General features: G+C 45.8%; 5 protein-coding genes across 9 annotated transcripts; 2 read left to right on the top strand and 3 right to left on the bottom strand.

Moving 5' to 3' along the window:
* Positions 1-4,351: 4,351 nt before the first annotated feature.
* LOC115310635 (WW domain-binding protein 4) lies at positions 4,352-8,713 on the bottom strand. 2 transcript variants are annotated; one of them, XM_029969063.3, is made up of 8 exons: positions 8,591-8,713; positions 8,400-8,472; positions 8,242-8,304; positions 6,639-6,710; positions 5,915-6,122; positions 5,566-5,648; positions 5,365-5,450; positions 4,352-4,628 (listed from the first exon to the last, which is right to left on the bottom strand). In XM_029969063.3, coding segments are annotated over exons 1-8 (804 nt in total). In that variant the 5' UTR covers positions 8,593-8,713; the 3' UTR covers positions 4,352-4,411. The 2 variants fall into 2 exon arrangements, with proteins under 2 accessions (XP_029824923.2, XP_042145863.1); XM_042289929.1 differs by having other exon boundaries at positions 4,352-4,603; positions 8,591-8,707.
* A 1,874-nt stretch (positions 8,714-10,587) lies between these two features.
* LOC8053042 (GDP-Man:Man(3)GlcNAc(2)-PP-Dol alpha-1,2-mannosyltransferase) lies at positions 10,588-12,686 on the bottom strand. The gene is made up of 3 exons (XM_029969057.4): positions 12,247-12,686; positions 11,162-12,099; positions 10,588-11,063 (listed from the first exon to the last, which is right to left on the bottom strand). Exons 1-3 carry the CDS (start codon positions 12,447-12,449, stop codon positions 10,780-10,782), a joined length of 1,425 nt encoding a protein of 474 aa, XP_029824917.2. The 5' UTR covers positions 12,450-12,686; the 3' UTR covers positions 10,588-10,779.
* Positions 12,639-37,654, top strand: LOC8053041 (transmembrane protein 184C). The gene is made up of 9 exons (XM_029969058.4): positions 12,639-13,468; positions 13,968-14,004; positions 17,424-17,629; positions 19,422-19,496; positions 26,415-26,508; positions 26,810-26,922; positions 27,479-27,578; positions 33,778-33,952; positions 36,110-37,654. Exons 1-9 carry the CDS (start codon positions 13,215-13,217, stop codon positions 36,286-36,288), a joined length of 1,233 nt encoding a protein of 410 aa, XP_029824918.2. The 5' UTR covers positions 12,639-13,214; the 3' UTR covers positions 36,289-37,654.
* Positions 37,020-40,526, bottom strand: LOC8053053 (proteasome maturation protein). Of its 2 annotated transcripts, none has more exons than XM_029969060.4 (6): positions 40,445-40,526; positions 39,935-40,029; positions 39,744-39,804; positions 39,337-39,438; positions 38,393-38,486; positions 37,020-37,893 (listed from the first exon to the last, which is right to left on the bottom strand). In XM_029969060.4, the coding sequence occupies exons 2-6, from the start codon at positions 40,027-40,029 to the stop codon at positions 37,826-37,828; spliced, it is 420 nt and encodes a 139-aa protein (XP_029824920.2). In that variant the 5' UTR covers positions 40,445-40,526; the 3' UTR covers positions 37,020-37,825. The 2 variants fall into 2 exon arrangements, with proteins under 2 accessions (XP_029824920.2, XP_029824919.2); XM_029969059.4 differs by having other exon boundaries at positions 37,222-37,893; positions 40,416-40,508.
* A 183-nt stretch (positions 40,527-40,709) lies between these two features.
* LOC8053039 (vascular endothelial growth factor receptor 1) lies at positions 40,710-110,779 on the top strand. 3 transcript variants are annotated; one of them, XM_040503400.1, is made up of 23 exons: positions 40,710-41,027; positions 82,456-82,595; positions 84,241-84,424; positions 86,806-87,117; positions 87,811-87,956; positions 89,442-89,634; positions 90,601-90,912; positions 91,530-91,792; positions 92,365-92,452; positions 94,185-94,346; positions 95,118-95,279; positions 96,808-97,089; positions 97,935-98,038; positions 99,533-99,683; positions 100,479-100,583; positions 100,935-101,054; positions 101,941-102,142; positions 104,773-105,034; positions 106,144-106,266; positions 107,189-107,259; positions 107,381-107,521; positions 107,622-107,727; positions 108,294-110,779. In XM_040503400.1, exons 1-23 carry the CDS (start codon positions 40,949-40,951, stop codon positions 108,744-108,746), a joined length of 4,161 nt encoding a protein of 1,386 aa, XP_040359334.1. In that variant the 5' UTR covers positions 40,710-40,948; the 3' UTR covers positions 108,747-110,779. The 3 variants fall into 3 exon arrangements, with proteins under 3 accessions (XP_040359334.1, XP_040359336.1, XP_029824933.2); XM_040503402.1 differs by having other exon boundaries at positions 40,804-41,027; positions 104,809-105,034; XM_029969073.4 differs by lacking the exon at positions 40,710-41,027 and adding an exon at positions 60,693-61,102.
* Positions 110,780-111,980: the final 1,201 nt, after the last annotated feature.

The raw sequence follows: 111,980 nt of genomic DNA on the forward strand, positions 1-111,980 counted from the left end.
AAAACAGTAATTGCAAAAAGTAATATTTAGTCTATGGACGCACAAAACAAACAAACTTCCTGATCAACAACACTAATGTAAAGGCGCGAGCTTCATGTATGCATACTAATTGGTTGCTACAGCTTGTTGATTCGTACATAAGCAAGATCCCCGAGCTTCGCAGCGTCGACATTCCCAGCACTGGCTCGTCCACCATACCTCAAAACGCTAACAGAAAGGCTCAAGTACAAAAATACAACAAGTATGTGTTAAGACAAGCTATACGTCTCGGGCTTGTGCTAAAGCTTCGAGGTGTGGCCATTTAGGTTAGTTTAGAGACTACAAATGACGCTCTTGGGACCAGAAAACATGAGATAACGGCCGTTAAGGGGTATTCACACGAGGGAGAAATCCCGGGGATTTCTCCCCGGCACGCGCATCCCACGACGAAAACGTCAGGCTTTGCGATGTGTAAAAGCCTCGCGTTTTCATCTCGTGATGCGCGCGTGCCGGGGAGAAATCCCCGGGATTTCTCCCTCGTGTGAATACCCCTTTAATAGTCCACGCTCTGTGCGTAATTTCTTGTCGACGTGTCGATCGAAACCGAAACCATTCCACTGTCCTCCCTGGCCAACTAGTTCCCAGAATGCAACGCGCGCCATGTTGCATGCAGGGCTTTATGGAAGTAGTCTATTGGCACATTGTAAACGAATGTCTGCTGTAACCAGATCTGTAGCAACAAGGTTATACCATAAATCTTCGTACCTTCCGCAGATGCTCAAACTTTCCTGTAGTCGCAGCCAAGATGGGAACAGTTGTCCCGCCTCTCTGAGCCGAGGCACCAGGGTCTTGCTGGAAGCCAGACATGCGGAAAAGATGCCCCGCTGTTCTCATTCTATCGGTGACCTATGGTCTTTGCAGTGCTGCAGTAGACGAGCAACTGAGTAGGCTCTCCCTCCCCTTCTATGTGAACATTGGCGATACAAGTGTGAGCGAGCAAATATCTTTGGGGCCAGAGAGTCATTTTCAGAGACTGTTGGGGACCAGCGTTCTGGTTCCTTAAGCTGTGGAAGCTATGTAGCCCTTACTGTCGTGGACGATCGATTCTAGCCGCCGATTTGCCATACGCAAGGGTGGTTTCTTTATCAAGCTGCTGAGTTCTATGAATTCACCAAATTCGGCGGGCGTTGATACCATAAGGGCGCTACAGTATTTGGTGCCCAGTAGACTTTCGGTAGTGAATTTATTTGTTCTTCAGCAACACATAGTGGTCGGATAAGACTTTCCTTTGGAAAAGTACCTGCACAAATTGTAGAAAGTACAAACAACAAAAGGATGCAAGACTAATGAAAAACAAGAGTGCCAGAAGAGTACAGCGGTCCACCAATAGGGGGCGGTAGCAAGCTTTTTTACAAACAAATTGGCGAATAGGTGCAGTTCCACTGACCATATTTTGTTTGACTTGGCTTCCACTAAAACCAATATTGCTAATTGCAAGTGAAATTTTTTGTTAAATCTTTCCTTGCTATGGGATAGCTTCTACAATCTTGTTTGTACATTTGTTGGCAAGATGGTTTCAACTGCCGTCATATGGTGGGGGAATTTCTCCAATTCTTTTGTAAGTTGAGCCTTGCAGGCTCCATAATAGCGAGACTTTGGTTGCTGTACAAAGTGACTGTTGAAGTGATAGCATTATCACAAGAAAAAAAAACAATGAAACTACAGGACGTGCAGGTCCATCTGGGGGGGGGGGGGGTGCAATATAGAACAACATACTGTAAATGACTTAATTTTCGTGAGGACCTAATTATCGTGAGTCGCCTACAATTCACGAAAAATAGGTCCCACAAACGATTCCGGTAAAATGTACACACATTAGAATCTATATTGAGATCCCACCGCGTCGCGAAAATTAGAACTTGGAGAATTAGAACAAAACTTCAGCTTTTACCTAAGTCCCGACATATTGAGCCCACGAAGAATAAGTCGTTTACAGTATGGAACATTAGACAAAAATAAACAACAAAGGGGGAAAAAACATTCCTGGCCAAGCAGTGGCCACAAAAAAAAAAAAAAATCTTGGTTACCTATTCGTTATGGATGACACCGCATTTCTGAAAAGATCTGGGTCACTGATGTGATTTATGTAGTCCAGCAGGTTGTTCCATTCTACAGGGTCGTCAAGATAAATCCGGAAAATTCAGCATATTCAGGAGAATGCGCAGAGGCAAAGATAAAATAACGATCGACCGCTTTCTGTGCGTTGCTCGGTCTGCCGCAACATCTTTCTGGTCGACATGTTATCTGGACATCTTGACAATGCTGTAAACTTGTATGTTGTAGCCATACCACGCAACGATTTGCTTAGGCAACTTTCCGCCGCGAAGCGATTAAAGTATCGCTGCCCTTCGGTTGTATTTCCTGCTAATTTTTGAGCAAGTCTCGAATTGTTTATCATGCAATGGTCCGCTGTCGAATCGTGGCCACAGAAGCGCAATATGGCCGGTTGGCTTCACTCTAGTTGACGGACGAAATCTGAAGAGTCTGGATTCATCTCGACGACCCTGTATTATGGCAAGTGGAAGAAATGGGTTGTTACAAGTGATGGTGGAACTGGGAAGGATGCAACATACACCAAGAAAGTTAAAATGGTGTTGAGATGAACAATTGGGGTCTGGCAACAGATTGTCGGGGTTGAGGGTGGTAATAAAAAAAGTTTATTGGCGAGTCTGCAGCGAGTATTGTGTGGGGAAGACGAGAGAGGGGGTTTTCATTGCCGACACATTAAGATGAAACGAGCGGCTTGATTTTGAATGAATTCTTAAGTGTTACCAAATTTGATGGGGAGACCAGATGGCAGCTGCATACTCTATTTTCGGACCTACAAAGGTTTCGTAGGCCTGCTGCCACAGAACAGGGAGCAGAGTGCAAGCAACATTGGAAATAACCGAGGGTTTAGGAGCTTCGGCAGACATATTGTCTTTGTGGTTAGTCCAAGAAATATAGGAGAAAAAATATACACCGAGGTATTTATACGATTGAACACACTCGATGGTTTCTGTGCCTAGAGAATATTGAAAAAGGGAAGGGGAAGGTTTACGAGAAAAACAAACTTGCACTTTGAGTGATTTAGTGACATTAGTCACTGATCACACCATTCGGTCACACTTTAAAAATCGTCCTGGAAAATAAAATGATTGTTAGTGCCCTCGATTTGGTGATAGATTACACAATCATCGGTGAACAGACACCCAATAAGACGTTGGTGATGTTAGATTCTAATGTGTTTATGACTGTATATTAAACTTGATGGAAGGAAGCTGCCAATCAAACGTTAAGGAAATCATATTTGTTGGGACAGCTTAGAGACGGGAGGTGGAGGTGAGGAACACGGTCAAACGCTTTAGGAAAATGGCGTCCATTTTAAACTGTGAATCAAGGTTAGTGTGCAGGTCCTGCGAAAATTCAAATAGTTGAGTGCCGCAGGAATAACCCTGGCGAAAACCACACAGATTTTGGGAGAAAAAGTTGTTACAGGTTTTGTGATTCATGATGTTAGAAAAGACGATGTGCTCCAAAAGTTTAAAGGCTACGTATGTGAGCGCCATTGGACGATAATGACCAGAGTTAGATCGATCACCGCTTTTAAAGACGGGAACGACACGGCCTATCTTCCAGTCCATTGGAACTTGAAAGCCACTGCGTCCAGCGACGAAAGGGTTCAGGCAGGAGTGTCTCCGGGGCAGTCGAAGAGGGATGGACTTGACAGACTGGCGGGTGGGGTCATTGAAGGGAGCCAGGAGTACCTGAAGCAGATGAATGGTTCACATGACAGTTCCAGCGGTAATGTCGTGCTCCGACTGGAAGGCGGATCAAGCGGGCTTTTGCAGATGCTTGTAATGAAGGTCACATGATGTCTCTGATTGCTAGACACCGAGATGGTTGAATTCCAGGTTCAGCGGGGTGAAAGTCTGGCCGGCTTGTAGTAGCGGTTTGAAAGCCACTGCGTCCAGCGACGAAAGGGTCCAGGCAGGAGTGTCTACGGGGCAATCGAAGAGGGGCGAACTTGACAGACTGGCTGGTAGGGCCACCGGAAGGGTAGCTGCCAGAAGTACCTGTAGCAGATGCATGGTTCGCATGACAGTTCCAGCAGTAATGTCGTGCCTCATCCATGAAGCAAAATATTCCGATAAACTGGAAGTGGGCAAATGAACTGGAAGTGGGCCACCCGATAAAAAAGGCATAGCCAACACCATCCATCCATCCTTCCATTGCAGGAGTAACTGGAACAACAGTTGTATTAAGAGTCCAAGCAGCCCTCCAGACCTCCGGTATCCAGCAAACATGCAATGCCCTGAAACATAGGCACGAGCATTTGTAACAATAGTTTTATTTACAGTGGCTATGTACACTCGATTCACTCCACGAGCACTCAGTCTTCATCGGTCCGTTGTCTAACGTTTCTCGCCGATCTGCCACCAATCTTGCGCTTCTTGAAGACCGAGTCACCTTCCCCGCACGACTCAACGCTGCCCACGGTTTTCTCGAGGAACTTTACCTTAGTGGGAACGTCCTGACTGATGCTGATGACAACTTCCTCAACGTCCTGTGGCTTCTCTGGAAGCTGCAAATCGATGTCCGGCATCACTCTGAAACGGTTGTACAAGCGAGGAGCCTTGCACTGTCAAAGCTGTTTGGGGCAATGGTACAAAAGGGCCTCTGGGCTGGTTCACGCACTTGCGACTGCTTACAACCGAGCGTCCTAAAACCACTTGCGATCTCTTACAACCAGAGAACAACACTGGCTCCTATTTACCGGTTAGCGCGCAACACTCACGATTTCCGTGTATTTACCATTTTCTTCGCACATCATTCTTCATCGGCTCAAAAAACGATGTGATAAACAACCATTTCTCTTTTTGATGGTATGTAGATTCAATCTTGAGAATACTGCAAAACTTTCCCTCTAGTGAGATGCAGTTCCAGGGCCACTATGTTCTCTCGTTGGCAAGAGATTGCAAGAACTTCGTCGTAAGTGCACGCAAGTGCACGAACAGGCCTTTGATCCAGGACTATCTTCTGCGAGAATTTTCAATGCACTTGCAAAAGTGCAAAGTGCTTGTCTTGATGAAAAACACCAGTGCATTCTCTCATCGTAGGCAGTTAGAAGCAGGCACAATCAAACGCAAACGAGTAAACCAGCCTTTCCGCTTTCCTTAATAGAAATGGAATGCTACTTGAGTACTAGTATACGAGCTGTGAACTAAATGCAGTGAACGCAGACGATGACATGATGGCAAAGAAAGTCATAGACCAGAAAGATATGGTGCTTGGTTATGGATGGAAGGACCTAAGGATGGTAAAGTAAACCTTCGGCAGACTCACTTGGGTTTCACTTCTTCCCAGTCTCCGTAAGGGTTACCCCGTGGTTTTGGGCCCGTTACACCTTCGTCCTCCTGTGTGGGAAACGTCTAAGGCAAAAAAAGGTGATTCGAGTTAGATCTTGTACAAACGGCTTTGGCGAGGCTCGTGGGTGCGTTCTAAGAGAAGGTAAAAGCTGCGCTGAATAAGACTAAGGGCACCAACCGTACGATCGTCCACATCGGAGACGACCGCCTGTTGTTCCGCGAGAGAAATGTATCCCGACGTTGGTTTCTCCCATATCGACTCTGCAAAGGCAAATTGCGAAAACAAATCGCTTTTGGTCCTTCTACACTCCATTTCACTGTATGAACTGCTGCAGACTCTACCAGCCGTTCCAGCCAATCCAGAGTTCCGAATCTGTAGCGCAACCGCGCGACCCACGCATCGCAGAGCCCCCCTTGAAGGTGTTGCGTCGCTCGCAGAATAACGGATTGGCTCCGATAGCTCGTGGCGTCCACTGCAATTCAGCTCGTGCTTAGCAGACGCCAAGTGGCTGGCATGGAATTTTCACCTCCTGATTCGCTGTTCCAGTAGTAGGTCTCGCCTTCTGGCGACGTGGCTTCGAACCATGTCTTGACTTGGCTCGAGGACGTGCTCTCTGCCTCCTCCTGTCTCTGCTCAGCTCGTTCTTTTAGCCTGGCCTGCTCGGCCACGTACTGTAGCTTGGCTGTCTTGGACCCGCCGGTTTCGACGTCCCGCTCGAACGCTTTTAGCGCCGCCTGCGCGACAAAAATGTTGCTACGGTTCCTTCTGCTTGTGGAAGGAAGAAATGCTAGATTGGTTGCAGCAAGCTTGAACAATGCAAAATTTGAGAGAGCAAGCATGAACAATGCTAAATTCGTCAGAGCAAGCTTGAGCAGTGAAAAACAAGTGGTCTTAATTGGGTCATAAAGAGGACCCTCCTGGCAAAGTCTCAAAACGTTAGCTGATATTAGCTGACACTTCACTAACAGAAAGAGAGAGAGAGAGTAAGGGAAATTAAGTGTTGCGAAAAGCTTGGCTAGATCTCCTAGCAAAAGACTGGCACATGAAGACTGCCTATATTTCAACTGCTAGTTGGGTGATGTCCACCCAGAGTTTTCAGATTTTTTACGAAAAGGTCAGTACTACCATCCTTCAAATGATGAACATGGTTGCATTGATTTTTTTTTTATTGTTAGTAATTGACCAATTGAACTTTGTAGTCATTGGTGATAGAAGGTTGTGTTGTTGCATCACTCGAACGTGGCACTCACCTGATTTATTTCATCCATCATGTTCTCATAGTTCTGCTGTGCCTTGTACATTTTCTTGCCCTTTTTCATAATCTGCAACAAGTTAAGAAAAGCAACAAGTTTCTGAAAAGTTGTGTTATAAAGCTGTACCAGACATGCTAAGGCAGATTCTTTATGGCATCATCAGCTGTAACCTCATCTAAACTAGATGTTCGTAAGTACCGAAAACATAGTTTCATTGCTTACAGTATCATGCAAATTGATTGTCACCAGCATGAAATAGTAAATTGAGGAGACCTTTGAGGTTTTACTTAAATGCACTTCCATGGGTCTCGATGACACATTGCAGCCAGACGGAAAATTCCTAAAAAAAGTTATAACAGTTCCATATTGTAAACCAAGACACGGCAATTGTATTGCTTTTTTTATTGATTAAACCGTCAGATACAAATTCCATTTTACTTAACTCTAAGCGTTCCAGGCACGAGCATAGCAACAGCCTTGCTTTGTACCGTTTCTTCTTTGTTTCCAGTTTTTTTCTTTAAAGCTTTCCCAACTGATGAAGTCTTTTTGAAGCAACTGAGTGTCCTCTCTCCTGCCTTTATTATTTTTTTTTAATTTCTTTTACGGTTGCATTTAGTGGCTGGCAGAGTTTGCGGCACGGGTGTTTGGCAGCTGGGCCAACTATCTTCGACTGTGGCTTTTCAAGGCGAAATCAGTTGAGTAAAGCTATACGCACTATGTCGTGCACCTCAGCCGAAAATGGCTATACGTACTACGCAGAGAGCTTATGCCATTTGGGTTACCCTTTTCCGACGGCGCATGTATCAATGGTGAGTGCGTTAACCCCCCCCTCACCCCACGGCTGCGTTCACGCCACTTCGTGGCAACAGTGTGCGGCTGGTAATTACAAAACTTGACCGATACACGCCGCTTCGCGGCGTCCAGCCGACAACCCAAGCCCCGCTGTCCTCGATTGCACCTAGAGAGTCCGATACCATTTAGTTATGCAAAGTTACATCGACAACATTCGTTTTTTTTTGTTTTTTTTTTTTTTTTTCAGTGTTAATTGTAAAAAAAAAAAAAACATGTCCTAAATATTGCCAGATGCTTAAAAAAAAAAGGTATTGAAAAAAAAAAAAAAAGTATGCCCACCCTGAGGATTGAACCGAGGTCAGCTGCATACGAAGCACACACCTTACCACTATGCTATGCCACCGCTTCAGAAAGTCATCGCAACCATTTGTTTTATAAGAGTTTTGCGTCATGCGTACAGCCATTTCCGGCCGAGGTGCACGACGCAGTGCGTATAGCTTTACTCAGAAGAGTTAGCTTCAGTAAGAATGCAATTCTGCCTTAGCAACAGGTATACCGACTACACACGTCATCTCGAACACGGGCTTGGTTTGAGACGGTACATCTGTATGTTCATTATTTTATTATTCACTCGCATCCGGTTAAAGTATGGAAGTCATTCAGTAGCTTGCCTGTGTTTTTCATTGTTTATTGTTACAAGTCTTTATTGAAAACAAAAAAATCCAGCCTTTCACACCTCCCTTTAATAACTTACGGCTATCTACTACTACCAAGATCTTAAAACGGTATGAATTGGAGTTGTTCTCACGTCTTTGATGCATTGCTGAACATTGGCTTGGTGGTTCTTGCCTTTCTCGTGGAAGTCGATGCTCTGTCATGTGTCAAAAGGAAAACAATAGGTTCAGGTGTGGCGTGGGGCGAGTGCCGTGCACGCTCGGGAAAGAGGGAGAAACGTGCGAAACTCACCGCCTTGTTGTCCGCAAACCAACATTTGCAGGCTTCGCAAAATTTCTTGGGCTGAGATTTCCAGTAGGTCGCCCTGCAAGACAGATACGCGAGCGCACAAGAAACGTACGTCGAGTTTCATGAATGCTCCGGTAAAATGAAACGTCTTCTAATAAGGATGTGTTGTAGGAGAGGTTCGGGCTTATACTTACATCTCTAAGCAGTATTTGAGGTGTACGGGGCTCTTTAAATATTAAAATTCAGGCACCTTGTCGCTCCCACACCCACGATACGCGCTTCCTCTGTGCGTTGGAACTGACTTGGCTTGGCCCACCTTGGCTTGAAAGTTGACTACTTTTTATAGATAATAATGGTTGTATTGTTCTTTGTAACGGGCGGCAACTTGTGCCATCCAGCGGTCCTGACAGAACACTTTTATTCCTACGTTTTTTCTGGTTTACTTGTCCCTCCAGAGGGCGCTCCATGCCTTCCACTGCCTATACAGTTACTCTATCCACTGCTTGCTCCGTGCCAGTGCTCCGTGCTTACCCGCGTGCGTGCGTGCGCTCGGTCCATAAGGTGTCCAAGTTGTCCAAGTCACCCAAGTGTTGTTGAAGGTAGGAAGCTAACGCTGGAGGCGGGGCAACCGAAGTCGTCTCAACCACTGATCTCAATGACAATTGCTGGATCGCGCTTCCCCGCTTGTTCGCTGCAGCGCAAGTGAAGCCACCGGGCTTCACTCGCTTGGGATACGATTTGCCGTTTTTGCTAGCCTTTGCTGCGGTTTTCCAGCGTGCTGACGACACGTTTTCTACTCGTTCGTCGTCATTCGCCGAAGAGGTTTTTTGAAGACTCTGTGTATTGTTGAGACTTTCCGTTGTGAACACGTGGAAAATTTTACGAAAGTGCAGTGTCGCAGGAAAAAGGCACAACGCGTCGAAAGGAAGGGCTGGCGGCGTGTTCAAAGCTTCCTTGGCACGCCGAAGTGCCGTGTCTCTGTGCCTTCGCACGCTTGGATACCGATCAAGAACCGACGCCGTGTGTATGTGTTCAGCGAGTGCAATGTGCGTGAAGCTGTTCGTGCCTCTGGATCAGTGTCTTTTCCTCTCGCGGTTTAGGAACGAGCTTAATCCAGCGTCCACTAGCGACGGAAGATGGGGAGAAGGTACGTCTTTTTTTCGTCCTTAGACGATTTACACAATACCGTGCACAACAGCTCCTCATCACTGATCAGTGCTGGCTTATTATCAACCTACTTAATTGCACTTGACGTTTGAGCGCGGCTCGCCTAATTGTAATTGGTCAACAGATTGCACACGACCATATCGGCCGCGCTTCAAAGATTTTCATTCTCGCCGTCTTGTACTTTTGCTTTCGAAAACCCCCCTGGCTCCACAACGTTGCCCTATTCGTGCTCCCACGGAATCTATTAGAGTAGATTTGGGACATAGACATGGTTAATATAGTACATAAGAACACGTACAGATCTCCCCCTCTTATTGATAGCAACTCACCGGAACAGCTGGACGATCCAGAACTCCGTGGCCGATATATATAAATGATCTAAAGGCATCTACGCGCGACACACGTTCAGAACTTTGGCGCGGCGTCAATTCTTGACCGGTATCCAAGCGTGCGAAGGCACAAAGATGCATCACTCGGCGTGCCAAGGAAGCTTTGATCACGCCGCGACACCGGCGACACGTTTTCGACGAGTTGTACCTTTTGATACGGCTTCACGCACATTGCACTCGCTAAACACATTCACACGGCGTCGGTTCTTGGTCGGTATCCAAGCGCGCGAAGGCACAGAGACACGGCACTTTGGCGTGCCAAGGATGCTTTGAACACGCCGCCAGCCCTTCCTTTCGACGCGTTGTGCCTTTTTCCTGCGACACTGCACTTTCGTAAACTTTTCCACGTGTTCACAACGGCAAGTCTCAACAATACACAGAGTCTTCAAAAAACTTCTTCGGCGAATGACGACGAACGAGTAGAAAACGTGTCGTCAGCACGCTGGAAAACCGCAGCGAAGGCTAGCAAAAACGGCAAATCGTATCCCAAGCGAGTGAGGCCCGGTGGCTTCACTTGCGGGAGCGGCAAGCGCGATCCAGCAATTGTCATAGAGATCAGTGGTCTCAACAAGGAAATCGCACGACCAGAGTACCCGAAACTGGGGTTACGGGCGCTTTCGATTATGCTTCCCACATTTTGATAATTATTAGAGAAGTCAACAACCTTTATTTCATCACGCATTTGTCTATTACCAAATCAAAGAGACGAGATTGGGGTTTCACTTTTAATAAAAAAACTTCTTTGGTAAAAAAAAAAAAAAAGAAAAACAAAAAAAAACATCAGATGCACATACACACATGCATAAAGATAAAAAAAAAAGTTTTCTTCAGAGTTTAGTGTTCTGTACCAATGGCCCCACCACATCCAGGAATAACTTGCTGAAAACTTCGTCCGAAAACCTTTCTGATGCAAGCCTTCCATTCACTTGAATGCAGTGTTTGTCAGCAGAAGGCATCTTCAGCAAGGTCTTGAACACATCAGTGTAGCTTCCAGCATCGTTTGCTAGAAATCCTGTTCGTCCGCCATTGTACTCTGTCACAATATCCAGTTTGGGTCCCCCAGAATCATGGGCAACCATGACAAGACCAGCAGCCATGCACTCAACCACACCTGCAAAAAAAAAAAGCATCTGTAAACAACACTATAGAAAACAAGGAAGGCAGAAGCACAGCAAATTGAGTGAAGAATAAAAAAACAGATACACTCGCCTATCCCAAAATGCTCATTCCACATGGTGTGAATAGCAGCCGACGCAATCTCCATCTCAGACTTGAGCTCTTCGAACGGAATGTTTAACTTGAACTCAACGTTTTCTTCGAGGTCCAGCTTGGCAGTTAGGTCCTTCAACGACTGAACTCGCTCTTCGTCTTCTCTGTTCCTGCAGCTACCCACAAGTACAAGCTTCAGCTTCCTGAACTCAGCTTCAGCAAGCTCACTCTTCAGTTGGTGGAAGACCAGCAACTGGAGCTGATGGTCTTTCTCCGGACGAAACTGGGCCAGCGACAACACCCTGAACTCCTTAGGCGTTGGATCATCGACCACCCTCTTAATCGTCTTGAACTCTTCAATGTTGCAGGGCGGGTAGACGAGGAATGTCCGCTGCGGAACTTTCCAAAGTTCCACAATGTGGCCCCGTGTCCAACTGGAGTTGACCATAATGACGTCAGCACGCCGTCCACAGAGCTTGTAGAGGCACGTGAATATGTTGTAGTAGACTAGTTTAGCCGAAGTTAGAAGCTGGCTACGAGAGATGGCGGAACTATTGTTGTGGGCAGTGGTTCTTTCTGCAACGCAAACGAGCATGTCGGTGCTGATTGTCGGGTAATGGACGTAGCAGGCCACTTGGCACCTCCCCAGAAGCTTAAAGATGGGCAAGGTGAAAGCATAGCCCATGGTGTCCACGTAAATCGTGGGAACAAACTTAAAAAGAGCTTCAAGTCCCAGGATCATTGACCCGATGCTTTGTCCCAGGATTGTTAGGAACGGGTAAGGCTTTGCTTCGACTAGGTTTCGGCACCGCAGGAAGACGAAATGCACTGTCGATTTGCTAAGCTTTATATTGAAGCGCTTGGCAGCGTTGTCAATAATGCTGTCGCCGGTGACGTCAGAATCTCCGGTGTACACAACACAGTGGTGGTCGGGATACCTGCAAAGAGAGCAGAACATCTAGACTTATATAATTTGAGCGACGTCTTTGATCGTCCTTGGGGTCAATGATCAATGTAAAAACATAAAAGATGAGACAAAAACACAAGCCGTTTTCGCTTGCAATAATTTAAGGAGCGATCATCACCTCTCTTGGACGGAGCGTACCGCGGCCCAAAGGACACGTTCACCGCCACCCCCGGCGTTGCAGTATGGGTGGAAAAAGCCCCAGATTGGTCGTCCGCCGGGGAACGCCCGATGACTTTCACTTTTAACCTTTCTCACCCACAAAACCAGCAGCAGTAGGGCGGCTGTGGGCACAGCCAAGAGAAAAGCGCAACACCACAACATGATCTCCACTGTGCTTCCAAACGGCGACTTCAGGAGGACATTTCTCAGTCTGGTGTCTGGCTAGAGCTCTGCCGAGCCGCTCATTATTTCTTTCACAGAACCGAAGTCACGGGGAATCTGCACGTCCGTACTGCGAACAAACCACACGCTGATCATTGACACCTAGCAACGCAAGCCGATTGATTACACGTGTGACTCTGAAACGGAAACAAGCACAATAAACACGAAATCGACTTCAGCGCCAAACAGGAAATTGTGGACGTCTTATGGTCACGTGATCCTTTGCTTTTGCGTTTTTCGGGTACCCTGCTTTGAACGCTAGTGTTAAACACGTGATAAATCCTTACCGCTTCAACTTTAAGCATCTGAACGTCACATACGCATTTTCGTCCCGTAAGTGTCATACTTTTAAGCCTAAAGTTTGAGGAAACGAATATTTTTGGTGCACTGTGGTAAAGCAAAGTGCCTGAGCGAGGGGCTCGAGAGCGGTTGCTGATTTGTGTCGGTCTGAGGCCGTTTGTGATTGATTTTCTGTCTGTGTTTCGCAGTATTATTGGTGCGCAAAAGCCTGTCAGTTTGATACAGGCGTCTAAAACGTTTGATTCGAATCGCGTTGCAAACCAGCGGACCCCGTATCGTCGGGCCAAAGTTCATTACGTAACTTTGCGCGGACTTCAGTCGGGGCGTGAGAGGGAAAATGGTACTGTCGCCTTGACTGATTCGCTACTCGTCAGCTGTTCGGAGCCGACGGAAGTAGGTGCTGAGATGGCTCTTTCGTGGTGCCTTTCGAGATGGAAACTGTGGATTCAGTTCGTCGTCGCCATCTCATACGGTCTGGTCATCTTGGTCGTGGTTCCACTGATCAGTGTCCAGCTGATGAAAAACGGAGCCAGCGCGGACGTTCAAGCGTGGTTCAGCAGCGGTGTTTTTGTGCTACTGACTCTCCCGATCACGTTCTGGGAGATCATTCAGCACATACTGAACTACACGAGACCTCATCTGCAGAAGCATATTATCAGGTGAGACGATGTCAACACCGACCGCACGGAGCATGTACGAGGATGACGTCATGTGGTCTGTTATTGTTGTGGTGAGGGAACCAGGCTCCACTAGATCTGCTACCAGTGATTTCCCTACACCCACCTACGGGGATGTACCCCCCCCCCCCCCCCCCCCCCCCTTAATTCCCCCTACAAATTTAGACACACCCCTAATTTCAATTCCTGGGGAAACCCCTGTCTGCTACTGTTCCTTATTCTTTATGTATGTATGTATGTGTGTGCGTGCGTGGGTGGGTGGTCTGTGCTATAAGGTCTTGTGAACCGAGTTATGCATAACCTTGACTGACATAGCAGTGTTGCTACTTTATTTTTGTAACACTGTATGACAGCTTTAACGTGGATAAAATGGAAAGGCGTTTTGTTGTCTTTGTCCTTTATGTTGCTTTCCTTTAATCCCTCTAACTTACCAACATGTTCCAATTCGTCGAGTCTTTAACATGGCTTTCTCCTTTTGCAGAATTCTGTGGATGGTGCCAATCTATTCATTGAACTGTGTAAGTTGGGACTTTGAGGCTTGTATCAAATACGATATAGCTTCGCCAATACTGGAAACTCCTCCGAAAACCTGTGGGAGCTGCGGCGAACGTGACAGTGGCGCCTCTAGCGGACTTGGAGTCTACTGAAGCGGACAACGCAATGGAAAAGTATAGGCTCCGCGACGTCCTTGAGCTTTGCGAGCCCCGTTTCTTCACCCCAAGAGCTGAAACAATTCATTACGGTCAACACGTTTGCAAAGCGGAATCCACTGATTGCAACTGCAACAACAAACAAATAACAATGCGCGCATGAACGAAGATAAAACAGTTTATTTAGAGGTCTCAAACGCCGCTCAGGGGATCACACGCGTTTAAAGCGCATCTGGGAAGCGGAAAAAAGCTGTTTAGCCAAACGTACTACGTCGTAAGAAGTTACTGTTTATCCGTTACAAACTGCGTTGTGACAATTTCTTACCTGAATAGGTGATTATTAAATTGTGCGCAAACAATATGTTAAAATTACCAGAGCAAGCGCACCAGTCTCTGCAGCATTACAAAAACAAAAAGTAACGAGAAAAATGACCATGCAAGCACTTTCCGAACTTTGCAGAAAAGATGTCCCCATCCCAGACGAAAATAAAAAGAAATGGAGAACAGTCGCGAATAACGGCCGGCGATTGCAACGCAGAAGTTAGGAGACGATACAAAAATACAAATCACCCAGCAAAGACCTTCCACGAGGACGATCGCACGGGGCGTCGGTTGAAAACTAGCAGGTGGTGCTCGCAAAGCAACAAGCAAAGCAGAAGATACACGACGAAACTATATAAAAAAAAAGAGCTTAACTTTTTTTTTTTCAGCTGCACGTTACACGTTTCTTTATTTGCTTTCGCGGCGTTGGTAGGAACTAAGAACAAAAGAGCTGCGATCTGCTACGTGCTAGCAGTGTGTGATCTTTTTTGCTTTCGCTTTTCTTTTCCCAGTGACTTTAGGAGGTTGTTTGTTTGCTCACTTGGCGCAGCAGTTCAAAAGTACAATCCAGCATACTTGTTGGCGTACATGTCCAGGCAATCCTTGAACACCGTGCCTTTGTTTCGAGTGTCGATCAGCGGCCTCAAGTGCGTTTTCAGCTGAACTTTTGTTTGGTGAAATATTTGGCTGTTGAGGCGTCAGTGGCGATTTTGAAGCCAAACTTGGATAGCTGTTCCAGTTTAATTTGAAGTAACTTAATTACTCACGTTTGTTCGGTCTTCGGGAAGCGGAAGAAGGATTTTCCACCACATCAGAAAAACTGGTTTTCGCAGTGGAGATGGCAGGCACATGGCACGACTGCCATCTCCAAGTATGCGCTAATGTATGCCCGAAGGCAACCGGTTGATCAACCAACGATGACTCAAAGCAGACGTGACCGCATACTCAAATAAAATCCAAATAGAAATGTATAACGAGCTTACATTCCTTAATATATTTATTAAGTATCAAAAAGTACATATAAAGATTTCGGATCAGAAACTCAATCGAAGGCGAACATAGGAGGTTATTATGGACGACAGTGGAAAAACAACAACAACAACAAAGTTGCAGACAGCCATCCAAATGTCCAGGCATAGCGTAGCAGACAAACCGGTGGTAGTGAGCGACGAAGCAAAGGAAAGAAAGTAAAAACTAAGCCAAACAAGGCAAAGTAAAATATGCGATGGTTCGATTGTCAAGTAAGCGCAAGAAAGAAAAATGCAAGCAAAAAACAAACGCAGGAGGAAGAACGACCGCGGCGGCGTAGCGTCGCCTCAAACATAAAAAGAAAGTAGACTTTGAAAAATGGAAGGAGGTGCACGACCGTCCATCGGCTGTTCTTTTTTGTAACTAGGCTTTTATTAGTTTCAGTAATAGCGTCAGATTTGCATGTGCACAGTCGTCTTTTTCCAGAGCATACTGACATCGCAGTAGGGTACGTCGTTTGAATTTGCCTTTTGCTTCTTTATCCGGAGACGATCGGGATATAGCCAGCTCGCTATTCGACGAAACGGTTTTAAGCAATACAATCATGAGAAATTGAAATTGCAACAACAAAAAGAACTGATTGATATGCACAATAAAGTTGAAACGTAGCAATGTTCTAAAACATTTTTTACATTACCATTTTCAAAGAAACAGGGCAAAGGTATACATTCGTGTCTTGCTTGGCAGACATAAGTTCTGAGTCTTCTGGCGGAATGTTTTCTTTGGGAGAGCCCGATAATTGCACCCTATAAGCTGTAACATCTTTCCCTCGCAAAGAAAATGTCCTTGACTCATGAGGTGGAACCTACTTTTTAACATTCAAAGCAGCGAATAACCGTAACAATTGTTTTTTATTGCTCACCTCGCACGGAGATAGGCAAAACCAACGCATTGTGGAGAATTCGTCTGCTAGCGGAGACTCCGAGCTCGCCAGGGGCACTGCGATCACTTTTCGCCCGTGATCCGCGGAAGTTGCCAGTATTGGCTTACATGGTATTTGCTTGTATCTTATCAGGGTCAGGCAAACGTCATGGTAAACTAACTTTGCCCATGAGGTTTGTGGTCAAGTCGAGTTTGTCCACGAGTTTGTTGTCCAGTGACTGCTTGGAGGTTCCAACCACACAGCATCTTTCACTCTGCATCTGTAGACATCATTGGTGGCATCATAACCCTGAAACACTGAGATATAAAATAACGGACAAAAAGACACAAATCCTCGTGCCTTCTTATTCATTATTTTACATCTTCATGTCTCGGGGTTTACATTGCAATGTTTCCTAACCAGCTCGATTGCACACTTCTGCTCCTGGCAATCATTGGTTCGGTTTTGTTTTGGTTGTATTATGGCATGTAGTGAATTTCCCGAGTTTTTTTTTTGGCTAGTTCAGAAAAAAAAAAAATGCTCCGTTGACAGCTGCTGATATGGGACTGTTTAAACGTACAACCGGGTAAAAATGTTAATGATCCCACTTTATCAGCATTCCTTCTGTGCTGTTATTGCACATGTTACTGTTGTGTTCAATTTTGTCAGGGAAAACTGTCACCAAGAGTGACCATAACAACATACTGTAAACTAGTTTATTTTCGTGAGCTCAATATTTTTGCAAATTGGTGAAGTGTGGGATTCGAAAATATTTGGTGGGCACCAACTTGCGCAATTTCAAGCGATATGCCATGTATTCATTACCACGGGCTGACATAGTCGTGCAATCAACTGTTTGTGACATTCTTAAGAGGCACAAATTCGGGAAACCTGGGTTCTTGCGAAATTAAGTGGTTTGCAGTAGCTGCCAAAGAGCTTCAGAAATGCCGTACCAGCACTAATGTTGTAATGATGCTGATAGCATAGATGCTTCTCTTCCCTCCTACCCTTAGAATGATTCTCGAGCTTAGGGGAGTCGGCAAGATCATGAGAAGCACTTCCACGGTCTTTCCAGTGGTTTGCCCTGACGTGGCCCAAGTCCGGCATCTACCTCGACACCATCCGAGAGTGTTACGAGGCGTACGTAATCTACAACTTCATGGTGTTCCTCCTGAACTTCCTCCACCGTGAGCTGGAAATGGAGATCACCCCGGACGAGCACAGACCCTCGGTCAAGCACATCTTCCCGCTCTGCTTTCTGACGCCCTGCCCGGGTGGATTGTGAGTCACGTTTGTTCGCGAATGCCGTCTTCGTTTCCTCAAAGGCAGCTTGTAGGCCGCCGGTATTTGAACGTTGGGGTGGTAGCGAGGGTCACATGGCTGCGGGACACGGGTCCTTAAACTGGGTTTTTACGGACCCAGGACTTCGCAAACCACCGATGTGACTTATCCAAGCTCCCAAATTTTCTTGACCTTCTCTGCCCCTGCGGAAAGTATATTTCCGTGTTAAGCACTGTTTTAGCTAGTGATGGGACGAATCTTTATCCGAATCGAGATTCGGAGATTCGGAACGATTCGGAAAAGTAGCCGAATCTCAAGCGATTCGGAAAAGTTTGGAAAGATTCGGAGCATTGCCATGGTTGCCAGATCACGTTGATGAGTCTTTAAACTTTTTGTGATATTAAATTCACTAAATTCTATGAAGTGCACAAAATAATATTGTAATATAATATCATAGTAATAAATAAAACGTTCCGCTTTGTTTATATTATCTTGGATGTTTGTCGAGAACCCAGCCAGACATCGTGGGAAAATTTAATTGGTTTCGGTTTCGGATTATGACCCATGCTTGGTGCACGTGGAAATACAAGTGCATGTTTTTATCGCCACAAGAGATGATGCCGTACATGCTCTTCGGTATTGACACATTTCATGTTTATAATTACCGTTATAGTGGCATACAACTGAGTATGTTCGATTCGATTATCTTCAACGTGTGTCCACTGAGGTATTATCGGAACAAGGGAAACAACCTGATTCCTGAAACTCCTTGCGCGGTACCCTGCGCTGCATTTCTACCCTTCTGGTTAATGATATCCGATTTAGTTAGTGTTTGTTTCGACCTTAGACACCCCTGTGTTGTTCCTTTTTCGTCAGATAAAGTTCACGTCCACAAAACTTGCTGCCAAGAACGGAGAAACGACAGTGCAAATTAGCTACATTTTTCTTCCCCACCGGTGCCGGTACGCGGTCGAAGTTGTTACGAACATTCATCTCGCTCTCGTGCCTTACAGGTACTGACATACGCAGCTCTAGAGATAGAAAAAAATTTCCTTGTCTGAATATATTTATTCTGCGTTGCGCCACATTATGTATACTATGCAGCATTTCGCCACATTTTACCGATCACCGCAAAACCGCACAGAAACCGAGACCGTGCATTGGTTAGGCCTACGTCAACCACACCCATCAGCTCAGCTGGATCTGGGCGTGTGCCAAGGTTTAGAATGACAATACAGTACATACCATACGACGTACGTTGAAATAAACAAGACGAAATCTGGTTATATGCAGTAACAGTACCTAAAAACAAACACAACTGACCGCGTTTGCGAGCTTTACGACAAGGATCACGCTGCCGTTGCTGCCGTCTTCAACCAGCGACGGATCGGACGAATCTCCGAATCTGCCGAATATTTGTCGCAGGAAGTTCGGAAATTTCCGAATCTGGGCGAATCCGAATCTCCGGTGATTCGTCCCATCACTAGTTTTAGCCGATCCGAGCCACCCGTCTGTGCACGTCTGTATGCCAGACACACTCTAGTATGTCCTGTGCTGTTTACAAGCTCTGTTGGCTCCTGCACTGCTTTATTGCATCAATGCACCTGTGCTGCTTTATTGCATCAATGCAGAGACTGGGGGAGGGGGGGGGGGGGGGGGGGGTTAATTTCTCAGTTAAGAAAGGTAAGGATTCCCTGAGCCAGAAAAGTTTGAGAGCCCCTGCTGTAGGGCGTCGATGCACGACTGTGTCGTCGAGGGTTGCTACTCCAGCGTCCGCCTTCATCTATTACAGTCGCTTCATCGCCTCCTGTCGCCACGGCATCCTGCAGTACACCGTCGTGAGGCCACTGACGACCGCCCTTGCCCTGTGAGTAGTCCAGGACGTCTCTTGGCTCGTGGTGCAAAACTAGGCCGTTGGCTGAATGGATTGTGAGGCTGTGCCTTCGGGTGTCCTGTTGCGCTTCCCCCCACCGAAACATGATAGGACAGTATTGGAAGGCATATCACTGTTCCCGGATTATGCTTTATTCTACGAATAAATCGCAGCAGTGATGTTTACCGTAACGCAGCCCTCGGCAAATGCTGCGAGTTGTCAGAGCACGATTGGAAAGCATGGTGTGCAAGAGTAAAAGGCTGTGTTGTGCGCTGCCCACCCCAGATTGGCGTTCCATAGTGCTGCCGTTTAGTTCTTATGGCAGCCAGAGGCTCTCACCGATAGTCTCAAAAAGGAGGGGGAATGTCTTTCGGAAGTTAATTATTGTCATCTGGCAAAAGTGCCACAATCAATTGGCTTCATACTGTAGCTTGTGTCATAAAATGTGTGTGTGGGCAGCAGAGACGAGGATGAAGGGAGGACAGGACACAAATAAGGCGCCTTGTGCCCTGTCCTCCCGTCGTCTTCATCTCAGGTTGTATGAAATGACCAACCAACTGGCTCAAATAGCCACTCTTCTTGTAGCTTGTGCTTTGTGTTTTTGTGGGCAGACTGTGATAAAAAAATATATTATGTGAAATCTTACGGCTGCTTTGGAGCAATTCAAGTGCTCCACATTCATGTTTGTAGTGCAGTCATGGTCGGTTCACGCATACATATTACCACGCGATACAAAGCTAAGCATGATTGCAAAGCGCTTTGAACACGGCAGTGGATTTCGCTGTGAGTGAGTAATATTAGCAGAGCGGTTGTTGAGGAAAGAACCCGAGCGCGTCCGTTTCGTTGGTGGCCGTTTTATTCTCTCGTGCCCTAATCCTGCCGTTCGTGGTCTCGTGTTTTCCTGTCGTCTCTTTCTTCTTCTGGTAGTTGAATTCCCGTAATCTACAACAACTTCCCGCGGCGGCCGAAGAAAAGAGAGACAAGACAATACACGAGGGGTCAGTGTCAGTAATGTGAAAACAAAATAAAAAAAAAAAAAAGGGGCGGGATCAAAAGAAGCCGTTAACACACAAGCAGAACGAAAAGAAACGTTATCGCAAGCCATTAAAATAGAGTTCCGTCTCGTTTGTTTTGGAACACAACTTGCTGTTATGTCGAATCAGCGGGCTTCGATCCTTCTCTTGGCGAGTTTGCTTCAAGGAGGTAAAGTCCTTGGATGGGACGGTGTATTTCTTGCCTGTTCGCAAGGCGCAGTCTGCATGCTCTTGGTATTCCATCTGTCCCCGAGACGGTGTCTGTTACACGCCCGAGTTTCCATGTAAGGGGCGACGAGTTGTCCTCTACGAGGACAACATCTCCTGGATTGACCCGTGGTAATAACCGTGGCTGACTCTTATGTGCGGAGTCCAGAAGCAGTAGGTACTCGTGTTTCCAGCGTTTCCAGAATTGCATTATTAATCGCTGGCGATACAGAGCACGACACCTTAGTTCAGCGGCAGTCGATGTTGGCGGTCCGATTTCTGCTCCATGCGATATACGTAGGAGTCGCTTGGCTACGAGAAAATGTGATGGTGTCAAGGGCTCTAGTTCTTCCGGATCATTACTGATGTGGGAAAGTGGACGGCAGTTTACGGTGGCTTCTACTTCATGAAGTACGGTGGTAAGTTCTTCAAAGGCTAAGCTGCTGCGTCCAAGAGTTCTCTTCAGCACGTTTTTTACGGTCCGAATTATCCTTTCCCACCATCCGCCCCACCAGGGTGCTCGCTCCACATTAAATCGCCACTGAATACGGAGTCCGCTGGAGTAGTCCTGTACGCCATCTGTGTGAAGCATCTTTTAAGACTCTGGCTAAGTGATGTAAAGTTTGCGCGTTGTCAGAGTAAACAACAGATGGTACTCCGCGTCAAGACACGAAGCGACGTAAGGCGAGAAGAAATCTATCTGCGGACATGTTAGAGGCAAGTTCTAGGTGTACGGCGCGTGTTACAGCACAAGAAAAATAACAATGTAAGCCTTTTCTGACGGTGCGGCACGCACGTACAGAGGTCCACAGAAGTCGATACCGACGACATTAAAAGGGCTCGTTTCTGTTATGCATTCTCGTGGTAGGGAAGCCATAGGTGCTTCCTCTGGTTGGAGTCGCCTACGTCGACATGGGAGACAGGTGTGCTGCACTCTCTTCGCTGTCTGGCGCCCTCTTAAAATCCAGTACCTCTGCCGTAGTTCCGTGAGTGTGTCTTGGACTCCTCCGTGAAGTAGTCGGAAATGTGTGGCCAGTACAAGAAGCTCTGTGAATCTGTGGTTACTCGGGAGTAAAATCGGGTGTTTAACCTCCTCCGGAACGTCCAGTTGCTGCAAGCGACCTCCAACACGTATCAGTTTATGGTCGTCGAGGAATGGATGGAGGCTTGCAATACTAGAAGTGAAAGGCACCCTTCCTCCCGACAGTAGTGCTGCAACTTCGACTGGAAATTCCATTGTTTGTACCGTTCGTGTCCAGTAAACCTCCGCTTGAACCAATTCTGTAGCTGTCAATGGGCCTGATAGTGGTGGAAGCGGTGAGGCGTTATGCAGAAATCTTCGTACCCATGCAGTAATGCGCAGAACACGCGTCAGGTTACTGTGTTTCATTAGGTCGAGTAGTGAGGTGTGGTCCGGTGTAACCACGGGACAAGTGGTTGTCGGGTGCCTTGACTCTTTCATAGGGAGACCTTTTGGATCTCGCTTTAATTGTTTGGAGGGCCACGTTCCCTCGCCTTGTGCGAGCCAATAAGGCCCATTCCACCATAAGGCGCTACGTTGTAGTATCGGTGCTGGGACGGCACAAGTCAACAGGTCTGCTGGATTGTCCTGGCTGGGACAGTGATACCACTGGAAGCTGTCCGTTAGACGCCTGATCTCTACTATCCTGTTGCTGATGAAAGGCTGCCATCGACTTGGGTGGCCGGCAATCCAATGGAGAGCAATCTCAGAGTCTGTCCAGAAGTATGCTTGAACGTGTTCGAGTCCAGAAACTTTGCGCACATAGTTGAGTAGTCGTGCTCCTAGAAGGCAGGCAATAAGTTCGAGTCGCGGTAGTGAATGCGGTTTCAGAGGGGCAACTCAACCTTTAGCGATCAGGATCTGTGTTGTGAACGACCCATTCGAAAGTACGGCCCGCAGGTATATCGCTGTTCCATAGGCACGTGGGCTGGCGTCTGTAAACACATGCAGCTGAATCGAAGGGTCTGCATCAGCTTGAGGAGGAATCGCGTACCGAGGAATTCGGAGCGATGAAAGTGAAACTAGATCCGAACACCAAGAATTCCATACCGCAAGCTCTTCAGCGGAAAGGCTTTCGTCCCAGGAGCACTTTCGTACCCAAAGTGCTTGAAACAAGAGCTTGGCTTGAGTTGTAAACGGTACCAAGTAACCAAATGGGTCGAAGATCCGGGCGAATGCCTGAAGAATGGTTCGCTTTGTGGCTGATTGCGTTGTCAAGTAAGTCGTCACATTTTGTGTACTGAGAATGATCTCGTCTTTAGTGCGGTCCCACATAACTCCGAACACTTTCAGCTGATCAGTCTCACCTTTAGTGGCATTTTCATACGAAATTTCGTCACGCATGAACTGGTTTTGTAAAGAGGACAGATTGGACGACCATTTTCGTAGGTCCATTCCTGCCTGTGTTATTAAGGACCGTGTCTGCTGGTAGGCCTGTAAGGCGTCATCCTCCGACGAGCAACCCAGCACGAGATCGTCAACATAAAAGGATTGCATCAACCGATCCGCCATGTCAGGATGACGTCCTCTCATGGACATAATGTGATGGCGTAATGTTGCTGCAAGCAGGAAACGGGCTTGAGGATGCTCCGAAAGGGACACGTGTCATGCGCCATTCCACAACATTGGGCGTGTTGATTGTCTTGCATGGGAGTTGGTCTACCCATAGGAAACGAAGTGCATCACGATCGGAGGGTCGAATGCCAATCTGCAAGAAAGCCTTGCGGATGTCTGCGATCAGGACCACGGGGCTACAACGAAACTTGAGAAGCATCTGAAGCAAGTCGTTTTCAATATTGGGTCCCTTGTCAAGCACTTCGTTGAGCGAAGGTTTGTTGCTCAGATGCGATGATGCATCAAACACAACACGGATTTTCGTTGTTACAGCATCCTTGCGAATGACAGCATGATGTGGCGGATAGTAAACGTTTTTTGGTCGCTCCTTTGAGGGTACAACTTTCTCCGCATGACCTTCATCAAAATAGTCCCGAATGGTGCGATCGTATTGTTCAAGCATTTCTGGGTAGGTACGGAACCGACGCAGCTGCACGAAGAGTCGATTTTTTGCAATGGATCGGTTGTCATTGTCTGTTCCAAGGCCAGGGGACTTTATCATCAAGGGGACTTCATAGCGGTTGTTAACCTTAATGATCTCGTTCTCAAATTCCAACATCGTTGGGTGTTCAAGGAAACGTGTCCCAGTACATTCCGAGATACCAATGGCGTCCAAACGCCACATTTCTGACGGATCAAAAGTGTTGCGGCAAGGGTCGACGGGCTGGCAGGGGAAAAAAAAGGGCCGACGCTGTGGCTGAAGGGTGACCGATACTCCCAGAGTAGGTCCCTTGAACCACCCAGCCAAAAATGGTTTCAACGGCAGTTAAGGTTCGACTCATGCGTTGGATCCTTCCCTTGACCACTTGCCAGTAGACATCTGAACCTATTAGGACGCTTATGTTATTGTCCACTCTTGTGTCAGAATCTGGAGGAATGTCTGCGGCCTGAAATCCGTTTGAATGAAGTTGCGTCAGCAGATGATCATCAAGTTGCTGGTGCGATAACGTGCACAGCTCAAGGATTTCCAGTGCTTCAAATGTCACCTTCTGATTGCTACGATGGCCCTGAAGGGTCACAGCCACGCGTCGACAGGAGTGTTTGGTGGCTGTATTGCCAAATGTGTTGATGGTTAGATCTTCTCGGCCTACAACTTCGCAGCCGAGTTCTTCAGAAACATCCCGTCTGATAAACGTGCGCTGGCTGCCAGTATCTAGCAAGAGTCTTACGAGAACATTTCTTGGTGTCCCTGATGCCCACGCTCTAGCTGTTTGGAGGAGGACAGGAGAAGAACAGGAGTTGCTGGCTGGCGCGCTAACAATGGATGTGGCGTGTTCAGGGGGCTCTTCAGGTTGCGGAGTGTACAATGGGGCTGGCAGCTGACGTGATAGTTCAAAAAGGATTGTCAAGTGATGACCACCACATGTGGAATACGACAAGCTTCTGCCTAAACGACAAACACGAGCGATGTGATTTCGCTTCCCACATTTAAAGCAACAGCGCGCTCGTGCAAGCTTGGTTCGCTTATCTTGTGTTGAAAGTGGGGCCTGGCAGTTTTGGAGTTTGTGCTCCGGGGAACCACAGAAGGGGCACGCAGTTGATCGGTAGCCTTCCGATTCCGTCGATAGCGCGAGAGTTGAAGGGTGATTTGCTGAAACTGAATCTTGAGGTGTCGTTGGCGATAGCCCTCGTCGAAAACGATAGCTTGCTTGATCTATTTGGCCATCTTCTCGGATTTCGACTTGTATCCTCAAAAACTTCATGACAATATTAGCTTGGTCTTCTGGAGCCAGGTCCGGTGTACTCGTTGAAGATGGTGGTGTGGATTCTATCAGCTTCTGATGGTAAAGGACAGCCAGGTCAGCGGGAAGGCAGCGCATGAGAACTCGATGGAGAACGACTGCGTAGCTGCTAGGTGGAACCTCCAACCCTTCAAGAGATGTTGTGCGGAAACGTATTGCGTCGTGAAGCTGACAAAGTTTTGCCACGTCGCTGGAGGTGTTAATCACAGGTAAGTTCAAAAGCTAATCAATGTGATCGTCGATTAGAATGTCATGTCGTCCAAACCGGTCCTGAAGTGTTCGTGCTGCGAGTTCGTAGTTTTGGTCGGAGAGTCGAATTCCCTCGACGGCGCGTTTAGCGTGGTCTGTTAGATACGTCATGAGATATTTGAATTTTTCTATTGGTGGGAGATCGGGGTTTGCGTGGATGGTAACATTAAAATGGTCCCAAAATCCCTGCCAATCGCGGAGGTTACCAGCAAACATGGGGACTTGCAGTTTTGGAAGGGCGACGGTCCGTGGGCTCCTTACTATTGTTGCGGTTGATGGAGGGTTGACGGAAGGTGCCTCCGGGAGCTGAGGTTGAGCGTTGGTGGCGAAAGTGTCTAGGCTGTAGTGGAGACGCGTGAGAGAGGTGCTGATCCGTAGCCGGTATTCTTCTGCAGCCTCCACTTCGTCCTCCAAGGCTTCGTCCGTGATGGCCGCGAGGATGTCGCTGTCGAGGTCTTTGAGTGCGGCTTGTTTTTGCGTGAGGTACTCAAGTGGGATTCGCAGTTGAACTTCAGTGGAATCCGGGTTCTCCAGGAGAGCGTCGATTTGGGCGAGAGTGCGAGAGACGGCGGAGCGGACAACGCCACGGGTTCTGCGGAGGCGGTCCATGGCTTCTCAAGGTGTTTCGGCACCAAATTATGTTGAGGAAAGGACCCGAGCACGTCCGTTTCGTTGGTGGCCGTTTTATTCTCTCGTGCCCCAATCCTGCCGTTCATGGTCTCGTGTTTTCCTGTCGTCTCTTTTTTCTTCAGGTAGTTGAATTCCCGTAATCTACAACAGCGGTTGCAAACAAATAATTTCTTTTGAAGAGACATCTGCACGCTGGAAACTCAATCCACCTTCGAAATTACTTACGTCTCTGCCGTGGAGGCACAAAATGTGGCGGTTGCGCCGTGTCCGCTGGTTTGTAAACGCTTTCAAATGTCCGCCACACAGTGGTGATCACTCATGTACATCGCAGTTTTGGGCGTGTGCAGTGGTCCGGCCGTTTCAAACCCCGTCTCACTTCCCCAATCCCACAATAATTTTTTTTTTCTTTTTTCAGGGTGACTGAATTGTTTGGCAAATACGGAGAAGGCAAATTTGACTGGGGTTACTCCTACCCCTACATTGTGGTTGTCAACAACCTGTCGCAGTTTGTAAGTTGACCATTCTCAAGATTCTTCTATACTTCGTTTCAGCTTAAGTCCAGACGCAGTCAATGCTACAAGCGCGAGCATCTGGCCCTGAACAGTGCTTGAACCGCACAAGCGCGTGCTTGGCAGGGATGCTGAAAGCCTAGAGTTTGCGCTTATAGCATCGGCTGCGTCTCGACTTTAGCTGAAACCAAGTATAGCCATGTGGGATGTGGGGAACTGCCGTAGGATTTGGCCAAATAGTTGTCGTTTTAAAAGTGATTAATGGCATTTCTTCCCTTTTTTTTTTTTCCCTTGGCCCAAGGTTGCAATGTACAGCTTGGTCCTCTTCTACAAAGCGTACCGCAGCGAGCTCACACCAATGTCGCCCATTCCCAAGTTTCTGTGCATCAAGGCTGTCGTCTTCTTTTCGTTCTTGTAAGTTTTCGTCCTTGGAGTATCTTCTTTCGGTACAAACTATTATTATGTTTCTAAATAGTTTGGAGTGGAAACCAATTTTTTGCAATATGAAGTCTTTCGCTATAAGTGGTTGACTGCATTTTATTCAGTTTCTTTTTTTGCCACCAACTTTACCGGACCTTTACGAGACAGTGGTAAAGCGGCCGACTGATCAAGACTGTGTAGAGAAGACTTTCAAATTACTGTAGTTGTCGCATTCTCTTTAAAGTGTTTCCGGCCGTTGTGAAAACTAAAGCAGCTGCATTAAACCTGTTTTTATTTTCGCCCATTTAGCACTTATTCCTACCGAGCTCCAAACAGCTTAGAGAACCAAATGTACCATGTGCAGTCAATTGTTGCACAATTGGAAGTTTGCTTCAGCGGAAAATCACCCTGATATTCAATTGCAATCTTAATCAAGGTCCTGTAAAGTTGCATGGTCTGGCAAGCTAAGCATGCTAAAAATAAACAGAAACAATGATTTTTTCTTAGTTTTTTATCTGGCATTTACATTTTTTTTTGTGTGTGTGTGCAGCCAATCTGTGATCATCTCACTTTTGATCTACACCGGCATTGTGTCGGCAACGTTTGTCACCCAGGGAGGTGGCGTGGGTGACGTGAACAGGGGACTTCAGGTAAACCAATCATTGTTGGCTCTGTATACTAGTCTTAAAACGACAAACCTCATTCTGCTAATTGATTTTGATTTAAAAAGAACCTCTTGCAAGACTCAGTGGCAGCCGATGGTTTGCCAAGAGGCTGAGCTTCTTCAGTCCTGAAAACGCAAAGTGTCTTAGCAAGATGTTTGCTGCTGCTCTAATGCTGCAGGTGGTTGCTTTCAAATTCTCCCTACCAGTTCTTCCTTTGAATGGTGCTAGTATTAATGGCATAATACTTTGGTTCACTATAAGTGTACACATAGCAGAAGCTACAAAAGCGAACTCCAGACCTCTAAAGTACCCACTAAGCACGCACGCGTGCTCGTGCTGTGCAGGCATTATTCGGGGCAATGTGCTCACGCTTGTAGCTTCAGCTTCACTTTCACATCAAGTGAAGCAAACTATAGCATTACTAGTGCCTTCCTATGAATGGTATTAGTGTTACCTTATTTTCTGGGCTATAGTCCATGGTCTATACATGTTTAAAAGTTGTAATTTTAGGCTCTGCGGACTATACAGGAATTTTGTTTTTCGAGGTCATACATTAAGAGATGTGACGGATTTCGTGAATAAAAAAAGTCTGTTAATGATAATTTATGTATAATACAAGCTTCTTTGTGAGCTAGGAAAGAAGACATTTGTTAAGGTGTGTCATGTATGAGAAGATTGGTTATAACAAAGTCAACGGGAATTGGAAATCACTTCGCTATATCTGGACGAATAAAAATACCCCCCCCCCCCTCCTCAATAAAAAAAAACACGGGCTGTTATGGGCACATGTTTATCAAGCCTGCAGAAAGCAGTCGAGGCTTCCTTGCATGCGCTCTCTGCAAGATCGGAGCCGCCTCTCGCCAACTGCGAGAAGCTCCGACCGAGAAAAGATCTTGCGAGCTACGTACAGGCTGTGTAGACAGCCGCAACGGCCGCCGCGGAGGACGTCGACGGTGGACGGCATTCTTTACATTTATGAACACTTCCATGAGGATGGCACGCTCTTGTTTCAAGGAGATTGCCTTCGACTTCCCCGTCGAGGTGCCGGCGGTGCCGGGACACTCCATCCTTGAGTGGCGATGACTTGCCGAATCGGTGCTTGAGCGAAGTTAGACTTCCGCGCAAAAGCCACCACACCGACCTGCCATGCCGACACGGAAGATGAAGCAAACAAAAAAGCACGCACGGCACCGAGTTTGCGCTAAAGCTTGTCTTTCGTCAGTATAGAGAGCCTATATTTAAGGGAGGGCCAATTGCTCGATCGGGGTCACGTGGCTTGTGGGCAGTGTTTGCAAAACGAGCTGCAGCATGCAATGAGTCAAAACTCGGAAGCGGTCACCTTCTGCAAACGTGTTTGCCTCTCTGCCCAGTTTCATCACCGCACCGGCCACGCGACAGTCAAATGCAGGCATACTTATTGCTCCCTCTTGTAAATCTAGGCTGTCACTGTCATCTCCACCGGTACGTTGGCACTAGCGCTCCGATTGCCTCCATCGGCATGCCACGACGGCTTCTCCGCGGGCAATGCGGTAAAGCTGCTTCCCAGATAAGGAGCGGGGAGTAGGCGACGTTGCAGAGACTGCCGCCAGCGGCCTTTCCAGCATCTTCTGTAGCCTGTTCTGGGTGGTTTCTTGGCCGCAGCAAAACTAAATAAACTTTCCGAATTTGTTTTAATTATTAAACATTTTTTTTTTTTTTTGCTAAGTCCATGGCAGCCATTCAATATCTTTTGCTAAAACAGACACAAATGCATTGAAAAGGTTCAAATGAGATTGGGAAATTGTGATCACTTACTTCGCTGTAGCCGCCATTTTGTTATAACCAGTCTCGACAGAATCTAAGCAAAACTTTTATTTTTGACCCTAAATTTGCCCCTGTGGACAATAGCCTGGAAAATATGATACTAGTACCTCTGTATGAATGGTCCTAGTATTTGGTACGTTCCTATTTACAGATGGTATTAGTATTACAGGTACCTTCTTGTGAATGGTAGTATTACTATAGCACCTTCGTCTGAATGGTGCTCGTTACATGTTCAACAAACACTAGGGTGACCAGACGTCCCGTTTTGGCCGGGATAGTCCCGTTTTTGAGGTCCGCTTCTGCCGTCCCGTTTTTTTGTCCCAATAAATAATCATGTCCCGTTTTTGCAGGAGTGCATACTTTCGAAATTGGCACCAAGGGAGTTGAAGCGAACCGAAACTGTCTACTCATTACAAGTAGTCTTGTGCGAAGAGTGAATTGTGGGTTCGAAGCGAATAGTGGTTTTGGCCAAATATTTTCGATTCGAATATGGAATAGTTTTTCCACTTCTTTCACTACCATAGCATAATGCTCAGACAAAATCCCAGCTAAACTTGTGAAGGTTGTTCCACTTGTTCATTTATAAGGCAGGTTTAATCTATCTATATTTATAAAGTGTGACCTCAGAACGTCTGATGTCTTGGGATGGCAAGTAAACGACGAATTTGACATAAAATGAATCTTATACAGACGGCCAACTACTCCCAATCGAGTGAATTTACAAATCTTGCTATATAAAATATTCTTTCTTTAATCTTGAGTGAAACAAGAATGAATCGCGCATGCTGAAAGCAGGTTGTAAAGGCATCTCTGCCACTCTTGCATATCAGTCAGTTTAATTTTGAAACTTTTACTACAATGTCGATATATACACATTCACTGATTTTCCATTTATTTTAAAACACAGCCGGCACGCGTGCACCATGCGGCTTTGAATGCTTACTTTTCTTCCAAGCACGCAATTGCGATATTCATACTTTTCCAAGGGTTTAATTGTGGCGGGTTACCCCGTTGAGTTCGCTTCTTACCGAGCACCGATGTAATGCAGAGAAGCAACACCCGCGGAGGTATTACTTCTCCGCAGTGCACCGCTGTTCGGCAAGAAGCGCACTCAACGGAGCTAACCCGCCGCAATCAAGACTTCGAAAAACGCTAATAGTGCAGTTTTTCCTGAAGCGAATATCGAATAATGTATTATTCGAAACTACTATTCGAAATTTCGAATATTCGCACAACCCTAGTTGCAATTATATTTTACAAAAATAACTGTAGGTACTTTAAAATATGAATTAAGCTATACGCACTATCCCGTGCACTCGACCGGAAATGGCTATGCGCACGACGCAAAACTTGGTGGGTCTTGTATAAAACGGATAGTTACGTAGAACTTGAGTTTGCAATAAAGAAAAAAAAAAAATAGCATAGCTTAGTGGAAAGGTTCCTGCTTCATATGCAGCGTACCCAGGTTCGATCCACAGAGAATGCTTACTTTTTTCTCTTTTTTTTTTGTCGAGCATTTGGCGATATTTAAATTTCTCTTTTACAATTAACACTGAAAAAAAAAAAGTGATTGTTGTTGAACTAAGTGGTATGCGACTCCCTTTCCGACTGCTTGGGTTGACGGCTGGACGCCGTGAAGCGTCGTGTACGGTGGGGCCAAGTGGGTTAATAGTTTTGCAATGAGCAGCCGCATACTGTGGTCGAGAAGCGGCGTGAACGCAGGCGGGGGATATTTACCCAGAGAGTAAAATTGAGTGGAATATGGTGAGTTGAAATAACAGCAGTTATTTCATCAAATTATTTCTTCCAATTTCAATCTCTGGTACCCGCCCCCCTACCCCCCCCCCCCCCCTTTGCTGGGATGTCCCATTTTCTGCCATGAAGAATATGGTCACCCTAACAAACATGCTTACTAGGCTGGCCTGGCCCACAAACGAAATGCGTCCGACAAGCGCGCAACCATAATGTAGGCGCTCAACGTGGTGTCCCCTGGGCCGGTTTGCTGATCTGGCGGCTGCGGCTGCTGCCAAGAGGGATTTTTCTGTCACGTGACCAGCTCCATGGGGACAAGGAAGTACCTAGCGTCCCTGCCTAAAGCGCGAAACACATGTACGACGGAACCTTCCGATCCGACGTGCGGACTGCCGGAATGACCTTGGGGGGAGAGGGTTTTCGTAGCATCGGAGAGCGTTGAAAACCCTCGCCTCCGACCGTCGTATTGCGCGGTCGGACGTCGGATCGGACGGTTTCGTCGTACATGTGTTTCGCGCTTAATGGCGAAGAAATCCGTATCGCTTCAAGCACAAAAGCCTAATTTTGCTCGCAGAAACTGATTGCAGGGACTTTCCTCTGGAATCCAATTGACCGCCCCTTTATACTGTAGGAGCGGCAGATAAAGTTACGGCCAGGAAGGGTAATAATGAGCCAAAATAAAGGAAAACCCACTCGAGATGAAAGCGGTGGCAGAATATTTACAGTAAACACCGTGTAAAGCGGAGTAGTGCAAGTGGATGATTTCTAAAAAGGATCACAGTTAAAAAGTAAGACACGCAAAAATACAAAAAGAAAAAAAAAAAAAGTTTGTAGCACGATTTGAACCCGGGACTTTCACGCCGTGACAATAAGTACCGGCGCTCTAACCTCTCGACCACAGTAGAAAACGCGAGACGCCGACGCTGGCGGAGGTATATAAATATTCTGCCACCGCCTTCATCTCGAGTGGGTTTTCCTTTATTTTGGCTCATTTTTACCCTTCCGGGCCGTAACTTTATCTGCCGCTCCTACAGTATAAGGGGGTGGTCAATTGGACTCCAGGTGAAAGTCCCTGCAGTCAGTTTCTGCGAGCAAAATTAGGGTTTTTGTGCTTGAAGCGATACGGATTTCTCCGCCATTTGGCAGGGACGCTAGGCACTTCCTTGTCCCCATGGAGCTGGTCACGTGAAAGAAAAATTCCTCCTGGCCGCAACCGCAGCCGCGGCCGCAAGATCAGCAAACCGGCCCTGGCAACCAGCTCGGGTGTATGGCGCCAGCCGTCACCGCAACAGTACCAGTATTGCTAGTACTTTTCGATGAATGGTAGAGCTCCATAATTTCTTTAATAATATCACCGGAGCGTCGACCGGCAGGCCGGTCAACATTGCATCACACAGCGCTGCGGTGTAATCGGTGGGAGTGAGCGAGTGCACACAAAGCTGCGATCACTCTCACCGGTAGGGCTGGACGTCGATTAAAAATTTTAACCCAATTAATCGCAACCCTTCAACTGATTAATTAATCAATGGCATTGATTTTTATAAATAATATATTAAAAAAGAATGGAACAACTCGTCTTGGCTTTGAAGACCTATTTTAATCTCTGTTACACGGCGCAAAGGACATTTAGAATTGAGGATACATATAGTTCAACGATTCAAAGACTCGCATACTTTTGCTCTAGCTCCGGAGACAAAGAAGTTTGTCCAGATTCTCCGACAGGAAGACAAGAAGTCAAGCCTTGGGCGATGCTTTCTTCTTTTTTCGGAGAAAGGGGCCTCGATGAGGAGACATTGATTGTTGTCTGCGTTTTGGCGGATGGTACTTGCTGCAGCGGCATACGGGTGCTTCGCAGGTGATACTGAAGCGAACTTACGCTTCCATTGTATGAAACCGGCTTTTTGCAGACGATGCAGTGGACTTTCTTCGAGTTAAAAACTTCACCGCTGGAGTTTACTTTAAACCCACACTTTCCAGAGAGATTGCCTTTCATACTCGTGAACTCGTCCATTTTTACGGGCTGAATACTGGAACAAGTAACCAAGGCGTTGCTAGCTTACCCGCTCGGTTTTGTGCTTGTTTGTCTTGCCTGGGCAGGATATGTAATAGACCCTAACCACGTGAAGTTTTGCGGTAGTAAAAGGATTGCGGGCCAGGCTTGTTTGTCTGGCCTCGGCAGAACTGCAATGTATATCCTCGAACATGTGACGCTTCGCAAACGCAAAAATTGAACCGTGCTCATAGCACCTGGCTGGGAACGGAAAACCGCTCGGGACAGAACGATCAGATACAATCCACGCAGCGTTTTTCTAGGGGGGGGGGAGTTACCCCTAGTTTGGGCAAGTCGTCCAGGATAGAGCCATGCATGCGTCCAGTTGACTTCTTTTTGAGTACCGACTAACCGGTTAAAAAATTTGATCGCGATTAAAGCCTTAATCGATTAATCGGAAGGTTAATCAATCAATTGCCCAGCCCTACTCACCGGTAACGTTGTAGCGCTCTGTGACCACCGACTGGTCCACCAATCACTGCTCCCGCAACGGCATAAAAAATTGCAAAGCTGCGCCAGTAAGTTCGTAGATGCATGGCTCAGCATCCTCGAGGACAACAGACGGCCGTGTCTCCGCAGGACTTCCTCATCTGCATCGAGATGTTCATCGCTTCGGTGGCCCACTACTACGCCTTCTCGCACGTGCCGTACGTTGACCCCAGCGCCCGTCCCGTGCCGTGTTGCCTCTCCTTCCTGGCCATGTGGGACGTCTCGGACGTCACGCAGGACGTCTCCGACCACATCCGCCACGTCGGTAAGTCCGCGAGGGACCGTTCTTGCCAAAGGCCTCGCAGTCAGCAATTGGTCCTCCGGTGTGAATTGTGTCATGCGTACGTTTAGGCAGTGGTACGACAGCGACGCACACATTCTCTCCTACTTTTGCCGGAACATCTACGCCTAACCGTCGGTATTGCGACGTTAGGCGACGTCGCGACGTCATTTGTTGCCAACAAATATAAATAAGGCAACAAATCTAAATAACTTGAGATGTCAATGTGTAAAGTGGAGTTGAAATTGCACTCAGGGTCTTACCGTTAGCTGAACTTGCTGCGAACGACGCGCTTGTAAAGTGCTGAATGATCGCTTTGGGGTGGCCTCGGCCTTGTACCTCGCATTTTTTTCTTTTGACTTCAGCACAGGGCCTCCCGTGTGCACAACTCTGTAGGTTGCCCCGACCCGAGGTAACCTGTAGGCTAACAGACCCCTAATCTGCAGGCTAGAAATTCAACTGGACACTTTGCTGGGAGCATCCTTCATAGCATTACTTGTTTTTAAATGCAAATCCCTAGATTTCCTTGCATCAAGGAAAGGCACGCGCGGGGAGCGACGCCGACGCACTACAGCGAATGCTGAATCGGCACTTACTTCATAATCTTTAGTAACCGGCTGCATTTTAGAGGGCACAATATCTCCATTTGCTGAAGAAGAAAAGTTCCAGGCAGCGGCAATATGGTTAGCCCGATAACAACCGGTCATGACCTGATCAGCTATATTAGGCCAGGTGGTCCCCTAATTTAGTCTGGTTGCATTCTTTTCAACGCTGACTTGTATCGGGTGCTGTGCCTGTCTTCAGTATTTTCTCCATCCCACGGGTCATCCTGCCTTAAATAAACGCTCGGAGCAAGTAAAAATTTTCTGGAAGCCTGGATGCCTTTATGTGAATGCGTTGTCCTGCATATTTAGTTGTCTTACGCCACCAATGCATTTAGGCAACATTTGATCGGATTGCTACTAGATTGCCAATAAGTAGGAAGTATGTTCACCTGACCGCCTCGGGGCTTTTCAATGAATTGTTCAACCAGTTCAATGCTTGTTTCATAAGTTACGACAAATAATGAGTAATACGGGTAGTACCGTCATTACCACAGCACTCAGAAAAGGAGTATTAACAAACAAAACATGAGGGGGCAAGCAAGCTGGTTTAAGTTCATAATAGTCTCGGGTAATTCTAAAACTATGAGGGAGTATATTCACGACATAAAAGAAATGGGCAACATTTTTTGTGAAATCTAAAGTACATTTCACAATTTTTTTTAGATGAATATATGAAAATTTAGTTTGAAACTGCGGAATTTGATTTTCATCTGTGAAATTCAGTCTTGGAACTTAAAATATTAACTTTCTAAATTTTCTAATTTCTATGTCGAAAAAGTTTGAAATGTTCCAATTTGAATCTGAAGTAAATTACAAAATGTTCAAATATTTCGAACCATCTGTCAAAAATTCAATATGTTCAAACTCAAACTTTCAAAAACCTTCACATTTTCTAATTATTCAAATTCGAACCACAGCAGGGTTCTAAAGTTCCGAACTTTTCAAATCCGAACCTTAGCGAGGTTTGAAAATTTCGAACCTGAACTTTGGAGGTTTGCAGCATACCTAGCCCCAATAGGTGTCGGCAAATATGTGAAGGCGAACGGCGTGATGGAAGCCTGCAAGGGTATGGCGATGTAAACGGCGTCTGCTGCAGGAAACGAATCCATTTTGTGGTCCAAGATTTATGGAAATCGCTTGGCAACGTTTTCGTAAGATGTCCGTAGCTTGTGTAACTTTGATATCTGGTTCCGTCTGCTAGTGCTACCATTGTGGTTAGGCCGAGCGTTTGGGGACCCATAGATTATTTGCGCAGCGAGAAGGTGCATAATAAATATAAATTATGTAATCTGCAACGACACGTCCTTGTTGCTGTTATGGCACCTGTAAGTTCAGACCCCCCTCACCCTCTTTTTTTCCTTCATAGGAGTAGGGGAATTTTGAAAGGGTTAGGGAAGATTCGGGAAAAGCCAGGGAACTGGGACAAAGCAACAGTAACCTGGCCCACGGAGTTTGAACCTCGATAGTAGTGGCGGTGTTCGATCAGGGAACACTGGTGACCCCCCTTTTGTATTTCCCCTCTTCTCTTGTGATCCAGGCAAGACCGTGAAGAACACGGTGCAACGCAAGCCAGATTATTTCACCGAGCGCAAACTCCTGCTGGGCAGTTTCTCGGACGACACTTGCGTCAACGCGGACGAGCCGACGGACTTCCTGAACGACCGGCCGTCGAGGGGCGGATACCTGAGCATCGCCGGGACGTCCAGCCGTGCCTAGCGCGTCGGTACCTGCGACAGAGTCTCCATTCGATCGAGTTTTTTACATTCCAGACGAAACAGTGGCAAAGTCGCTGGAAAAAGTAGACGAAAGACTGCTTGATAGGATCTCGAAAGTTGCGCCTGGTGGACGGCGACGCAACAGTCCAAACAAACCAAGCATTTGTGTATTGTTAAACTTGCACATTGTTTTGTTTGGCTTGTGATCCTATCACAGGGATGGTGGACGACTCCACTAGTGGCATCATCTATGTGAAAAGTTGTGAATCGTGTAGCCTGCTTCGCTGCGTACTGCTCTTTACAGTCGCCAACGATGCAGTCGGTTATCTCGGTGTGCGATCAACCTAACACACCGATAGCCGCCGAAAATTGTCCTCGGTAAGGTTGTCGTCTGCAGTGGTGCGAGATTATTTCTCGGCACCGCATGCAGACTCTGACACGCGTACGGTTGTTTGAATGTTATGCTAAAAAGTGAAAAAGAGGTAGGAAACTGTATGGATTTAATATACAAGCAGGTGTGTTAGTGGCACCATGGGTGCAAGACTTTTCTTTTAAACCAGTTATCTATGATGAAAACAGCTCAAACGACAAAGTGGAGAAACAAACATGACGAGCTGTCTTCATCATGTACGTTTACCAATTCGCTACATTATTACAGAGATATTTATTGCTGTTAGAAACCAACCTGGGAAAGCGACCCAAAGTTGATTGATGTATTGGCCAAAAGTGGCATTTGACATGTTCACTCCGAATACCGGCAAATTTAATGTTTTCTTTTGTGGTCCTCCTGTACAATTTGCATGTATATTTGCTCTTTTAACATGTTGCAGGGTTGGATGACTTGTTGCTTTATAAGCAGCTCATTGTCTGTTGCCAATGTATCCTTCCAATGTTTTACGTGGCACTTTTTACCTTTGGAAAACAATCAGTCACATTTTATCGTACACACAACCATTTTAGTTGCACAAGAGAAGTTATTACAGGCATGGGAGTTCACATCGCGGGACGATGACTGCCTTTTTGGAGTTGTTCCTAAATAATTATGATGCTTAAAGGTTACTGTTTTCAGACGGGGTAGCTGTGTTCACAGTGTTAATCCTTGCACATGCTAGCTTTTATTTTAGCTTTACATCCTTCAATGTCTCCCCTTGCCAATGTGAATATGTGGCACCAGTTCTTTTTTATGAAACACTATAATATGTTGTAACTCTTGACCCTAGTCATTCCAACAATTCATGTAATATATTTGCTATTTATTAAGTGTACGACGTAACGAGAGAATGTAACCGAGTGCCTTACGCTGTGCTTGTGCATCTATCAGATATATTGTTTGTTTCTCTTTTTAAGTAAATAGAGTTTGAAAACACTTTGATGGCTCGGCTTTTCTTTTTTTTATAATTCTAGTCATAATCATGTGCTGTTTCTGCAAAATATTACCTTGGAGATACACACAGACAAATGTTGTTGCGGTTAACATGCAAAATTTACGGGACTTGGCGGAGGCAGGGGCAACGACTTGGGACTTCAATCTTCTCGCCTCAAAGCATGTTGAGATGCTTCTCCATGACCATGTGTGGGGGTCTTAGGGTTTCGCCTTCAAGAGCTTCTGCAATGAAAAAAAAAAAAAAAGGGGGGGGGGGGGGGGGAAAGGAGGTTAGACTTGCATGAAAATTGTTGCAAGCTGTCAAATGTATGTCGGTGACTGCAGCCGCTGTGCCAATGCTTGACAGGTGGTGGGTTTGAACCCCTGCTGGGATTCGAACCTGCCACCCGGGCGTAACCGAGGATTTGGTTGCACGTCAAAAGATTTCCAGACGGTCGAAATGAATCTTCGGCCATCCGCCGGGGCGTGCCAGCCGCAGTTCGTTGACTTGGCACGCGAAACCCCCAAATTTTAATTCCCGAAAAATGAAACAGCACGCAACTGCCAAAAATAAAGCACAGCGCTTCGGCTTCCTTATGCCTCTGTTTCAAGTTCGGGACATGTGCGCAGTTTCATTTTTAAAACTTAAATGAGTGGTTGCAGGGTCAATACGAAAGAATTTTCTTAAAACCTGGAAGGATTAGTTTAAAAAAAACTCATAAACATGTTGGAGTGTACGTACCATTGTAGATGTCCTCAAACGTGATTGTTTCGTCGCCACCTTCGAGCGCGTCCAGCATTACGTTGGAGCTCGGCAAGAAAGGCAGTCTTCCCACCTGACATCGAGACGTGGAAGGCGTTGTCACTTATACGTGGGAATCCCATCGTTTTCGTTTTGCATGATTGGACGCAACAAACTGCTCTAATAAAGTCGGTATTTATCAGTACCTATTCTAAATGGGCATGACCCCAATGCATGGAAAAACTAAACTGGTGTTTCAAAGGGATGGTGAACCGAAATTTAGATTACAAAAAAAAATGCAGGAACTGTAGGTGGGAAGCTACAATCCCCACAACACTACTCGTAAGGTGACATCTCGAATCGACGGCCGTATTTTGGGGAAAAAAAGGTCGAGATTGAACGAGGCCGACGAGGCGCGTGACGTCCCAAGATATCTCGTTTCCTCCTCTCTTCGTTTCGCCCCCTCAAGGCAGCGAGGCGGAGAAGACGCGAGGTCGTTCCCTCTCCTCCTTGGAGAAACAAGACTAAAACATATCCGTCAAATGCACCTCCTTTTTTTTTAAATATATGGTCATCCGGTCGATATATCCTTGTACGAGTGATGTTTGTAGCATCCTGTTGCACGCTTTTGCCGCCGTGCTTTGTGGAATCCAGATTTCGGTTCAGCATCCCTTTAAGGGTAAGTAAAAGCATAGCTTTACAGTAAATATGCACTCTACAGTTGGGATCTTTCTCATGGTATACCTTGACTAAGACTGCTGCCATGGTTATACACTTTTGCAAACAAGGTACCAGAAATGAGACCAAAATAAACACTGAGCAGTCCGCTGAATTAGCGAAGCTCATTCCCAACCGATCAGCCGACGTTGTGCAGATGCCAGAAACTCTGGATGAATTGCAGGGAAAGGTAAAAGCATTTGTTATTTTCTTTTTAGAAAAATCACCTGTGATGCTGCCTTCCGTTCCGCCATCAATTTGATGGGACCGTGAAGTCCTTGAATTGATCTCGCCATGGCAAGCTGTATCTTGAGGTTGTTGTCCTTGTACTGGAACGAAACAAAGGATATATGAATGCATACGGCTGAACTTTTTCAATCGGGTGGCAGCTTGTGCCACCTAGCCAGTGTTTTAGCATCAGCTATGTAATATGCAAAAGAGTACAGTGAAGCTGTTGAATAGTAAGTAGTACTGTTAAAAGTTATGATCCGATTATCATGACAGGAAAACGAAGACAGTGTGTTAGCTAGTCATGAAATTAAGCACAATACATTGTGTAATGACAAGTTACAGCAGGAAGTGCTCACAAAAAAGCCCCTCAACAAACCGTGCAGTAAGAACAGGTTTGTCTTACGTTTCGTTCCGACAACTCCAATGGATGGACCGCCGAAATGTTGTTTTTCACGCTTGAAAATCTGTAGAGAAAACAAACTCTTGCATTACTTCCACTTTAAAAGAAAAAAAAAGAAAAAAGGTGTTTGGCAGATACCCTTTGAGGTGCGGAATATGACACGGTCATAGAAAATGACTAAAGGGATTGCTCACCCGTTCAGCATGACATCGTTTACGCCGTACGCTCCGTTTTCCTGCGTTGTCGGTTTGGACTGAGACGTCGTGGGTCTGAGCGGCGGAAAATCCATCTGTAGAAAAAAGATAAAAAAAGAAAACTAAGGGTCCAAGCTCAATCGTATTGTATTGTGCTGCGAGGACAGCTAGAACACGCCTGTACATCATACACAGGTATACATCATATTGTTTTGTTTCCTAAGACGGCCAACCGTCAGTCAGTACACGCCTAACCACAGGTTGTGTCGCCAAGGATTATCTGAGAATCTACAAAGCGTAATTCGTTAAGTTCAACTACGTTCACCTATTAGTCGTAAAACACAATGAGTGCTAGGACGGCACCAAAGAGACAATGATTGCGAGACGCCCGCCGGCTCGTATTTACATTTCAAGCGATTTGAGCCTTTCTGTAAACACGCTCAGCAGTTTACCGCTACCGTGATTGCGGGAGTTTACTTACAGTTATGAGAAATCAGTAACAAACCGTACCGGTGCTGCACTTCGACGCAGTGAGTGATCAAGCAGCTTTGAATCAAGATGGCTGCCAGTGCGATCCTGGCGCCGCCTGAAGTAAGTTTCGGTTTCCAAGCCGTAAACGCTCAATAGTTTCGCTTTTCAATGTTCTAAACTAGTTAACGGCTATTATCAGTATTTTATGTATAAAAATAACATTGTTATAATAAGATTGATTTAATTTTTTTAATAATTCGTGTAGCACAAGCTTCATGTGATCTGCCCGTCAAGCGGTTTATCCAGTCTGCTTACGCGAGCAAAAGCGGGCGGGCTCTCTTGTTTAATCAGCGCTCGTACCACGTGGTCAGATCCAGCACTTGCCCAATAATCTCTTCAGACCTCCTACCAGAGCACCAACGGAGGGAGCTCTAAACCGCGCAATGCTCACTTCAATTGCACCAAAGCGTTCATCAAATCGGTGGGGGGCATGAGTCTAAATTGTTTGACGCGTGTGACGTTTTTGTGTGTTTGTTGACGAGGATGACAGCATGTTCAGTGTTCCTTCAAGTATGGATTGTGATACAGTTCTACTGGACTTGCAGTGCGGACCTGCAAGAACGTGAGTTGTGTTGTCTATTTTTGTAGTCGAAATTTAATTCCTTTTAATGTACGCGTGGCGTTTGTTGGTGGAATTGGTAGTTGATCAAAACTTCAATTATTGATTAATTTTTCTATTCATTACCAGTCAGATTGCGTAAACATTGAACAGTATTTGACAGCTATTTTAATAACACGAACAGAATATATTACGTGCAGCAGACGGGGGTTCACGAGTGGACTTTTCGCGAGGAGTGGAAAAACCGGTATTTAAAAAAGTAAGAAGTAAAGGCCAACTGATCTGCTTTAAAGTAGTAACGAATAAAAGCTCTTTCAAATATTACGTGTGGGCAACAGAACTTGACCGCTTCACAGCAATGTCCACAGAGGTTGAATTGTCATGTAATGCATCCAAACATATCGTTTACATTAAACATTTTATGTATAACATAAAAAATTTGACTACGTTTTTTGTTTTTTTTTTATAAATCTGACATTGAGGTTCTGATTTCACGAATTGTCGCCAATGCGAAAGCGTGCGGCGGCTACGAACTAATTCCGTCGAGGAAGTATCCGCGACGATCTGTCGACGCGCGCCGCAAAAAATGTAGCCGACGCCCCCCTCCCTGACGTCATCATCATAGATGCGCATCAATTTTTGCGCGCTTTGCTCCTGTCAAACATTTGAGCTACTTTGTTTGCATTATTTCTTTTTCTAGTTGGTCTTTCCGCATAAAATTTCTCAAGGACATTCTCATGTGGCGCGAGAATCCAGTTTTGTGAAAGTTTCTCATTTGAGTACTTACAGTGCACCGCTAACTATATAGGGTTGTAAATGTGATCTAAGATAGCAGGGATGCTGTGCGGGCAGTCCAACCGCTCTATTTCGCCCTACACATAATTACTGTGTTTTTTCTGGTAGCCTTTTCAATACTAGAGTATTTTTGATACAATAAAAGTTCCGTGTCACTTTTTTTTTTTTTTTTTGAGTATTTGTGCGAGCAAGTTAACAGTCAAGGCGTCGCAAAAATAATCAAATGTACAGCGACAAATAAAGCGAAGGTCGAGTCATATATTTTTGCTGGTGTTTCGCCCCATTTTGTGTATGTTATTGTTTTCACGAGAATTCCAGCCCTGACTCTCCGTCGTTACTCATCATAACGGAAGGTTATTTGCTCCTTTTTATCTAAACACGACTGCATAAAAAAGAATACAAAGAAAAAATCAAAGAACGAAACGGTACGCAATTGAGATTTATTACGCAGTAATTCGGTGGGCGCATAATCCTTTAATCTATATAGTTGACGGTCGAGCAGTGACACGAGTTGCCTTTACGTCCACAGTCGCGCGTTCAGTTTATCACAGTTCGTATAGAACTGGCTTTTAGTTGAATGAGCCTCAATGTAATACCGGCTAATAAATTGAAGAAAAAAAAATTAAATTGGGTCATTGTATGGAAAGCCTAGTCTGCTTTACAAACCGCCGGAATGGACTGGGAAGACTGTAAACGCCATAGAGTCTCGAACGCTACGTTACATTTAAGTAGGGTTCCGTGTTCTCGGATAAATCCGAAAAACACTCGCCGGTAAATTTTCCGTCAAATCGGCTTTATTTGAAGAATTTGGAATTTGGAGGTTCCAACGACATAATAAAACGAAAAAAAAAAAGAAGAAAAAATGTTTTACAAATAAACTTTATATAAGAGCACAGGTTCCGTGGTCCTGAGGAGTTGCCACTTCAGTTTCCCCTTGAAATATCAAACTACGGACAAGAAAGAGGGCTGCCTTCTAGCTCGCCAAGGTCTTGCTCTATCTCGTCAAGGCCTTAAACTCTTTTTTTTTTTTTTCTAGATTGAGATTTTAGTGAACAAGAAAAAAAAAAAATCAGAATTTTGGAGAATTTGGGTATCTAACAAAAAAATGAAGTCGGATGAAAACTCGAATTTTAAACTCCCCAAAGAACACCCTCTGAATTTCGCGGGAAATTCGGAAAGTGCTTTCCTGCGTGCGCAAAAAAAAAAAAAAAAAAAAAAAAAAAAAAACAGATTGCCGTGAGGTGAAGCGGATGGATGGATGGATGAATACGGCTGAGCCCTTTGGATCGGGCGGTAGCTTACGCCACCTAGCCATTTTGTTTTACCATTTAAGCTTAGAATATTTAAATGTGAAATCTATATTCACTCCGCAGTGCAAAGAAAGTGAGGCTATGAAACCCCCTTGCCATCAGTGATTAAGAAAATACCTAGTTTTCTCTCGATTTCTGCCACCATTCACTTAATCTTTGCTTGGTAATCTCTACAGTCTTGAAATCCACTCTCCCTTCGCTGTCTCTAAAACTCAATGACTTTATTAAATCTATGTTGTCTTCGGTAGGCATAGGGTGAAGCCCTTTACAGTAGAGTATCAAGTGCTCAGCCGTCTCGTCCTCCTCTCCACAAGCAGTGCACACTGTATCAATTTCCTGGTACTTCACTCTGTATGTTCTGGTTCGCAGAACACCCGTTCTTGCCTCAAACAGCAATGAGCTTCCCCTAGAATTGTCATAAATGCTTTCTTTGGCAATAACTCTTTTGTTTAATCTATAGCTTTCCAGAGCAGTCTTTGTCTGCATTCCCTCTAGCCACCGATCTCTTTCTGTGGCCTTAACTTTCTTCTTAACTGAGACTTGCTCTTCCGTATCTTCGCTATAGCCCAAAAACCTTCCTCTTAATTTCCTAGTGCGCTGTCTCCACTTTGTGTCTACACTCCTCATGTATAAATAGCTGAAAACCTTTCGTGCCCATTGCTCCCCATCCATTAGCCTCAACCTATCCTCAAATTCTACCTTGCTCACCGCTTCCCTGCTCTCAAATGATGCCCATCCCATGTCTCCTTGTACTCCCTGGTTTGGCGTTTTGCAATGCGCCCCCAAAGCCAGTCTACCTACTCCGCGCTGTTTTATTTCTAGTTTCGCATGCACTTCGGATTTCATGCATAGCACTGCGTTTCCAAAGCGCCTCGACGACCGCAGCGCCACCGCAGCGACGTGACGTCAGAGTGACGTCAGAGACGCGTGCATGCAAAATGTTGTTTAAAAAAGGAAACAAAAAAAAACAAAAAAAGGTCTTACAGTTAAATTGATGACTTTCACATCCACGAACGCCCGAGCACTGCCGGAATATATGTTGCTCTCAGTTTGGAGATTATTATTGTCATAGGCTAGAATTAAAATTTAAAACAGCGCGAGGACACGGACAAGAACAAGAAGGTAGACGAAGAAGGCGCCTTGTTCGTCTACCTTCTTCTTCTTGTCCGTGTCCTTGCGCTGCTTTAATTTTTGATAATCAAATACCAACCAGCCCAAAGTTTTACGATAGGCTAGAAGGCTAATTAAAGAAAAAAATAAGAAAGTTAAAAAGAAAAAAGACAAGCATAAGGGCAATGGAGCACGAAACTTATTCGCTGGATTGTATGTGACCGCGCCGTAATTGTACACACTTCGGGGGTTATTAAACAATTGAAAGGTAGTTTCCTTTCCTTATGACAGCCAATAGACCCTGACTACGGACTAGAGCAACGGTTTTTACCCGCGCTGCCCGTGGGAAAAATCACGAAGCGTGAAGACAGGTCTGCCATCCTCGCAACCCGAAGCACGCCTTCGTCCACGCACGTGTCTCTACTCGGCGGCGTGCACGCCAAGTGCCGTCTTCGAGACTCGCTTGGCCGACTGCGACGCGCCCAGTCGGAAAGCGCGGAGCGTCGAGCCCTGCACCTGTCGTCGCACAGCCGGGAAGATTATGCAGAGCGGTCTCGAAGACTCCGCAAGAGTAGGAATGCCGCGAACTTTTGTCTACTCCGAGGTTCGACTGGTTCGGCAGACCTTCGAATTTTCAGTAAAGTTCGACAGAGCTATACTTACGGACAGTGCTGCCCGACTTCTGCACAAACATTTCCGATGTTTACTCAATATAAAATCAGATATATTCACTTTTAATGTTTGAATTGGTATCTTATTGCAAGACAATCAAAGGAGCTACCTTTAGACCAGTGGTTCTCAAATGGGGGTCCGGGACCTTTTGATGTCCGCGAAGGCATTCTAGGGGTCCGCGAAGCCCAGCCTCATCGGTCAAGCCCGGCGATTAAAGGTATCTTTTCTCAGATTGAGAACAAACGTTCCAGTTTTTCGGGTGAGCTTTTTCGTGTATGTGTAAAAAAGGGAAGTATACATCACAAAGTCGTTAGTTATATTATTTTTTTTAATTGTTATCATAATTAACCTATACGTTTGCCTTCCCCTCACCACGAACGGGGTCCTCCATCATCTCTGCCGATCCACAAGGGGTCCGCGAAACATCCATGGTTGAGAACCACTGCTTCAGACCAGAGCCCCTGCTGTAGACCTTCCAGGGAGAGTACCATATTGCATTTCTACCCCGCCAGGTGGCTTCAGATTTTGAACTTTCGCTCATGCGCACAAAGTCGACCCTCAGTCGAACTTCTCTCGAACTTTGTGATCCGAAATTCGAGAAAGTTCGACCCTCGTCGAACTCCAAGGCTCGGCAGGTTCGTGACATCCCTACTGAAGAGCGTACCACCAGTGCGTAACTGTTGACTCTTTCCGAGATGGGCGTCTTTGGAGATTGGAGAGGAAGAAAGATTGTGAGGGGGGCACCGGAAGTGGATGATTACTTCTTCCGGTCTGCCCTGTGCACACCCGGCGTCCTGCCGATGAGTCGAAGATTTGGTGGGGAGGGAGTTCTGGACGGGCGACCGGCTTCACGGTGTGGTTCTGACGCTCGGCTCTCGCGTGCAGACTGAACAACTGGTTGGGCTTGGCACCCCGGGTGCATCGAATGCCCGCCTTTGTTTTTGTTGAATTTTTGCGATTTGTGGATCTTCGGTTAAGCTTGCCTCCCGACGGCAGCGAACCGGGGGGTTGAGTTTCTGTTCTCCATTAACCTCTTTAAAAGCAAGTTGACGAACGAACGTTGGTCGTTCTTTTTCGTCGATTGTGAAGTTTCTAGATGCTTAAATTACTGACTTAAAAAGCCTTTAATTTTTAAACTAACACGCCGGATATCTCTATCCCAAGGAAATAGTTAAACACCTTACCAATTTAACAGTTATATTACAAAAAAATTACTTTCTTTCTTTTTTTTTTTTTTTTTTTTTTTTTTTTTTACACGCGAAGCGATGACACTAGCACGGTCACCACAAGTATTTTATGGTAAATATGTTTTTTTTTTTATGTGCATCCAGCTTACTTATCTTAGTTTTATTTATTTTTGTTGGAAGCAATAAAATCTGGCGAATTTTTTTTTTGTTTTTTTTTTGGTCGGGAACATTTTTATTTTGTTGAAAAGTATAGTCTGCCTTAGTGGAATCGAACGGCTATACTTGACATTCAGTGTGACATTAAAAAATACACAAATTGTTGATATGCAACGTGAAGAAACCAGGTAAAGGAAGAATTGCAAAATAATAATAATAATAATAATAATAATAATAATAATAATAATAATAATAATAATATTAATAATAATAATAATGGGCTTTCGTTGCATGTGAAGCAAATTAAATTTGCATTTCGTAATTCACCAAAGAAAAATGGGAAACAACAATGCGTAGGTATAGAGCGCCTGGTCTCAGCAAAACGCTCCCTCAGTTCGTCTCGCTTTAAACCTAATCGTAAAAGGAAAAAAAAAAAAAAAAAAAAAAAAAGTTTACTGAAGATACAGGCTAGTCGGGAAACTTTTAATCTAAAACCTGAAAAAAAAAAAAAAAAAAAAAACGGTAATCGCAGATTGCTTTGCAATTGTGCTGCTAGGTAAAAGTTCTTGGTTCAGCACTAGTCGCGCTAAGCGACTAGCTCTAAACCAAGTGTTTAGTGGAGCTACTGGAGTTATTGTTGAGTCAGTGTTAATTAACGTTAGAGTTGGTTACAGTGAGAGATAGTGTTAGAGCTAGTAGTGCCAACTCCACGAACTCGCGGTCACGCATTCTGTGGCTTCACATGCTCTGAAAACCTAGCCTAAAAAAAAATATTCACGTTAATAACGAACAGGACGACACATTTAGATTTTATTTCGTCTTTTCCGTTGTTTTATTTCTCCTTGTCTCAGGGTTAAGAATATGATGTCTCCTAACCTGCTGGCCTGTATACACTTGCTCCTCGGAAAACTCCTCCTGTGTCACTAGTATTCCTTTTTCTCCACAACGTGCTAAAAAAAAAAAAAAAAAGAAGAAAAACCAAATCAAACTTTAATTAAAGTTCGACTGCCCCTAAACATGCTCAATAGCTTTTAACTGATTTCGACTTTGAATTCTCTTGACGTGGATTCTTATCTTGCGAGAGAACAACAATATCCGTAATAGCCTCAGAAAGGAGATTCCGAATCCGGCGTTGTATTACGCCTGACGTGTAATGTTTGCGTGGCGCTGAAGAGACTCGCAATATGAAGTTTCTTGTCTTATCGTTGTAACCCTATCGTGCAGCAGTGCCATGTTCTCGTTCTAAATAGTCGCTCCCACCTCGCGAATATTTGCGTTGGTTTCGTGCGCGCTAGTAAGAGGGTTGCGTTGACCAACGCCCGGGAGATAGCCGCGTCCGAAAACGCCGCACTGCGAAACCTCTCAAGAGTCACTGATTAAGTAACTATGGTAACGATCGACACTAGGCCATCTTTGTGCTTGAAATCATTGTTGCCAGTTATCTTAAAATTTGTGTCTGAAATCGCAGGAGACGCAATCGGGTTCAATCGCGCGCTTCGCGACCAAGCAATGGCGACTGCCAGTGTTGCTTGATGAACTTTTGAAAAGGGTCTATTGCGCCCGCTCTACAAAGCGTCCCCCCTCCTCCAAATAAGTAAATAAGTAAAAATAAATAACATAATCAATATAAAAAATACTAAAAGTAGATGGATTGTATGTTTGTTTGTTATTTTAGCGAAAAAATAAACTATGTATCTCCGAACGCTCATTTTCCGCCCAAATGTAGCGCCATTAGCAGTCCAATCCAGCTGCCAAAGTTTAAGAACTAGCCGTTATCTCGTTTAAAAGTTAAAATGATTTTCTAAAAATTTTAACAAAAAAATAAGTTTTTTTTTTTTTTGCCCGTTTTCTGCTCCAGGTATTCGGGTGCTCCGTCGGCCGCCAATCTCCCCACGAAAAAACAAAAACAAAAAAAAACAAAACATTTCTGGTTTTTGAATTAACTCAAAGCGAGACGCACATCAGCCTCGCTGTGAGCTGGGTCAAGACCAGTAGCCCCATCGCTTTTTCCATATGTATAGATCCGCTCCCAGGAAATTCTTGACGAATGCGCCGTATAGGTGCGGTCCGTGCAACGTTTGCGCAGGTTTATGGATATTTGCAAATCCGAACGGCACGAACGAGTGCTGAATGAGGCCAGGGTTTTTTTTCGTTTTCTCGTGTGCTGGTGCTCAAATACGCGATGCTCTCCCCGACGTCGCGACTATGCATGCTTGATGGAAGTAGAGTTTCGTATGCCTGTCTCATGGGTCTCTCCAAGCGAAATTGAGTGTTCTTGTCGCTCCGGCAGATACCGTGGATTAATGTCACTATAGCGTCCTTGTAGATGTTGCCGCCCTTTCTTCCACCCGGCTGATCGGTTCGTTATTGACTTTTTTTTTTGTTGTCGTATAATAATCTTTTTGTATTTTTCAGTAATGTATCGTTAATATGGGCACCTCCGTTCCCCCGCAAAAAGAATAGTCCATAATGCGAGTTGTTCGTAATAACGAGACAAAAATGCACGTATTTTTCCAGTTTATCCCCGAAAATGGTGTTTATATAGCGGGGTATACCCATATGAGAGGGGCCTATATAAAAGAGAGAAGACTGTATAATTTTCTTGGGGGTGATCTGGGATGCGTCCGCTACGTGTTTTTAGCCAAAATTGAAACTAAACATTTTGTTTTTCAGTGCTCGTTTGTTGAATTACACGTTCCAGTTGCAGGCTGACTTAGATGTCGTCAAAGTGACCGCAAAGAACCGATCTCTCCTCCAGTGAGCGCTGTTAAGACACGCCGTGCTCTAGAAATAGAAAAAAAATAATAAAAAAATGCAGAGTAAATCGGCTTAGAAGGACGAGGGCATGAATCATAGTTTTGGTTTTTCTACGCTAGATGGCGCAAGTTACCGCCCATTATAAAGGGCCCAGCCATTAGCATCCATCCATCCACCAATTCACGTATTTTTTGGTCTAATTAGCACCGTTGCAAACATAGCTTTCATATGGCGTCATTACACCAGGCTAGTGGTCATTCTAGGTCATTCCAACTTGTTCTTGCTGAAAAAAGAAGAAAAAAAAAAAAAGAAAGAAAGATGGTTTAAACGTTTTAAATGTGCGCTGCAGAAGGTATGCGCACTCAGCAGCGAGCCCACCACAATGGCCGCTGACGTGACGTCAATGCAGGCTAGGTATTAGACGCACCCCCCCCCCCCCCCCCTTTCCCCCTATACGTCCTCTCACCGTAGCTTGGCAAACGGGAAGGCTAGGGTCCCAGTGAGCCAATCAGCGCGTTGGAATGAGACACGTGATAATATACTTAATTGAGCTCACTAGTTGCGTTCAGTGCTGTCGAAACCTGGGCTGTAGTAGAGGAAAACCGCTTTTGGTACGAATTTTGAGTGAAGGCTAGTCTTCTGAACGCTACTCGAAAAAAAGATATCGGTAAGAATTACATGAAGTTACAATTGGTTAAAAAGTATTCAATTAGATTACTTGATTACTCGAGAAGAAAAGTAATAGGCCGTTACTTAAAAAAGTAACCTGTACCTTTCCAATAACTTTAGATCTTTAAAACCGCAGATGTGTCTGCCGATTTGAAAACGGGTCTCACTATTGGACTAAAATCATGGAACTATAAACTACATTAGCCTCCTCTATACTCACAATGCCTGGCAGTTCGACGACGGAGCCATAGAGTGCCAGGTCGCAGATTTGGAGCGCGAGGATCTGATAGCAGAGAGCATTTCTCGGGGAACCTGGTATTCAGTGCACAGCTTTTAAAGCTGCGAGGACCCGAAACATGGTTTTCAAACCCGACGAGAAAAGAAGCGGTAGCACGAGCGGACATTCCATCGCTCGGGAGAAGCGTGTTTTGGCGTCTCGCCGCAGCGGGGCGCCCGTCACGTGGCTCTCCTCTTATTCGTTGTCTCCCGCTCTATCTTTTTACTTTCGGCGGCCGCGTCTCGTGGCGATCTGCCAGACCCTGTCAGTATCGAGGAGGCTATGAAACTACTTATCTTTTTATCCACCAATTTCGGTGTCCATTGTAGCAAAAGTGGTGAGGCCCACGTGGACAATAGGGGCGCTCGGGCAGCTACGAAGCTCACGTTGGTCCTACGTGGGCGAAGCGTGGGCATACCCAATATGAGCTGCGCACGGAGTGCAGCGGTGGGTCCCACCACGGATATGCGAGGGCATATCTGGGCACGTCGTGGGCATGCCCAACTTGGGCTGCCCATGCAATACCCTCCTGGGTCCCACCTCGGCTATTTGAGGGCATGGCCAATTTCGGCTGCCCACGCAACACCGCCGTGGGTCCCACCTCGGCAATGCGGGGGCAGAGTTAGCGAAGATACGGGTAAGGCATGGGCACGCTGGAGTTGGGTGCTGCCCATGTAAAACACCCCTAGGGCCCCAATCGACTGTGTGGGGTGGGGTCCGTGGGGGTTTTACTTTGGTTCGCTCATGGGGGTTTTACGTTTAGTGCGTCGCGTAATTTGCGCGACGCACCGACCGTCCGCGAAGCGTTTGAACGGGCTGGTGACGGGGCGTGTACGGAGGGAGAATGGACAAGGTATACCCGGGAACTAACTTAATGTGGCTCCTGAATAAACACGACACAGCCCAAATACTTCTGGAGGATGACTCAAAAAACAATAAAACAGTTATACGTTAGAGGAAACCGAGAGCCAAGCATACCGGCATAGGCCCCCGCCGTCGGTTGGGCTCGAAGATGCCGAAACGGGCGTGGCCATGGCGTCCGCTGGTGCGTTAGTGACGTAGTTGACGAGCTGTCAACGAGGCCACGCCAGATAGAGAGAGAGATAGAGAAAGAAGCCTTGCAAAAGAGGAAAAACCAAAGTTGGAGTTACAGCCATAGGACGAACGGTCATCGTTGGATTGGGGGAGGGGAAATGGCCAAACTCTCCCCTTTATATTGCTATGTGGACTGCCCATATAGGCCCACTTTGGGTTTCCCGGGGCAGTGCAGGAGGGCTGCCCAAGCGGTTCCCACCTCGGCCCCCCTTTTAGAGCCCACTTTGTGCTACATGGAATGCATCCTTTTGCCGGAGTTTCGGTTCGAGGATTCCTTTGTAGAAAACTTGGACAAACAAAGGGTGCACAAAGGGGGCTATTAAATATAAGGGTGGCGATGTGGGTTAGTTGGTTCATACTGACGAAAAGGCAAACAGCGCACAGTGGACGGGGACTAAAAGAAGTGCAGAAGTCAGCGCTTGTCCTGTTTGCACTTCTTTTAGTCCCCGTCTACTGTGCGCTGTTTGCCTTTTCGGCTATTAAAAAGGTGAGAAAAAAATAGTAGCGGTTACGTGTAATTTTAGTACTTCCAAAAGTAGTCAGATTGCTCTTGGGAATACTTCCTATCAGGAATGTATTCAAATGACTAGAGATTGACTCAAAAAAGTTCCGTACCAGTCTGGTGACGGGCTAATCTTCGAGGGAGACAAAAGCGACGTCTGTGGGACGCACAAAAGAGGGTAAGAGAGGAGTTCTTTCCTCCCTTCTCCAACTGTTTGGGTTACGCTTTCGCCTCTGTACTTTTGGTAAGGATTGTCACGTGCTTCGCTTCCGTCGCTCTGATTGGCTCGAAGGGGCCGTAGCGTTGGCTCTTTGCCAAGTTACAATGAAACGAAGCATAGAATGGGGGCGTCGTTTTAACGCGTATCAAAGCTTCCTTTCTGTAAATGTGTACGTATCGTGTGTCATTCCAACGAGCGATACCGGATGGCTTGTCCGAAGTCTCCTCCGATTTGACAAAATGACACGTTGTTTGCTGTGTTGTGTACCCTTAACGCGAACAACAACGCCGATAAGTGTGAATGTACGTCATCGGCGCTCAAAGGTCACTCGAAGCGTACCTTGGCCGGTCGTCTTTAAATAGATACTCTTTGTTCTTGGTAAAGTGTCCTTATCTTCAGCAGCGAAGTATATGAATATCACTCTATGCAAGAGGCTTTCAAGGCGTTGTAGAGCGCAGCTCTTAGGCACCCGTTTCCGGGTTGAGCGGCGTCGCCGTCGCCGTCGGCGTAACCGCGCGTTGGATTATGGGACGTTTCCTATAATGACGCCACACATCACGTCACGTGTGATCTCACCTGACGCCACTCAACCCGAGAAAAAGTTCCCGCTAAATTAGAGGGAAATTAAGCGAAACCTTCCGCTAAAGGGAACGTAAGCAGGAGAGGAGAAGGATGGGAGGGGGAGGAGGGGCATACCCTCCCCTCAGTGCCCTTCCCTCCTCCTCCTCAAGAGCTGCGCTCTAATTCGGCATTACAGAGAATTGTAAACGTCTTTCACTTTTTGTGTTCAAAATTAAGCATGTAAGGAAAGTATATTTCTCAAGGCTTTACACTGTGCGAACACAGGATGTATGTACGAATGTAGAAAAATATATTAAGACTTTTAGTATCATGAAGGGTCTTAGTATGCAATAAACTGACCGTGAAACATATGACACGGTCATTCGTTTTGGATTACAAAAATTATATAATTCACTAAACATACACACACACAAACACTTAAAGGAGCTGTGCAACGATTTTAACGTTGAAAGAATTGGCATTTTCTGCTTTTGATATTGTTCACTGTGTCACAAATGGCAGAAAACACACCTTCATCGAAATGTTGCGATTCCGCCGCGTAATAGCGAGGCAAAACTTGGAATATTTCCCGACCTGCAGCCACGAGCGGCGGCCATGAGAAACAAGCGGCGTGACGTCACTTGGGTATTAGTAAAAAAGATAGCAAGTTGTGCGAATACCTGCTCGATAAAAGGTAACTTTTTTATAAATCTTGTCGTTCCAACATATAGATAAATGCGTCAAAACCCTGGTATCATCGACAAAACTTATATTATACGGAGTTTTAGTGGCCCCATCTATCCTAGGTCCACAAAACCGCGAACAGCCTCCAGAAGCCGGAGGGGGAGGGTGACAGCGCCGGACGGGCAAGGACGGGTGGTCACGCGGTCGCGAGCGGATGAGTTCTCGCTGCTCGCTGATAGCTCTAAAGAGAGAACTTTTCCGGAACTCCGCGCCTACTCAAGTGACGTCACTGCGCACGTGACCCGGAAGACGATGCACGAGTTGAGAGGCGGCAAAAACCTGGATTTTTTTTCATTTTTTAAAAATAAAAACTAGGGTATCCAGGCAAAATCTGTTTTCTGTAGTTGACTGCAGAAGTGTGAGGCATCAACTTCCACAATTATTTAAGCAAAGCCCTGAAATTGTTGCACAGCTCCTTTAAGCCTATTTGCGACACCAGCGACGTAGTCGCCACTAGCCAGAGTTGCGCGTTCATCCCCGTAGCGCCGTCTTTCCTGCACGGCATGTTGATCCTGCCCCGGCGCCGCGCGTTCGAGGCGCGCGGCGTGCTCAAAAGCAGGGGAACGTACTGTCGGGGCGCGTGCAACGTCTACTTTCCTGCACGGCATTTGATCCGGATCCTCATATGATCGGATCTCGGCGAATAGCGGCTCGGCGGCACGTGGAAAACAGACGCACAACTCTGGCTGCCGTATACGGAGGAGCCTATACAGAAACTCTAGTGGCCACTATCGGGCAAATACGGCGTTCTAAAACAGGTCGGGCCGTGCCTTGTGCCAGCTCGACGCACGAACGCTCGGGTTTCAGCAGGCAAGCATTGGACTCAAAATGGTTTTCCCCGATTTTTTATTCGCTACGTTTCAAACCTGCGCCGATGTGTTGTAAGCGAGCTTCCATAAGCTCAACCCTTTTCGGGGAAGCGATGGAAGGACTGCTCACTGTCCTTCCACGGTTGCTGATGAACGTTGATAAACGCACAATGCCTGGTTCACGCGGTTGCGCAGGTCACGTCCGGACCGACCTATAGGCGACACGCAGATACGACAGTAACGACAGAGTCACCGGGACAACTGTACCATCACGCAAACCACCGACAAGATGTAATCACGGAAGCCACAAGAAACGAACAGAAGTCGCGAAAAGGACCTGTTCCGGCCAGTTCCGTGTTTTCCCGCTAGGAGCCGTCCGTTTTGCTTGAGTCGCGAATAGAGCAGGCAAATCAGAGGTTGCTATACTCCGAGAATTGCATAAACCAAAGATGTGTTTTACATTTTTTTAAATGTTTGTTTCTTCAAATGTTGCTGTTGTTCAGTTTTTTAATATAAAAAAATATATATACATATTTTTTTATGATGAGAAAATTTCGAAATAAAGCCCGGTAATAATCCGAACTCGCAATGTCTCGATGAAAGCTGAAATTAGCAGCGTCCGCGGGAGGCAACGTTGTCGTTTCCGGATTGTGTGTATAGCGGGCCGTGGTATAATAGTACATGCGAGCCCCATCTTGAATCGCTTGACACGGGGCGACGCCCCAGTCGCCGCGGTCGTACTATAGAGAGCCGATATTTCAGAGAGGCAGCAACTCCAAACCATGGCGAGCGTTTGCAATTTAATGGCGGACGTCTCTTGCGCCGATTGGTCGCAAGCGCGCGTGCGCTGTGTTGTCGCGGGGTCGACGAGGAAAGTGGGCAAGGATGCGCGGGGACGTTTGCGAACAAGCAATGCGTTTGACTCTTCAACGCAGCTCGCATTGCAAACGCGGCCCATAAATCACGTGACCCCAATCGGGCACTTGGAAACACTCTGTATTCTGGGCACCCTGGGTCGCACGCGTCTTTCATTTTGGCGCTCAACGTGGAGCCTCGCTCGTTTCCGCCTTGATAAAGCGGATAGCTTGCAGCGCAATGTTTTTTTTTTTTTTTTTGTCTTTTTTCTATAACATTGTTTGTGCTGTGTATGCGCTCGCGCTCGGAGTTACACAAGGATCAACTTGCGCAGGGATGCTCTCGAGTTACATTATCTCACGCCTCTGCGGCGAGTGTTCGTTTAGCGTGTGACACGTGTTAGTTTTATCGCTAATCTGTGACACGCACGTTGCGCCACATCTTCAAAATTAGCGTTCACTCAAAATAAAAAACACAAAAAAAAACAATTTTTACAACTAAATTGGACGATATCTTACTTTAGGAATTGTGGTTCAGTTGTTAGACGTCTCGCATGTATTCACGGAACTGAGACTAAATGCCACTGCCTGCATTCTCTCATGTCTGTCTTGGTATTTTCAAAACAGTCCCTATAAGGGGTATTCACACGAGGGAGAAATCCCGGGGATTTCTCCCCGGCACGCGAGAATCACGAGATGAAAACGCGAGGCTTTTGCACATCGGAAAGCCTGACGTTTTCGTCGTGGAATGCACGTGTCGGGGAGAAATCCCCGGGATTTCTCCCTCGTGTGAATACCCCTATACCAACATATGCACCATGACTACTGATCTGGTACCGGCGAATTACGAGAAGTTTGGTTCTGCTGAATGAATGTCTTAAAAACTTGCTCCAGAAAAACGATAAAAAAAAGCGCGACATATTGTATTTTTATTACACTGCCTGCTCTACCTGAAAGGTTTACATGTGACGTCAGTCAGTACCACATAGAACACAAGGCGTGCGCGTTTCCTTTTCTAAACGTCATCACTAGTAGATCCCCGGATAAGCAACATTATCTGCTGACTAGAAAATTTGTTTACAACACTTTGGACAGGACGTATTATGTAAGAAACGCGCGGAGATTAACATCGCCCGCGACGTCGTCTGCTCCATCACCTGCTTCAGCGGTCATGCCCAGAACGAGCTCACATTAATTGTCTGCTTAAGGCCGGCAATCTTGATGGTGTCGCATGCACGTTGCGAACGAACTGTGGAAGCTCACTATCAGCTCGCGCCAACGCTCGCTCTCAGCAATCGCGTCCGCACGTGGCTCATACTCTCCTCATACTTCAGCCTGTTTTGCCTCTTGGGGCGGGTCGGGGATCTACTAACGATGACGTCAAGCGCAGGCCTTGTCGTCTAGGTGGTGTTGCGTCAGCCCACCAGAGAGCGCGGGGAAATTCGAATGGTGGTTTTTGGCATCACCTTCATTAGCCGCTGTCGTTAAGAACTAGTTTAAGTTTTGAGATAATAAATAACATGCCAGAAAGAGTAAATTTCGGATGTTTCGAAGAATGTAGTTAGTCCATGTAGCTCATAAAACCGCCTATGATGGCGACAGAATGCGTCCCATTGCGGTTACTGAGGTTGAATTGCTTCGTGTGAACCCGTGAGGACACCCCGCTGAGTCGACTACGTACGTCACAAAGTTAAAAAAAAAAAAAGTTGGTGAACAAAGTGGTGAGCTGGGCCAGTTGGTGAAAATTAAACATAATTGATGAAAATCAGATTAAAAAAAAAAGGGGGGCGAACTATAAGTATCAGTTCCGTCCCTTTCTTAGTTCCCATTTTTTAAAAAGCTGATTTGTATTAACCATACGATTACGGGTAAAACAGCGCGAACAAGGACACAGGACAGAAGTGAACCGTTTGACCTTTATCTCCAATGTCCTCTAGTTCATGAAATGCATTATTTATACACCGATCGTTTAAATTTCTTCGGAAGTCCTTAAACGGTCGTTTCGGGACTGAAGACGAACCTATATTTTGTCAGTTCAGCGCGGAAAATGACTCGGTAAATACGTCAAGTGACATCAGTTTTCCCGCCAAATTTACGGGAAAAACTGAATTGGTGCATACGTCACGTGACGTCAATTTTCCCGCCAAATGTACGGGAGAAACTCACCTGACGTCGGTTCACGTGACGTCAATTTTCCCGCCAAATGTACGGGAGAAACTCACCTGACGTCGGTTCACGTGACGTCAATTTTCCCGCCAAATGTACGGGAGAAAATCAACTGACGTCGGTTCACGTGACATCGATTTTCCCGCCAAATGTACGGGAGAAACTCACCTGACGTCGGTTCACGTGACGTCAATTTTCCCGCCAAATGTACGGGAGAAACTCACCCGACGTCAGTTCACGTGACATCAATTTTCCCGTTAAATTTAGCGGAACAACTGAATCGATGTTTAGTTCACGTGACGTCAATTTTCTCTCTAAATTCAGTGGGAATGGCACTGACGGATAGAAATTTTGGATTTAGGGGGAGGGGCTTTGTTAAGAGAGCATGCATCAAAAAGATCCTGCGCGTAAAGCACGGATGAACATTTTCTGCACCAAAAACATTTCACTTTCTTTTTTTTTTTATGTCTTTCAGTCCAGGCTGTCCATCTATCCATTCACTACACGCGCGCTTTGAGGGATGTTTGAGCAGCCCTCGGCCGAAAAGTCGTCCCGTTTCCCCCTCCCGCATCGACGAGGCTGACTGCACTCTTTGTTTTTTGTCCGCGCCGACTGGGCAAACTCGGACGGCTTCCTGCCTCTTGTCTGGCTCTCTGACACACGCCGCTGGGAAGTGGACACCTGTGCTCAGTCTAAAATCCGGCGGCGAGAGACAAAACAGGCGCACAGATTCAATTTCCGGACACACAAGGTGGGAGGAGCAACAAAAGCTTTTGCTTCGAGGCACCAGATGGGGTTGCCGTTCTCTATTAGCGGTTTCCCAGGATCTGATGTTTGCGTTCCAACGTATAGGACGGTACCGTTTGTGCGTTTCATTCTACCATTTACTCGTTCGGGGTAAATGTCACCGGCTGCCCGCGAGATGCGATTGAACCTTTACACGTCTGCGAAAGGGTCACATGAATGAGCTATAGCCAAAGTGGACGCACTTTCCGAATACTTCACTCATCTAAATTTTGAAACAGATAGTGAGAAAACTGCAAATAAAGGCGTTGCCGAAACCCACATTAAATATGTTTCTGCGCTTTCTAGTGGGCGAGGTCACATAGGTTGCATGACTTTCAAGTCGATCAGGCAGTCTAAAAAAAATTTAAAAAATTTGCGCGTGTCTTTCTTGTTTCTTTTTGTTTTTTTTTGCTGGCGTGAGCTTAATTAGTATTCATTTCACACCGTCAAACTTCATGCATCTCGTCGGGAACAAGCTGCAATGCCATATTTTACTACATCTGACGTCACGCTTTCATTGTCGCCCGTTGGAGCCTCTCAACCTCTCAGACCAAACTTAAAACTTCAATAACTTCGCGAAAAAAAAAATTATCGTGACTGGAAGTTTGCGTAACTATGAAATGCTACACCCGTGTAACTAGGGCTCAACTATGCATGCTTAAACCATCCAAACGTTTACGCGTCGCCCAAAACACGCGTCCCTTGGCAAACTCGCGACTTGAAGGGTCGATAAACCAATTTGTAGGGTGCGCTAAGCCGACGACACCATAAAACCGAATCATATAAACCACCTCTCCAAAGCGACGAAAAAAAAAAGAAAAGGAAATCCCAACGTCCCGAACGAGGGTGAACCTCGATCGGTGAGTGGGCGGAAACTCCGCTAACGTCAATGATCATATAGTCAATGGCTCTCGCCTTGAGAGCAGGACGTTCTGTATACGGTTCAGTGAGACGTTATTCTGTTTTCCTTTTCCTTTTTTATACCCACTGAAGCAACAAGTCGTTTGGGTAGCGACGCCAGCTGGATCGACAGGTATACACGTTCTCAGATCGGGTGGTTCGGTGTCCGTGTTTGTCCGGGGATTTGCGCAGCAAGGGTCGCCGACTCTTTGGAGCAGCGATCCGCTGCGAAACGCTGCGTTTGCTGCCGGAGCAGGTGGATCCGTGGGAGCAGAGCCGATGCCATGTTCTCTGTGCAACGTTGCCTATACCGGACAGGATCCGTGTGTTTTCCCAACGCCGGCTTGACAAACACCTCTCAATGTCCAGGAAAAAAGCGCCATACCAAATATCACAAAAATAACAGCGTAGCAGACTGTCTTTTATAACATCTAGCGAAAGAGTGTTTGTCTCCCAGAAAAACAACAAGAAAACGTTCGTGGTCACGCCCTCCGTTTCTTAGCATAAGCGTTAACGTTAATGATCTTGTGAATATTAACTCCGATGCAACATTTATCAACTATGCCGACGACACTAGTTTGCTTTTTTCCGCTGAAAATGTCGATATGCTATTTGACATGGCAAATCAGACGTTATCTGCATTAGCAATTTGGAGTCGTATTAATTCCCTACAAATCAACGTCGATAAAACAAAAGCAGTGCTTTTTCGCCCAAAACATAAGGTTGCCACAATTACAAGAGATATCGTTTTGAACTCATCCAAAATAGAGGTTGTAAAACCTTTCAAGCTCTTAGGTGTCAATTTTACCGAGACTATGTCATGGGATAGTCATGTTAACTACCTTGTTTCTAAGCTGCCACAAGTAGTAGGTGTGATAAACCGCCACCGGTACACGTTACCAGCAAGGGTAAAATTATTAATATATAATTCGTTATTTTACTCCCACCTAAACTATTGTAATTTAGTCTGGGGTGCAACAACGTCGACGAATCTATAGAAAAAATACACTTGTTGCAAAAAAGAAAAGCGTTAAGGGCTATAGAAGACGTTCCATTTGACTTCCACGCTGCTAGTTTATTTAATAAGTTTCGCGTTATCAATATACACACTCTTTTTAGCTACAGACTTGTGCCTAGTCTAAGACTAGAACAAATTAGGGGTACAAACTTTTTGATAAACCTGGGACAGCTCTCTGAAAATATTCACGCGTATCCTACCCGTCGTGCAGAATGTTGGGAGGTGGTCACTGCAAGAACGAACTATGGCACACAAATGCTCAAACATACTCTCCCAAAAAAATACTTAACTTACCTGAAGATGAAGGATTAGAATTCAGTGCATTGTCCCCTTAGATAAATTAGACTAATTTTCTCCACAGATGAATCTGAGTATGAACCAAACTTTTTGGAGTCTTATAACTTCTGTCTGCAAATAGGTGACTTTCTGTTATACCCGATGATAAAATATGTAGTCTGAAACACGCTTTGTTAAATTGCGGTAATCAAAATTTGTGAATGTTTTTTTTGTATTTTTTTATATTTCTTTTTTAGTTGCTGCTTCTGTGCTTTGTAGGTGGTCAAGGACTTGTCAAGCTGTGCCATACAGCTTTTTTCCTTGATCGCCACCATCAACGTTCGATGAAAATAAACTCATTATTATCATTATTATTATTATACTTAATTTTAATCTACTTAATCTAAGTAGGTGTTGTGTCAGCCGTTTCCCCACTCATTGCTGTTCGTCAGGAGTGCGACGACAGCCAGGGTACGCATCTTGTTAATCAAGCAGCAACGCGTAGCGACTTAATGACGTCGTCGGAGGCAAGGGGGGTTCAACGAAGTCAGCCCCCTCGCCTTAATTTAATCGTTTTGCGGCTCTAATTTTTTTGTTTGTTCGCTCTTCCCTTCTTTTTTTCTTTTTCATCCTTCTCTTTCGGGTGGGGAAAGAGCGCTATACGTACGGGGATTTCGTCTGACACCGCACCCGGCGAAGTTCCGGTGGGGGTCTGTGTTTTCCTCTACGTATAGCGGCTTCCCTTGCCCCACCGGAACGCTCTTCATGCGTAGCGGCCTCGAAGGCCCCGAAGCGGGGGAACCCACAACCAGTTTGGACTCTGAAAAGCGAGCACGCCACCCGTGTTATCTCCTACGCGGGCACCGCGCGCTCGAGGAGATCTCTCGTTTACTTGGTGCCGGTGGCGTCCACGTCCTTGATGACCATGTCCCGTACCAGGACCCTTCGGACAGTCTTCGCGGGCATCGTCTGCTTCGGAATGGCGGCATGATGGTTCTTTTTGTGTGTGCGTGTGTGTGATTTAGTGAAGTTGGAGTGAGTCTACGTGACTCGAGTGAGAGCGTCGTGTGTGTGCGCGTGTGTTCGTTGTGGTGGAGTTGGGACTGAAGAGAAATCACGGACAGTCATGGCGGGTGGCTTGTCGAGGTTGGGACGCCGGTGTTGCTGGAATTGTGCGGTTCTCTACGGCCTCTTCCTCGGCTGGATGTATGCCGGTGAGTTCTCATAATTGTTTATTGGTAGTAATAGTAATAGTGATAGCAATAATAATAGCGATTGTAATTGTAATATTTACCGGTTTAGGTGATCCGCGGAATTGCAGAAATGTAACAGCCCACACCATGGAGGCCAGCTGTTTTCATTACGATCAGGAGTGGTGTTTAATCGTTCTTGGGCGAAGTAATTTGAAATCGCCTTGAAAATCAAAGCTTTTGATTTATAGATAATATAGTAAGGGTGCAGGGGCGACCTGGTGAACGTTAACCATGCTGAATAAACCTGAGACGGGGACAAAAATGTACACATAAGTCGAAGGTCCAGGAGACTGATTTATAATCGCTGTGGTCGAATCGCATATGTCTAATTTCTAGTGTCAAGTTATATTCAATACGAACGACGAATTATCTGGTGTGACAGATTCATATTATGCAAAGCCTGGATGTCTCACAGGATTTGCAACAAGGCCGTTGGTGTTCTGTGCAAACCACTTCTGAAAGCTCAACAAACAATCTCAGCTATAGTTTCGTCAAACAAAATTATTCTGGATTTTTTTTTAACAAATACGAATACAGAAGACCGGATTCGTTTATTCAAACTGCATACACTTTGATTGTGATTCAATTGACAACGCTTGGCATCTACCATTTTACATGCTCCAAATAATGCCAACAAAATTATTATTATTATTATTATTATTATTTTACTTTACTAGGTTTCTGCAGTTTAATACAGTTTCCCCGCTCTGTACGTAGGGCAAATAGGAATCTCCACAGTGGAAATCGGCTTCAAAATTCAGAAAGCTAGAAACCTCGGCTCAGGGGTAGCGACCGGATGACGAGGAATCGCCCGAGGACATCCGGCTTCTGTGGAGATACACACAGACATCGGGGAAAAAAACTGGCGGTGGGGGGGGGGGGGGGGGGGGGGGGGGGGGTTGGAAGCGCGGTCAGTGCTCTTGGGAACACGGTCTTTGTTATGACAAAATAGGAAATAATTTCGATAATGCCGTAATGTGACGTTTGTGTTGATCAATTACTTCACCTCGACGCACTTAATTATATCAATCACGCGTAACTGTTAAACGTTATAGGAGCTGCACCTATTCTTTTTTTTTTGCATTTTTATACATAATCGTTTAGGTAGAACGCTGCAGGCATTTAAGCATATGGTCTAATATCGAGAAACATTTCTAACAAGTTTTCCTTTTTCTTCTATTGTTCTTTCCGTGTAAATCTTTCTGCGAGTTTAAACGACACTGATCGATCACTTTTCCCTCAGCAATTTGTATTTTACCTGCCAAATTGCTTCTTACTTTATTACCTTACCACTCGACTTACGTTAAGCGATTTACAGGTCCGATTGTCGCACCAAAAATACCATCCATATATTTTCCATTTTACCGCATTCGAGGGAGATTGACCACACGTGAACCACTGTACTAAATAATTTTGCTAAAATTGCGCTGTTTTTTTTTTTTTTTTTTTTTTTTTTTTTAACGAAAGGAGATAACAGTTTTTTTGTTAATTTTGAAACAGTTATGGTCGTGTCGAAACTCTCTCTAAAGCATTTTAAAGACAAGTTAAGAAGCGCGTGACGCTGCTTATGACGTCCACGCTGCTAGCTTTCTGATTGGTTCTTGACCGTTCTTATTGGCCCGTGCCGCACTCTGATTGGCTGCGAAGAGGTAATGAGATGCCGGAAACTCGTCAATGACTGCGCTTCTTAAGCCTCCCATTAACTATAGTATAAATAGAACGAGGAACCTGGCTCTTAATGTTTCGAGGAAAATGCCCGGCGCGGATATCACGTGATAGTCTTTTTACAAGCTCGTCGGTCTCTCCATGCGTTGGGCCACGCAATCCGAGGAGCGTCCTCCCGTTACCTACATCGCGGACTGTCTTGGGCAACGCGAGACGCCGCTTGTCCCTCGTCGTTACGTCGGAACGCTCTTTAAACGAACACCCTCAAGAAGGGGGTGCTTTCGACCCTTTAACACCTCTTACGAGCTCCTAAGAGTGCTGAAACGTCTATACGCTGTACCTCAGTGAGGAGTTCCGATGTGATTTTACCACCTCAAGGAAAAACCCACGTCGCAAACCGCGATCCTGTAACCTGCCTCTGAAACAAAAGGAAAGAGGGGATTTTCCGCTGAACCTCCGAGAGGCTGTACAGTGAGAGATGAACGGCCCTCTGTACTCCCTTCACCGCTGAGCTGACAGTGCGGTGGAACCAACGTGTTCGTCGAATCAGTCGGGTGTCTTATCTTTCGCCACGGGATGACGCTCCCGCCCATACCAACACGCAGAGAGAGATCCGCGTCACGTGATGAAAGGGAGACTGTTGATTGGACCGGCGAGTGCGTAGCTCCCACCGCACTGTCGGCTTATAGGTGAACGCAGTCTACATATATTCTTCTTTTCCTCCGGCCTGCGGTGCGGTTCGCTTGTGCGCAAAGGCAATCATTGGGGACGAGGACGTGATCATATAGGGTGCATACTTGAGGACGGACTTGTTTTGCGAAGTTTGGCAAGCTGTGGATTTTTTCCTTTCATCCGGACGGCCGGAGGCAAAATGTCCTCCTTCTCTTGTAACCTGCGAGGGTAAATTATTATGCGATCGAGGAACAGAACCAATACGTTGTTGGCCTATACTGAGTGTATACACTCTAAAAAAAGTCTGTGCGTCTACTTTCACACACACCACTCGGAGAGCCAATCGCCGCAACTTACGGAGGCAGCTCAGCGAATGACGATGCCGAAACATATGTTTAGACCAAAAAAACGCGGTCTGAGTTGTGACATTAAGCAACGCAAGCGTGACGTTTCGCATTACTTAATGTCACAAGTCAGAGTGTGTTTTTTGGTCTAAACATATGTTTCGGCATCGTCATTCGCTGAGCTGCCTCCATAAGTTGTGGTGATTGGCTCTCCGAGTGTTGTGCGCGAAAGTAGGCGTACAGACATTTTTTAGAGTGTAGACCGACACGTGTTTTTATCTATACGTTCAAGAAGAGAGGAGGAAAGCGATCAAAATAATTTATATGCTTCATATCACACATTATGTGCAGCTCTGTCTGGGACAGGGGAGTCGGATCTCTACTAGGTGAAATCTTTGTGGGACGACTCGCGCAAGGAGAGCGCGTTCTAAATCTTCGCGGTTGCACTCAAGTACCTCACAACGCCGCGCAGGCAAAGCTATTCAACCGAAGTATAGATGCCTTAAGTCCCTACCTTAAGACTGACAGTTCGTAGAAAAACATCGTGTTCCTAGAGTGCCTTCGTGCATGTCTGTTTATTTTTGGGGTGAAGGCATCGCATGTCGCATAGCTCTACAGTGCTGCCAGCCCGTGCTAAATCACGCAGTTACATGGACTTGAAAGTTACGTGTTTATAAAGAAACTTCTGTACTTTCTACCCTGCTGACGCACACCCGATAACGACAACTAAAAGGAATGCATATGCATAGTATATCAGGGCACCTGAAGCTGGTCGTCTGTCGTCTAGCTCCTCATGTCCAAGAAGACAATTATCTCATTTGATATGCACGATCTCTTCACGAGAATATAGCACCACGATTTTTACGTTCCTTCTACTAAAACACCGTTGAAAGAGTATTAGTATTGCGTATAAGAGCCAACGCAAGCTTTATGCGTTAGCGTTGCGTGCTGCACGCTGCGCGTATGCGCGTCGTAGCCATGCGGCAATCCCAGACCGCAGTTTGGGCTCCGCGCACGCGCAGTGTGGAACACGTAACACTAACGCAAACGTATGGTGCGTCCCTCGTATATAGGCAGTAGTAAAACTCACAAATATGATAAACAAGTATAGACGCTTTCAGCGCGCGCCAAATTGAGCCGCCATAACCAACCTTCTCTGGTCTTACCGAGATGCCGAGCCACTGAAGCGGGCGTTGACGGGTCTCCACAAGGGCCTATGCTGGGAAGAAGGACACAGTAACACTTAAAATTACAATAACCTGTCCTGCTGTGGTAATGAGGAAGTGGAGCGAACGGAATAAGAGGGAACAAAAACTGAAGGTCGGTTATGGCGGCGCCCATGCACAGCTGCTGCAAAGCGTCTATACGCAGCTTATCTCGCATCAGAGTTGGACAGTCTCGGCGTTTGTGGTACCCGCGGAGCCTGATATACTGGACCATATAAAAACTAATATTAGCCCTTAGATTTATCATCGCAAAACGTACTTTGCGACCCTGTTCTACATACGTATATATACTGCTGATATAGTGGAGTGACTGGAGTCATAAGTCTACCATTGATTGCCTTGCAGGCCCCCGTGATGTTGGAGAAACACAATGGCGTAGCTGGATTATCTTTTGTTTATTTTAATCGTTGGGTATATAGGTGATAAACAAGGCGGTAAGGACGGGGGCAGAATGCGGCATATTCTAGGCTTCTGACATCGGCGGTTCCGAGAGAAAGAACGAGCAAGAGAGCGACAGATGAGCAGAGGAAGAAAGCAGACGAAAGAGTTAGGCGTGTTTGTTTTACCGCGACGAGTTGAAGTTGCTCGAGCGCTTGACAACTTTATCTAGTTTCATGCAACGCGCAATACCGCGGTGTTTTCCTGCAACGTAAGCTAGAAAAGGGCAAAGTACAGACGTTACAGGTAAAGTTTTGCCACTTCTTTGTGCATATTAAGCCGTCGCGTCAGCGATATGAGCGCGACGGGACCGCCCCAACTGGGGCCGCTGACGTCCGCCTCTATGCCCCGCCATTTTACAAGCCGCCCCGATGCATGGAACCTTTCCCCTCTAGGCTCTAGCTCGATCCCTATATAAACTATCTATGGTGATCAAGCCCCCACGCAGTGTTTCCTCGCACAGGTTACCCATGACGTTATCACGCTGCAAATATACTCTTTTCTCCAAATCTAGCTGCCAGAGAGCCGGCACTGCTATATTTATAAACCGTTTCATATTACGATGGGTCGCAGCCGGCGCTATATAAGCAATCGTAACCGATTTAGCGCTTCAAGCATGTCACGTGACTTTAAGCCTCAGGCGTGGCTGCGTACCTCCAGAAGATCACGTGACACTCGCAAGGCATTGTACTGGTTCCGATTACTTGTAGCGTCAGCTGCGGTGTGGGCTTGGCATTTACTGCATTGCTTCCACGACCGTGAAAAAGACACGAGCGATTCGCTTGACAGCATAATCCTCTCCTCCCCGAAATAAAAAAAAAAATAAAAAAAATAAGATAAAACAAACGAACAATTAAAAAAACACGAAATAATTAAGTTCCTGTTTATCCGGTCGTTCATGTCTTCGTTTCCTCATTATCATCGGAAATTCAGAATGGCAGTAATAAATAAACCATAGCGACAGTAAGTAAATAATGTTTCAAGATTACGTTCGAAAGAAAGAATTTGAAAGAAATTTGACTGTCCTGTAAAAGAACTCGAGAGGGCACGTACGCAAATTGCGTAAACGCTATTCACTTCGCGCGCGTCGATTCGTCACCGAACAGTTTCTTGCTACACCCCGCGTACACCTTTCTTTTTAGCGACCAAAATTGCTGCAATATCGTCTTCATGCGCGTGGGCACGACGTCCATCAAAGCCGGTACCTGACGGACGCAATTTGCAGTGGAAATTCCGTATTCGGTTTGTCAAAGATAAACAAAAAACTTTTTTTTTTTTTTTGACGCGCGTTTTTGTTTTGTTTTCTTGTTCAGCGCACACGCTTAGCGTTCCTTATGTTCGAAACCGAACGGAAGTCTAACAGCTTGTCCCGTCACGGAGAAAAGGAAGTCGCATTCAGACCGTCTGTATACAGCTGTATACAGCTGTATACAGCTATATACGGACCGTTTTCGTGTAACGGCTTTGGCCATGTTGAAATTAATCTTATTATCGCTCCGCTAATGGGGTTGCCGCAGCTGCCAACAAAAAATTCGAAGAACGAATGACGAAGCAAAAATCGTGATTATCATAATAGGCCACGCCCTTGAGTTTCTTAAGATGCCGAAGACTAGATACTCTTAGACATCTGGAGCGTCTACTCATGCGCAATGCACTTAGTAGAGTCGATCGCTGCATTCTGCGGTGGGAGCTTATCGAGTGACGAGTCTCATAATTTAAGACCCAGCAAAAAAAGTAATTGGCAGTAACTTTTACCTTTAAATTTTCTATAATGCATGAAACGCATCATAAGGTATTGGTGAGGGAAATTGGTGCGTCTGGGCCGCAGGACGTGAATTTTTCCGCTAAATTTAACGGATAACTTAATCGGTGTGTAGGTCACGTGAGGGCAAGTTCCCCGAGGCGTGACGTCAGGTGACGTCACGTGACGCCCGTTTCTCTGTTAAATTTAGCGGAAAATGCGCGGGCAATATTTTTTGGGGGGGATTGGAAGGTGGTGTCAAAAAGCTGCTTAAGAAAAAAAAATATAATAAAATAAAGACGTTTACAACATAAAAAACGTTAACAAAAAACAAAAACAAAGAAACAGTTTGCCCTGTGACATCTGCGCATGATCTTTCGCCATGCTCAGTGCCAGAACGGAGACTTTTTTGGAGCGCAGTTCTTAGGCGCTCGTTCCCGTGTTTCGCGGCGTCGGCGTAACCGCGCGCCTTATGGCACGTCACAGACCTATTCACCAATTCAATTCCCCGCTAAATTTAGCGAAGAAACTGGATTGGTGTGTACGTCTGTGACGTCCCATAACGCAACACTGCGCATTTAGTTTCCCCGCTAAATTATTCCAGACACACACATTATATATATTATATACGCAGGAGTACGAGGTCTATATGTACATATAGATATTTCTTTCTCAAACTCTTTAGCACGGTAAATCTCAAAATCAGAATGCCTCCAAATGCCTCTAATTTCGCATTACAGAGTTTTGTAAACGTCTTTCAATTTTTTTCTTATTTTTTTTTTTTTTTTTAGGTATAACATATTTTTGATTCTTGTTGCTGGCCGCGGTCCCGCCGCAGATTGCAGCGATTGGCTCTCCCAGAGTGCTTTGCGTGAAAGTAGGCGCTCCGGTCTTCTTAGAGAGTACAAAGGTCCATCTTCGCCAGGGTGTCGTCGGCGAAAGGCGCGAACTCTTCGGAAAATTCCTTTTCCACTGCGCCATTGCGCGTCTTTCTGTTGCTCACCGGAAGAGGGACGGTCTACTTCCGCCGGAGGTCTGGTAGATCGAGGCGGTAGGCAGCGGCCTACCCCTCCTTCTCTTTCTCTCCCCTGCACTACCGGTTGCGGAAACATCCGCCGACGTTCGTCGGAGACGGCGTGGCGTTTTTCGCGCGAACCTATGCTGCGGATACGTCGTTGGAAAAGGGAGGACAATGTCCTGCGACGGGAATCTTCGTTAAAAAATAAAATAAAGAAAAGCTGCAAAAAAATACTTTATTTTTTTACTTTTTATCTGGGGGGGGGGGGGGGGGGGTACCTAACGTACGGTGCCTCGAACGCGTCTCTGATTGGTGCATTTAGCGCGCCCCAAAAAAGTGGTCCCTCGATTTCCTCCTGAAGACGTCATAGAAGTCTCAGGCTGCCGCCGGTCGCGACCCTGGCGGCGTCACAGCAGCGGTGGTTGATGTGACGGACGCGTGTTCTGCCGCAGGTCGCTCTTCAGCTTTGTCAGTGCACGGGAGCTTCGGCGGCCAGGGGTTGTGTCGCTGTGCCGACAGCTTAAAGGAGCAATGCAACAATTTTTGTACTTTGCACAAATACCGCGTAAAACAGATCCCTAACGTTAATGACCTATGAAACACGCGTTCGTTTTTCACCTCACGCAATAGAAGTCCCAGAAAAAAATTTAAGAAAAACGAGCAGCATTCACCCCCTCAACTCGCAGCCAGAACAAGCGGCCACGTGATCTGGAGCCGATTATATGCCGCCAATGTTGATCACAGCCACGCGCTGGGGTTGGCAAAGCGCAGGACACGCGCTGAGTTCCAGACATTGTTATGGCTCGGCTATTGTCGTCGTTGCAGCGATTGGACACGGGTTACAACCCGAATGCTCCTCGAGATAGCAATTGTCACGAGCCCAAGTCGAGTGCCCACGCAATGCTCGGGTCCAATCTATGAGCCGCATTCAAATATCGTCACTTGGGTGTACTGCGATCCCCGAATTACGTCATCGAATTTTGCGAAGGAGAGATTGAATGAAAATGATCGCTTTTGTCCTTGAAATTACACCGCAACAAAGAAGTTTCTTGGCCAGTGGCGTTGCGTGTGAGTATCCTTGAGTCCCAGGTGTGCCAGTAAGCTCGTGTAGAGAGAAAAACATTCCAATTGAATATCGTTGCACAGCTCCTTTAAGCGCGAGGCACATGGACGACAGAATCGTCCGATCCGACGTCCGATCCGACAGTCCGAACGCCGCTCCGAACGCCGCTCCGAACGATCGGTTCGGCTGCGCCCAGGAGATTTTAGCACTCCAGCGGAGGTCCGCGTTCACAGATCTCTGGTCCCAGAGTGACGGTTTAGCTCACACGAGCGAAGTTAGGAGCTTGTTCTCGCTAGCGCGTGCAATCTTTCCCGGGGCAATCTTTTTCGAATGGGTCAGCGGGATCCACACGTCCGGCTTTCCGTCGCCCGTCCCGTTTTCTTGTTCGCCCCGCCAGACCCAGTACGTCATCATGACGTTCGCGCATGCTGTGCTGTGATTGGCTGGACGTATCCGACAGTCCGTCCGCCGTGCGAAACTATCTGGCGCGTTGGACGCATGTCGGATCGCCGATCCGACGTCTGAAGCGACCAAATATTTCGGATCAGGCAGTCGTACTGCCGGATCGGACGTCGGATCGGATGGATTTTGCTTTTCGCCAGCATTTCTACGACCAACCGCCAGGTTCGCGACATCCGAGTGGGTAGCCTTGAAATCTGCCCGCTATCGTTTTTTTTTGTTTGTTTTTTTCCTTTTCAGTCAGCCAATAAGAGCTCAGCGTTCAGACATCATCTCAGCCCCTGTACAAGAAGCAGACGAACTTTCGCTCCGCATAAATACAATGTAACCATTCAGGGAACGACAAATGAGGGTGATGCCAAGGACCGACATTAAAATTTTCTAGCGTTTTCCATGGGGGTGACGTCACATGTTATATAACATCTAGGTCAAGTTTAAAACCTAAAAAAAATACTTGCGCATGTCTTTTTTTTTTTTTTTGCGATGTTGTGAGTTTGATTAGCATAATTTTCACATCATCAAACTTGTAACCGTCAGGGAGCAAGCTGGACTGCCACCCACATTGACCCCTATTAGAACACTTGACGTCAGGTTTTCACTGACGCCACTAGAGCCTTTCAGTTTCGTACACCAAATATGGAACTTCAATTAACTTCGCGAAAAATAAAAGAAGAATATCGTGAGTTGTAATTTGGGTTACTAGTTAAGATGTGTCTCTTGATTTGTCGAGCCGATTTTGAGGTAAAATCAGTGACTATCAAAAGTTCGCCTTTAAAGTCTTCTATAGTGGTGGCAGGTTAAGAAGTCAGGGGATCCCTTTCCACTTTGGCAGAGGAAACAGTGAAAAGGAGGTCGCCTCCTCTCCAGCGTTCGCTCTGCTCGAGTGTAAAGGTTAGGGACGAGCCTCCCCTTTATAGTCGACCGGGTTCTTGAGAATTTGCGATTCTACATAACGTTCATCAACGCACTTGACTACGGCCTTAACGTGCGGCTGCAAGTCGTGTCCAATCGGATAAAACACGACCCCTGGCCGAAGGCTGACGCCGTATATTTGTGTCCAATATCTCTTGCCTACCACGGCCTTCTTTAGTGACGTAGCTAAATTCAGCACATAGGCTTTTTTTCTTTTTTTCTTTTATCACGCGGTTTCAAAAATGCAAAGCCACTGGGCGGCGTACGCATGCGCAGAGTCTTGTGCTCCGCAGAAGAGGTCTACTGCGCATGCTCAGAACGCGTTCCACAGACCAGGGGTCAAAGATGGCGGCGCACACAATTGGAATACGTGTCTTCCAGTTTATCGCGCCGCCAAACGGCTTTTCTTAATTTAATATATTATACTTGACATCCATGCGAGCATCACAAAACAAATAGCGGGGCCGGGGAAGGGGGACGGGGGGGGGGGGGGGGGGGAGGGAGGCAGAGGAGAGGAGAGGAAGAGGGGGAGAACATCGTTATATAAACACGAAACAAAGAGGTATTACCAGTGGACCATCGTTATACGAAAAAAAAAAATGAAGTGTGTTATACAAAATAAACAGCGAAACTACTTCCAGTCCGTCGCTGTGAATGGCAATGCAGTTACGAAATTAGACAAAGGAAACCAAAGTCGTGAAACCTCTATGCACGTGATCCGTGCGTGCCAAACTGCGATCGGGTGGAAGTAACAAAAAGTTCGTCACCAACAACCGGACGAGTCTTAAAAAAATATATATATCGACACGATAGCATTGATGAAAGGTGGCGATCCCACAGGATGCTTGATGGAGGCATGCATCCTGTTCGAATTTCGCCACGCACTCGTAGTGTCGCTCCTTTCTTCTTTACCGCGCATAAAATCACGGTTGACCTGGTGTGACATGACTTTGTTTGGACCACGGCAGAAGTGAGCGGTGTCGGAAATAAGTCCAGAAAGGGGGGTCGAAATTTCACTCGGGCTTCGCGCATCTCCCGGTAGTGGCGCTGTCGGGAGGCGCCGTCACGCGCCTCGCGGCCTTGAAAATGTGTGCGCGAATAAGGACGGTTCCTCGAGCTCCTGTCATGCTGCGCCATCTCACGGCGTTTGTCAGAAATGGAAGCGAACCTTTGACACACTTGCTCCCTTGCGAGGCGGTGCGGGTCGGTCGCCTTTCTCTTCTTCCGCCGTTACTTGAACTAACTCGATTGGATACATATTTATTTTAAGTATTCCTATGTGGCACTTGAGTCACGCGGAATCAAGGCAGCAAGCGTGTGCGATATATCCACTTGGCAGCGTTGGCGGAAAACCTGTCCATTATTCGGTGTTTCCTAAGTAATCGAATCTAAAAATATGAATCGATGAGCGTTAGCTCTAAAGTAAATGTTAAATTGTAGGCAATCGTGGGGTGATCGTCCAGGTTAGATACAGATCGTTAAATCACGCGGTCGTCAGCATAAAGTCAAAAGCAGTTTAACAGGATTAATAAAAGGTTGTCGAATCCATGATGTTACAGATGAAAAAAAAAAATAAAAAAAATTTAGGTGTGTGTGTGTGTATTTTTAATGAGTGACTTTATAATTTATACGATGCCTTGTACGATACTTTGAAGAAATCAGAAAAAAAAATAGAACGTTTGTGTATGGATTTGTATTACAGCGTATTAGAAAAGAGTGTACCAGTTTTGTTTCGCGTAAAGATAGTCGAACCCATACTGATTACACAGGGACGTCATTGTTTTCCGTACGCTTCGTAATCCTATAGTTTGAATACATTACGTACTCATGCCGTTTACAAAAAAAAAAAAAAATGGTAAACTGAGCAAGGATTGAGTGATGGCCAGGTTTAAGGGACTAGCGTATAACTTGAACGAAAGTATAAACAACGTGCCATCTTTCATCGAGTCTTGTAACAGCACCGAACATAAAAAAAAGAAAGTGGACAAGAAAGTCGAGACTCATATTTGTTTTCCTTTAAGTGACTTGTTTGGTAGCAATAGATTATCCGATTGATGCGTACGGGCGACGATGGGAGGATCGCGCTTCCTATAGCTCCACGATGATCTGTTTCACAATAAAGCTTCTGGCTCGTACCTTCATGACGTAGAAGTATGAGGCAAGCCCCTTACATATCCCTCGTATTTCACAAAATGAGAATTACGCGTCGCAGCCTCAACTTCGCACCGGTGTTCTACGTCGATCATCCGGGTGCAAGCCATTTCGACAGGAACTAGTGCTCCCCCGTGAAAGTTATAAATAATAACAGACCAGTACGTGCAGTTTAGAGGAGACCGCTATTTAGCGAGGCGTAGTCGATCGGGACAACGAAGTTTCCACCCGGAGCTTACGGTAATCGTGCCGAAAGATCCCCCAGAGTTGCATTTCGTGACCTCGAATCGGTAGAGAGATCGCCCGGGGAAATCAGCTCGCTAGCCCTTGGAAGTTGGAAGTTGGCCAGCGGAGACAGAAAGAAGGAATTGCGGTCCGATTAAAACAGCTAGGGGCGGGACGTGTAAAGATGCTTCTCTCAGGGGATCTTTGCGTGCGAAGCATTTACGATTGATTAAACTGTCGTCATGCTTACATCAGCTACCAATTGAATTTAGCAGACTACTGGCTTCAAAGAATACTCCCCTATGTTCCCAGAATTATGCGGTTTTTAACTTTGTAAAGGTACCTTATCTTCCGATACGTTTTCCGCGGACTCTGCAGGTCTAAAAGTTGAGAAGTTTTGCTTTGCAGACCACGTACAGGTGCGGACTATAGAAGGATTTTGTTTTTTTCTTCAAGATATTTCTTTGCGACGAGACGTAAGCAATCTTGCAAGTGACATGTGTTGATAATGATTTATTTATGATGAGATTTTTTTTTTTTTTTTGTGCGCCGATGAAGCACTTTTCTTTGTCAAGGTGTGCCGTGCATGAGATTTATTTAACTTGGAGGCTACGCACGCACTATGTGTGAGACTATGCAGCGGGTCCAAACTAACAAAGGAGACGCGGCAATTTTTTCGTGTCTGGGATATGCACGAAAGAACTAATTTCGATAAAGAAGCCTTCGAAATTCAAGAAAACTGTTTTCTGTAAATTTTTTTTTATTCATTTATTTATTTTTTTTGCTCATATCATGCTGTAAATTTGTGGTATTTGCTTAAAACCCGTGTAGTTAAGAAAAACATTCTGAAACAACGGTTGGGTACCACACGAATTCAGGTGGGCGCCTAATTACTTAATAGCATGCCTTATCTTCAAGTAAAATACAAACCTTGAAAGACGCCATTTTAAGTCCAAATAGGAGCTCCAAAGAGAAGAGACTTTATGATATTTCTTTATTTCCTCTAGTCAACTTGGAGTGGGGTGTTTGCTACAATACTTTTTTTTTTCATTTGTTCTTACATAAGTTAAACTGCAGTGCACATGTTAAATTTATAAAGTCTCTATTTGTGACGTTTTCATAAAATGACAAATTCTCAAGTTTATGCAGAAACAGACTTATTGAGGGTCAGAAAAAGCAATGTGGACATCGGTGCCCGCAACTTTCAAAAAAGCAACAAAGTTCATTCCACCTCATCTTTTCAACATATAACAAAATTAGAAAAATACTTTTTGTTGTTGCTGATAATGTTTTTTTATTTTTTTTTAAGATGAGCTTTTCTTACCATGCCTCCAGGCATCCGCCTCGTAGGCGACGCACGCTGGATTTTGCCACTGAGGCGGCAACGGTGTGAGACGCCGCCGCAAGGTCTCAAGGCTCTCCTGAAAACACTCTTTATTCAATTGAAGTGGACGTTGTCCTGACTTCCATGCATCCCTATCCTCTTTACGTTATGTAATGGTACTGGCGTCTCAATTTTACTTAACGTCTGCTCAGGTAACTGCCAACGAACGCAAGCCTGCATCGTCTACATCCTGAGTTTGGGAATGCATTACTGCGCGTAGGCTTCATCTTTCGTATGTTCAGACATAAAAACAATCCAGATCGGAAAGCTCTTCACCGATGCGAAATGGTAACGGTGATGTCGCTTCTTACTGAACTTCAATGTATTTGGACAGAACATGTAGTACTACAAAAAGCAGTGTACGATGGAAAAAGCATCCCCTTCTTTGCGACGGACGCGTCACGCCTCTGAGGTCACGTGCATGTGCAGTATTTTAGGCCCCGAAATACACTGAAGGTCAACAAAACATGTCTCGAACTCTGATCCTACTAGTATTTTTAGAGGAAGCGTGTTTGATAAGAGGGTGGAGTTGCACGGCGAGTGCCATCTTCGACATCTGAGCGTTAGTCTCGGCAATAACCCTCATGGTAAGTCGGCTTATTAAACAAATTGTTGATTACCTTTCTAAATAATGGCTTTATGACTGATGTTTCAATTGCAGTATTGACGCCAACTATAGTACCAGAGGCTTGACCAACTTACAGAATTTGCGAAATGGTAATAGTTTCTTAGATAATCATCGATTTGTTTTCACGTTTTTACTCCCGATTTCAATATTGCGCGCAAAACAGATTGCCACAAGCCCTGCCCACAGTGACGTTTAGAAGAGTGACGCAGTCGTTTGCGTGACCTTGCCACTATCTCGACAGCGCGTACTTGGTGAATGAGCTAACAAACTTCAATACATATTAGTTCTATCACTGGGGAGGCGACATCACTGTTATCATTTTGCATCGGTGTACAGCTATCCGGTATGAATTGTTTTTATATCTGGACATGCGACAGACAAGGCCGACGCGCCAGTATGCATTCCTGAACTCAAGAAGCAGACGATGAAGACCTGCTCTCGTCGGCAGGTACCTGTGCAGTAGGGTGGAATTAAGACGCCAGTATCGTTACGTAAGGTAAAGAGGATACGGATGCGTGGATGTCAGGATATCGTCCACTACAATTGAATAAAGAGTGCTTTCAGCAGAGCGTTGAAGACCTTGTGGTGGTGTCTCACACCGTTGATGCTTCGCTGGCGAACGCCAGCACGTCGCGTATAGGAGGCGGGCGCCTGGATTCATGGTCGGAAACGCTAATCTTTAAAAAAAAAAAAAATTTGTCAGCAAAAACTAACAGTAATTTTTGAATATTTTGATATGTTGGAGAGATGTGGTGGATTGAACTTTTGGCTATTTGGAAAGTGGCGGGCACCGGTGCCCAGACTGATTTTTCTGGCTGTCAATATGACCGTTTCTGCATAAACTGGAGAACTTGTCATTTAAATAAAACGCAACAAAACGATGCTTTTAAGCTTTAACTCGTGCAATTCAGTTATTAGTTCTATGAGAACAAACAAAGAGTTACTGTGACTAGAAACAACTACAAGTTGACTACAAAGAATAAAGAAATCTCATAAAGCCTCTTCTTTTTGGAGCTCCTGCTTGGACTCAACATGGCGTCTTTCAATGTTTGTATTTTATTGTAAGATGGGGCACGTTATTAAGTAATTAGGAGTCCACCTAAACTTGCGTGGTGCTCAAAAGGTTTTTCCATTGATCTTTCTCTTAACTATACCAGTTTTATGCAAATTTCAGAACTTTAGTGCATGATACCAGCAAAAATAAAATGCATTTTTTTTCACACACACATAAAAAATACTTTCCTTGAATTTCAGAGGCTCCTTTATCCAAATTATAGTTTTTTGTACATATCCCAGACATGAAAACATTGCCGCGTCTCCTTTGGCATGGATGACTCCTTTGACCCCGATCTCATTACGAAAAAGTCACTTTTTAGGTTCGATAAGTTAATGCAAATATATGCGCGTAAACTATATTTATAATGTATTATGAACCCCCGGTCTCCCAGGATCTTCTACTGGAGCTGTCTTCCGATGCCCGGGAATTACTGTGCGCAACTATAGGGAACCGTTTCGTACCCTGTGCTTGAGTACGCAGTAAAGAGTCGCCCAGGAACGCTTTTGCAGGCGCGTATGAGATAGCTATAGGAAAAGGAACTCGCCTTCGGAATCCAGGGCCGTACGATTCGCTTTATGGTACTTCTCTCTGCGGTTTGTTTATGGACGCCTATTACGACTGCAACTGTTTAGAAAATAGCAGAAGCGACGCAGAACTAATCAAAAGAGAGAGGCGGTAAATATTACTGCACAACTTTGTCAGCCTTTGACTGGGATCAGCATGGTTCATCATTGGACATCCCCCGTCGAAATACTTGTGAAATATATAGTATAATTATTATTCGTATTCCCTCGAAGGAGTTTTTAGAGAGTAGCAATATCCCCATCTTGAATCGATCGTGAGTTGATTTTCGTGCATCATTGCTATTTCATCATTAGGGTGGTTTCGCTTGGAATCGACTACACTTGTCAGTCGGAAATGTGTTTTTTTTTAAATTGTGTGTAATAGCTTTTTTTCTTTGGACAAAAAAAAAAAAGACAACAAAAAACTGCCCGTTAAGAAAAACAAAAGACAAATTAGTGTCAAAGGGCTGGTAAAGGCGAGCGAGTTGAACATGAATACTTAAAATCGAAAGAATAAAACACGAAGGACAAGCACAGGACAAGCACGTTCTTTCATATAGCAACGACGTTTATTTTGGGCAGGAAGATTGCACCCTGAACGAGACCCCAACTGAGATAGGGTGATAAGGGGGAAGGCAAACTGGGTTCAAGCTGCAATTTTCCTGCCCAAAACAAGCGTCGTTGCTAAATGAAAGGACGCGGTTGTCCTGTGCTTGTCCTCCGTGTTTTATTCTTTCGATTTTATGTATAGTGTTAAAGAAAACAAAATATTCGAAGTGCGAGAAGGTAAAATGTGTCAAGAACTCAATTTGCTTTTTTCTCAACTTTGGATGGCGTTTCAAGACTGTTGGTTTTACTCAAGCGGCTAATATGTTTTTACAGTGCAGTAGGAAATGTTATGGACCATTTTTATTGGCAGTGATTTTTAGGTTTTATTGTTATTTTCGCATATAGCAAACTTGCTCCCTGGAGCAATTTTGCCTTCAATTGGAAATAATCCCGTAAGAGAACCGTTAAAGATAATTACATAAAACAAGTACCAGTACATGGCTAAGATTGTAAGCTATCTGGTGGTGTAAACTTTTGTCTTGGTATTGCTTGCGAAAAAAAAAATTTATATCTAGGTCCAAACTTGTTTCAATTCTCTAATTTAATTTTTTTTTTAAGTCGATGTTCCAAGAAACGCCATATTTTATTTTCTTCTAATTTTTTTACTTGATAGCCCATAAGGCCTAGAAATACTGCATATAAGTCTTAAGAGTAACTTTTTTATATTTCGGTGGCAACCGGTTAAATAAGCTAATTTTAGAGCTGTCACTCAATCCTTAGTTCAACTATACTGGCTTTACTGCAATGCTACTGGCGGCCTGAATAATTACAGATGTCTTTGCAAAGCTGCTTTACCAAGATTTATTTGATGTTATATATGCTCATAACAACTCCTGAAATATCAGAGGGACTAATATTTGGCTGTTATAACAACAATAGGATGCTGTTTTCAGAGGTACAGCAGGGTCGTCATTACTGGTTGTTCTAAACCCTCTTTTCAACGAATGAGTCAATACTTCAGAACTATCGTTCTGGTTAATACCTTAATTATGTTTATCCTGCATTAAAAAAAAGATTTCATTTTGAGTGCTTTGTATGTCTTCGTCGCTTGTTCTCGTGGCAACATTCGTCCTGTTTGGTTTTGCCAGCCTCATAAAAGGAGATACAATAAAATGAAATGAACTCTGTCGTGCTAGAAGTCGTTCATTGATGTATTTTAAAGGAGTACGCTCATGTGAAAACAGACACAAGTGATATCTGATACATCCGTTAGGCACTTGTTCGCTTGCCAAGGTATATTGAATTGCGGGGAATACCTCGCGTCGGGCGCCAAATAGGTGCTTGGCCTGCAATTGTGGAAAGCAGTCTAACGAAGCGCGGTTTCAAGGCCACGCGGAGAGCTTTGAGAATTGGAACTTTGTACTTAAATAGAGATATCTTGCACTCTTCAGCTTTCTTTTTAAATAGCGCCACTTTTACGTAGGATGGATCGACGAATACGTACGGCTTACCCCTTCTGAATAGGGTGGCGGCTTCCTCCACCTAGCGTCCACTTCAGCAACCTCCCGTTTCGTGTTGTTTAGATTGCTACTATACTTCGTTTCAGCTGAGGTCCGAGCGCGGCAGATGTTATGAGCCGAAGGGCCAATCAAACAGCGAAAGAGCCACAACGTCATGGCGTGCTTTCTGCAGTTGATAGGACCAGCCGGCATTCGCCGTCTTTCTGTGCGTTCTCCTCCGCCAGAACGCCATGACGTTGCGCTTTTTGCGTTGTTTGATTCGCCCTTCAGCTCGTAACATCGGCCGCGCTCGGACCAAAGGATTTGCGTTCGAGTGTGATTGAGTGCGTTGCAACCCTTGGTTGCAACCGCTTACGACGAGAGAACACCCGGAACACTGGCGCCATCTACCGGACAGGCCTTCAGCACTTGAGAACTGCGTGTAACTAACTAGGCATTTTCGAGATCTAGTCTACGCACTATCCATGAGAAGTGGTCGCTCGTAACATTGTCAATAATATTTCAAGCCCCTAGTAAAAGAAGCCTGCATAAAAAAAAAGAGAAAATACACTCTGATAAAAAGGGTTCCAAAGCTCTCCGACACTTGGCGTCAGTGTGCGAGCGGTCACAACGCAGCCGGTTCCAGTCAACACATGTGCGTGGAAGAGCCTTCAGGCACTAAAGACGGTCTAGTCTCAGCATCGTGCTAGTGGTCGATTGCGTACGTCGCGTAAATTTATGTACACGCGACGGACTGGTCCAGATTGGTTCTTTCGCCGCGTCCGACCTTGCAGACGCGCGAGACAGACTTTCTTTTTTTTTTTTTTTTTGCTGCTGGCGTTTGCTTGCCCGACGGATGTCTGGGGATTTCCTGCGCGCGTGGTGGATGTGCGTTCGTTGCGATAGCGGCGCGGGGAGGTCGGTTTCGCGAGCCACCAGGAACTGTCGCTGCCGTTGCCTCGCAATCTCGAAACGCTCTGCGGGTTTTTGATACGGGATTGAGGCTTGCCGTGGAGGTTCAGTCGACGTTTCAGTGGTCGGACTGTCACTCACCTGAGCTCGTGCGTGACGCGTGTACGAGGTAACTTCTCCGAGCGACACGAAGTTGATTTATAGCGTAATTTTGATGAAAGGGATTACCGGAAGCTTGGAGACTGGAAATATTTTGCTGCTAGACGAATGCCTTTCTTTCCCGAGTACGACTATACTTTAAGGCTAGGTTCTGGTCGAATCCGCAAATTTAGGGGGAGCGATTTTTCTCTGGATTCGATAGCAGATCGGGAGGCGGAGCAGCCGCTTGAAAATGTCAATCGGAAGTCATACGTGTTGATCCAGTATCACCTCGAAGACAAGGCCTTGCGCACGACGTCACTGCTAGTGGACCCCCGACCCGCCCCAAGCAGCAAACAACCTGAAGCTCAAAGTGTAGGCATTGTCTGCTAGGTGGTGTAGGTTGGTCCCGACTACCCAATAGCAAACGCGCGGTCAGAAAAAGAAAGAAAAAAAGGCTATTTTGGAGCGCGCAAAAAGAACGGTTAAAAGTCGCCATTAGAAAAAAAAAATTAAACTGTAATATGAAAATTATGCTGAAAAAATTTTCAGCTACCAAACAAAGTCGGTGTTTATAAGGCAATTAATGCAAAGGTGCAAGCAGGCATGACAAGATTGATAATAATAATCCCCGGAGAAGGGGAACAAGAGGGACAAAGGACAAACGGAAATCTCCAAACACAGCTAGTCGACTGGTGCGCGACCGGAAAAATCCGTCTGGTTTTGGCATCGAACCAGGGACCTCTCCTTTTCCAGTGGAGCGCTCTACCAACTGAGCAAACAAGGAGTTAGACGTCAGTAGAGCAAGCGGGTTTTATCAGCTGCCACCAGTCTAACACCAACAAGGATGAACGGCCCGCATTTTAAGGTTATGATTATAATACGGACCTCTTTTTAAGACCATTATTATAATGCTTGTACCTTTGCATTTTTGCATTACAATAATAACCTTCAAATGCAGGCCGTTCATCCTTGTTGGTGTTAGGCTAATGGCAGCTGATAAAACCCGTTTGCTCTACTGACGTCTAACTCCTTGTTTGCTCAGTTGGTAGGATCGCTCCTCTGGAAAAGGAGAGAGAGGTCCCTGATTCGATACCAGGACCAGGCGGATTTTGTCGGTCGCGCACCAGTCACCTAGCTGTGTTTGGAGATTTGTGTTTGTCCTTTGACCCCTTTGTTCCCCTTCTCCAGGGATTATTATTGTCAATGTTAGTGTCAATCATTGGGACGTTTCCGATTTCAGTATCAGCTCCAGAGGAAGTAACCGGCGCGGATGGGAGAAAGTAGGCAATTCTCCACGCCTATTTTACACGGCTAATAAAAAAAAAATAAAAAAAAATGGGAGGGGAGGAACGGTGGTGGTGGTTATAGGGAGGGGGAGGGGGAGATATTTTTCCCTTTCTTTCCTGTATTCTTTGCTTTGAAGTTTTTAAATATATGAGAGGAAGAAGTAGGGAGTGGGGGAAGCCCCCTCCTGACCTCACCCGCTCCCCTGTTGGGACAGAAGTTGAATCGTACAGCCGTGTGTTCTGTCGATTGAGGCGTTCGTCGAACCTCAAAGATAGAATCCGTTTCTGTTGTCTTCCTTATCGATGCTGTTATTTCATCGTACCCCATTGTTTTGGGACATCGCTTACGAATAAACGTCAAGGAAAGTTTATGGCGGCCTTGGATGGATGCGCAACGTGCTGCAAGATGCCAAGAAACGTGTCTCAACCACGGCGTCGCCTTTTCTAATTTCCTTTGTGAGAGACAGGGACCGAGTTTTTTCTCTCTACAAAGAAGAGACTGCGAAGTCAGCGTCATCGCTTTCTTCCTCTTTGTTTGACACCTTTTTCTTTTTTTTTTTTTGTATAATTCTCCCATTAGTGCAATCACGAGCTTTCTTCATTGTTCGTCGCAGTTGCGCAATATGTTGTGATATTGCCGCCTGCGTGGCCTAGTCGACAAGGCACGCTGCTAACCTCGAGATGGGCTTCGGGAATGAGCAATCAACGTTTTGTTTACTGTGGTAACATGTGGCTTTCGTGGTACACACCATAATTGGAAAGTAAAACGTATGCCGCGAAAGATAAACACTATATAGTTTCCATCAGCTCAAAGCTAGCTGTCTTAAAGAAATAGTAAACAACTGAAAATAATGCAAGAACATACAAAACCCCAGGAAGGAAGCAAAAATAGTGCAAAAGGGGCGTCGAGTCGTTTAATTGTAAATGAGCTTGAATATTGTCATTACTAAAGAGTTGTCTGACCTGAAATCTCTAGTTACCCTTTTCCTCTCCAAAGAGCCAGAATGTACCTAAACCAGAGCCTGTATTCCATCTCACCCTAAAATAGTCTACAGTCAATGCTGCAAGACGCTAGGTCAAATTACAAACCCGTTAGAAATCCCACTCTATATTGCTGAAATAATTCAATGTATGTATCAGTGCTTGCAGACGCGCCCACTCATATGCACGTTGGAGCAATATACAATGTGGCTCCTACCTGGATCGTGATTGACACTTGGTGGCTTTTGCATGTGGTTTTGGCAGTGTGAGACAAAGTATCGTTTTATTAAAAACTATGGAAGGAAGGGAAGGGAGTGGGGAGGTCCCTTTTATGTTTTGAACTGGGTCATTGTGTCTGTTAATCCAGCCCTATGACCAAGCGATATCTTTGTCTGTGCAGGACTAAGCTCTGGAGTGTCCCAGTTCTCGCCTCCAAAGTTGGACTTGGAAGGTCCCTACGTGGACATTCCCGCAAACAGCACGCTGCGCATCACATGCACCGGAAGGCATCCTCTTCTGTGGTCTCTTCCAGAAACTGGAGTAAGTTTGGGTGAAAATGTCACGATTTAAACAAGCAAACAAATAATAATAAAAAAAACATTTACAGTTATGCCAGTTACTGAACTTGTACACAGACGCTAATTTGTGAAAGAGAGAGTACAGCTACATTTTTTCGGGTGAGGCCAGCCACTCAAGAGTTGAGTTTTTTTCTCGGTTTCCGATTAGCCGACAAGCCCCGCACACAACCAGAAACATACATTGGATACGTCATTGTGACCACACACAAATTCCACAGCATCCCGCCATCACTAACATTGTGGTCTCGCTGAACGAAGCTGAGGCACATGTCTGTAAAGGCCTTTGTGCACTAGAGCAAACGTAGAAAGGATGGGCGAGGCTTTGTTATTTCAAGTACAAACGCACTTGGTTCATCTAAATCTGGAGCCTCACTCTGTTCGGTTAGAATTGCAAACTCAAATAAGAGCGGAACGCGTCATCGGGCCCCGTTCGCATTGCCTTCTCATTCACCGTGCAAGCGTGCCTTGCGTGGCCTAGTCAATAGCGTACCTGTGGCTCGCAAATAAAGGGCTATGGGTTCGAATCCCGCCTAAAATTCTTCAAATTTTTTTTTTTAAGGCAAGTGAATTACTTTTTAAAGTGAAATCATTGGATACACGCCGCGACCTTTAATTTGCATTACATGTCATGTTTTTAATCACTTCCATTCCACGCGTGATGTTAAGTTTCACGTGAGCGTTGTGGGTTGTTCGAAATTCCCGCGCGAGCTCATGTGACTGTGACGTCATGAGCCCATCGACCACTCAGGACTTTCCCGTCACAACGCCGCCGACGCCGGCTTTTCTGCGACACGAGCTCCTTAACGCTGTCACGTTAAAGGCCGACGACCAGTTCGCGCTTTCCACTTTTGTCTCGCTTCCTCCTCTCTCCCCTTCTACCCTGTCCACCGCTGCCTGTTTCCTCCTCCCTCACGGTGAGGGGGACCTTCTGCCTTGCGGAATCTCGAGTCTGGTCGTTCGTCGGCCTTTAAAAGGACACTTTCTTTGGTGGAACCTTAGCATGCTGGTTCAGTTCAAAATCCAGCCATGTTTATACAGGCGAAGATGGCGGCTGCGCCGTGCTTGCCAAGGAGTGATTCAGTTGTATTTTATATCATATTGTCACGAAGGATCAGGCGAGGAAACAAAAAATAACTGAAGAAACTGTAACGTTTAATGGGGCGAACTTGTGCCCAAAAATAAAAAGGGAACAGAAGGTAACAACAGAGCGTCGCGGGCGTCGAAGTTAGCGTAACAGCAGAATCGAACGTTGGGGCGAGGCTGACCGCGGATTGCCACGCAGAGCCCCTTATGAACACGCGTTGGCTTCTGGAACAATCGACCTAGAAGGTTCGGCGACTAGAACATTCATACCTCGAACAAGCAACAGAGTTCTCGAATGTACCAGAACACTAATTTGCAAGAATAAATAAAAGACGCGTCGCTCCCAGGAATCAAACCCTGGCTCTTCGCGTGGGAAGCAAGCACGATAACCGTCAGGCTACGGCCGCGCTGCCTACTTGGCCAGCTGCGCGCGCGGCTATATAATCTTTTTTTTAATAATTTGTCTTAAGCGCCGGCATTTTCTTCAACAACATTATACTGACCAACTCTTTTCCGTGTTCTAGGACAATGTGTCTCTTCGGTCTTCCATCACGGAGGAAAGGGTGCAAGGATTTCGGTCTTACAAGAGCACCTTCGAACTCAACGCGACTGACGTCATGGACCTGGGCCTCTACTCTTGCTACTACCTCGGTACCAGGGACCACACGAATACCGGCAACGTCACATCTATCTATGTCTTTGTAAATGGTGAGCGCAAGGGTGAATTCTATATATTTTCTTTTGTTGGAGGTTTGGAATAATTTCTCTCTCTCTTGGCTCACTATAATTCGAGGTTTTCTCCTCTCCCCTCACCTCCTCTCGGGCATTTACTCCGCTTAGGCGGAAAAGGCTTTGCAGGAGGGGCTCGCCATGCTATTCTAGACCTGTAACCAAGTATAGTGCCAGAGGTACTTTCACTATTATTGTTGCTAATCAATCAAAAATTGCCGATGGCAGAATTGGGTGGAATCGCGGTTGTCTGGACTTCTCTAGTCAAGTTATACTTTTGAAATATTGTAGCAAAAAACTGTGTCTGAAGGTAAACTAATCTCCCGCTGCACACGTATCTCTACAACACTTTTGATGCTACTATTGCACACGCGGGCATCGGGAGTTGAAAGTGGAAGTACATTCCAACAGCTATACTTTATGAGCATTCAGCAGACTCGCGCTCCCGGGTAATATTTTCAATGCCTGCGGCATGCGGTGCACCGTTCTTGACCCAAATGACATTTAGCCATAGTCGTGGACAAGACAAGAATCGTAGGGTATCTCCTTCGAATGCTCAGCCTCCAACACGGGCTCGCGGTGCCCTCCATTGTGCCATAGCCTCCTATATAGTGACAAAGCCTGGAAGATCACCATGAGAAGCGGCAGACAACGAATGAGAGGAGAGCCACGTGACTGGCGCCCCGCTGCGGCGAGACGCCGAAACACATTTCTCCCGAGCGAACAAGTGTGTTTCGGGTCCTCGCCGCTGCAAAAACTGTGCGCTGACGTTCAGGTTCCCCAAGAAATGGCTCTTTGATGCTCTGTGCTACCAGATCCTCGCGCTCCAAATCTGCGACCGGGCAATCTATGGCTCCGTCGTCGAACTACCAGGCTTTGTGAGCATAGAGGAGGCTATGGTTGTGCTTTGGCTGCGCGTGCACGCTTGAACCTCACGAGAGGCCGAAGTGTTATCGAAGGCAGGAAGCTGGCGCTGGTCCAACCAAAGCAGTATTGTTCAGAGTCCCGTTGAGCACTTCAAAATATTCTGTTTTTGCAATGTGTCAAACTGGCGAATTGACTCAGATTAACTACCTGTTTAAATATAAATATATTTTTTGTGCTCAAACCTTCCAATACAAAAGTTGTAGAGCGGTGTTGAAAAATATCCCACCCTGTCGTTTCTATTGAGATAGCCATGATGTGTCTATTTTTCGCAAGCTTTAAGGTTTAAACAAAACGCGTAAGACTAAAAAAAAGAAAATCCTTACGCAACTACTTTTTTGCCTAGGTGTTTCCAAGCTTTTTGGTTGAGGGGCCTGATTAGGGTTCTGTCGCAGTCTTGATGGCCGCAAAACAACAACAACAACAACAAAAAAAGAACAATATTATAAACGAGGAAAAATGAAACAAATATATCTAGATAAGTATTTAAACACAGAAATCAATGTTAGAATGGGCAATAAAACAAGCCTATGGTGAATCAATAGATATACTTCAATTTCAAATGTATTATTTAGCTATATATGGGCATAATGGAACAGCTGCGACCAAGCAAGCTCACCAGGCATAAATCAAAGCGCATGAAAACTGGCCCATTCGCGCTGGGCAAAATACTACTTAGAACGCTAAAAATAATTCTGACCATGTGCGATATTTGTGACAGAAAACACTAAGCAGAATTTACATAAAAAAACGCAATGCTACACAGACATAAAGCAGGGAAGTAAAAATGGCCATGCCGGTGATGGCAATATTCAATGGATATTGTCATCACGAGATTACAATATCTACTGAATGGTACCATGTCAGAACCCATGTTATTACCATGCGGTTTCTTACGTACTCCCTGGTGCTCCTTTCAATAAAGCCGGCCACGGGCCGGGCTTCATTGAAAGGTCTGTGACCAGCCGCGGGCCTGTGGAAAGAAATCTGCGGGCCGGAATTTGGAAATCCCTGCTCTAGCGAACCGCAATATTAATTCCCCCAGTCCCGTGTTTTTTTGTTTTTTTTTAACTTCGCGCGCTATTCCTGGTGCTTAAAAAAAAAAAAAAAGCTTTAGACTTGCGAAGGTTATTTTGATAGAAACGAACGATGGGATGTTTCTCAACACGCTCTGCGATTTTTACATCAAAAAGTTTGTGCACAGATATAAAATTTAAAAAAAAGTTCGCTAGTTAAACATTAGCCAGACTGGCTCATTGCCAAAAATATATTGACTTGCTCGATAGGACTGTGATAAATACTACGTTGGTGCGAAACGCGTAGCGTCTCTAGCTTTTTTTTTTAAGTCTTGGCGCGAGTTAGCTGAAACGCCCTGTAGATATGACATGAGGTATCTCTGCTGCACGTCAGTTGAACATCCAGGTTATTTTCTGCAGACGACTACTACCTCTTCCAACCGGACAAGCACCTGGATCAACTCATCTTCGTGTCGGTGAAACATGGCGAGCGCATGGTGGTGCCCTGTCTTCCGACCCACTCCAAGGCCCAGGTTCAACTCTGGAAGGCTGAGTTCGAAGACGAGCGGGAACTGGTTCCTCTTGTGCCTCAGTACGTCGAGTTCGATCCCACGCAGGGCTTTATAATCTACTACCCGCACAGCTACTACTCAGGACACTTCCGCTGCAACGGCTCGGTTCCAGGCAGGACCTACGTCAGCAACGATATCTCGGTGGTCTTCGTGTACTTGGGTAAGTGGCGGCGGTGTCGGTACCCACTTGACCGGTATACGCTAAAGATGGCGGATTGCGGCGTTAGTTTGCATTTTACACCTACCGGCGGCCAAGCGGATAGATAGCAGTAAGGAAGCTCCTTGTGTCTGGCACCATTTGTTTGTGTACCTACCTGGTACACGTTATTACCGTATTTTCCGCATATATATAAAATTTGCACCCGGTACATGCCGACAGGGCAAAGTCCGCGCCTGGTGCTTAGACTGCACAGAAATAGTTCTCATGCATAGCATACTTGATAAATACCTGATTTATTAGCTCACAAAGAAGCTTGTATCATTCATAAATCATCATCAACATACTCTATCAATCATAATATCCGTCATGTCTCGTCATAATCAGCAATCTAGAAGAAAAAATTGTATTGTCCACACCCAAAGAAAGTTCACACCGCGTAAACATTTTAACTTTTTTTCATGTATATTCCACCTCCGAAAAATATGGTAGCTTATTGAGCGTACTAACCTAATACGGAAGGGGGTAGCATCTTGGCCAATATCCAATTGTCCTTTGCCACATTGCTTGAAAGATGTAGTATATGTTTGTAATACCCATGACAAGTACCAGGACTGGTGTGCCGTATTTCTGTGCACGCACCTATTCGAACCTTCCACACCTGGCCTGAGCTGAATTTTCTGTTTTTCCCTCAAGCTCCTGTGGACGTGGCACCAAACGTGATGATAGAGAAAGAGAGCAACTTCCACCCTGTGCTGAACGCCTCTTTCACGCTTAACTGCACCATCACCGTCGAAGTGGGTGTCATGGTCATCATGGCCTGGGACTATCCGGACAAGAATGTAAGCTTGCCGATACGCCTTATCGACCAACACACTGGTTACAAAAAGCCCGCGCTTACCCGGACCGGGTGTGGGCACTGCGCGTGCGCAGAAACCAGACTCGCCTGAGGCAAAGTATCTGCGCATGCGCAGTGGCGCCACCAGCGCCACCCCCGGTGGTGTGACGTCAGAGAGTCAAGTTGGTCTGTATAGTATTTTTTTTTACTCCGTTTCGCATGAAGTCCGACCGCAACCGACGCTACGATACGATTAAGCCAGTCAGTCAACGCCAAAAGGGCCTCGTCATGGCACTCATTGTCTTTGAGGGTTTGCTATCATTGCTATGAACCAATCACGCTCAGACAAGAAAAAAAAAAAAGTAAGATTACGGTGCTTAGTGGTAGCATCGTGATCCTGCGGTGCTAGCAGATCACTGTGAGTGATCCTTTTGCTTTTTGATAGCGAAAGCACAAAGACGATGAGCTCGGCATGACGATGCACTTTTAGTGGCGTCGTTTGACTGGTGCCATTGGATTGTATACCGTCGTCCGCGGTCGGGCGTAAAATGAAACGAAGTATTAGCGCCGAGATGTTTCCGTGGCGCCCTGTTCTGGTTTCTTTTCGTGACGTCACGACCAGAATTTGCCTCGCCCTGGGGCCCTAAACTCGTCGAACACAAAGTTGGAGCCCAAAGTTCGCGGAGCGCGCCGATTGGACGCCGGCGAAAAAAGCGCCAAGTCATCGTCGGGATAGTCCAATCAGTGCGTTCCGTGAACTTCGGCCCAAACTTTGTGTTTCACGAGTTTAGCGCCCCTGATTGACATGAATCGCCTCTGCCTCGCCGTGATGGGTAGAATTTGCGTCGCCTTGAACCGGCGATTGGGCAGGCAATATCATAATACAGGAAGGTGTGGTTTGGCCAATCGCGAACTTCATGTCGCTAGTCGCAGTGTGGCCTTCTTATGCGGTTTGATGACAAGGAGGACTCCCTCCCCGTCCCACTTCGGGATTACCTTTCGATATGATAGCCAGCCTTCCCACGAGCTTGTGCCTTCTCCCCTTCCGCATAACCATTCCGTTGAATTGTCTCTTCTTTTTTTTTGCTAGTTCAGTGGAGGATGTCTGCCAACGATAGGACAGGTTACCTACGAGGATTTGAATTGAAATGAGTGACTTGTGGGCACCGGTCTCATAAAAAGGAATGCGCGGTACTGTACTGCACTATAGAGTCTTCTGACAGGATCAGCTGCAACCGAACTGCGCAACCGAAATGGGCATCGGTACAGAAGGTGTCACACCCCTTTATATCCTCCTCTCCCGCTTCTGTCGCAAAGCATACTTATTTCAAGTACTCGAACAGTAATCTTCGAGTCATTTTCACTGCCGAAAATACGTTCTGTGTATAGTTTGTACTAGATAAATTAATTTAAATATTACTAGGATGCTTCCTGAGTCCTCGCAGTCTCTCTTCAACGGTGCCTCTGCTGGGCGCCTGTGTATTTTCAGAGCTCTCGCATCACTGTCACCAAGCCTGTCCGTCGGGACAAGCAGATCGGAAACGAGCGCTTCGTATTCTCCGTGATCACGTCCCAGCTGACAGTTCACAACGTGCAACGGAGCGACGAAGGAGTTTACACGTGCTCTTGCACCGACCACGCTCCGAGGACTTACAACCGATCTCTGTTGGTCTCTGTGTACGGTAAGAGAAATTTCAGCGTGGCGCTGCTCTGTTTCCACCCCCGCGCATGTCATTAGAGAAGCATTAGTGATCATGAGGCCCGATCAGCTCACCTGAATCACAACGCTTTCTGAAATTGACTGACCGTGTTCTCCCGCTGTTGACCACCTTGAAATGGTGTCAAATCAAAACAATATGTTTAGCTTAATCCTTAGCAGAGGAGCTGTCATTAGTTAGTGTAATATGACAGTAAGGATTTCAATACTCTAAGTTTCTATGAAGTTGAAGTTAACTGTGACTCATTACATTTTGGAGTAACTTGTGGTTTATCTAGTTTGGTTAGAGTCACCCATCAAACCTTTGTTAATAAATACACAAATTCATATCGACTTAGTCTCATCATCAACGCCATACATTGTCACTACCTCATGCACTGTCGCAAGAAGTACTGAAGCAAACCTGAACTGTGCGGATATCGAGTTGCTTCATTGAAAACTGAATCATTAGTCAGCAATCGCAGCTCATGTTGAAGTGTTGAAATATTTTTCGAAAGTATAATTGCAACATATGCTCGTTACTTTCTGCGTGTAACTGTGACTAAGATAGGTTTGTGACCTCATTACGTCGTTTGCTCACGTATGTATGACTAAACTACCTTTCCAGAGTTATGTGTGCAGCTCTACTCTGCGCTGGTTCCGAATTTCCTTGACCGTCGCTGTCCCTATATAAAGTGTTTAAGTTGAAACACTATTTTAGCACATCTGAGCTGCCTATAAAGGCATTAATAGGAGCCAAACACTCGCTAGCATATGCATTACTGCTTACAAGGTCTATATAGGCTCCTGCGCTGCTGTACTGCATCAATGTCGAGGCTTCGAGGGGTTTCTGGAGATGAGAAAGTTCGAATATCCTTGCGCTATAGGTACCTAGATGCAGGTAAACTTTCTAGTTTTGATCGCATTTTTTTTTCTCTGCATTCTCTGACAGAATCCGAACAGCTGGCACACGTGAACCTGACGACGGACCTAAACACGTCTCAGGTGATGACGTCCGTGCGGGGTGGCAGCTTCAAAATCGTGGTGACGGCGCAGGCGCACCCGAGCTTCGAAGACGTCATCTTCAGCTGGCGCAAAGACGGACGAGATCTCGTTGAGAACGGAGATGTGACGCTCATCCGCAAGGACCCTCAGGTCATTCTGGAGAAGAAGGGCGCACACTTTGACGACAGCGGAAAGTACACGCTCTACGCACGCATCGGGAACGCGACTTCCAAGATCACCGTCACTGTGGACGTGGCTTGTAAGTGAACCCGTCTCCCTTTAAGTCGATTCTGCCGGTTTTCGCTTCGGAGGAAATCCCCCAGATTCTGTAAACAAGCCAGTTATGCTACGGTACCTGGAACACATCTTCGACTGGTGGCTTTAGCTTCCTATACCGCCAATGCATCAAAACTGGTTTCGGAGCGGCAAGAAATAACGTCAAGGGAGCTGCCGTGACGTGCTGTCGGATGTCTCGATCGTGGTGGTTGGTCGTAGAAGTTCCGGCAAAAAAGTATGAGAAAATTAGAGTGTCGCTGTCATTGTGGCGTCACAACTCCTGGATGCCCAAGCTTCCGTGGGCTGTGAAGCTTAAGAACAACGTGTAGCACAACAGCTGTCTACCGCATCCACTTCCGCTGCTGTGCCATGCCACAGCCAGTGTAGTGGCTGGCAACAGCATAATGCTCCTATGATACATCATCAGGCGGAAATCTAGGGACCACATTTGAAGACGCAGAGGGCACATTAGTCGGAGGCGCGTTCCAGGTATAGGATAGCTTTCACCAAGAATGCAGTCATTTTTTTTTTTTAACCTAAACTCAAGAAACACATTTATTTAGTTTGGGAGCGCTGACACGATCCGTCTCATCTTTCCAGCGGAGCCAATCGTGGAAATTTTTAACAACACGAGCGTGTACCAGCGTGGCTCCAACTACACCCTCGTGTGCAACGTCCGGGGCACCCCTCCCATCTCGGCCCAGTGGGGCTGGAAGCAGTGCTCCGACCCTAACACATGCGAGGAGACGGGCATGCACGGCGTCTTCAAGGTCATCGCGCAGGGCTTCAAGAATGACAACGGTCCCCTGCAGGAGTTTCACGCGGGGGACAGCAGTGCCAGGAGGCGCAACGTCACCCTGAAGGTTTGAACATTTCAGTGTTCTCATCACTTCAATTGCACTCGAAGAAGGAATCGGCCTGTGCAAACATAGGATAAAAAAAATCTTTAGTTGAGTGACGACTTTTAATATAAAGCCTCATTTTATTGCACATTCTTCATGACATGGGTTCTCAAATTGGGTTTAGTAACCTTGAGGTTTCTAGTTTCAAAGCACTCACGTGAGCTCCCTGACCTCCTTGGGGTTTCTCAGAGCACCCTCATGGACTCCTTGAGCTTCCAAGTTTCCTCGACCGTCTCTGTACCTTAAGTGAGGCGTTTTTCCAGTTTGGTCACTATTTTCGCAGATCTGAGCCACTCATTCATACCTGAGTATAAGCCTAACCGTTCCTTATATTTCCATTATTGCTTGCAAGGTCAATAGTTTCCCATATACTACACTAACCCTTAGGCCTGCAGGGGCGCTCCTCCACCGCCATTCGAAGCACAGTGGTGTTCCTCGAGATCAAAAAGTTTGAATATATTAGCTCTAGGAGTTTCACGCCAGGACAATCTATGAAGGGGCATGTGATCACCGATGTCTTCTTCCTTTTGCAGGTGCGCGCTATGGAGTCTGGTGTTTATAAATGTCTCGCTACAAATTCTCTTGGCACTGGGCAGGAGAAGGCGCCATTTTACGTCACAGGTGAGACTCGGACTTGAAATACAAAGTGCCCCCCTCTTTCTCTCGCTCTCTCTCTCTAAAAAAAAGACAACGCTTATTTTTACCGGAGAAATATAGTCTGCATCTCCTTGAGCTCAGTCTCCGAATGTAGCGCTCGAAGTCCGGAACAGTGGCCAAAGTTTCCGAGCTTGCCGCTATTTGACTAAAAAGGTTTCTGACAATTTTAGGAACTTTTCGGTGGGGCAATGGTGGCCAACGAGGTCCACAAATCCAAAAAGATGGATGGTGTTAGACCTGAAACAGGTCCCGGTGTCCCATTGAAAGTTTCCGAAAAAACTCTTATAACTTGTAAATTGGACAACGGCAACCTCTAAAACTAATTGGCATCCGGCATGAAAAGCTTTCTATGGCTTTCCAGAAGAAGTGAAGAGTGCGCGTGCACACCTTGGGTCGGCACTCAATGTGCTAAAGTGCTCGTTCGCCCATAGCTTTGACTTCATCGTCACAGAAAGTTGTCCACGAGTATAATGTTACCCTTGGGCGAAGACTGAGCGCTCGGCGTCGCAAAGTTAATTTATTGCACTGAAAACAAAAGTGGAAATATTTTTCGGGGACAGGCGGTAGAGGTCAGGCCAAAGCGTTTCGAATATGCCCGAAGAGAAGTAAAAGTCAGGGTCAGTACGTAGTACACACACAAACCATAAACGAGAAGTAGTGTGTGGTTGGTGCGTCTCTTGTCCTCGGAATTTTTGCGCACCTTTTTAAGGCATGCATAAACACATGATTTTTGGGGGTTCTGTTTACAGTACCTGTGATCTGATCAGTAATTGCGAGTTTGGGCAGACCGCTTTCGTGTGCTTGCTCCGCACTATATGCTGGAGCGGCACAATCGCCACAGTGCATGTGGGGCCGCTCTGAGTTTGAGCGTAGCCGACTGGGCTTGCGCAGTTGGGCACACTCGGAGCGGAACGGAAAGAGAAAACGATCTACTGAAACTCCCTAATATCTATATTCCACAATCCCTAAATTTTACCAAGAAAAAAATGCTGTTTTGGACGACATAATAAAATAGTGAAGATTTTACGGCTACGTCTGAAGAATAAGGGATGGTCTAATAACTTTATTTAAAAATGGTGAAAATATAACATGGATAACCTTCATTCTTACGTCGGGAGTGATTCGATAAAGATCACAAAAGAAAGGTGATAAATGTCAATGAATGTTTCTCCTCGAAACCAGAATCGCAACTACTTCTCTTGAGTAAGCTTCACTGAACAGGTTGTAAATTTCAATGATCTAAACTTTGTCATAAAATGGACCTCCAAATTCTCCTATACTGTTGTCTTTTTCTACGACTCAGAAGTTTTTAAATTTTCCGCACCACAGACTCCGATGTTACGTTATGACTGATTGTCACCAGCTCGCTTGCGATCTCACTGTTAATTCGTTAACCAAATATAAACAATTTTAGGCATATACGTAGGAATGTAGAAAATGCTGCTTCCTTTACTTTTTACGCTTTATTTGCTCATTGTCGTTATTACATGCAAGAAAGTACTGTGGGTGTTGTCACCAGCGCAGCCCTTGTACGGGCTCAGAATCGCCAGTTTGAGTGTCACTTCATAATGATGGGCTACTAATTTCGAAGGCATTACCAGAAGCATTCATATGGCACGCAATGTTCGACATGCATGTGACTATATATATTGTGCTTTCAAGTATGTCCCTGAGGTCCCTGTTTTGGATCGCCCAGATGCCAGGAACGGCTTCGAGATCGTGGCCTCCGACACCATGCCCGTGGAGCAGGACCACGTGAAGCTGAGTTGTCTGGCAAGCCAGTTCATCTACGACGAAGTCAGGTGGAAGTGGAAACCCATGGGGACCACCACGTTTTCTGATATCAATGACTCGAACGGTAAGGGTGAGCTTCGCTATCTCTCCCAGTTCCTCGTTTTTCAACGTTTAGTTTTGACGCTACCGAACTTCATCGAACGGCATGTATCGGTATCCACTATGGTTTTAGACCTGGCACGTGAAGCACCCTGATTGCTATAATCGAAAGCAATCTTCTAGAAGCCTCTAGGTGGCAGCAAGCATTTCGCTAAGATATCGCGCACTTCTCTTCAGAAAAGTTTCGGGCGCTTGTCCATTGGGAGCCGTTTCTACGGGGTGTCCATGAAAACAATTTACAGTGCTTCTTTTCACCGCAAGAATGAACTATACGCATCACCGAACACCAAATACTCGCCCAATCGTAGGACTAACTGGCCGCTAGTGCTACCCCCAAACGTAGCAGTATCAGACCAGATGCCAAGCTTCAGAGCTTGCCATTATCTGGTTCAAAAGTTGAAAGCAATTTTTGGAAATCTTCAGAGAGGAAATGGCGGCCAATGAGGCCCACGAATGCAAGAAGACAAGCGGCATCGGCTAGTGGGAACGGACCCCATTTCCTCATTGAAATTTTGCCCTAAATTGCTTGTAACTTCTGAACCAGATGTCGAAAAGCTCCATGACTTTGGCATCTGGTCCAGAGCGCTAGCGTTACGTTTGTATGGAAACTGGGCTTTCGGCAAGGCAGTTAATTACCCTCTACTTGAAACAGACCGAGCTCGTTATATGGTTCGTCGCTACCGTTTCCGGAATTGACGAGACTTTATCGTTGACCCCCGCTCCCCTAACCTTGCAGGCACGGTGCAGCTGGTGAAGGCGTTCACGTCGTTCTCCCACAGTAGCACGCTGATCTTCGACTCCGTTCTGCGGAATCAATCGGGAGAGTATGAGTGCTACGCGTACGTCAAGGGAAGCAGAAAACAGCGGCGTCGGGCGTTCGTGAAAATGACGGTGAGAGGTAAGCCTGTGCATTATTTTTTCTCCACTTCTTAGTGTCACGCGTAATAAGGTTTACTCAATGTCGAGAGATTACTGCGACGAGGAGTGCGGCCCTGCGCACACCGACTTGGCGGCTTCATATATCCTAGACAAAGTACCTGCGTTTTGACGATGGCCTATATTGCCGTGCGGTTGCCTATTTGTACCTGACACTAGAGCCACTGAAAAATTTACGTGTGGACTATTGGCACTCTATTTTTCGATTTGCTCGTCGGATGCCACCAGTTTTTGTGCTTATAGTGCGAGGTCGGCGCAAAAGGCGAACGCTACGATGAGAAAATACGACTTCCTGAATTTTTGTTGCATACTCCAGAGGCTCGCGAAGTATTGTATTGCTTTGTCGCCGCGGACCGTTTTAACCTTGCTGGAGGACGGAAAATCGTTTCCTGCGTTTTCAAACAACGTAACAATAAATCTTGCTCTTAAAAACAAAAAAATTGTATATTATTTTCATTTGATTTCTTACATCTAAATCTAATTTATTTCATTTAATTCAGATTAATTTGATTTAAATATCTGTAGCTGGAAAATAGTGACTCTCATTACTTCATGTAGTTTTAAGCATGGAAGATTAATTTATTCAATCCATCCGATCACAACAATGCGGAAGAGATGATTATTGTAAAGTACAGTTTAACATCACTTTATATATGAAACCCCCGCCATACTGGAACAAATTTAGCTCTTTATTTGTTTTTCTTTCGCGAAGTTCAAGGTAGAAAGAAAGTTCAGTGCGTCGATTTGGTCTGAAGAGCACTGCTTTCTGCTCGTGTTCAGCGCCTGGTTTTTCTTGCTTGATGATCTCTTGATTTTAAAAGAAAACAAGTGCGCGTAGACAGCATCAAATGATATACAAACGGTAAATAAAAAATATTTTCGTGAATATGTTGGCGAGAAAGATTTGATTTGGTCATCGCAGTAAAACTAATTTGATTCGAATCATGATTTATGCTATCATCTTTCTTTTTATTCTCCAGCCTGCCTTCAGGCGATTGGCAACAATGATTTGAGTGCACCGAGATTGCTGAAGTGTCGTTACTTTTGAGTTTAGCTTATTTGTGGCTCTATGCTCATTGTCAGACCAAGAAAAAATTACGTCACTCACACAATTCACGCGCTCCGCGAAGTAGTCCTTACAAGAAATGGCTGTGAAAGGAAGAAACAAAGCTTTTGCCTTTCGAGACTTATGTACATCGTGTTAAGAACATCAAGCTAATCTAAGATGCACCTCCATATATCTTAATTCAACAAGTGAAGGGCGTAAGTAGTGACGCTCCACGAGGAGCCGGTTCTTGGGGTGAATGCGAGCTGACACATTAGTAGTGGGTTAAAGCAGCTAAAGATCTCCAAGCTGTTTTTAAGAATGCCCAGTTGTTTACTGGGGCATCGTCAATTACGTTTTTTTTTTTGTTTTGGTTTTAAAGTTTGTTTTTGGTGCCATCTTCACGTATTTTCTCTCTCCGGTCTGTCCCGTTCCACGAAACCAGCCATCAAGATGCCCGAGTTCAACAAGACGAACCTCCAGGGCAGCGTCATGAGGGACGTGGCCTACATCGAGCTCTACTGCACCGCCACGGGAGTGCCCGAACCGAGGATCTCGTGGAACAAGGACGGCAAACCGCTCAACATGACGGACATCGAGCGACTCAATGACGGCACCTGGCTCATCAAGCGCAAGGTGACGCCACAAGACGCGGGCAACTACCAGTGCAAGGCCGAGAACCGCGGCGGGGCCATCTACGACAACGTCGACATCGTTTTCACGACGGGTATGCCGCTTGTTCTTCTTTGTGTATTTATTCACTGATACTGCTCGCGTCGTCGAGGATCTAGCAGGAGAGGTACAGGAGTGGTGGCAGGACTGGTAGCGGGAGTGGTACAAGGGTGGCAGCAGGAGTGATACAAGAACGGAAGCAGAAGTGGTACAAGAGCGATAGCGGGACTCGTAGCAGGAGTGGTGCTTAGAAGGGCTGGCCGCTGTGCTGATGCTGAGATCGAGTGGCGAGGAAAGTCGAATGCTGTGCTGTGGCACGCGTCTTCACCTCAGTCACGCATTTAGGCCAGCTGCCGCCAGCATTTGATCATTATTTTATTACATTCATGAAAGCCGAAATGTACTGAATAATCCATCGAAATCCGAATCGACTAGTCTTGGATTCGTTCCTGGCCTACATATAAAGAATGCAGGGTTACCAGGGCACCTATGTGTCTGCCACGCAAAGAACTCCTAAGACACTATTTTTCTTTTATATAGTAGAATTTTTTTAGTGTAGTTTCAAATTTCTTACTTTTTTAATGTAACTGCGAAATAAATGGGTTCTATATCTGTTGCCATCGTCGATGGGAAAACTGAGGAAATACCAAACCTAGGTACTTCTGGATTTTCGTACACTGACCGGTTGGTGCAGCCGGTTTTGCTGGAGTCGTGAATACGCATGAATTTGCGACACATTTGGGTACACAAATGATCTGCTTTTTTTGACGGCAGCCATTGGAAACAGGGTTCTCCTTCGGTACGCCAAAGTGCTAGACGTTTCTCACAGCATTTTACCATTGATATGGTAGTGATCTGATGTTTGTGATTATTCTGACTGTAATTCTTTCCAACTAACAGGCCTGAGCACGGCGCAAATAGCCATCATCTCAGGCACGAGCATTGCCGCTGCCATCTTCATCGGTATGCTGTTCTGTCTACTCAAGAGGTGGTACGAAGACAGGGTAAGTCAAATTGTTATACAATTGAATCTGCCTCAGTTGCCTGTATCTTCACGAAAGTTTTGAAGGTCTACAATAAATTAATCGTAAGGATCTGAGAAGACCCATATCCTCTGTTTTTTCTCTAATGACTCACCAACCTTTCGCATCGGGGATACCATATTGTGAAACCGGATCTTAGAAGGACAGGTAAAGGTGTGATCTAAACTGTTTTCTCGTGGTGAATGTAAGACTCAATGGCATCTCTATCGTATTGTTGTTCGCTCCCTCGGTTTATTTTCATCGTCTATCCATCTCGGGGCAAAAAACGTCCTTTGCGACATTGGAAACACTAGGAGCCTTAAACTCGTCAAACACAAAGTTGGAGCCGAACGTTCGCGGAGTGCGCCGATTGGTCGTCGACGCAAAAAAGCGCTAAGTCATCGTAGTGATAGGCCAATCGGTGCGCTCTGCCAACTTTGGCCCCACCTTTGTGTTTGACGAGTTTAGAGCCCCAGAGAGTTGTGAACAAACCATGCGATTACATGTGCACAAGAAGACAAAATGGTAGCCAAGGATAAGTCAAAGCTGATATATGCTGCTTTTTGGATCCGGCAGCAGCCGACACGATGATCCAATGGAGCCAATCACGTGACGCCAAAAAATGCGTCGTCACGACGCTCGTTGTCTTTGTGCGTTTGCGATCGGCGACTTAATCACAATCGGCTGCGGTCAGATTTAAACTGAAATGGAGTATATACCTTCGGCCCGTTGTGGTTTGCATGTAAAATAGCTAGAAAGCTAAAGACCGAAAAAAAAAAATCCCTTAGAAGTTGCATTTTAGTTTATGTGCTATGTGAAGTATATTTTGCACACAAATTCGTTGTCAAAAAAAAAAATGCTTATTGAGTTTTAAATATAGACGTTTTGGTAAAATAACAAATAACTTGCCTTAATACACATACAAGTATTTTCAACGTATAAAGGTGGAAATTAGTGAATATATTCACTAACAGCCAAACTTTTTTTATACTACGCTTCTTGAGTTGAAAGGGAGTGAGTGCTCTTCCCATTTCGAAAGCATGAAAAAAGAAATATCGCTTGATGGGAAATGAAGTTATTATTATTGTTATTTTTTTCTTATTATTAATGTTTGAACGGGATGACAATAGACCGATCTCACCAGCTAGTTTGAGTACGCCACCACTGCCGACATGCATCGTGGGAGCTGTAGTCTTTATGCACGCGCGACAACCCTGCTGGAGGTCTGCGCGAGCAGACCACGAAGGAGCATGATCTGTCGCGTGAACTAGCGTCTGCCTCCTACGAACTACAGTTATGGCGGCGTCACGCATGCGTGGAACGCTTGGTGAGATCGGTCTATTCCACGCGTATATTATACGACGCCATAGACTGACAGCCTATGGCGCCATTTACGCCAAGACTTATGAATTGCACGCGACTTTGTCTGGCTCTTGTTTGTTTACTTGCCAATCGCTGTATTTCTGCCCCTTTCAGAAACAAGAGAAAGAGCTCGACTTTGTGAGGAAGACGTTGTTCGACAAGGGACAGGTGGAAATGTTCAATCCGGACCTGCCGCTATCTGACCAAGTGGAATTGTTGCCATACGACCATCGTTGGGAGTTCCCCAAGGATCGCCTGAAACTGGGTGAGGGACCAATAGCGTACGTTGGCCGAGATCGCCTGGTTCGAGGACCTGATTTTTGGAACGGCATATTTTTGAAGTTCCTAGTCCAGTTCACTGTTAAAGTCTCTTGTGAGGCAGAATGGAACGTACAATGGTGAAAAATCCTGAAATTTAATTATCATAATCATCTATACTTCGTTTCAGCTTCAGTCCGAGCGCGGCCGATTTTATGAGCCGAATGGCCAATCAAACAGCGCAAAAAGCGCAGCGTCATGGCGTACTCTCTGCGCTTGATAGGACAAGCCAGCGGAGGAGCACACATAGAGAGACTGCGAGTACCGGCTGGTCTTATCGACTACAGAGAGCACGCCATGACGTTGGGCCTCTTTCGTTGTTTCATTGGCCGTTCGGCTCATAACATCGGGCGCGCTCGGATTGAAGCTGAAACGAAGTATAGTCAAGCATCCTTTTTGTGTACGTTTATTTTGCAACCCAAGAAAGGATACCTCTCGAAGCACCAGTTCAAAAGTGATCACAGTGAAATTAGCTTACAGTTCTTATTGAAGTGTAGAAGCTTCGAGGTGTGAATGCAAAGAACTGCTTGACATTTAAAGAATAATAGTTATGTTCCTAGTGCAATTTTCACTGTTCAACGATAACTCGTGAACAAAAGAAACAGAGATCTGCTTTCAGATGATAGCACCAGATTTCGTCTAGATAGAGGTACACTGCCTATCTTTTTTTTTTTTTTTGTAGCTTGGCACGTGAGCGTTTGATATTGATGAGGTTCAAACAAGCTGCCTGTTTGCTTGCCAGGGAGGACTCTGGGACAGGGTGCCTTTGGTCGAGTCGTCAAGGCCGAGGCTATTGGTCTTGGAGAGCACGGACAGTCACTCACAGTGGCGGTGAAAATGCTGAAAGGTAGGTGCCTGTCATTTTGTAGAGTGTCCCTCTCTGTTTTTGGTACCGTGACCATATTCCACCTCAAGTTCTGGGCCAGAGCAAAAAGCACGGCTTAAAGTATCTTGACTTTGCCCTTGGGCTTTCATTTGTTCACTGCTGTGTTCGTCTTTCATGCTGTAATGAAGAATTTTATGTCTCTAATTAATATATATATATATTCCTCCTGGTTCATTATTTTGCTTCTTTTGTGAACTTTATTACTGTAACATGATGAAGTCGTGCTAAAAAAAACTCTTGTCTGTGTAAAAAATTTTGCTTCACGAATTAAAAAAAAAAAGCCAACTCTTCGCACATGTCTTTCCTCTACAGAGCGCGCCGACACGGCTCAGCGTAAGGCCTTGATGGCTGAACTCAAGATTTTGATTCATCTCGGACGTCACCTGAACATCGTCAACATTCTAGGAGCTGTCACCAAGAATGTGACCAAAGGTAACAAGATTTGTTTTATGATTCTAAATTCAGCGAATTCAGCGATAGCTTTATATAGAAACTCTCCAGAGACCTTCTTTGCTCACGTTGGTCTCTGGTCTGACTGTAGCAAGCAAGGCCATGAGAGAAAGTGCCAACAACTGAAGATCCCTCTGGTGCTGACGCAGCCTTTTTGGTTGAACACTGACCTGCGGCTGACTCTCTTTTCGGTAGTTTGATGTCGTAGAGCGCGCGACCAATAGCTACACCCCGCCCTCCTAGCTCATGTCGGAGGCAAGACGTTTGAAAGGGACGCCCGTGCCGTTATCATTCTGCACTCTAAGAAATGCCTGCGCGTCTACTTACCCACAAAGCGCTCTAAGAGTCAATCTCTGCAATCTTCCAAATCAGCTCAGCGAATGATGTGGCGAAACATATGTTTAGACCTCAAAATGAAGTCTGCGCTATGGCATTACGCCATGCAAGCATGACGCTTTGGATTGTGTGATGCCACAGCGCAGACTTCATTTTTAGGTCTAAACGGACGTTCCGCCTCATCTTTCGCTGATCTAATTTTGTACATCGCAGAGATTGGCTTTTCGAGTGTTTTGCGGGAAAGTAGACACGCAGGCATTTCTTAGAGTGTCAACTATTGTAGAATAATCTAGCTGGTGCATGGATGAAAAACAGCACTCTTTTATGCATTCAAAAGGCCTTCGTCACGTGTAAAATTGCGCATCGATCATTCCGATAGCAAGTAGAGTTCCTTAAAAAAAAAAGGACGTCAGGTGCTATCGCACCTTCTTTACATTTAATGGAACCTCTCAGCCCAGGCGATATCTTTCTTCTGTGGGCTGGCTTTTCCGCCTTCCGTAATCGCCCTCGTGCTTCTTTGGTGGATCTGCAGGCGAGCTGATGGTGATCGTCGAGTACTGCAAGTTCGGCAACTTGAGGCACTACCTGCTGAGGCATCGGGAGCGCTTTGTCAATCAGCTGAACCCGGAGACGGGCAAAGTGGACCCGGACATGTGCTACGGACCCAACTCTCCTTCCGTTTTTAGCGTTCGCTCTGCCACCTCTCCTCTGGCCGTCTCGAACCCCGTCTATTGGTGAGTTCATCCAGAAATCTGGAGACAATGTTCTACACTGCGCGACACTGTTAGTGCGAACAAGCGATTGTCGATTTCTTTTTTAGTTGAAACGCGGTCGTCAAAACTGTTTGCGGCGCCAAGTTAAATTGCAAAGTTTGATCCTCCTCAATGCCTTGTCTGACTAATATGCGAAAGAGTGACGATGTCCTGATCGCGCTAACTGTGTTTCGCAGTGCATATTTTGACTTCTTGAGCCAAGGAAATGCATACTGGAATCTCGAGCCAGTGTTTTAGACGATTCCCTGACTTCAGTTAGGTCAATTTTGGAAATCCTTGACTGATCATCTTTCGTGGGGCGTACGTGTGTGGTCTCAAATGATATCCGTACATATGTACACAACAGGTGTGATTGTATTGTGTGTAGTGGCAGTAAGGATACAATAGCTGAGCCGGTGTTTGGCAATTATTGGTGTCGATGGCCAGTGTCTTTGTGTCTATAGTAGTACTGTTGCAAACTTTTGGACTCTGTGCCCACTGCTGGCAACTGTAATTGATGCAGCAATGACAGCATTCAATAAATTTATGCTAGTCATACATAATGAAGACACTTGATGTCTTGTGCCTTTAGGCAGCTCATATGGTTTAGGTTATGAGCAACATGTTTTATAACATCTAGTTGTTTACAGCGTCAGCACGTCACATCTTCACTAGCTCTAAGCCATAATCTAAGGGGCATTAAAGTGCTCTTTGAGATCCTTGTTTTATGGTCATAACTCAATCTACGTGCTTTAAGCATTATAACAAAAAAGCCGTTTACAATTCCCTGTAACGCCGGTTAGAGCGCAGCTCTTGAGGAGGAAGATGGAAGCGTACTGAGGGATAGGTGACTCCTTGAGGTCACGTGACCTCAGGGGGTCACGTGACCTTTGGGGGTCACATGACCTGAAGGGGTCACGTGACCTCAAGGGGTCACGTGACCTCAAGGGGGTCACGTGATTTCAAGGGGGTCACGTGACCTAGGGATGTCACGTGACCTCAGGGGGTCACGTGACCTGAAGGGGTCACATGACCTTAGGGGGGTCACGTGACTTCAGGGGGTCACCTGACCTAGGGGTGTCACGTGACCTCAGGGGGTCACGTGACCTTTGGGGGTCACGTGACCTCAGGGGGTCACGTGACCTGGGTGGTTCACGTGACCATCTTGAGGTCACGTGACCTCTCTGAGGTCACGTGACCCCAGAAGTCACGTGACTTCAGGGGGTCACGTGACTTCAGTGGGTCACGTGACCTCGGGGGATCACGTGACCTAGGGGTGTCACGTGACCCGGGTGGGTCACGTGACCTGGGTGGGTCACGTGACCTCGGGGGGGTCACGTGACCTCGCGGTTACGCCGACGGCGACGCCGCTCAAGCCGGAAACGGGCCCCTAAGAGCTGCGCTCTAAAACGAAATTGCATTCGTGTGCGACCGATTTGCGTATTAAAAAGTGATGAAAGATCCCGACACTTACCGTTGGCGCAGAACGAGAGATGGCGCTACCGAACCTTGTTGAAAATGGTCAAACGATGGACGGCGCTTGTCAGCCACTCGCGAGCGATTAATTCCTGCGAGGACGAGCGGGACTGGCTGCTCGTCCACGCGGGTACCCATCGATTGCGAGTGATTGACAAGTGCCGTCCGTCGTTCGACTGTATTCAGCAAGCTTCGATAGCTCCATCTTTGTTCTGAGCCAACGGTAAGAGTCGGGATCTTTGATCACTTCTTAATACACAAATCGGCCGCCCGTAACAGTAATTTTGTGTTTTCTTACGACGCTTAGAACTCGTAGATTGAATTATGACAATAAAACGAGGATCTAAAAAAACTCTTTAGTGCCCCTTTAGGTGTTGTTAACTGGAACCTCTCCCAGGTGTTTACTATTTCAAGTTACTTACGTCCTGTGAAATGTAACTTTGTGTTTGAAACTTATGCTTTTCTTCTGCAGTACGTAATTATACATACAATCATTTCCACCACTAACAGCATGCAATCTGTAATCCCCTTAAGCTCATACTCTACCAACTAGGAATCTGCAACCTGTTCGCGTCTACTACTAGCTTCTTTGCTGTATAATCGGGAGAAGTGCGAACAGTGTGGCCCTCGATACATGCTGCGCAACCTAGAGGCAACTAGGAACTGATAAAACTGCGGAGTAGAGAAAGGGGCTACAAGAATATCCACATCGGAGGCACCCACCTTCACAGCTCCCTTTCCCTCCCCCCATATTTTTATCAGTTCCTAGTTGTCTCTAGGTAGTACAGCATGTATCGATGGCCACACGCCCCTATGTTTGCATTTCATTCGCACTCGCCTACACCTACTAACTAACGACCTACCGTTGGCCAACTGTTTCTAACCTCTTTACTGGTTACACCATACACACCAGTGACCCGGTCTTTACATCCTACATGCATCTACACACCAGTGACCTACAGCTCGTTATATACTTATAACCTCCAACTGTGTGCCGTTTTGCACCAAGCTGCTTCTTTACTGGTTAGCATGGCAGCATGGTGCACTACGTCGCCCATCAACATACCTAGCATGAGCATGTCAGGCAAGGAAAGCATGACCAGCATGACCACGGCTATCGGCGCGTTCTCTCGCAGTCAGCAGACGCTAAAGTACGCCGACCTCGCTCTCAGCCCCTCGCCGACGAGCCAGGGCTACGAGTTCACCTTCCCCAGTTCGCAAGATGGGGAGGCCGGCGCCAGGACGTTCCCGCTTCCCGAGAGCGGCAACACCGCCCTCATGAGTGGCTCCTCGCTCAGGGACCATGGGGACTTCAGGGATTCTGCTCTGACCACCGGCGACTTGCTCTGCTATGCGTTCCAGTGCGCGAGAGGCATGGAGTACCTAGCCACTAAGAAGGTACGCTTTTCCCGCGGTTTTTGCTTTGGATGGTTCTTATCTTGGAGGTGGGGCCCTCAAATGGAGCGGCGCAGATGCCGGCGGACCTTGTAGACAGTGTAATGAACATACTAAGCAGTGTTTTATACAATTGATATGCGTCGACGGCAGGGCCGTACCCAGAAAAAAATTTCGGGGGGGGGGGGGGGTTTTCGGGGACAACGGCGGCCATTTTGAAAGTGTCTATTGTCTTATTTTCGCCTATGAATCATGTGCATCGGTGGTATATAATGGAGAGTTGCAGCAAACCGGAGAACCGGTCCCGGTTTGGTATCCGGTAGCCGACCGGCGCCACTGCGCGTGCGCAGAGGTGGAGATTAAAATCGGCTGGCTGCAAGTGCACCGACCAGGGCCGTACCCAGAAAAAAATTTCGGGGGGGGTCAGAACCCCCTATTCCCCCCCCTGGTTACGGCCCTGGTCGACGGACTGCTCAGATCTCGTACAATTGCGCTTAAACTGGAAGAACGCTTCGCTTAGGGTAATGGACAGCCGAAGAAATATGGAAGCTTGGGGAACCATTGAGGGGAAGCGCGGGAAACCCAGCTGGATTCCTAGGAACGCAGTTTGAGAACCCCATGTCGTAGACGATAGAATGTTTGGAAATAACTGCAAGATTCCGTAAAGTTTCTTTGAGAATTCGGGCTTGCTTCGATAGTTTAATCATCAGGATTAATCATAAGATTCTCCATAAGGTTCCTGTGCAAAAAAATGTGGTTAAATGTGACCTTCACGACAGGGGGTATTCCCAGAAGACTTGTTCATAACCTCTCCTTACGGCTTTACTGCCAGGTGCTTTAAATATTTGCCGAGGGAGCGAGTATAAACGGCAGTGCATACTCTCGCAGTTCTAGCTATTTTCAAATTACTTGGTGCCACATTATAACACTTCAAGGAACCATTTACTTGTGGCGCAAACAAGAATTCCGAAGTAGTGACATATCATTTTAAAGGTAGTTCTATCCAAGATAACTAGTGGTAGTATCTGTTTATAACTTTGCACATGACATTTGGTGCCTTTTGATGTTACTGAGAGCTTTGATGTATCATTGTGCTCATAATCATTTTACAGCTGATCCATCGCGATTTGGCTGCGAGAAACGTGCTGTTGACTGAGGAGAATGTTGTCAAGATCTGCGACTTTGGTCTGGCTAAGGATTGCTACAAGTACTCCAACTATGTCAAGAAGGGAGACGTAAGTCCATGATCGCTCATCTTTCTCTTACGTCTTAGGAGTCATGAAACAATTGTCGTTCGGAATGTTACGTACAAGTATGTTGATGCAGATGGGACAGAAGTATCGCAGCCACAGGCAGTACCACTGAGCCGGAAGCTCCTTTTGTATTGGCGAAATTTCAGTTATTGAAAAAGGACTACTAATTTTAGTCTCTCCTACGCAAAACTTGCTGGCGTAGGGTTATGGATCACTTGAAGCTGATAACAGTCCACGCGACTCACAGAATGAACACGAGCGTCGCGTGAGCACTTGACTCGGGTTCGGTTACTATCAATATGCCTAGGCCGTGGCCTAGGCGTATATTTGGGTTGGGATTTTGTGGCCGATCACCGCAGTGACGGGAGTAACCGAACTCCAGTGGTTTTGGAGCAGAAGCAAGTTTCCTGTGTATTGCCAGCTCCAACACGTGGCTACAATGAATACTGGAGGCACGGATTCGGCACTATAGATACCGTGGCCGCTTGTTCGGCTGCGAGTTAAAGGGATGACACTGCTCGTGTTTTTTTTTTAAATTTATTTTGCGATTGCTAGTACAGCGTTTGGCAGGTTAGGAGGGTTTATTCTGGGCAGCATATGTAGTAAGAACAAAGAAACCATTTCGTGATCTATTGAACTAAAGACAGACCTGCGACTGGAATTAAAAAGGAAAAGGGGACAAAGTATCCTTTCGTGATTTTAGAAATGAAGCACTTTTCATGACGAATGGGATTCTTTCTGCTGCTATTAACAAAAACAAAGAACGAAAAGGAGGGTTTTATTTATGCTTATGAAGATCTAACAGGTCAGCATTTAAACAAAGCTTTCCTCTAAAAAAACACTACATGTTAATGAGGGCAGTATGATAAGTTTATTATAAATTGAGATACTATGTTATTTACAGGGTTTGCTCCCGGTGAAATGGACTGCCATCGAATCCATCATGGACAGGGTCTTCACTACGAAGAGCGATGTGTATGTTACTCGATCATGGCCACATAAATTAGAACACTCCCAAATAACATATTTTTTCTAGTCTCCAAGTTAAAACAGGCACGATCAAAAAGAAATTTAATACTAATTTCCCTTTTTGCAGGTGGTCTTATGGTGTCCTCCTATGGGAAATATTTTCACTTGGAGGTAACCCTTACCCTGGTGTTGCTATCGACGAATCGTTCTACAAGAGACTGAAGAACGGCTATCGTATGGACAAGCCCGATTATGCTCCAGACGATGTGTAAGTCTCGAGTTATCGAAGGATTGAAATAAGTTACGAAGTTTCTCAGGACTCTCACCTTTATCCGAGTACTATATTAAATGATTTTGATTGTGCGCAGGTACGAGGTGATGCAGTCGTGCTGGCAAGCGGAGCCCAAGGAAAGGCCCGACTTTTCAGCGTTGGTTACGAAGTTGGGCGACCTTCTGCAGGCCAGCGTTCGTGATGTGAGCTTTCCATTCCCTTGATATTTGCAAAGAACCTGTACGAAGCAGCCCTATGTAAATGGGGGCTATATTACCGGGGAATGCATTATGCACACTCGACATAAGGCCTTCTTAACTCCTCATTTATTTGTTTTGTCTTTGATAATCGTATATACTGATAATCAACGTCGTAGAGCTGGTGGCGGTATTGATGACCTCCGTCAGTCATCGTGACAATAGATAGAGCCGTAATTTACACCGGAAGGTTTGTTTTATTAGACTTGATAACATAGATAGATTTGAACACAGCCCGAAATATTTTGTTAATGAGGGGGCATGTTTAATCTTGGGTACTCTGCATGGAGTGACCTGCCAGTTGTCCTACAGGCACTTACAAATAGTACTGACTTTCTAATTGTAATTAGAAACCTTCTCATTTAAAATGTCTATCTTCAAGAAAGAGCGTGTGGAACTGATAACTAAGAATGTAATCCAGGCAATATTTTAAGTATTTTTAGTTAATCTATTTTTAGTTCTATTTTTATTTATAGTTCATTCTTTTGTTGTTGTTCTTTTTCATTTCGCAGTACTATATGTCATTGAATGAGCCCTACATGAACATCAACCAACTGATCAAGAACAACAATGACTACCTTTCCATGGAGAACAAGCCGGAGGCCGACTATCTGGACATGAAGTCCGATGACGAGAACTACATCAACACGAAGAACCGTGTTCCGGTAGATGCGCCGACCAACTACGCCAACATGGCTGGCGGAGACGCCGGGAGCATCGAGCTTGCTCCGATGATCCGACGGGAGAAAACTCTAAACTCAGAAGAGGACGCGACGGGTTACTCAAACTTGCAGGGCAAGCTGAGGCTCCAGATTCCCGAGCGGAGCAGGGAGCCATCACCACCACGGTCGCCGGGCGGCGACTCACGGTCTGATGACATCGCCGACATCAGTGCCACCCCACCACCGGCGTACAGTCTGGTTGTGAGCGTCGAAGGTGCAACTGAGGAACTTTCCGTGTTGTGAGTGTAGTGACTCGTTGCACAAAGCAAGAGATAACGGCACCATTTCCGAAAGACGGTGGAAGAGGAGCCTAGCTTTATCGGCACCTGCTGGCAATGGCTTACAAGAGCTGAAGGTCGCTGCTTTGTTCTTTTTACGGGTGAAGAGCTTACCACCTGGTTGCCTTCAACCACACCTGGTTGCCTTCAACCGTAGGAGAGGATCTCTTGGTCTACTGGTGACTACCTGAAACTCTGAATGCTATCTGCAGTGTTCAGAGGGATGAACATGTGTCAGGCTAATTTAGGAAAGTTACCGTACCAATCTTGATTACCCTGCCTTTAACTGCACCCGTGGTGCCTGCTGGTGATGCCCTCAATCGGTTGAAGGCTTTTAGGGTTCATCTAGAAGATAGGCCCCGACAAGGGTCCCAGCTTGGAGTACCCTGCTTTCGCATCTGCACGCTGGTACCTTCTAGTGATGCTCAGTGAGAGGTGGTTATTCGACCATTCATGGTCCTCTGCTAAGTGGTGTTGACAAATTGTAATCTCACTTTGTGATTTGGCAGTCTTCAACTTTCGCAGCATGGTGCTTATTTTGCTATTGCATCGTGGATTTTATCTAATCGTCTTTCACTGAAGGAGTCACTTGGAGGTCACAGCTCGAGGAAGCATCTAGAGAAAAAACAGGGGGAAGGGGGGGGGGGGGGTGCACAACGAGATTTTTGTACCGACTGGATGAAGTCACAATGTCGGTATTTATTATACATGCCTGGCACATTGAGTAGGGCTTATGGTACAATGGAATGCTTTGCCTGCGGCACCAAAATAATGTTTGTACCACGGGACATTCCGCAGTTGAGACCAAATAAGTCAGATCTTACTGCATTTATTACATGCTCTCTTTCATAGTATGGACACTGTGAAAGTATCTGATTTGACTCGTGTGGAGACGGTGTTGAGCGTTCGGCACCTCGATCTCCCGATGGTGTTGTACAAGGATCTGTGTAGAGACAGCCTCTAACCACAGTGGGCAACTCGTAGAGGTTGAAACTTACTCAAGAGAGGCGTGAAGTAGAACGAATGGTACGCTCTGAATGACTCAGCAATGTTAGAAACTGATCGTTACGTTTTTGTTGCGTAAGAATAGTAGAAGACATTGCGCAGTTTAGACGGAAGTATAATCTTCGGTTGACAATGTGTTTCCTTGAAGGAACTAGCCGAAGACACCCCGACAAAGTGCAAAGGACTCGTATGGGTGTTTCGTCTGTATTTTTGTAAACTATTTCATGTGACATACGTGTGCGGACTTTTGTGGCTGTCGTGTTGTTTATGTTGTGGTTACACCATTGACATACAGTCCTAAAGCAGAAAAACATATTGTTTTATTTGAAGATGCCGCTGTGTTCAACAAGGCGGTGCGGATACTTGCTTACTGGAAGTATTTTTTTTTTCTGAAATATGTCCACTGAATGAATTGTTGGGGTGTACAAATCGGATGCACAAATTTGCCCAGCTATAGGATAATAGCTTAGACCTGACAGTATAAGGAATGTCATTTGTCAGGTGAAGTGGGCAAGAGCAGTTGCGCGCTGGAGAAGGGAAAGAGGAAGCTGATTGGGAATACACCTGAAAGAACTAACGAACATGTAGAAAGGTAAAAACCGTAGTATCTACGTGAGCTCTCTGTTAGCAACTCTTGTCTTTGCATATCTGCGCGTAGCACCACAGAACGTTAGCTCCTTGTAAGCATTACTTTTCGCAAGGACAGAGCAAAACATTGTCAAACCCTCATTTTATTTCTAGTGTTTGCTAGTCATTGTACAGTTTGTTCGTGAAGGGAAGAAAGAAGATGGATCTAAAGTCTGACATGAGAAGTATAAAGTGTTTTGTACATACGTGTTTGTAATTTACGCGAGTTACTAATATCTCCATTTGAAGTATTATTTCTCTATATTTTTCCATCGCCTTCTTTCGCAAAGTTTTAAAGTTCAGTTACATGTCTGCGATGGTTCTTCCTCGTTTAATTTGTGAGCAAATAAAGCTATTGCAAAGCAATTCTGGAGTGAGCTCGCTAAATACCTCCGCACAACAGTATCACTTAAATTATGTCCTCCATAAACACGTAGCACGTCTAAAACCAAAGCCGATAAGGTTTCTTTTTACAGTGGATCGTTTATTGTATTTATTAACTCGTCACCTTTTAAAGTTCAATAGGAATTAAGAGTGCTCGATCAAAGAAAGAACCATACTGGCCAAATTGCTCTACAGTTAATATGTGTTAACATTCATGTCTGACTATTATCTACACCCGCCACAATCCTTTAGTAGCCAACAAATCAATCACAAAGCACGGACTTAAAAAAAGAAAAAAAAAAAAAAAAACTGTCGAACCATTGCATGTCTCAGTTTCTTAGCCGTTGTCCGAGTCTAGGGCTGTGTACGAATATTCCTAGCCTCGCCTATCCTCCCTTGAGACACGAAGAAGGAGTGTGTTGCACGCATCGAATGAGGAAGCTAGGAGCGTGTTTTCCTTTTTTTCCGAATACCCGATTTCGAATTATTGGAAATCTCCCCAAAGAGTACCTGAACGCGGCGAAGCACCCGCCACCGCTACAAACCTCCATGGCGCAACCGGCGCTCATCGTATTTTGTGTGTTTGCTATAAACTGCTAGTCCAATCACGCAGAAAAAAAAAAAAAAATAGCGCAGAATCACGGCGCATTTAGCGTGCGTGATGGTTGAGCCGGTGAGTTTTTGACGATGGCTTGGTTGGCGCCATCCAATTTTAGCGTCGGCTGCGCCGTGAAAAAAGAATGACGTGCGTCCTGATATTTATGTGACCCAGAGTGCGGGTCCGCGAGAAATATGGCGACGCCGGCCAATCACGGCCTCTGGATTTCTCGGCAACTTTTTCGCCCAGTGTCCAGGATTAGGGCCCCAGATTAGAGCCCCCGAGACCTCCTTTTGTCGCCGGCGCGTCAGGGCATTGGCAAACGCTACACATTCGGCCAAAGACGCGCAAAATTACCTGCACACAAGTAAAAAAAAAATATTGGCGGTAAAGTTGTTAACGTTATCGCTAGAAAGAAACGGGGCGTACGACTATGAAGGGGCTCTCACCAACCGCTCCTGTTTCTAGCACAAAATTGTTTTGAGTCATTCGCAACGCGAGGGTCGTCAAACAGACAGGTACAACTTAAGCTTCTCTGCGTCGTAACCAAATAAATAGGTCACATTAGAATGGCAACGAGTTCGC

Source organism: Ixodes scapularis, unplaced genomic scaffold (genome assembly GCF_016920785.2).
Source record: "Ixodes scapularis isolate PalLabHiFi unplaced genomic scaffold, ASM1692078v2 PGA_scaffold13__105_contigs__length_92229423, whole genome shotgun sequence".
NCBI lineage: Eukaryota > Metazoa > Arthropoda > Arachnida > Ixodida > Ixodidae > Ixodes > Ixodes scapularis.

What these genes read in the sequence shown, in the direction of transcription:
- LOC115310635 (XM_029969063.3), bottom strand. An exon ending in GGTTTGCGGACAACAAGGCG is followed by an intron (nt 8,305 to 8,399) that starts GTGAGTTTCGCA and finishes GACACATGACAG; the next exon opens with AGCATCGACTTCCACGAGAA. An exon ending in TGATGGATGAAATAAATCAG is followed by an intron (nt 6,123 to 6,638) that starts GTGAGTGCCACG and finishes TTTGTCGCGCAG; the next exon opens with GCGGCGCTAAAAGCGTTCGA.
- LOC8053042 (XM_029969057.4), bottom strand. Translation starts at nt 12,449, where the DNA reads ATGTTGTGGTGTTGCGCTTTTCTCTTGGCTGTGCCCACAGCCGCCCTA. An exon ending in GTACGCTCCGTCCAAGAGAG is followed by an intron (nt 12,100 to 12,246) that starts GTGATGATCGCT and finishes CTCTCTTTGCAG; the next exon opens with GTATCCCGACCACCACTGTG. An exon ending in GAATGAGCATTTTGGGATAG is followed by an intron (nt 11,064 to 11,161) that starts GCGAGTGTATCT and finishes TTTTTTTTGCAG; the next exon opens with GTGTGGTTGAGTGCATGGCT.
- LOC8053041 (XM_029969058.4), top strand. Translation starts at nt 13,215, where the DNA reads ATGGCTCTTTCGTGGTGCCTTTCGAGATGGAAACTGTGGATTCAGTTC. An exon ending in TCAACAACCTGTCGCAGTTT is followed by an intron (nt 26,509 to 26,809) that starts GTAAGTTGACCA and finishes CCTTGGCCCAAG; the next exon opens with GTTGCAATGTACAGCTTGGT. An exon ending in CGACCACATCCGCCACGTCG is followed by an intron (nt 33,953 to 36,109) that starts GTAAGTCCGCGA and finishes CTTGTGATCCAG; the next exon opens with GCAAGACCGTGAAGAACACG.
- LOC8053053 (XM_029969060.4), bottom strand. Translation starts at nt 40,029, where the DNA reads ATGGATTTTCCGCCGCTCAGACCCACGACGTCTCAGTCCAAACCGACA. An exon ending in AACGATGTCATGCTGAACGG is followed by an intron (nt 39,805 to 39,934) that starts GTGAGCAATCCC and finishes TTTTCTCTACAG; the next exon opens with ATTTTCAAGCGTGAAAAACA. An exon ending in GTTTGAGGACATCTACAATG is followed by an intron (nt 37,894 to 38,392) that starts GTACGTACACTC and finishes TTTTCATTGCAG; the next exon opens with AAGCTCTTGAAGGCGAAACC.
- LOC8053039 (XM_029969073.4), top strand. Translation starts at nt 61,015, where the DNA reads ATGGCGGGTGGCTTGTCGAGGTTGGGACGCCGGTGTTGCTGGAATTGT. An exon ending in CGTCACTGTGGACGTGGCTT is followed by an intron (nt 90,913 to 91,529) that starts GTAAGTGAACCC and finishes TCATCTTTCCAG; the next exon opens with CGGAGCCAATCGTGGAAATT. An exon ending in AGAGGTGGTACGAAGACAGG is followed by an intron (nt 98,039 to 99,532) that starts GTAAGTCAAATT and finishes TGCCCCTTTCAG; the next exon opens with AAACAAGAGAAAGAGCTCGA.